Genomic DNA, 126,749 nt, shown 5'->3' with positions numbered 1-126,749 from the left:
CACTATGAAATTCTGAGTCATTTGATCTTAATTATTGTTTATTATAAATAATATGAGAAAAGGAAAACTTTCGGTGGATGTTGGGGCAGGGAGGGTGGACACTAGGGGGACAGATGAACTGAGGCTGGCTGGGACAGGAACCCAGCCTTGTAACCAAACAAAACAACAAAAACCCACTCAAGGGCCATTTGGGAAGAGAAAGAAACAGAACCGGATGCAAACAGGGAGCGCTGAGGCTGGGATTTCCCAACCTGTAAGAGACAGACCTTCCAAAGTGCTCCTGGAAAGTTTAGTAGAAATATCAACAGAGGGAAACTGTAGGAAATGGGGGATCCGGTGGGACAGCTCCCCTAAAGCAGAAAGCTAAAGTGTAGCATGGAATATGCTGTCCAGGCCTCCGCTGTGGGCACCTGGTGAAGATCTTTGTTTTGGTCTCGGAGGTGAGGCAGAGCGTGTACTCAGTGGTGCTGTTTTCCCCAACACCTAATAATTAGCCCTGATTAAGTGGCTTCCCATATCTTATAGTAATGTAAAAGTTCGGAAGTGGCTACCGAGCTGTAAATGCTCATAAAACAGCTCATTTTAATCACCTGTGACTGAGAGCATGAAAACAGAGTCTCAGAGCCAGGGCCCTGAGTGTAAGTGGAAGCCAACCCCCTGCTGCTGCTATTTCACTAAGCACAATCTTCATCAAGGCTTTGGGAATATTGTAAGGAATATGAATGAAAAGGAAAAAGAAAGAAAAAAAGAGGGGGCCTTTGACATTCATGGACTTCCAGAAAATCAGTTTTTGAGCGTAAGTTTTGACAGATCTCACTATGGCATGGGCTATAAAATAGATACCATTGTGAACTCTCTTTACATTTTGGTTTTTGGGTGGAGGTCAGGGGCATGTCTCTACAACAAACTAATTTTTACCTACGACTTGAAGTAAAGGTCCTGGGGACCGGGAAATCTTCCAAGAAGGGTATTAGAAATGCAAAGTTATTTGTATAAAATTAGGCTGCTTTTAGTTCATTTTGTTCATTCAGTGATGCTATGTTGAGGTTTTGGTAGAAAAAAGTCGCTGGCCTAGACATGTGGCTGTCCGTTTGCTACAGGTTCAGTTTTGTTTCTTTGCTGAGTTCTGCCTCTTTGTGTTGTGGCTTCCTTGTTTGGGTAAAACTCTCCTTGTGGAAGGTGGAAAAGAAATTCTATTTTTCTTTTCTTTTTCTTTTTTTCTTTTTTGGTTTTTTCAAGACAGGGTTTCTCTGTGTTAGCCTTGCCTGTCCTGGACTCACTTTGAAATTCTATTTTTTTTTAAGTGAGATTACTGGAGGGTTTGTTGACAAACATACATCCTATAAATGAAAAGAAAGCCTCTCTGGGGGGGGGGGGAATTTTCGGTTAATACAAACTGTAATCTATAGGTTTAGAGAACAAAGAGAAACTGCAGCTTTGCTGGAGGTGCATGTACTCTAGTTTGTGGCATAGTCTTCCAATGAAAAGCCCCATGAAATTGTCAAGTTGGAGGATGCTGGCTGCTAGTGTGATGGCCCTAATGTTCTTCATGTTGTTTCTTTCAAAGATGTAAGATGAAAAGGCAATAAAAAGAGCAAGCAAGCCACTTCAGGCTAGCTGCTAGTGGGAACCTTGCTGTGGTGCTCCGAGTTTCGCCAACATACCAAAATGGGAACTTTAGAAGTTCTGAGGCGGGTCCTGAGGTCCAGGTGCATGGCTTGATTGTTCTAGGTGGAGGATGGACATGAAGGCTTTGCAAAGAGCTCCGGGTGGTTCTTTGGCAGAGTCAAGGCTGAAAGCCACAACCAGAGGTCCTTCCGGAAGCCCAGTGATGTTGAGATTGGCGACAAAGTACCTGGCTTTCAGTGCCTTCCCCATTGAGAACTGGGGCTGCACTTTCATCTCCAGTGACTGAGAAAGGTGTGAGTGGAGATCTGTTTATAGTAAGCTTGTCGAGTCTCAGCAATCTTCACTTCCGTGCCATGGGCGGATGTGAAATGTGAGGGCCTTTCAAAGAAAAACGATTGGAAACTTTGGCAACTCCTTGCACTGGATAATAAAGCCTTTAACAGTTATTGTAAACATTAAGAAGGGTGAGATGGCTACCATCCACCTGGGCCGACTGTGATCCCATAGGTGTCCATTGGACAGTTGGTGCCTGGGTGGGACAAATGAAGGCGTGGACAGTAAGCACGTCACGCAATCCCCAACGACAGGCGTGGGCTCTGTCTTCAGTGCGTTCTAAATTGCTGTCTTCTTTCACCCTGCCAACCATGCAATTTAAAGCGGGAGAAACCATGACAGGACTCACTGTGAACTCCAAATTTTTCCTTCTCTGAAACAAAACCCTTAGCTCCACGGTTCCGGAGGTGAAAAGGCTTGATTAACTGGTTAGTTTGCAAATTTCAAACACGTCTATGAGTAGTTAAGGAAACTATAACTAACTTATAGAACACAAGAGACATGGAAAATGAACTGTCTCCTGGACTGGTATTATAACATTTGTTTTTCTGAGGGGATTTTCAGTGATACTCAGAGATTTCTCCCATTTCCTTGTATGGGAACACTTTAGCCTGCCTTCCTTCCTTCCTTCCTTCCTTCCTTCCTTCCTTCCTTCCTTCTTTCTTTCCTGCCCGCCTGCCTGCCTTCCTGCCTCCCTTCCTTTAAGCATACAGTGGTTAATCCCTTGGAAGAGGACAATTCTGATTTTGGTGAGTTCCCCTGCCAGACGGTACAAATGCTAACAATTCATTAGCACACCACATTGCAACTTCCAGTGTGTTGAATATGGAAGACATTTTTCCAGAGCAGGGCCCCTTACTTCAGCTGCAGGCAAGAAAGTCAACAGAATTTGTGTTTCACACCATGAGACTCTGCTGGAGAAGTTTTGTAGCTGAAAAGTAGGAAGAAGAGAAACAACCGTAAGTTAAGAGAAACAACGGCAACAACGAAAATCAGAACAGAAGCGAACCTGAAGGTTCTAGACTCGAGAAGAAAGCGGCGAATGAGGTAGGAGAATCCACCTGGGTTCTAGAGATGTTTCTGTCAGTACGATCCCAGCTGGCTGGATTGAGATGACTTTCTTCACACTTTCTAGTAAAGGGTGTGCACACTTTAAGGTTATCAATTCCACACTTAGTGGGCATAAATTATGGACAAATTTGACTCTCGCTCTTATCCTTCTAATAGTAAATCTCATTTTTAGCCAAGTTTGGGATTCGTGTACTTTTTATTTCCTTACTTTATTACCTGCTCCCCTTTTTCTGTTCCAGCTTCTTATCCATGGTGCTCTACTATGCTTAGTCATCATGTTTTTCTTAACTTCTTGGCTGTGAGAGTGTTTCACATTTCTCTGGGTTTTGATGATCTTAAAGTCTTGAGGAGTTCTGACTGGGAGCTTTGTAAATGTTCCATAGATGGAATTTAAAATGTTTCTCCCACCATTAAAGTTTCAGGTTTTGAAAGGAGGGTTAGCTGTGTGGTGATGGCACTTGCTTTTAATTCCTGCACTCAGGAGGCAGAGGCAGGCAGATCTCTGAGTTTGAGGCCAGCCTGGTCTACAGAGCAAGTTCCAGGACAGCCAGAGCCACACAGAGAAACCCTGTTTCAACAAAACAAACAAACAAACAAACAATAATAAATAAGAAAAAAGGTTACAAGAATACTACATTGGTAAAGTGCCACATCCATCATATGATACAAAAGGTTTGTCCTATCAACTTTATTAGTCACCACTGATGTTGATTGTCATCTCCTGGATGTGGCTGTGTTGCCCATTTTCTCCCCCCTGAAGTTATCCCTCCTCATCTTCTTCCCATATTGTAGTATTTGGAAATAAATCAAGATGTTTAGCTCAGAGTTAAGGAGCAGGGAGTAGTCTGCATGCTTCCTCGTGGGTAGGGTTGTAAGGGTCTAAAAATCGCTGAGGGAAGATTCCAGACTCAGATAGTATGTGAAAAGCAAAGGATATTTATTCTGCAGAAACAGCCGGCATGCTGGAGTCAACACCATTCGTACAAAATGGCGGTGATGACCCAGAGTTGGAGCTTGCATGCAGGCTCTTTTCAAGGCTTCTAGGGGAATCCTATCTATGGCTACATGACTCTAACTAGGATTGGCTGGTGTGTTTGTGTGTGTGTGTGTGTGTGTGTTGCAACAGCTGGGACTGGCTAGTGTAGGGTATGTAGAGTAGGCTACATGACTCCACCATGGTGCCATGGGCCTGGGGCTACCTGACTTTGTGACTTCTGTCACAGTCCTCCTTGTCATGTCTGATCCTCACAGAGTAGCTACATAAATTGCAGTTCTTGTACATGGAAGGTTTGTATTCCTCCAGCATTTGTTTGGCCATTTACTGATGTCTTTATGGAGATAAAGATACTGCTTTTCATTCTGAGTAATAATCTAATAATAATTTTTGTCAAAGCAATTTAGCTTTAGTATTGGGAACTCTCTTAGTTGGCTTCTGCACCCTTTTTAGATTCTCATTGGTGTGTGTGTGTGTAGCAAATTCAAGGTGTCATATAGTATCAATTAACAAGTCATAAATAATTCACCTTCTTTATTTCCCCATGCTACACACACACACACACACACACACACACACACACCAGTGAGAATCTAAAAAGGTTCCAGAAAGCCAACTAAGAGAGTTCCTGCAGCATAGATGTTATGATCCCATTTTAATTGTGCTAAGATTCAGAACTCACGGGTGATGTGGTTAATGATACTTATTAAGTGGTAAAACTGTTTGTATTTGTTGCCAATGCCCATGATTTTTCTTGTATTGTGAGGTACCTTTAAAGTTACAAGTTAGGCCTAGTTTCTCCCCTCAAGAAATTTGTGGTCCCTTTGGGAGATAAGAAAGCTTCATAATTACTGTTTCTCACAAATCCTATTTTCAAGATTCCTTTGAAAAGATCTCGTATTATCAAGCTTGGGCGGCGGGGGTCGGGGGCCAGGGGAAGGGAAGTGACCTGTTGTCTATATGAAGACCGTGGAGAGAGGTTTTCTGTATGGACCCTCCAGAAAGCCGAAACTCAAGGCAGCAGTATCTGCCTTGGGTGATTAGTGGCACCTGGGCTCCACTTACCTGCCCTTCCCTGAAAGGTTTGACCTCCTCACTGATGGATCCTGAGGGGAGGAAGCAGAGGCAGGATGGCTGTAGGTGAAGGGGACCTCAGGCAGTGGGTGAGCTTACTCTTGGGGAGGGGGCAGGGTTCTTCAGCAGCTTGTTTAATTGGGGGGAGGAGCAAAGGCTATTTAGAGGCTTTCGTGGAGAGGGGTGAGTGTGCATCCTTGGCTGGGGCTAAGGAGCTGCGAATGCCTTATCTGCATAAAGAGGAAATCCAGGTACTTGCTGGACATGACCTTATAAGGAGAGAGGAAGTTTAACCTAGCTGCCACCTGACCTCGTCTGGTGTGAACAAAAGTGGTGGGGCAGGACTATGTGACCAGGACATGCAGGCCTGGGGCAGGGGTGGGAGTGATCCCCACTCATAGTGTGCTCTCCAGACAAGATTTCCAGGGTTGGGCCTGAGCCAACCCCACCCCACAATACCCCAGCCCATCAGAGGAGAACCTCATGGAGTTGCTTTGCCGAGTAAAACATTTGATAATTAAAGAAGCCTCAGTGAGGTGAAGATGCAGCCTATGAGGTCACTCGCACTCTACTGTACTGATTGTGTATCAACTGTTTACAAAGTAACTGGAGCCTGATTCATTAAATTCTTCCAACTGCAGTTGCAATCAGCCAATCAGCCAATGCAAAGAAATGTATATATTGAATAACGTAAATAATGTCTAGAATTAACTTAAATGTAATTAAATTGAAGAGAGAGAGAGAGAGAGAGTTTGATACCCTCAACTACAACAGGAAACAATGAAGACAAATGACACACATTTATATATTTAAGGAGTCTTTGGCAGCTGACATGAAAACAAAACAGGCCTCACCAGTGATGTTTTCTACTTCACTTTCCATGTTTACTGCATGGCTGGTGAGTGGGGACACACTTTATTTGTCAAAATACATGGACATATTAAGGCAAATGAGGGCATCTCTAGATCACAGAGCTGTTCTCGTACGTTGTTGGTGGCTCTTGTATTACCAGAACATTTCCATAAAGTAATTGATCTGTACTTAGTCAGCAATGATTGTACCTCTAGGAAAACAGATTAAGACAGGCCTACTTATCACCTTAACCCATAGCAAGGCCTGTGCCCAGTTCCTTCATGCCTCTTTCTCTCTTTCTGTCTTCTTGAGTTCTTCTGGCCAGTTGTAATAAAAGATAATCAAGGGAGCAACATCTCCTCCTGTAATTTCTTTTAAAAGATTATTTAGGGGCTAGAGAGATGGCTCAGAGGTTAAGAGCACTGACTGCTCTTCCAAAGGTCGTGAGTTCAATTCCCAGCAACTACATGTTGGCTCACAACCATCTATAACAAGATCTGTATCCATAATAAATAAATAAATCTTTAATAAAAAGATTATTTAAAATTGTGTGTGTGTGTGTGTGTGCACGTGTATGTGCGTGTGTGCATGCATACGTATTTCTAATAGCCTGAGAAGTCTCCTTGCAGAGGCTCCTTGACAGCGGCACGGAGAGAGGATAGCAATACACTGATGGTACTTCAGGCTCTGTGAGTGTAGCCCTCTTTCTTGGTCTAGAGACCCCTTGGAAGCAGCTTGTGGCCACCCAACATTCAAGTGTTATCCGAAGCCTTAAGGAACTGGAATTTTCTTTACTGATAAATGATGTTCTTTATACAATACACATCTATTTATTACATAAATATAGGTATATTTTGAATAATTTTAAGAACCCTTGTGCTTTGTCAAAATATATAGCTGTAGTCAGTCGATGCTACAGTTAGTACAGCTGTCATCTGAGGTTTTTCACCGCCAGCTTGTGACCAACCTGTACGACTCCTTCACTTAACAAATGCCTACAGTGTCCCAGGTGTGCTTCTTGGCTCTGTACATGAGACTGCATCATGTAGCTCAGGCTGGCCTGAAACTTGCTATGTAGACAACTTCTGCTCTTCTTGCCTTCTCCTTACAAGTGTTGGGATTCGGGGCCTGCACCATCACGGTCAGGCAAGCACGCTGTCAACTGAGTTCCAGCTCCAGCTCTAGCTCCTAGTATCTGTTTGGTTTTCTTAAAAGAAATTAATGTTTTTAATTGAAATAGAATTACATCACTTCCCCCTTCTTTTCCTCCCAGCTGCTCTCCATCCATCCCCTCCCATATACCTCTCAAGTGAATAGGCTCTTTTTATTTGATTGTATTTGGTAGACATACACACATATTTTTTTATTTATGAGGGGAACACATATGTCACAGCACGCATGTGGAAATCAGAGGACAACTTGCAGGAATTGGTTCTCTACTTTTCCCTTTGTGTCCCCAGGGATCCAACGGGGGTTGTCAGGCTTCAAGCCATCTCCATATCCCCACTGTCTATTTTTTTCCTTATTAAGGATCATATATAGATTAAAACACTTATACTTAATGTTAAAAACTGAGAATAATTAATTCTTACAATTGAGCCCTTCTATTTAAGAAAAGCATACAATTTACTCTTTGGATAAAAGGCTACAAAGTAGAAAATTGCTCATTTTTCCTTTAGGTTCAATCCTTGCAGCTATATTCTATTTGTATTTTGTTATAATTTTCCATTTATATAGAAAACCATATGAAATCACAATACTGGTTTACACAATTCTAATTTTGACTTGAATTTACACTCCAGTAATCCCTACCATCTTTTTTTTTTTTTTTAAATCTCTGCCTTTGCCTCTCACCCACTGCTCCCGAATCAGAGAGGATTCACTGTCACGGAGTGGGGCTGTGTGAAGCTAATTCTCCTATAGCACAGCGCAGAGCAGCACAGTGCAGCACAGAACAGCCCAGCGTAGCACAGCACAGCACAGCACAGCACAGCACAGCACAGCACAGCACAGCACAGCACAGCGCAGCACAGCGCAGCTCAGGGATGAATACTAACAAAGACACCCAGGGTCATGTTCCAAGCCTGCAAGGTTGAGTGGCTCCTTGTGTTGTTTCCTTGAGTTTTTCCGAGCGTCTCCAGACATCACAAACCACAACAAAACTTAGGACTTCTTGGTATGGTTCCTTCTGGAAAAAGTGCTTTAAAGAGACTCCTGTAGCAGAGTCCTCTGCAGACCATGACTGCTCAGCTTGGTCTTATTTCGGTCACACATCTCTCTGTGCCTGTTGGAGGAGGGAGGAACAGGGAGTGGCACCTGGGATTTATGGCACGGCAGTGTGGGCTGAATGTTAATCACTGGAAAGCGTTTAGGGGGACTTCGGGAACTGTTGGTTTGTGGCATAGTGAGATGGACCAAGAGTTTAGAACTGAGCTACAGAGTCACCTAAGCCCTTATGACTGACTGCTAAACTTGATGACAGTTCAGAAAACAAATACACAAACCGAGTCTTGCTACCCAGAAACAAATGACTTTCGATGGATGTGATGAGGCAAGCATATCTTTGAAAACAAAGTTGAAAGAGTCTGGCCACTTTAAGGACTAAAAGGACCAGGAGAGTGGACTGTTAAAGAAAATATCAGTTACACCCTCCAACCTGCCCAAGCTGCTGCTGCTGCTGGTGTGGACAGCCAGCTTCTCAGGAGGTGTGGATCCTGGAGTAGACTGGCTTGCGTTGCTGCGGGCCGACTGTCCACACGTAAAACTCCAGCCCTCATCACAGGGCGCACACAGCACAGCTTTTCTAAGGAACAATTTCCTAGCTCTCAGCGAAAAGGGCGCCTGCCTTAGGAAGGTTTTCCTGAATCACAGGCAGCTTTCTTTCTCACCCAGGCTCCTCTTCCGTCTTCATTTTCATATCTAGCCACAAGAAGAGGGGAGTTAATGATTCATTTGCTCCCTGGTGACCTTTTGAATAACTGGACTGCCATGTATCAGCCAGATTCCAGCCACCCCCCATCCCTGGCCCCCCCTCCCACCCGCTCTCCCTCTCTGGCTTCTCTGGCTTGGCTTTAATATTTACAGCCTCCTTGTTGGTCTACATGCCTGAACGCCTGAAGGAAGCAAAACATTTATAGCCTCCCCCTCCCTGAGTTTGGGCGCTGTTTCACCCAGCCCCATTCCCGCCTTTGACATCACGGGGAGGCTCCTGGCTGGGCACGGTCTGCGCGCTCTCTCCTCCTGCCTCCCTCAGCTGATCCTTTCACCCAAACAAACAATGGATTCCGACTCGGACTCACCTTTCAACTACTCCTGGCCTTCCTTCCCCAAGATGAAGATCCGGCGGCGCAGGGCATCCAAGAAAGGTAGATCCTGGTGCCTTTTGTTTACCCAGAGCCAAAACCCGGCAGGCACCTCTGCATTCTTACTTGTCTGTCCTGCATTTCCCTGCCTGCCCGCCTGCCTGCTTTCAAGTGAAGTTCGTGTTTTCACAGGTCTTCCTAAGCTGTACAAACGCTTTGCGTATGGAATTCCAAAGTACATTTTTTCCCCCTTCTGTTCCCTTTGCTTTAAAATCTACCTTAGTGTCATTATTCATACTTTAAAAAATGCAGGGCTTGGGAAGGTGCCTGGGGGTCAGTACAAGGTAAATGTTTTGGATTTACTTAAGAGTTGCCTTGGCAATAAAGAGTCCTGTTGATTTAAACGTGTCTAGGCTTTGTAAAGTTTAAGGAGAGCTCACACTTGTACTTGCTACTTACGTTAAGCTTCTTCTTCTTCTTCTTCTTCTTCTTCTTCTTCTTCTTCTTCTTCTTCTTCTTCTTCTTCTTCTTCTTCTTCTTCTTCTTCTCTCTCTTCTTCTTCTTCTTCTTCTTTCTTTCTTCTTCTTCTTCTTCTTCTTCTTCTTCTTCTTCTTCTTCTTCTTCTTTCTTCTTCTTCTTCTTCTTCTTCTTCTTCAGTTTTGAAGTTAATTACGTAAGAGAAATTTGTTCCTAAGAAGTCCTATCTTATGAGTGTGTAGTTATTACAAGGAAAGGATTTGGATGCAGAGATTTCAACAAGAAAGTCTCCGGAGAACCCAGAAACCCAATCTGTCGACTTGAAGGAAAAAGGGCCCGAACACCCCACCCCCACCCCCACCCCTGACTCCTGGTAGGAGGGACCTGCTTGGTTTATTCCCTCTTATTTCTTGGGCCCTCACTGTAGTGGGGACTTGGCAACCACAGGAACTGTTCTCAGGGAAATGCTTGGAGAAGAAGCTCTCCCAACCTGGGCTGGGCATCGCAAGTGGCTGCTGTTGCCTTCTGAGGCTTAAAAATGCCGGAGAGGTAGTGGACAGCCCTTCCTGTTCCTTGACTTGTGTAGAGACTTGTACGGTCACGCCATTAACTCCAGGGGGAAGGATTACGGAAGGTGGCAGGTTAAGAGGTGTTTCTCCCGATGTTTCTGTCCTTTGGAGCCTGCAGGCTCTGGATAGCAGTGATGTCTCTGAGGTACTCTGTGTTCCCACAGTAAGATAGAGACTGTTTAGCAGTTGTCCACGAGCCACGGTTAGCTTTAAGGATCTTCTTTTTGACCTCTAGGATAAAATAAAGTTGTTCATTTGTTTGTTGGCATTTCAGCTGGGATTAGAGTGAGATGAGTCGGCCGTGAGGAGAAGCAGGAAGCCTTGGCAGCAGTGGCTTTCCCAGACTGCTCTGCTGTCATCCTTGAAATGCAGTCATCAGATACCTTAGTACTTAGTGTTTAATATACCATTTTGTTATCCTTACAACCAATTTCCTCTTTATTTTTGTACCCAAAAAAGGGTTCTTTTTATTTTACAAAGCTATAAAAAAATTTTTTTTATAGATGTAAAGAAGGGATTTTAAAATGTCAGTGATAAAGCTTCTTCCTCTAGAGGACACAGTTCATATATTAAAGGGCTGTAGTACATCGCCATTAAATGGTTCTGGGAAAAATACACATGCAGGAGAGCATAGATACCTGCATGAAAAAGTGAGCCCATATGTGATAGAAAATGGAGTAAAACGTTAAACAAAAAGGTAAATCTGGCTAAGGAGCATGTGATAATCTTTGTGTTGTTTCCTACTTTTTCAGATCTTTTGTGATTTGCAGTTATTAGCAAACAGTAATTCATTTATTTTTATTTTTTTATTTTTATAAATCTTAACTTATTTACAAAAGGGGAGATACATGGAGGTCCAAAGAACTGAGGTTACATCTTTCTAGTTGCGGGTCATTGGAAGAGTAGGAAGGGCAGGTTGCTTCAACTTTGTATTTAAGTTGTCCAGATGACCTACTGGATGCTTATTCTTTGGAGGCTGGGTCTCCAGGTAAGGAGCAGGCTGGGAGGGGTGGGATTAGGATTAGAAGCCAGGGAGAGCCTTGAGAGGCCGTTGATGGGTAGGAACCCATGACTCACACTCTCCCTTTAAATCCAGTCTGGAGCACTGCCAGCCTGAGCCAGAGCAGAAAGTCATAGCAAAGCTATGTATAAATTAAACCTAGTTCAAGTGAAAGCAAGTACCTGGTTAGGAAAATGATTAACTCTTTGCCACCAGTAAGCAAAGGACAAGTGAGAAGGGCGTTAATGGGGCAACATGGCGATAGGTTAGACTGCATAGCACGTGTCCTTCTGTGGTTAATTGGTGGTGATGGTGACCTAGTTCTAAGGAAAATAGTTAGCCCTATTGTCATGTCAGCTGGACAGAATCCCAGACCCATAGAGCCAATGGGACGATGGACATGACCTGGCCCCGGGGACACCTTTTCTCCATATGAAGACAACAGAGCTCAGAGGGTTTCAGCAAAGAAACCATCAGCTGTGTTCCACAAGCATCTTTGGAGTGACAGGGACTAGCACTGGGACTGCACTGCACATCTCCCAGGGCCCAGGTACACCAGTTCCTCCCCTCCCCCACTTAGTGACAAAGCAAAAGCATAAAAAGCACAAAACAAAACAAAAACATACAAGAAATCTGGCCTTTCCCCCCCTTTCCTTTCTCTTTCTTCCTTTTCCTTCCTTCCTTCCTTCTTTCCTTCCTTTTTTTTGAAACAGGGTCTCAACTGTGTAGTCCTGGCTGGTTTGAACTTGCCATGTAGACCAGTCTGGCCTTGAACACAGAGATCTGCCAGTCTATGCCTCCCAACCACAGGGATTTAAGGCATGTGCCACCACACATCTGTAGCCCAGTGGCCAGTTTGTGAAGAATGGTGTTTTTTTTTGTTTTTGTTTTTGTTTTTGTCTTTGAAAGGATAAGAACATTTTTAGTGTGTCTTCAATAGTAAGAATTTCTCCTTATTCTCTCCAGCCTTCCTCAGTGGTGTGGTTGTGTTGTGTTGTGTTGTGTTGTGTGTGTGTGTGTGTCCACTTTCAACATTGTTCCTTAAGAGCTATTCACCTTTTCTAAGACAAGAGTTTTTCCATGGCACTTGGAGCTTACAATTAACCTACGGTGGCTGTCAAGCTCCAATGATCCACTTGTCTCCACTTCCGCAGTGCTGGGCTGGGGTTACAAGCCTGTGCCAACATATCTGGGTTTTTACTTAGGGGCTGAATTCATGGCCTCCTCCGTCCTCCTCGTCCTCGTGCTCTCATGGCAAGCTCTCTCTTCCAGCTGAGCCTTCTCCCTGGCTCCTCCCTCGACCCTTCCTTCTCATCAACAGCTACCCTGGAGCTCCAGCCACATTGGAAGCCTTGAAGGAGGATCTTAACGCTTTGAACTTATGGTCTTTTAAACAAACATCTTTTTGTATTTAGTGAGATGTAAGCTCTTCTGGTCTCTACTATTGGTTCGCTGTTTTCACCCTCTTTACTCGTAGTCTCTTCCCTCAGAGGTTCTCTCCTGTCCCTGTTTTCAGTCCTTTGCTAGATAGTTAGACACATCCACACTCCCAGCTTGCTCAGAGAGTGATGCAAAGTTTTGACAGGGTTTTGTAATAATAAGAAAACCCACCAAATAATATTTTAACTTAGCACTTGCTTTTCCTCCTGCCTTCAGAGAAGGACACTATGTCACTGTTCTTTGGAAATGACTGGTGCCTCAGGGAGGGAGTCATGGAAGCAGTTAAAACTGAGCTGCCCAAAAATAACAAGACCCGAGCAGGCCATCCTCAGAAGCTGTCCTTCGTCATATCATGGGCAGCCCCAGGACATGTCGTTTTTGGAGCCCAGTGGTTAATGATTAGAGTAGGTCAGAACCCATGACCGTTCTGCTTCGAGGGATACAGGAATGCCTGGATTTTTGTTTCGTGGGTTTCAGTAGGCAGTTCATCTGAGACATTTATTGTTTATTAATCAAAGATTAATTACGAAAACCCACAGAGAATGGACCTCACGTAAGGCTTCTCTCATTACCACTCTGTCCTGAAAGTGTGTGCTTTAATGTAAGCCATCGGACCCTTGGAAGTGTGGACACGTGCTTCCCTTCAGGCATTTCATTCACTAGTGTGGCATTCCCCCCTTTCTCCCCCAGGTCATAGCAGGTCCCTCTCCAGGGAGAAGAATGTGAAGAGATGCCTTTTTTTTTTTTTTCAATGTGGGCAAAGCATCAGAGTTCCAAAGGAGCTGGGACAAACTAGAAAGTTTGACAACCCTGAAAAGCTTGGGTAGCGCTAGAATTTTTGGAAGTCACAATCAAACGAAGCAGTCCTACATGGTGCTTTGCCAATCATGCTGTTTTTAATTAAACTATACTGCATGCTTGGCATAGGGAATATGTAACAGGGAGACTGTCTCTGTTTTATAAACACAGACACCAAGGCTTAGAGAATACTGTCAATTGGGTCTGGTTTGTGCTACCTAAGGGTGCACATGTTGACAGTTTGACTCCCAATATAGTGCTATTGACATGAGGAGACTTTGATGAAGTAAGACCCAGTGGAGGTCATTAGGTCTTAAAAGGCTCTTCCTTCAGAAGGGATCTAAGTCCTTCTTTTGGGACCCTTGTAAGTTCTTGAGAAGGTTGTTGTGGGAAAAAAAAAAGCAAGACTGGCCCTTGCCTGCCTTCCATGGGGTTTCTCCCTTGACAACTTCATGTAGCTATGCTATTGCTGTTATGTGACTTAACCAAGGAGCCCCCACAAGAGTCAGTGCTATGCCCTGTCAACTTTAAACCCTCTCAATTGGGTGCTAAATAAACCCTTTCAATTTATATAGTTACCTTAGCTTCAGATATTTTGTGGTAGCCATAGAAAATAGAGTCTTTCACAGTTGATTGCAAAGGTATTCTAGGAAATGCAGAGACTGTTACCCTCACTGGTAACAGTAAGGAAAAGGAAAGAATGGAATAATGACACGTCAAATGTTTTCCACATGTGTTATCATGGAAGAAGAAGAAGAAGAAGAAGAAGAAGAAGAAGAAGAAGAAGAAGAAGAAGAAGAAGAAGAAGAAAAGAGGAAGAGGAAGAAGACCCTGCATGTTAGATGTGATATCACCTTTGTTTATTAGTTCTGGACTCTGAGACCCAGAAAGAAGAAATGGCTTGCCCAGCCTTGGATCCAGTACCAACAAAACTCAGCCTAGGACAGAGACACTAGCCACTGGTTTTGTGCTTCCCAGTATGTGCGCCACCACTTAGTCAGGGTCCTGGATGGAGACTGGCTTGCCACCATGGGTAGAAAGGTTTCACTGTATCTCACCATGTCAGCTCTGCTCTCCCCTCCGTAAACTTTCATCTAGGAAGAGAAGTTCCAGATGCAAGAGCCAGGCCTTGTTACCATCCTCTACACACAGGCATGGTACCTGCATGTGCCCACCCTTTGGGGCTAGGGACTGTTTGATGGACATGGGCCTGGAAGTAAAAAAAAAAAAAGAAAAGAAACCATGAAGATGTGTGCTTCAGTTAGGCTTTCTATTGCTGTGAAGAGACACCATGACCAAGGCAACTCTTATAAAGGAAAACCTTTGAATGGAGCTGGCTTAGAGTTCAGAGGTTTAGTTCACTACCATCACGGTGGGAAGCTTGGCGCTGTGCAGGCAGACACAGTGCTGGAGCAGGAGCTGGAGAGTTCCACATCTGGATAGGCAGGCAGCCAGAAGAGAGAGAGAGAGAGAGAGAGAGAGAGAGAGAGAGAGAGAGAGAGAGAGAGAGAGAGAGAGAGACTGACTAGGTCTGGCTTGGGCATTTGAAACCTCAAAGCCCACCTTCACCTTCTGTGACACACTTTCTCCACCAGTGCCATATCTTTTAATGACACTCTCTAAGCATCCAAAGATGAGTCTTTGGGGCCATTCTTCAAACCACCACAGGATGAGGGTGCTGGAAATCCCACTGTCTTCTCTGAGACTGAGAGAGATGTGACCAGAGCGATGAGTAAACCAGGGGTGGAGACGAGGAGGGGCATTCTGCCTGCCCTTCTGTGCTGGGGTCTCTGCGTGCTGCTCAGGCTGGTCTTGAACTCTGGGCCTCACCTGATTCTCCTTTTTTAGCCTCCCCAGAGAAGGACTACAGATGTGTCACACCGTGCTTGCTTTGGTGGGTTTGTTTTGTTTTGGAAATGAACTCACTTAATATTTGAAGGACAGATGTTTTATCTGAAGAGTAACTGTTAACGTGCATTTAGAAGTATGACAGCATTTCAGAAGTTTAGTCATAACTGTTGAAGGTAAGCTGCTTTAACCTCATGAGCTGGCTCATTCCTTTCCTCCATTTCAGGAAGTTTCATGGAATAGAGGTGTGACGTGTGTGTATGTGTGTGTGTGTGTGTGTGTGTGTGTGTGTGTGTGTGTGTGTGTGTGTTTGGGTTTAATCTAGAGATTTACAAGGGACTGCCTGAATGAACAGGTCACTTCAGAAAAGCCTTAAGAAGAGAAATCTTTCCCTGACAGGGACATAACTCGATAACTTGTCTTTGCTCTTGGTGAGGTCCCTGCTCAACATCACAGAGAGCAGTTTCGGTACCAGATTCTGCCCAAAATCATCTTTGTCACAAAGAGGAGGGGGTGCATTGCAAGCAGACAACACCGCCAACATAGCCAAACCAATACTTAGCCAAAGTGTGGACGTGATCCTCCCTCCCATCTCTGTAGGAGGAAAGGAGACAGATTTACAATCGATTGCCTCCGTGTTTAAGAGATTTCGCCCCAAGTCCCACAAGGAGAAATGAGCACAACTTACTGCTGAATTTCACGGTAAAGAGAAGACATCCTAGCTGGCAATGTAGTTCAGTAGTAGAGTGTTTGCCTACAGCATATGCAAGACATATGCTTGTTTAAACCCCAGCACTGAAAAAACAAAAATTGAAAAGCTGTGGGAAGGTGAGGTGGACGGCATGGTGAAGGGTTGCTGCTCAGCAGCCTGTGGTCAGCTGATGAGGTTCAGACAAGCAGGTGGTCCCTCAAGCAAATGTGCAGAGTCAGACATACACAGAGCCTAAAAAAGTGATGGACAAGAGCCCAGGCGTGTGGACTGCTGACTCATGAGGACAGGGAAGGGTTGTGTAACATGGCTTCACCAGCCTGCGCCGTGGTTATCTCCGTCTGCTTGGCACCTTTCCTTTCGCTGAGCAGCACTCACATAGTTTAATGGGCAGCTGTCTTGCTCTGGTCATGATGCTAGCTTGTGAGAGGGTCCCTTCCTAGGGATGTAGAGATAGGGATATTACCCAGGGGAGAGTATTCCTCTGCCATAGTGATAGGGCCCACGGTGGGTACATCGCCCCCTCTTTGGATTTCTGAAACTGGAATTTGCAGGAAATGCCTTTCTTCTCGGTGGTGACGCCATTAGCTATGGATAACTCGGCTGCAGTCAGAAAGGATGCAAAGAGAAGCAAGCAAATGGCAAGGTCCCGTGAGGCTCCAGGCTCTGCCCAGTCTCTGAGGCCCCTATAGTTGCCCACTTCCCTATTTCTCAGGCTTTGGCTATTAAGTCCATTCAGTTCTGTGAGTTACCCTCAAGGTCTCCTCTGTCTCCCCCTCCTCTTTTTAAAAAAATTTTAAAATTAATTTATTCATATTACATCTCGATTGTTAGCCCTTCCCCTGTTTCCTCCCATTCCTCCCTCCCTCCCACTTCCCCCCTCCCCTTTAAAAAAAAGCAAATTCAGGTGAATATCTCTTCTTACAAACTGGAAACCCCTGACTTCTCTTTCAAGGTATAGCTCATAGACGCTTTCCCCAGGTCTTCTCTGCACCCTCCAAGGTCAGCATTCCATCTCAGGTGCCATTCTGCTTGGCTTCTTCTTCTTCTTCTTCTTCTTCTTCTTCTTCTTCTTCTTCTTCTTCTTCTTCTTCTTCTTCTTCTTCTTCTTCTCCTCCTGCTCCTCCTCCTCCTCCTTCTTCTAAAGTTATTTATTATTATGTGTACAGTGCTCTGTACTGCATGCACACCCGCAGGCCAGAAAAGGGCATCAGATTACATTATAGATGGTTGTGAGTCACCATGTGGTTGCTGGGAATTGAACTCAGAACCTCTGGAAGAGCAGTCAGTGCCCTTAACCACTGAGCCATCTCTCCAGCCCTGTGTGTCCTTCTGATAGTCCTTCTCTTTCCCTATCACAGCTGGCATGTCACATCTTCACCCTATGGTCCCTGGAAGGTGAAGTGTCCTGTGCATGTCATATCTCCACTGCTAGGTCATGGAATGCAGTCTGGGAATATTGGTTTGTTCACTATTTATTTTATCTACATTCATTCTTTTTTGTTTGTTTGGTTGTTTGGTTTTTCAAGACAGGGTTTCTCTGTGTACCTACACTTATTTCGTAGACCAGGCTGGCCTCGAACTCACATTGACCCACCTGCCTCTGCCTCCTGAGTCCTGGGATTAAAGGTGTGCGCCACCATGTTCAGTTTCTACATTTATTTTTATTTTCATAAAGTACTACCCTATAGACATTGGGATGGGGAAGGGGAAGAGTATATTTTTAATCTAATATGGAAGACTTGGTTTGATGCTATAATGTAAAGGGTCATTTTCAGCAACTGATTGGTATCATTGGAGAATAATTTGGTACCCTGAATTTCTCCTGATAGTTCTTCACCCCGCTTTCCTTCCTTGTTAGTATTCAATATGGCTCCCTGGTGAGAGTGGAAGGCAGTTGGCGGTAGGAGGGGCCTGGTTCTTGAATCTTTGCAGTGCCTTCTGGGTCTTACTGGACTAACTTAGCTTCTTTTCAGAAACATGACTGCCTGATGTTGGCACTTATGACCAAGGTCTACTGTTGGGGTCCTCTGCTGGTGTCAGGCAGGGCTCAGTGATTCTCCTTGTGGATTGAAACTGACTCGGCTTTATCTTGGCTCATAAGTCAAAACCTGCAGGCGGGGGGGCAGGGGGGGAGGACTCTGTCCATGGACGCTGTCCCAGATGCTCTCTTCAGAAGCATCTTCTATATGTCTTCTTCTGCACTGTGGTAGATACGATGGCCAACCATATATGCTCAACCCAATCCTGATTGCTTCTCTCTGAGGTGTTTGGGACCTTAGAGTGCCATCCTCACATGCAGGCAACTGCGAGCAACCTGGGGAAGCTGAGCCCGGCATCTGCTCTTTGACCTTGCGTGCATATACCTCATCTCCTCACGATTCAGATGACCTGAATGAAACAAGAAAAACTCACCCATTCTCAGAGTGGCTTAGCTGACACTGCTTGCCCCAGGCAAAGAAACCACTTGTTTGTGTCTCTAATCTCCACTATCCTCATAGCTAGCAGAGAGAGAGAGAGAGCACGGATCATGGACAAACCCCACATCCATTTCATGCTTATCTGGGCAGTTTCCCTGTGATGACGAAGTAGGATTCAGTAGAGTTTCTCAACCAGGAGAAGCTGGGAATGATTTGAGGAATGCCAGGTAGGACTTAGCTTTCATCATTCACTCACCCACTCATTCATTCAAAATGTTCTTGTTGAAGACACTTAAGAAATAAATGACTTTATATTTCCAAGAATCATTCTGCACCGTGCTAATGTAGTGCGCTGCCTGTGGTGGTCCTCAGTAACTTTTGATGGCATCCAGGGGGGTGAAAGCATCTAAGTCCTGGGGACTTGACATTCCTTGTAGCATCAGAAACGACCAAAACCATGTCTGTGTGCCAGTGTCTTTTCATATGAAGGGTTCGAATTATTCATTGAGTTCCCATTGATGACGATGACACATGGGGACATCTTTCTTATCCGTTTGTTTATGTTTTTACAGTTACTTGAAGTGGTTTTGGGGGAAAAAAAAAACCACTTTATGTATTTGAGGCTTGTGTCATGTGTTAACTTTCCCCATAGCTCGCCAATGTTTCCTTTATGCTCATTTGCTTCCGGCCTTAGAGGATTGTGTCGAGATTGCTGACCAAGTCTGCATCAGCACGATATCTACTTCCCTGCTCGGTGGAAGTGAGGGCTGAACCAAAGTATTCACACACTTGAGAGTCTGTTCTCAAACGTAAACATGTGCTTTGCAAGGCCACTTCGTGCCGCTGTAATTAGGAAAGAGGACTAGGGAAGATTTGGGGGAAATTGTTGCTCTCAAAAGATTGCTCTTTCTCCCTGCCCCTCACTTTCCTCAATGCCTCTTGGGTGTGATGGAGGAGGGGCTGGTTTCTCAGTCAGTAATTGTGACCGTTGAGTCTTTCAAACAGAAGAAAGAGACTTTGATAAAAATCTGATCTAACAAAGCCAAATTTAACTGGGTATGTAGAAGGCTTAGATCCTCTGAGAAAGGCTGTTCCACTTCTGGAGCCCACTGCCTTCTGTCTTTAGCCATTGCTCTTGGTAACAGGCCTAGGCAGAGAGGCAGGAACCCAGGGGGTAAGGCAAGTTCTGAGGACAGTGGACACTCTGGTATGCTGGTCAGAGGTTTCCTGGTTTCTCTCTCGGGCTTCTCTTGGTACAGACTGAGATCTCCAAGTGACCTAGCTTCCATCTAAGCCACAGGAAATTTCAGGGATGGAGAGCTTTCTGGAATCTGGATAATTTTCTGTGTAGCCACAGATCCAGCTCAGAAGACCTTGAGGTGAGATTTTCCATTCCAAGACTTATGCTAGCAAAGTCCCAGGAGAGTGAAGAGGAACGGCTAATGAGAGTGGTGACACTTCTCTGCGAATGGTCACTTTCCTTGTGAAGGCAGCTGTATACTTTCCTCTGGATCAGTGTGAGGGCCTTCTGTGCATTCCAGAACTTTACAAAGGTCCCTTAGATTGGGAAGCAGAGGCAAAGGATAAGATTTATTATTCTTGTCATCTCTGGGTTTGTGCCACAGTAGTTCACCCCCTTTGTTGGGAAGAGGTGGGGTAGACAGGGGTAGTAGGGAGATGGGAAAGGGTGAGAGTGGCCAGTGTGTGTTATGTACGCGTATGAAATTGTCAAGCACACACACAAAAAAAACCAGAAAATAAAATAAATAACTAGGAAAATGGATATGTTAATATCCAAATGGCTATGGAGAATGCAGATGACATATGTACTCTTAGGGAAAACATTTCCAGTAATACATGTGTGCATACTTATAAGCCACTGTTTTGCATGAAATGACACATTGCAAAAGAAATAGACTTCCCCCCCCATTGTTTTATATAGAAAGATGTTATTCTTGAAAATCTAGAAATTGTAGGTCATAAAAATTTGAAAGTAAAAACAAAATATGCTTTATGACATGCATTTTGGCATCTTGGCTTTGCTTTCTAGCTCTTTCTCCTGGGTATTTTGAACATTGTGCTGTTAAAACAAAATGAAATTATATATCTGCTGTTTTATGGGTGTTTCCTCAGCCAGGCTTACACTGTCATATCCTGGCAGCAAGTTACCAGGACAAATTACACACTGGGAGCCCAGGAAGTAGGTGAGCACACCTAGAAATAAGCCACACTGTATATATTAATGAGACTTCCTAATGGGAAAGTACCAGGCATTGTTCAAATACCATTTTCTTTAATTTTTTAAATATACATGCCACATAAGTTGTATTTACAGTAATCTATTTGTTACAAAGCTGATGGAAATATCAAATTTTCCTACTTGTACATTGTAGCATTGTAAGCGTAAAATCATGCTCAGTTTGTCTTAGATGCGTGCTATATTGTAGTCCAGAGGTAATACTCTGTAGAGAAAAAAATGGTATTACCTCTTGACAGTTTACTCCTCTAAGAATAATAAAGAATTATTATATGTTTATAGGTAATTCATCTAGATACACACACACACACACGCGTGCGAGAGAGGGAGAGGGAGGGGGAGAGGGAGAGGGGGAGAGAGAGAGAGAGAGAGAGAGAGAGGAGAGAGATTGAAATTTGATTCGCACTCAAAGGGCATTTCAGAGTTGTCTGCCAGACTGGACTGGAGCAGTGCCTGAATATCTAAAATAATTTATATGAAATATTCTACCATATGTCAGTTTCTATGGGTGTGGTATCTACATTTTTGAAAAACCAAGAAAATCCCATTACTACTAAATCTTCCTCTCCTTTCACAAGGCCAGGTATGTATGATGCATTCAGTACACCCTTGGAATGTCCACTGCGAAATGTTCGCCAATTTAGGGGTATTGATCTAACATGAATCTTAACAAGCCCTACCCTCTAAACTGAGTAGTCTCTGCTAAGACTCTATTTCAGTCAAACACTATTTTCTTTGCTTCAAAATGGAATAACCAGTAACCGCAGTAATATAGCAAAGAACTTAGAGGCGTCTAGCAGGGTGGCCGCCAGTTGGCTACGTGATCTTGGGGGGCGGGGGGCGGGGCCGTGAGTGGCACCTTGTTTCCTTGCCCTTGTTGTTTAGGGTTAGATGATTGGACGGAATGACGAGAGTCTGGTTCGTGATGTCGCAGCATGATGTGTGTAGTCGTTGCAGCAGTGGTGCTCAGTGCCTGTCATGGGGGACGGGAGTGTTGACGGTGACGCTTCTGTTGTATCTCACGTTTTTTATGCCTTCTTGCCCATTTCAATGCTTCACACCCCCCCACCCCCACCCCACCCCTTCTTCTCCCCAGTTTCCTCATCTGCAAAATTGGCTGATGTCCCTTTACTTCTCTAGAAGAGGGTGACGCCCGAAAATCTATCCTATTGATTTTTTTTTTTTTTTTTTGAGGCAGGACCTCACTGTGTAGCCCATGCAGGCTTTACACTCACAGTCCCCCTGCCTCAGCATCTTCAATGCTTGGGATTACAGCCTGGCGCCATCATGACCAGCTCCTGATGTTTTAAGTAAAGGGATGAAATAGTACTGTCCTCGGGCTCTTGATACCGGGTGGGGGGGGGCCGGGGGGCAGAGGATGCACACAGGGCCTGTGCTGTTCCATTTGCTCTGTTTATTGGTCAGACCCAACAGAAAGTTACCTCTATCTGGAGGAGTGAAATTAATTTTTTCCCTCTCTGGGATGTGGTAGATGCCATAGGGCAAAGTGCAGGACAGCAGGAAGGAGAGCCTGTTGTCCTGCAGAGACTTGGCAGGGGATGGCAGTGATTGTGCCTGGAAGACATTTGCAAAGGTCAGACAAGCAGAGAGGCCTGGGCTGGGCCCAGCAGGTCATACAATTAGCAGGTTCATGGTGAAAGTTGGGAGGAGAGTTGGAATCGGTGGGAGAAAGAAGTAAGTGCTGGAGCAGAAAAAAAAGGAGCCCGGACAAAGCCAAGGAAGCTTCCAGAAGCTGAGAAGACATGTCAGCCCCGAAAAGAGTGCTATTCTCTTAATTGTTCCTGGTACAGGTTTATTTTCTTGAGGTGAAATTATCCCTTATCTCCACAATTAATGATTGCATATTGAGTATGGCCTGACTTCTCAGCCCTGGGGACAAAGGGAATAAAATATTCGAAGTTCCCTTTTCTCATAGGACTTATGTTCTTGGGAGAAAATGGTCACATATAGGAAGCAAATATAACTGGTGTAAGGGGTGATAAAGTACCGTGGGAGTGAAAGACTGGGACAAATTCTGCTGTGGGTCCCAGTGGACAAGAAAGGAGCTGTCCTAGGAGGGCCACTGCTGACAATAAGTCACTGTTTCATGGGCTGCCTCACACTGAACTCTGAAGCTAGGCTTACCAGCCACTGCTAGTTATTCTCTATAAATCCTACTATGCTCATATAATTCTATGTTTAAGACAAAGCACACTGCAGGAAGAAGAAAAGGAAAGCAGGAAGGAAGGAGCGAGCGAATGAATGGATTTGTCTAACTTTGTCTAATTTGGCCAAGAAACTTCTGGATTGTAAGCCCTAGCTAGCTTTTGTGGTGAGAGCTTGGCAGGGAGTGGGTAAGAGCAAGCAGGCAGCTTCGCAGCAAGCTGGCCACCGGTTTGTTTATGTCTGGGTGTGCGCGTCTCTTACATAACCAGGCAAGTAGGCTACGCTTTCTTTTCGCTACCAGGCCTGGCCTTCCAGAAGGCAACCTGGGTTTTGTCAGAAGTCAGCTTCTAGTCATCCAGGCTGCTCTATGTTATAAACCACTTCCTGCTAGATTTGTGGCACCTCTGAGAGAAGGGAGGCACTTCAGCTACCTCCACCACTGCCTTCTCAGTGCCAAAGGGCCATCTTTCCAGGACAAAAATATTTCCCTTGTTATCTCCTGTCGGTAGAGCATCTGTCGTAGCAAGGGCATACTGATGGGAGTCTTTGGTTTAGGGAGCCCCAGCGAAGCTACCCAGTAGCGATGATAGTTACTGAGGGAGGACTGGGGATCCCCTGAGCAGCTGTTGATCCTGTGGGCACCCCAGGAAGAATCTGGCCCTTATCCACTCTGTCTTGTCATATCTTCTCATTCCTAAACTGCTCCTGCTGTTCCGGAGAAGCACCATATCTGACTGATTGGTCTTTTCCCCTCTGCAGCTATAATCCCTCAGATTTAGAAGCTTTCGCTCTTGAGTCATCGGAGAGAAATCCTATTGGAACTGAGATAAAACTAACATTTTTGCTTTTTTTTTTTTTTTTGGTAGCACATGCAGTGTTTTTTGTGTTCCAGTTGCCTTGTGTTATTTTGTTTTGCTTTTTTATGAGACAGGGCTTTATGTAGCCCAGGCTGGCCTTAAACTCACTGTGTGGTTAAGGAAGTCTTTGAATTCCTGATTCTCTTGACTGTACCTCCTAAGTACTGGGATTACAGGGCTGTTTTTCAACATGTAAAGTTATAGTTATGGATGAAATTGTTTGTTTGTTTTATTTAGTGGGGTGTGTGTGTGTGTGTGTGTGTGTGTGTGTGTGTGTGTGTGTAAGTCAGAGGACAGTGTTGTGGAATCAGTTCTCTCCTACCTTGCGTGGGTCCTGGGGGTGGGTCTCATCAGGTTTGCCCTTTGACCCAGTCAACTACTTGGCTAGCTCAAAGTTATTTTAAAAAATCAAAACTACACATGAATATCAAAACCCAGCCTGGACAGACTTTGTCACACTGGGTCATCCTTGGGGGTGACAAAGTAATGACAAGGACTGGGAGCAGCTGTTGTGGAGGTGGCTAGATTCATAATAGTCACACCAAGCCACTCCTTCTGAGACGTTCACACCCAGCTGTTGCAATATTAGGTAAGTCTAGGGCTTTTCTTCTCTCTGTGACAAGCAGTCTGACAGTGGTAGTTTAAGGGAGGGAGGCTTACTTGGGTCACAGATTCACGGGAGGAAGATGTGGTAGGAGAGGCCCAGTCTGCATGCATAGGAGCTTTGTATCTGTGACTTCTCACATGGGGACAAGCTCCATGCCTGTCAATGTGTGCCAGCTAGTCCCCATGGCCTTCCAGAAAAGTGTCTCTAGGTGGAGACCAAGTGTTCAAATACACAAGCTCACAGGGGGACATTGCACAGTCAACTGGTAATAATTAGGTATATATTTTACAAATTGCTCTGTGTGTTGCTCTCTGTGCACATGTGCATGTGTGTACATGTGTGTGCATGTGTGCAAATGTGTGTGCACTTGTGCTCATGCTTGCAGAAGCCTCAGGGTCCTTCCTCAAGCGCTACTCATGGTTTCTACTTAAGCAGAGGTCTCTCCTCAGTATGAGCCTCACCAAGTGGCTCTGCCGGCTGAAGAGCGAGCTCTAGAGATGTGTCCTGCTCCCCAGCTCTGCAGTACAAGTGTGTCTCAGCCTTTTTCCTTCCCTACACAGGCTCTGGAAATTGAACTCTGATCCTAATGCTGTGTAGCAAGTAGTGTAAGCGACCTAGCTCTCTCCCCTGGCAGTCAGGCTCTACTGCTCTGTCCATTGGTAGAAAGAAAAGTTTAGTTGGATACGTCAGATCCTTGATGCTCCCTGGGGTCCTTTGGAATCTCCATGCACCTCACAGAGAGAGCAGGCCTCTCAGTCTCCCATAGGTAACTATACTTGGAGTTTTCTACATTGCTTTAATCCTGTAGCCTTTAGTTTTCCCATTCATTACGACTTTTGTCAAGGAAGACTGGCTTTCTGTTTATACTGGGGATAAGGTATTTCTTTCAAAATAACATCATGTAAAGGGAAAAATAAGTGTGCGAATCTGATGGAAATACTAAAAAACATAGCAACTTAAATGTGTCATTTGGTTCTCAACCTTCCTAATCCTGTGACCCCCTTAATATGTTGTAGGGACCCCAACCATAAGCTTATTTTCATGGATAGTACATCACTTTATTTTTTGCTACTGTAATAAGTCTTAATATAAATATCTGATATGCAGGATATCTGATATGGGACCCCAAAGAGGTCATGACCCACAGGATGAGAACCACTGCTGTAGAAAAATATGAAATTGGGAAGAGAATGATAAAGGTTTGGGATGTTTTGGCCCAATGTCAGCTGGGTCACCACTGTAGCGTCTCACGGCGTCTTCACACATGTTGCATCGGAGTTTCTGTGACTCTTGTAGGAGACTCTGGAGCACCACAGCCATCAAGACTGGAAGCATGTCCGTAGCAAATGTCTGAACATTGACCTTAAGTGGAAGAGTCTGTACACAAATTCGAGTTAGACTGGCCACAAAATGCATTTGCGAACCAAACGTTTGAAGAAAACTTTTGATTTTTTTCAGAGCTTTGAATATTTTAAGTTAATTCTAAGGGATCATCTGTAGCCCAGCTTTGTAACTCAATCATGTCCTTTTCTAAGCCCTAGTCAAATCAATAATTCAGAAAACAAATTAGACTAAGTTTCCATACTCAAGCCATCTTGCAGGGTATTTTGTGACATGGATACAGTCTCCCTATAGACCCCTGACATGGCATGTAGGACACAGGTTTGTAGTGGAAAAATATATTCTACTATGTGCTGGAAAACAACAGCAGTTTCTGGTCCTGCTCATCGCTGAAGTAAGTGCTCAGAGTTCTGAACACAATGTTCTTGGTCATTAAGAACAAGGCTCTTGGGAGAGATGTTTCTTAAAGAGCCCTAGCTTGTTCAGAGGATCAGAGTTCAGTTCCTAGCACCCTTACCTGGAGGCTCACTACCACCTGTCGCTCCAGCCCCAGGGGATCTGATGCCTTCCTCATGCCTCCCTGGCCTCCACAGGTACTTGTATGTGAGTATTCTCTCTCTCTCTCTCTCTCTCTCTCTCTCTCTCTCTCTCTCTCTCTCTCTCTGTCTCACACACACACACACACACACACACACACACACACACCCTCCAAAACCAGAGCAATACCTTCATCAAGGCCCCACAACTTAGGATGAGATCTCACTTGATTCTGTACCTTTAAGTAAAGTAAAATCTATGCTGCTTGTTTCAAGTGTCTGGCCAGCTCTTAGGTTAATCCAGTTATGAATGAAGTCTTAATAGGGCATCCCTCAGGAGGGAGATGAACGGCTTCTATGTGCGATGGCAGAAGTGCCAGGTGTTTCACGTCTGTGAATGCAAAACGCCGTAGAACTGCCTGGCTTGATTGATCGCATGCCACAAGACCGTGCCGTATTATCTGTGATTGCTCTCGAACATTCTCTAGAGTAGCAAATGAGCAAGTGTTTTCCGACTCGGCACAACACTGAAGGTGTTTTGTCACATCCTTGATTTATAACTATCGGAGCTTCTTCTGTGTAGTTAGAATCAATCTGTACGGTAATAAATCATAAAGATCAGACATGTAAAAGGCCTGGGGGCTTTGTGTGTATCACATTGCTAGCTAGTTATTAAATAAATTAGTAAAATAACCTATTATGGACAGAAGAAAACACTTTTCATCTATTTTATATGTTTTCTTAAGAAGCTTCATTTTAGTGTTCTGTGGGGGAAAGTAGGTCCAGATTTGTAATTTGAAGCCAGGGTCACATCTTTATATCTATCTTTTATGTCCTCCAGAACTTTCTATGGAAAAATAGGATGTTTAACTATCACACATCAACCCTGTAGTCCTGAGTCATGATTCATAGTCTTTCCCCTATGATAGGGCTGAGTCAGGCAGTGGGACACATGCCAATTTCATGGTGTTGGGGGCAATACTGTCCCTTGTTTTGTTTTAAAGACAATATTAATATTATATATTAGAACTTGCTCTGTAGACCAGGCTTGTCTCAAACTCCCAGAGATCCACCTGCATCTGCCTCCCTGCTGGGGCTGAAGGCACGCGTGCCGCCACACCCAGCTGTGTTCTTTCTCTTTTGTAGCCATTGGAGAAAACTTGCTAGGTAACACTGTCTGTGGACGTACCATGAATCTACCCCACTCAAGTCAGTTACAGACACAGTACTGTGGCCAGTATCATTATGCTTGTTCTTCATATTGGTCATAGTAATGACAGCAAACATTAGTAACAGTAACACATCATATTAACAGGAACACTTACTGTCAACTGCTGTATGTATGTGGATCATTTCATTCAGCACACACACACACAAAGAGTGCTGTTCGTCTGCTTTTACAGATGGGGAGACTCCACGATGGTGTCTGGAGATTGAATAAACAAACCAGGCACAGGAAGCCAGGCTCTGGCTCACGTTGGTTTTATTACCTTCAACCCGGTGCACTCTGCAATTACAGTAGCGTCTCAACTCTCCAGGGCCCAACTCTGAGCAACATTTACTGTTTGGAGCAAAGCTGAGGCCCTGGAAGCAAGGAAAGCCATTTCTGAGATTCAAAAAGAAGGAAAGAGGCCCCTGAGAGGGTGTGTGGGTGTTCCTGAGCCACCACTGTGGGGCCTCGCGCTGTCTTTGGATCGTTTGTCACTCAGCCAGTCTGAGCCCATCACATACTTGAGAAGTGTGGTACTAAAGACTGCTTCCATGTCATTAGTAAAGGAAAGAGACTTAGTTGGATTTAGTGTGTGAGGATTTGCCTCTCATGAAAGGGGGAATCTGCTTGCAGCGGACTAATATTTATCCGTCTAGAACTATTTAAGTTTTAGATAGCTGAGAAGGTTTAGGTGTAGAAGTGTACTTGCACAGCAGATGTTAAGGCATAAAGACAGTTACAAAATGCACTTTTTTTTTTTAAAAGGCGTTTTTGTTTGGCTAAGAAGATAAAACTTGGGTGTAAGATGAGTTACTCATTAACTCCATAATTTCTCAGTCCTGCTCGTTTCTTCTAGATCACTCCTTTGAGGACCTCAAAAACTCCAAGCATGCTGCAACGCCCCTTGCTGCAGGCCAGCTCTCTGACGTGCTGAATGGGGGTGATGAAATCTATGCTAACTGTATGGTGATCGATCAGGTATGGCCAGCTGAGGTGAGCCGGGGCATTTGAACCACAATGAAAGAGAAGCACTCAGAGGGAAGGGTCTTGAGTATAGCCAGGAGGAACGAGAAAGCTCTTTGGCGAAGCCAGACAGGAAATGGCAACACACTACCAGTATCATTCAAATAGCTTTTCAATAAACTCCCTCTCTGTCTCTCTCTGTTTCTCTGTGTGTGTCGATGAGGCAATATACGTATTTAAATCTAGTGGGCAGTAATGGGCATGCAGCTACTGGTCCCAGCCCAGCTGCTGTGGGTCACATAAATCATCTTTAATCTGTATAACATGCCAACTGATGTGTGTTGAGATAGAACTTCGCTGCGCCCACAGAGCAGTGTCGTGTCACGAGGAGGCTGGACCACTTAGAATTTTTCCATTCTTTTCTCAGTGGAGACCTGTGGGCTCAGGTAGAGCGGAGCTTAGGTGCATTGGCACCATGTGGCTTTGCTTCTGTTCTTCAACGCGGGCATCTTGAAGTTTCTTTGTATTTATAAAAGTTAAATATTATAAATGTGAAATTTTTTTCACATCCTAGTTCGGCAGAATCTTAAGGGATTTCCTTGGGTAATTTTGACAACATGAAACTCCTGAATTTATTTGCTACCATGAAAGATAGTCCCCATCTTAGGCATGCCGGAGATACACGTGCACATGTGTACATGCACAGACACATGTGTACACGCACACATCCATTAACTGGGCATTAAGGTATTTTACGATTTTTCCTGTCTAGTCAGTCTCTCTTTCTGCCTGTTTTAGTGTCATGGAACGGCGTTGCAATAGATGCATGCTATAAATGACAGAGGCCGGGGAGGGGGAGTTCAAAGTGACGGAGAAACCAATACTTCAGCATCGGTGCTAACTATACATAACTGGTATGGCTATCGGGACATAAGCCATCAGAACGCGAGCCGTGGCTACAGACACTGCGGTTGGAGTGTGGTGTGAGCCCTCAGTGCTAGGGGATGGTTGGACTGTGTGTGTTAGCCACACTCAGACACAAATGGATATTCACATGTAAGGCTTACTATAGTTGTGGTAATATATAGATTTATTTTCTAGCCCCTTTGAGGGATAGGTGACAAAATAATATGCACTGAAGTATGCAAGGCGATGTGTTGGGAGATGCACGCTCATTGCAAAAGCGTGAAGGATGCTTCTGTGGACATGAGAGTAGAGATGGTTCTTGAGGAGAGTGACTGTGTTTCCCTTGGATATAGACCCAGAGGTGGGTGGGCTTTCTGAAATGTGCAGTTGTTGTGTTTAGGTTTTTGAGGAATTGCTCTGCTCTTTTCATTGATGGCCGAGCTAATTTACATCCTCTGTCAGCAGTGTGCCAGAGCTCCCTTCTCTGCCTCTCACTTACTCTCTTTTCCTGCCTTTTGGTGACGGCTTTAACACAATTCTTCACTGTGGTTTTGATTTGCATTTCTGGGATGACTGGTGTTAGCATCCTGATGTTAGCGGACATCTTTTCATGATAACTATTAGGAAATCTTCTTTGGAAAAATGTCTGTTTAGGTCCTTACCTCATTTAAAAATTGGTTGTATAGTGTGTGTGTGTGTGTGTGTGTGTGTGTGTGTGTGTGTCCAGATGTGTGTAAGCCACCGTGCAAATATGGCGGTTAGAGGACACTACCTCTTCCAAGCTCTGATCTCAAGGGTATCTTTGTATTTCTCTGGGCCTTTTAAAATTCTTTCATCAGTGTTGTATAGTTTATAGCATGCAGCTATTTGTAGAGGTCATGGTCGGGCCTTACAGAGATTTTAAAATTTATTATATTTTCTCCATAATTTCAGTGGACTTTTTGAGTCGTTATCCCATCACATTCTAAGCCTCACTGGACAGATCATTAATTCCACTTCCATCCACCCCAACTACTGTGAATGTTTCAACCTTATATGGGGAAACTGTCTTTACAATGTTCCAAAAAATGCACTAAAATTGGGAAAAATTCTCAATGACAAAGCTAGGAGTAATTTTTGTTTATGAATACTTTAGGTGAGAGAAATGTTACTTTAATAATACAGAACACACAAGAAAAAGAATGCAGATAGTCCAATTCGGTAAACATAGCAAAAGATTGCTGAATGTGTGCGGTTAAGGTGAGCTCAGCTAGACTGGCTGGACAGCAAGCTGTAGGCATCCTTTGCCTCTTTCATCCTACAGCTGGGGTCACATACACCACCATGCTCGGCTTTTGCATGCTCTGGTGATCAGAATTCAGGTCATTGGCACATTACCAATCGCTGGCCCTCCCTGCTACTCTGAGAGTCTCATTTGCTGTACAAGATAAATGTGGTAGAGATATTTTTTTAAACTCTGGGAGTTTTGTTGATTTTAATTAAAGCGTCCTTTTTCCTGCTTTTGTTTGACAAAATGTTCTCATCCAATGTCCAGGTTGGCGATTTGGATATCAGCTATATAAACATAGAAGGACTCTCTGCCCATACCAGCCCCGAATCTGTGAGGTGCACCCTGGGGCCTCAGGCTTGCAAGCACCTCCCGCCTTCTGACATCAGTCCCTGTGGGCACCCACTTGGTGAGGACAGTGAGGGGACGGTGAACACCACAACTCCGCAGCCTTGCATGTCACCAGTCAGCTCTCGCACGTCCAGCTTGAACCTTCCTTTTGGTCTCCATGAATTTGAGAAGGAGCAGGGTCTTCTCAAGAAAAGAAGGTGAGGTGCTTGGCCTGGAGGAAAATGGAAGGAAATTGGGGAAAGGGGAGGCAGAGGCAGGTGGATCGCTGTGAGTTCAAGGCCAGCCTGGTCTATAGAGTGAGTCCAGGAGAGCCAGGGCTACACAGAGAGACCTTGCTTCCAAAAAAAAAAAAAAAAAAAAAAACAAAAAACAAAAAACAAAAAACAAACAAACAAATAAATAAATAAATTGTCCCCATCATTTATATCCCTATATCAAAATGTTGCCCTCTGTTTATTTCCTATATACATTGATTCAAAAGTGAGACAGTTAAAAAGACCAATGAAAATGCAACAGAGGAAAGGCACAAAGCTGAGAATTAGTAGATAATGAAGAAACTGAAAAGTCTGATATTACTGTGTTTGGTGACACGAGTACAGTGGCAATTGAGAGTCATGAGCATCGTGTAACAACTTTTAAAAGTTATTTGATGTTGTGGCTAGTGTTTACCAGCAGACCAGTATATTAGTGCATATCTAAATGGTGCAGGGAAGATTTTCTCCAGCTTTTCACGACTGCAGACATTCCCAGAATCCATTCTGAGCAGAAAGGGCGCGCAGAGTTGTAGAATGGATGAGCAGGAAGCAGAATTAAAAACAAAACAAAACAAAACAAAAAAACACAGCCACATAATGATTTTGGGAAGTGTGAGTTTACCATCACATACAAACCAGTCTGAGGTCCTACTAGGAAGGAAACGGGTGTCTTTGGGGAACAGTGTCTTAGCCACAGCCGACTTACTTTCCCTAGGGAGACAATAACAAATTGTTATTAAAAATTGACAAAAAACCTGCAGTTAAGCTGTTTGTTTTCACAGTTCTTTCTCAGCTTTAGCCAAGACATTATACATTAATGTCTTTTGGATCCTTTCAGGCTGGGAAGCCAGCATATCCATGGTAGCAGAAAAATCTAAATGCTGTAGATGTCCCATCAGCCAAAATGTCAGCCAATGTCTTAGCTTCAGCTGTGTACACGGGTGCTTTTCAGTCAGTCACTCTGTTTTCCACCATGGAAGTTGAGCAAAGACAAAGTCATCTCACGTGGCAGCTGGAGCTGAGCGGACGTGAAAGGTGTCAGCCATTTCTAGTAACTCTGCCTTTCATGGTATACCATTTGAGTGACTGCTGTCACAGAGGCATTGCCCGTGTGGCTGGAAATCTTTTGACAGTTCTGAATTTATTTATTCGTGAGTCTTTTCTGTCTATGACTGAGTGCCATAAAAATTAACTTTCTTAAAAAAAAAAAAAAAAGACCCTGACAATTTAGTATGTACAAGACGTAGCAACTATATTATTTAACATCTGTAACTCTTTTGAGAACTCAAAGAGAAAAAATAAGCCATAAAACACTTATTGTAAAACATTCGGTAACAAAAATGATAAGAAACAACTATTTGTTTCATTTATCAAAGAAAAGACACACTCTAATTTGAATTAAATGGAGAAGATTTGTGACTGTAATGCTGAAAACAATGTAATATTGGACCATCCAGGGTGTATTCATATGATGGAGAAATTTGTACTGTTACTTGTAGACTATGTACCTACAGTAGGATGCTGCTGCAGGCTGCCAGTTAGTCATTTCACCAGTGCAGAGCACAAGCTGAGAGCACATGCAGCAAGCTCTAATGGATCTGCTCTTCAACTCTTAGATTTGTAGTGTGTCAGGAAACCACACAGAACCTTGAAATAGCTGTCATTTACTACAACTCCAGACCAATAACATTTATCAGGAATATTTTTTTCCACCAAGCTTCATTTTTCATTAAAAAAAAAAATCTGAGATATTTGGGTGTTAAAATAAGTAAATTAGAAGCATGCCTCCAGTTCTTTCTTCTGCTCAGTGCCAAGGAAAAGATCCTCAATGAGTTCTTGGGAGAGGAACCACCTTGGAAAACTCTGTGGTGCCCACCATGGCCTGGTGTTACTAACAGGTTCCCAAATGCCTCCCTGTGCCTGGGGAATAACTCACGGTTAGGAACTGGCCTGAGATTTGCATTATAAGCATGGATTAAGAACTCTGTCTGAGAGTCACATAATTTATGAAATTAACATTCCACTGTTAAGTAACCCATGTTTAAAAAAAAAACTAAAATGGGTAATTTAAAATTTCATCTTTTCTTGTTTATAGTTCCAACAAGATGGTTTTCTAGTGTTGCATTGGATGAAAACCTCATTTTCCAACTCTGAAACAGCCAAGGAAAATACACTTCAAAATACACCCTGTGTTAACACACCCATGACCACCCATGGCCAAACATGGCCACCCATGGCCTTGATACTTAATAGAGTGCTTTAAAATGTCAATGTTATAAGGAACTGAACTTTAAACATGGATGGCACTTTCTGTCCTTTGACATTGTTGTTACAAAAATTAAGTTGGAAGAAAACAATTGTAGTCAGGCAGAGTCTTTGCAGCCTTCTGGGAAAGAGCCCTGAACAGTAAACCTCAGAGAATTCCCTGTCCCGTGAAACATGCCTGAGGCTTCACAAGCATCTCATTTCTGACCCTCCGCTTGTCTCATTGAGATGAGATCTTTCCTCTCTTCTCCTCACTCTCACCTCTGCACTCCTGGCTTTCTAGCTTAGAGAATGCCAGCTACATCTTCCTCACGTCATCTCCCACAGGGTGTTGTGCAAGCGTCCCTGTACCTCAGGATCACTGGCCTGTTTAGAATGTGACGAATTGCTGTTTAGGGCTGGAAATGTTGGCTTTTCCAAAACAAAAATAGGTTTTCCCTATCAAGCCCTGCTTTTGTAAAGTAATTGAAGTGACTTTCGCTAGGTAGGGATATCCATTTGAGGATACCTGAAAGTTTGTTTAAAGGGCTGATGAGATGGCTCAGCAGGTCAAGAGTACTCGCCACCAAGAGTGACAAGTTGAATTTGGTCCCCAGCTTCCATACGGTAGAAGGAAAGAGAGAACTCTTGCACACTTGTCCTCTGTCTTCCACATGTGTGTCGGAGGCACATGCACGCACCCACCCACCCACTTGTGTACACACAAAGAAGAGAGAGAAAAATGTTTGCTTAAGAAGACATTTGGAGGGGAAAAGGTATTAATCAGTAAGACATTTCATGACCACTCAATGGATCTTACACCAATGAGAGGGTCTGATTGCAGAGGAATGAAAACCCACGTCTGTGTGACTTCTCACTGAATGATTTGTTTCAGTTCTAGCCTGGATGCTCTGGGTGCCGACAGTGAAGGGGAAGAGCGTTCTGAGCCCCGCCCCTGCTACGCTGTGGGCTCTCAGAGTTCCCCAAGAACTGGGCTTCCCAGTGGGGATGAACTGGACTCTATTGAGACCAACGCTGAACCAGATTGTAGTATCTCCAGGACCGAATCACTTTCTCTGTCAAATAATCTGCATCCAAAGGTATACTCTTCAGAGTTTGTTCTGCTTATAGCAAATGCAAAGGATCTGTTCATAGTGCACCCATCTCTACCTACAGGGCAGATTCTGTCTTCTTCCTGCCAAAGAAGACACCTATTTATGTGGTGGTGGGGGACTCACATGATATCTGCTTTTTAATCTCCATGACTCCATTTTAATTTTTACAACTCTTCCAGCAGTTGGTTGATGTTATTGACTCACAACGAGCACATGCCATATTTCCATTATTGGGACATGTTTCTATTTCATGTACTATTCCTGCTTTCTTTCCTGAGGCAGAGGGAGGAAGACTAGTGGTACTGGGTTTAAGTGGTCAAGCTTGTTTTGCACATATTATGTTTAACTTGGTCCATGCGAGGAGCTTGATGATGTCAGTAAGTCAGGTGACATTTGCTGGGCGTTCCTGGTGTCATGAGCTAATAATCTCCAATGTCACTCACTTCATCTCTTGAAGTTTGACTCTTCTTCATATTTTCACAAACTTAATTTATTTGTGTGTGTGTGTGTGTGTTTTAAAAATCAATACTTTAATTCAGTTTCTCAAAGCAAACCCTTCTGTTTGAACATAGGCTTTTTCTATTTGAGTTCTGTTATCACCCACTGATTTTCTTATTAAATTGCATTCACTACTGTAAAACAATGTGCGAAATGTTCTACCAAGAGCATGTGGCTAATAAGACAATACTTTACTTTTGTAGTTTGCTCTGTAATATATAAATGGTTTGATTATATGCAAAATATGGAAGTTTTCATGGCCCACCTAAGACCTAAGTACCATTTTTATTTTATGTTTTGGAAGATTAGAGGTTTGTCTAGGTGGCCCCAGGTGGGTCATATGTCATTATTCATATTAAAGTCTTCTGGCCCATTCTGAATCCTTTCCCTCTGCAACCCAGGGATCCATCCTTATCTTGTGAATACTAGTCAAGAGAAAAACCAAACAAACAAACAAAAAAACAAAACAAAACAAAAAAACCCCGGACATGATTGTGAGTGTAAATACTAGCTACTTTCGAGTTTCAAATCGAAGGTGAAAACCTTATCACTCCTCGGAATGAAATACAGCTCATTTGGAGTGGTTTCACATTCATTTTTATTCATTTTCTGTCCTATTAAGTGCAGCTTGCCTCCATCTGTAATTACCCAGTGTAACTTCCCCGAAAGGCTTTGGACAGTTTCCACAGTTCCATTGTCATGAACAGTGGTTACTGTACATGACTTAGGTGGAGAGGGTGGCATCTGGCAGGCCCTTTGTGGTCTATTCCCTGCTCGGGTTAGAGCACAACTCAACAACCCAGTCACTTGGCCTCCCAGACAAAGCAGCTAAGCCAAGGCCCTTTGAAGCCAAGGTCAGGCTTCTGTGTTCCATTTTACCCTGAGCTGTTTAACCAAGGACTGCCAAGGAGCTGTGTGTTTTCACTCAGGAAGAATAGGCAAGACCAGCTCTCACACACGGCAGCTTGTCATGGCTTTAATTTTAGTAAAGAATTACCCTCACTGCAAAATAATATCTCAAAAATACATAGGCAGGAACAATGCCAACGCCACTGTGGGATAGGAGTTAGATACTACACATGGTTTTCATGATTTTTTTTTTATTGAATATTCATCTAAAATTTCCAGGATGTGTAAGAATACTATGTTTTAATTATCTTGTCATGTTGCATTTTTATGTATGTTGAAATATGTTAATAGAAATAACACTTGATTGGGGAAAAGGAACATAAATGGTGGGACATTTAAAAGGAGTTATAGTGAAGTCATATAAATCATTTAAGGCATCACCCTGGGAAGTACTGACAGAAAGTCTATTAAGCAATGTGCCCAGATGAACAGGATTAACACAGCTAATGCTATAAACAAACACTTGAAAGCTTCAAGCCTCTCACAGTTGAAAGTAAGCCTTTCTTCACCTTCTCTAGAGCTGCTTGCAGGTGGAGATTGCGACTCGTGTAGAATTTCGTTTGGATGCAGAAGTACACACACACACACACACACACACACACACACACACACAAAGTAATAATCCATGTGAAAAACAAATTAAAGCCACAGGTGAACATCCAGAGAAAAAATTATGTGACTTAATTTTCTCATTTGTAACCAAGCTGCTGAAGTGACGCAAAAGTATTCTTTTGCACGTACGAGAACTAGTCCACAAAGCTTCAGTTTGTTGGAGCATTAAATAAAAAGGGGAACACTAAAGCTTTGAGAGGCAAACAGAACAGACAACTAAGATCCTGTAAAAAACAAACAAATGAGCTGGGCAGTGGTGGCGCACACCTTTAACCCCAGCATTCGGGAGGCAGAGGCTGGTGGATCGCTGTGAGTTAGAGGCCAGCCTGGTCTACAAAGCGAGTCCAGGACAGCCAAGGCTACACAGAGAAACCCTGTCTCAAAAAACAAAACTAACCAAAACCAAAACCAACCAACCAAACAAACAAAAACATTGTGGAGCAGATCTCTTAACCCAGCTACTTAGGAGACCTAGACAGACTATCCCAAGCTTGTTGCCACCCTGAGCAAGTTAGTAAGACCGTGTCTCAAAACTAGCTGTAGAGCATGGGCTGGGGGCGTGTAGCTCAGTGGCAGAGTCCCTGCGCATCATGCATGAGGCCCTGGATTCAATCCCCAGGACAAATAAATAACTGCACAGACGAAACGTTCAGGTTGGTGTTTTCCTTGGTGAGACCCACCCTGTAATGTCATGGTCTTTCCCAGGAGTCCTTGCTTTCTGGAATCCGATCGCGCTCATATTCCTGCTCATCACCCAAAATCTCTTCAGGAAAATCCCGGCTGGTGCGTGACTTCACAGTGTGCAGCTCCAGTGAAGGTAAGCCTTGTCTGCTATCTGCCCGTAAATGCCTTCAATCCCAGTCCAGTTGGTCTAAGTATGAAAAATGCACAGGATCTGTGTAGGTGAGGGTCAGTCCCATGTCCACAAATAGTCTTCCTAAGCGTAGTAAAAAAATCCCTCTTTCCTGGGACATCGATCAAGTTATAGATTCAGTTTAACTTGTATAAAACGATACACCTCTCTGTTTCTTGATTTATTTACTAAAATGTCGCTCTCAGGGATGATGCAGATAATAGGTTCCAGGTATATTACTGCGAAGGCCGTAGAGAATTTATGAGTGTAAATTCCGAGAATTACTTTTGTCCACTGTGTACAGTGCTGAGAGGCAGCTCCTCAGAGACAGACTCAGTATGGCAGCATGGAGTTGCTAACTCCCTTATTTAGCCCAGGACTTGGGAGAGTTGAAATACCAGTGCAGTCACAATACCGGTAACTTCACGGCAGCATCGGGAGGAAGAGCGGCCATGTAAGGAGGCAGCGGCACAACTTTTATACAGTAAACTTTTATTACAATATAGCTGCAAGGAAGGATTCACAGCGGAGGAGCGTGTTTAATTTTCAAAAGTGAGTTCAGCCGTAAAATAGAAAGCTTATGAGGAACACCGAGGTCGACTGGGATCTGCTCTCACCCACTGCCCTCAATTTAAGTTTGGCTTTGAGATTTAATTACTTCACACTTCCTGTGAAGAGATTATTACGTAGTAGTCTTATTTAAAGGCTGACTTGGGCATGTGCGTGTCTGTGTGAAATGTATAACATTTTAATAAAAAAAAATACCCTTCCAATACACTAGACAATACCTTTGTTCTCTTTTCTCCTTGAGCCACCCAAAAGCACGGCTTCCCAGTGTGCAGTATTTAAGATAGGGTGTCTTCGCACTCCCCCATTTCTCTTCTCTTTTTTTTCTCTTTCTTATGTTGTTCTAGTTTTACTGCCTTTTGCTGGTGTTGACATCACATGGCACACGGGGTAACTACTCCAGCAAGGTCTTCTGCACACATAAGATAAGACAAACGAGGTACAGGAGCCTCACGGTGGGCGCTGTGTCCTGTCTGTCTCCTTCCTTCTCGGGTGCCTTATTAGCAGAGAAAGAAGACTAGTCACTAGTGTTTCTAAGAGTTCTCAGGGAGAATGAAATTGGTAACAACCACCACAAGAAGCTAGACTTTTGCTCTGCTTCTCCCCTGCATCACTTCCTGGGTCTTTTTTGGATCGCCACATCTCCTGCCAGCCTTGGGTTCAGGTCTCTTTAATGGTGCCTGACACCTTTTCATTAACAGTCTTCGCTGGTGACTCAGTTTCTTTCACATTATGGCTGTCTGGAAGACACACTTGTATCTCCCATCCAGTGTGCAGTATCAGCGGCTCGCCATTACAGCTGCCGTTTCTCCAGCCTGGAGGTTTGAAATTAGTGACCCGGTGACAGAAAGGAAATTGACTGTTAAGGGGAAAGTACCCTACCTTATACATTTTAAATAAAAACTTAAATCTCTGCACTTGAATTAGAAGGAATAAAAAGATGACACCAATTCCTCTGTTGCCCATTTAGTCTGTAAAGAAAGGATTGTCTTTAAGCAATGTGTTTAAAGACAGGGGCCTTTTGAATGAAATTTGAAGTTTCCAGAAGCTAAAAATTAGAGCCAGGTGAATTAGCTTGACAGAATACAATATAGTACAACGAACACACACACACGTGCACACCTTCATGCACACACACACACACATGCACACCTTCATGCACACACACACGCACATGCGTGAGCACACACAGAGGAGAGGATTCCAATGTAGGTGTTTTGATTGCATGCATTTATCTGTACCATGTGCATGTCTTGTGTCCAGAGAGCCCAGAAGAGAGTGTCAGCTCCCTTGGAATTATAGATGGTTGAAAGCCACCATGTGTGTGTGATGGAAATTGAACCCAGGTCATCTGAAAGAGCAACCAGTGCTCTTAACCACTGAGTCATCTCTCCGTTTAAATTCTTTCTAAGAATTTATATTTATATATAATTTATTTTCCATGTATAGCTACTTGCCTGGTGTATGTGTGTGTGCTACATGTGCTTGGTTACCCAGACAGTTGGGGAGGCATCCATTATGTGTGTTAGGAACTAGATTTTGGTCCTCTGCTAAAGCATCAAGTGCACTAACCACTGAGCCACTTTCCAGCCATCTTTTCTAGTTCTTATTTGACATATTCTGTCTTCCTTGTCAATTCTGAAGCGTACTTGCTATTATTTCTCACACTTTTTTTTTTAATTTTGAGACAAGTGTTTAATGGCAGTAACTGTAATATTTAACATTTGACTTGTATACCTAAAATAAAGTCCAGCTCTATAGTTTCCTTTGGTACTTTGTTGGTTTCTGTAGAAAGTATTGCTGTCAACATTGAAATCATAACTACAGTGTCATTGTGAAGACCAAATCCAGTCTACATTCAGAATCTGTGGAGTGACGTCCTCCTTTTGAAAGTTGCTATAAATTGATGGATGGGATCCCATTAGATTGTGCCCAGTTGCTTTATAATGGACCTTATTAGCTGATGGCTCGACTCTTGTATTTTCTTGGAACTTCATCCTATTTACTTATAAGAACTATGACTTAATTCAAGAAACATTTTACAATGATTATAAAAGCCTTTGGTTTTTTCTCAAAGTAGATTTTTAAAATTACATACAGGCGTTCAAAGGGTATTTATTTACACTCTGTATGTAACTGGCTCATCCCTGCATTCCTAGTCTCATGGCTTCCTCCACTTTGCATTGTACTGGTAAAGGATTACCCTGCTCTGTGTGAGGTGTGCTCCTCAGTGACCCCTCCCACCCTCCATCTCTCATAGTGTATAAGTCCGTGTCCTCCTTCATCTCCATAGTAAGTGCCCCAACTCTGTAAACAAGACGGCACCATGCTTGCAAAAACTACCCTTCTGCCCCACAAGGCCAATGTGAAGGGTGGTTCCTCTTTCTCATCAACCACAGAATGTACCTCTGATTGGACCACTTGAAGACTTTACTGTGCAAAGCTAGATTATTTCCTGTGCTGGCTTTCAAGATTTCCTTAGGGCTTTGCTGAAAAGCAGTAGGCTTTTCAAAATTCCCTGTGTTGGTGATGAGTGTTATAAATAGTGGGTGAAGCGTCAGTGAGAAGTATCCAAAACTAACCAATTTTCTGTACTGTTTGCAAACTATCTGCTTCCCTTTGTGGATGCTAACACAGTCCCTTGAAGTTGCCCAGTTGTCCTCTTCCCCTCCAAAGCAGAGACAGTGGCAAAGCCTTACATGCAGAAGACCAGTTTTCTCATCTGTTGTCAGGCAATAATGCATAAAAATGACAAGTATTGTGAATGTATGTGTGTCAGACTAACAAGTGACTACAGTTTGTCTTGGGTTTATTTCTGTGTGTTTGTCTTACAGAACAGAGATCGTATAGTTTCCCGGAGCCACCAGGAGAAAAAAGGTATGTTGAGGATTCCCTTTTCTGCAGGGTTCACCGATCTGTCTCTGTGTCTAATAGTCGGTGGCAAGTTTCTGTGTAGTAAGCTGCCCAAGACCCCTTGTTCTCCCTCTGGAGTGTAGTCAGCCAGATGTCTGTTTTCCATCCTCAGGGATACAGGCTGAGGGTTGGGGAGAGGAGGTTCTGTTTTAGGTTATTTTCAGATTTGAACATCTCAAGGGGCTGTGAGAACCACCAGCTTCAGAGGTGCCAGATTTTCTCTTGCTCTACCACAAGAAAGCTCTCTCCAGCACCAGTTACCCAGGAGGTTGCTGTAGAAAGCCCATCAAGATGCCTGCCCTTGACCTCATGGCTTTCTGCTTAGCAGGCCTAGGTTTAATGCAGGAGCTGCCTTCACCCCTGCTGGGTTTCTACTTACTGTGTAGATCTGAGGCTTGAAGTCCAAGCTGCTGTGTATCCTAGAATGTAAAGCTGGTGCCATAGCCAAGCTTGGCAAGAGACCAGGCTGCAGATGGGATGGATGAGCTCTGTTGGCCTTGGATACATCAGGCATCCACGGATGTAGCCTCAGGCTTTTTGCAGAGCAAGGGCAGAAATGGCATAAGTGGTTGGCTTTAAGGACTCTGGGAAATAGTGAAGTAGCCTTAACTTTGGTGATACGCATCCTAGCACTCGGGAACGTTTTAGTATCTAGATCAAGAGGAACACTTTGTTTTCAGTCTCACAATAAAAGTATCAGTAAGAAAAAAAAGCCACCTTTGGCTCATTTGCATTGTTTAGACAGGAATAGAAAATCCAAGATATACAAACAAAGGAAGACTAAGCATGTCCTTGAAGGATGGGGTGATGAAGAGGACGGCATTATGACGAAGATGATGGTGACAACCGAGGCAGTAGAAACTGACAGTTATTGGGTGATCACATGCGCCTCCGGCTGTTCTGAGCAGTTTATTTTTAAGCAGTCTACTCCAGACCCTGTAATGTGACCATCATCTTGGTTGTCAATTCACTGTCATCAGTGAATTTGTCTAACAATTGTAGTCGTTGTGGACTGATTGTTAAGATTCTTCTTCTTCTTCTTCTTTTTTTTTTTTTTAAAGTAAAAATATTTTCTATTAGGAAGTTGTAAGATGAAAGGGGCCAGTGTAGCACTTTGGTCGAGTCACGGCTCATACAATAATGTCACCTCCGTGAGGTGTGTGGGAAGTGCCTATCTTACTCCTTGTCACTTCTGTGTTTTCTCTCTTGGTCCCACCCCTTTCCCTTTTGCACGTAGAGGAGCCAGTAGGGTTCAGCAGAGTAGATCTTTCTTGCCCTTGACCCCGTCCCTGGTGCCGTGTTGGAGGTGCCACAGCTGATGCTTTGCCATCGTGTAGGTAATTACTCAAGAAGCTGTCTTCTTTGGCATTCTCTTTAAACCAGTCAGCTTCTGAGAAGGGGCATATCTAAGGTAAAAGGGGACTTAGCCCAGACAGCAGATAAGCCATTTTCCTAGTTCTCTGACAATTATATAGTGCAGATAATCATTATACCAACAACTGTCCATTTTAAATTAATTACATCTAATTAAATTAATTATCTTAAAAACATCTAAGCATCTAAGTGTTAAGGGAAGTATTAATGTGTTGTTCCTTAATTTGTAGAGTGGGAATTTAATACTTTGGATCCAATTCACTGAAGAGAAGAGGTTCTCTATAAAATTGATTCAGTTAAGATTTGAAGATCTTCATTCTTAACACATTTGAAATATTTGTTTACTTTTTGAAGAAGGTGTCAAGAGAGTTTCTGAAGAGTAGGGTTTATAAGACTTTATGGTGACCAATACCATTGGTCATCAGCCTCGTACCAGAAATTGAGTATTTTTTGTTTTGGGATGTTGAAAAGAAAAATTTCAGACTTTTTATAAATTTAAAAGTAATTTGAACTCAGTTAATTCTTGTCCGAAGCAGCTACGTGCTAGAGGAATACTGCATGGTTGGATTTGCCTAAAGCACAGACTGAAACAGTCTCCTGCATTGCATAGAGGCAGCACACAATCCAGCAGGGGCTGTGCCTGTGCTAGCTACTGCTCTACCAGGCTGGGTGTGCTTCTAACTACTTAGTATTACATGCTGTAAGTGTCCCCTACTCTGAGCCTAAGGATTAAATATCATAGTTTTATAGCATTCTGAAGAATGTGATTATAGTGCCGTCAACTTACAGATTTTTAATAAAAACCTAATAGTTTCTTGATAAAACCTTCTGCGACGTGGAATATAGAAGAAGATTTGAATGACCAGGAATTAATTTTATTTTGTTTGAGATAGTTCAGTCTGTTCCTTCTAGAAATGGCTACACGGACTAGGGGAAAGTAAAGTGACTGTGTGCAGTTACTTCCAATTTGCAGCCTGTGTAGCCTCCTGTACAGCCTAGAGTTCAAGATGCAAACCATCGGGCTGAGTGAGAGAGGCTGGATCTGTGGACGCACAATCGGTTTCTCAACTGGGACCAACCAGGGAAATGCAATGCCTGCCTACTGAAAGCCACCGCTGTGCTCCCAGGATAAATGCAGTCTTCTTCCGTGCTGTCAGTTGTCTGGCTTCTCTGTGTCTCAGGGGAATTTTGTTGGTATGCTGAACAGGTGGATGAATGCTCTCAGGTTATAAAAGAAGATTGTAAAAGTACGTTTCCCAAGTAGTTCCGTATAACTTTCAGGAAGATAGAAGTGTTGGAACACGTGTAGGACAGCTACGCATTCTATTAGATTCTACAGTTGTTAGTGTTGTTATACAGGTGCTTCAACAAATCTAGTCAACTGTTCATCCTCTATACAATGCATTTTTAAATTAAGAAGTTGCTTTTGGGCCGGGCGTGGTGGCGCACGCCTTTAATTCCAGCGCTCAGGAGGCAGAGGCAGGCGGACTCGCTGTGAGTTCGAGGTCAGCCTGGTCTACAAAGTGAGTCCAGGATGGCCAAGGCTACACAGAGAAACCCTGTCTCGAAAAACCAAAAAAAAAAAAAAAAAAAGTTGCTTTTTTTTTTCTTTTTAAAACCATTTAAACCTAGAGCAGGCTCGAGCCGCCACACCCGTACAGATGTGTGTTCACGCTGTCCTTGTCCCACTTTAGTCACTATAAATCCAGGTCACAGACTCCTCTCTTTGTAGAATTCAGGAAGAAGAATGGGACGAATACATCATTCCTGCCAAATCGGAGTCTGAAAAGTACAAAGTGAGCCGAACGTTCAGCTTCCTAATGAACAGGATGACCAGCCCTCGGAACAAATCTAAGGTAATTGGCCGCCTGTGTAGGCGGCTCCGGTCCCCCAGCAGTCATTGTAGCTTCTTCTTGTGTCCCCTTTCAATTGCCTGCCTTTGATAGTGTGTGAACCTTTCTTGCAGATTCTTGTCAGGTCTCTAGGAATGTTAAGGCAGCCCCATGCAGGAGCCAGCCCACGTGGATGCGTGAGTTCTGTAAGAACGTGTGCTGACGACTGTTTTCTTTTTGTCTTTTCTCCCTCTTTTCTCTCACGACCGCTGCTTCTGAAGATGAAAAACAAGGACACCAAAGACAAAGAAAAACTGAATCGGCATCAGTTTGTCCCCGGAACATTCTCTGGGGTTCTGCAGTGTTCGGGTTGTGATAAAACACTCCTGGGGAAAGAGTCACTCCAGTGTGCCAGTAAGTCCTTGAGGGTGGTGTGTCCTGTGAGCTCCCCAAGAAGAAAGCCACTGCTTAAGTGTGTTCACACAAACCTTCTCTTGAGGGCCACACACACCGTTGACCCTATTACTTTGCAATGATCAATTCAGCACTTTTTGTCCCCCATTGATAACTTTCTTTTCTTTCTCTCTCTCTTTTTTTTTTTTTTTTTGATTTTTTTTCGAGACAGGGTTTCTCTGTGTATCCTTGGCTGTCTTGGACTCACTTTGTAGAGTAGGCTGGTCTCGAACTCACAGCGATCTGCCTGCCTCTGCTTCCCGAGTGCTGAGATTAAAGGCGTGCGCTACCACGCCCGGCTCATGGATGACTTTCTTAAGTCAGGGCCTTCTGATCTCATTGCCGGCTGGATGTCTCCACTTTGACATCTCACCGCTTTCTGAATGTTATGTGCCTAAAACTGAGCCCTTGGTCCCATCTCAGTGCTTACTGGCAAGCCGACCCTCCCATCACCTCAGATAGATAGATACTCATGACAAGACCGTAGAGGACTTGTTTATGACTCCGTTTCTCATACGTGCTATAGCTGGTCCTTTAGAAACTCTCTTGCCTGTATTTCGAATGTATCTCAAACCACCCACGTGTCCCCTGACCACCTCTCTCACTGCTCTAAAGCCAACATTCCAGTTGGTCCCCTTATACCATTGCCACCTGTATTAGTTTGTTTTCTATTGCTGTGATAAAATCTGTTGACCTGGACCAGCAGGTCATTCTTCAATGACTGGTTCCTTGATGGGAAGGGCCAGGAGGTCAGGAAACAAAGAAGTCAGGGAAGTTTGGAATCAGGAGGTCTTACATACGCTATGTCTTATGCCAAGAAACTTCCTTAAGAAATCCAGCATCTTCTATAGTTTTCAGGGAGAAAATGGGACCTAGTTGGTGGAAAACTGTCATACAATGGGAAGAAATCAGCAGGAAGCTAATCAAGCAGGGTTGCACAAAGGGGGCAAGAGATGTCTCAAGCACATCAAAGACAGTGTAGTACATCAAAGTATATCAAAGCCTTGGGACCAATAACCACAGCCCTTCGTGAGTTCTCAGAATCTGGAAAGCTGTAGCTTCCCAAAAGCCTTGGTGCAAACCATTTCTGGCCTTACCAAACATGTACCCATGCTTAGACAGGGATTAAGTTCTATATATCAGGGCCTCAGGGAAGGTCCAAGAATAGCCTGGCTCTCACACACCATAACCAAAAACACCCAGAGAAGGAAGCATTTATTTATTTCCCACATCCTGATCACAGTCCATCCTTGAAAGGCCTTGAGCATCCCCAGGGAAGTCTAAGTCCCGCTCTCTCAGCAGCCATCAATCACTTACCATCTCTTCCAGCCCTAAAAAGATTGCATCAGCTCTTAATGCTGAGATTTCACCCAGTAATATATCAGGACTATTTAGTTATTTCTCATTGTACACTTACTTCTTTTTCTATGTTGCCACTATATAAATGAACATTTGCCTTCGCACACCTCTGCCTACGTTACTGCTTAGTCCCTTAGGATGAGGTTCTACAACCAGGATGTGAGTTAAAGTGTACACTTGCTGTATCTCTTTATACCACAGTGGGTTTTAGAATTAGTTTGGGGACTTACAGAGTTTTCGATAGGAGGGGAGTATTGCTCTTCTTCTTTTGGTTTTTTTGAGATAGGGTTTCTCTGTGTAGCCTTGGCTGTCCTGGACTCGAGTCATAGACCAGGCTGGCCTTGAACTCAGAGATCCACCTGCCTCTGCCTCCCGAGTGCTGCGATTAAAGGCATGCACCACCGCGCCCGGTGAGTATCGGTCTCTTAAACTTGGGTTAAGATTACATTTTGCCATTGGGTTGTAGACTACAACATGGGCGGTCTCTACTGTGTTGGGTACATAATCATTCTTATGCATAACGGTTAATAGCTCTAAATATTATAGACAAACATGATGTGAAACAATACGGTGTAGAAGTACCTGAATCCTAGTGTCGGTCTCTCTGTTAGATTCCGAGTTGCTGACAGTACAGACATTGCAATTCTGTGATACTCCCATGTCTACCTGGGCTTAGTTGCTTCTATTTTAATGCAACATTATCTAGTGCACAGACCCTCACACATGCATTCATCAAAGAAGAACTTTAATCAGCATTGTTGCACTTTGATGTCCTATCCTGCCTCTTGTCTCAAATTAACGTTCCCCTTGTTTTTCTTTTCTTTGCCTGTTGCAAAGCTGTTTCTGTGGTTTTTGTTTCTGGGGCGGGTGTCTTTAATTTAACCAGAGGGAGTCTGTAATGTAACGGAAAGATCTTGTTTTATAACAAAGGGCTGTTCTTATTTACATTTAATTTTACTGTCCCCAACTAGTTCTGATAGTTCCTGGCTGTTTCCCTTGCTGTCTGGCTCAGCTCTTTAGACCATGTGTTGTTTGCTTTTATCGTTTCCTGTGATTTGGCGAAGATAAGGGCTTTTTAATATCTACTAATGATAGTGTTATGGCTGGGTAAGGCTCATAATTTCGTACAGTTTTTATCTTCCTTACGTGAGCCTCTCTCCCCCTCTGCTAATATATGCAATTGTTGTAGTATTATATTCTCTTTTATATTGTAGTGAGCATTGCAGGAATGACTTTGGTGTTTGAAGAACAATTCAGTGTTTTGATTTGGCTCTGTGTGTATGCTTACAATGGCTTTAAACTACCTCCCCCCCCCCCCCCCCCCGCCTTTTCTGCTTGACTTCCTTGCTTCTTTCTGTTCTTCCTTTTTTTAAAGCTAAGATCTCTTGCAGCCCAGGCTGTCCTCGAACTTTCCACATAGCCATGGCTGACACTGAACTCCTGACCCTTTCTTCATCTCCCAAGTACTGAGATTACAGACATGTACCACCACGCCCAGCTTTCTCTTTTCTTCCTTTCTTTCATTTGGCTTTTGTTTTTGTTTGTTTGTTTGAGGCTTGCCTACTGCTTACTTTCAGGCTGGAGAAAGGTCTCAGTGGCCAAGAGTGAACGTTGCTTTTGCAGAGGACGTGAGTTTGGTTCCCAGAACCCACGTGGGGCAGCTTTCAGCTACCTGTGACCCCAGCTGCAGGGGGCTCTGGTGCCTCTGGCCTCTGTGAGCACACCTTGACTCAACTGAGCATTCCCATTTTCAGACACATAGACACAACTAAAGATAAAAATGAATCTTCAAAACAGAAAGAAACCTTTTGCCAACCCGTTCTTGAGTCTTTACTCCTGATTTTTTTCTCAGGCTAGGATGGGCTGGGGTAGCTTTCAGAACCCTTTATGCACTTTGCTTACTTTACACTCAAAATGTAACTTGTTGGCTAAACGAAAACGTGGTACAAAATCTTCCCCTTCAAAGTTCTGTCTATACGGACCAGTGCAGTTGAAAATTTAATGTACCTGCAGGACAGCCTGCGGCCTGTGTGACCCGAGTCCTTTGTCAGTAACCCCCTTCTCTGTGCCGGTATGCCAAAGTACTTTTAGCTTTTTCATCATAACGCTATTGTCAGAATGTATCATTATTTTTGTTAGCAAGAAAAGGAGACTTTTCGGCTTGCTCTTGCACTTGCTTGTTCTATGACACTCTTTTATGTTGTAGCTCCGGCTAATTCTGTTCTGATTTCCTTTCAAGTGTCATCTCTGATATATGTCTTTGTACGCCATTGTCTGTTTTACAATCGTAACTTTCTTCCCCACATCCTGGGATCTTTGAAGTTTGGTTTCCCAGCTGCACTTTGATATCTTGTCATGTGGACCTGCCTCTGTTCAGTTGGAAATCTGTTCCTGGCCCTCACCTGCCTTGCGGTCTCTGTCTGTCTTACAAAGTGCCACTCTCCTCACATCCAGTTGGCTCACTGGCTCGTCCACATCCTGCTCTGCCTCCATGCCCTCAGGTTCCATGTCATAGAACCCCCTTCTTCTGCCTTATCAGGTGCACTTTTTAAACACATTTCCCATCTCTGTCTCCTGGCCTGAGAGCCAGTGGATAGTTGTTCCTGTGAGTTTCCCACAGGACCAGTGGGGGTCTCAACCTCTGGTTTTTTTTTTTTTTTTTTTTCCTTTCCTTTTGCTCTGTTGGGAATACTAGGAAAGACACTGGATTTCAATGTCTGGAGAGCCAGTTTATAGAGTTGCCTCACTCTGCTCATCGGCATTAGGTCGTTGGCTAAAATTTCTCCTTAAGGACCCCTGAAGAACAGTTTAGAGCTCAGCTTCCTCCCTGCCTCATAATGGGATGCTAGCTCTTCTGCGTGTGGCTCTGGTGGGCTGAAATGAGGCTTTTGTGGACCAACTCCCAAAGACATGTCAATTCAAGAACATGGGCTCCACCTGTGAGATGCCTTGTAGGGCTGGGTGAGGAGAGGGTGGCAAGGAGAGGAAAGCAGGGCAGGAAAGGACATGGCAGCCTCCAGACTACAGCTCCCATGGGTGCCCATGTGCATGAAGACAGCCTGGTCCCTGTCCCCGTCTTACCTTCCTCCAGGGACATGAAACAAGTGGCTAACTCTTGTCATCTAATTCACTTGCTTCCAGTTTCTCTCCTTTTTCAAGAGTTACTTTGACTGTAAATTACGTATATGTATATGTGTGTGTAAGGGAGGGGTGTGCGTACATGTGAGTGCAATTGTCAGCAGAGGCTAGAAGAGTGTCTTGGATCTTCTGGGGCTAGACTTACAGGTGGTTGTCAGCCATTGGATGTGGGTTCCTGGACCTGAATTCCAGTGCTTAACGAGAGTAGTATGTGCTGTTAGGTTTAAGCCACCCCTCAAGCCCGTGTTTCTTGCTAATTGGAATGCCTGTGGACGCTGACGGTGCACTTTTCCCCCTGTTAGCGTTACTGTGAGATTATTTCTCTCCATCCTTCTAGACAGTTTGCCTGGTGCTAAAGTTCAGGGTTGCTACCTGTCAAGCCTCAGAAATTCCTAAGGACGTGATGCAGCTGGAAGGGAGCTCCCAGGCAGACCCAGAAGTGTCTAGTGTACACAGCTGTGGGCTTTATAATTTCTAAGATAATTACAGACAATGAGAAATATCTCCAAGGAACTCAAAGTTCCCACGTATGGTATGCTTATGATGTGGAGCTGTGCATCATTTAAATATTTGACTTCTGAAATCTTCTCGGTGTCATTTTTTATAATGACCCATAAAAGCATGACATGATCTTACTTCAGATTCACTTAAGTTGGATGGAAATACTTTGTCTTCTATTTCAGATTGTAAGGCAAACACGCACAAGGGCTGCAAGGACGCTGTGCCTCCATGTACCAAGGTAACCGCCCCGCCCCCCCCCCCCCAACCCTACTGCTAGTTGCTGGAAACTATGTGTGCTCTGTGCCTAGCTTGCTTGCTTGTGACATCTGCTGCTGGGCACTGAACTCTTACTGCTGTTGGACTTAACTTCAAATGGGATTATTGCAGTGGTAACACATGCTCAGAGTGTGTGTTTGCTTTTAACAATAGAAGATCAGCTTGTGTGAGGTGGACAGGCTAGGTTTTCCGTTTAGTTTCCTCAAACAGCCATCATCAGAATTACCCTCTGTAATTACCTTCTGTAAACACCTCAGCTTCTAGGTCCCCGCCAAGTTTTCCCAATTCTGTACTTCTGAGTGGGTCCTGGGCATTGCTTGTCTCTAGCATTTTCCCAGGGAGCACCACCACTGTGGCTGAGAGCCTCCCTGGAGACGTGGGACTAGAATGTGCATTCCGGATGGGATTACAATGGGGTGATGATGGTTGTGGTTCCAGGACTTTTATTGCCACTGCAGAGTCATGTGTGGGATGTTCGCACAGGACTTTCCCGCAGTGTGGAAGCAAGGGGCAGAGGGATGGTTATTACAGGGCGCTGTGTTAACCAATACAGTTGAAGTGCATTGTAAAAGGTGGTGCAACAGAGCTTGGGTTGGCCATCCTTAGTAAGAGCGGTGCAGAGCGGGGGAAAAAAAACACAAAGGGAATCCAGGCAACGTTGGTAGAAGGGCCTTCCCCCCAGGGTCTGGCTGCAGGAGCTTTGGATGTTAAAAACTGGGTGTTTTAAATGCCAAGTGTTCATGAGGCTCATCCCTGCTCCTATGTGCACATTTCGCTGTCACCTCACTCTACTTTTTGTTGTATTTACTGTCTTTAATGAATACGAAGTAGGTAAGAATTCTGCTCAGTGTAACCATGTGGACATTCTTGTAGCCCGCTGGTGCTTTAATCTTATTTTATGTGTTTCTAATAATTTTCTTTTACTAGAAATTCCAAGAACAATACAACAAGAACAAGCCAAAAACCATCCTTGGAAGTAAGTGGTGTGGGAAAATGACAAGAACGTTAAAAAATATGTAATGTATACCATACTTTTTCCATCGTAAAACCGCCTCGTGTTTTTGCTTTCTCATTAGTCCAGCTATTTCTTCTTCGTAACATATGCATGGCATAATTTTCAGCTATGTAAAGAAGTCAAGAAGGATATATAATCTTCCAGGCCAGACTGAGAGTTTCTGCACTGTATGTAGAATGTGATCTGTGTACCACAGGGATTGTGCGAAAATAGTGCTACCTGGTAGTCTCAGTGCTAGAACTGTTTATCGGAATATAGCCTATTGGTTTAATAATTTGGGGAGGATACAGAGACATTGCATTAAATGTACAAGATCTTTATGTTTTCCTAATAGTAGCACATACTCACCTGTAGAAATACATGCTAAAATCTCCTTAAGAGTCACAGCATTTAGGAGAAAAGAAGCCTTCAGCTTTGGAATCTGTTTTCTCTGGACCTTGTGCTTGGTTTAGTTGCTTGTGACGTTGTAGTCTCATTGGTGTGGTGCTGAAGTTTTATTTGTCTATTGTCCGAGTTTGATGGCTCTGTTGCTGTTGTTTTAATTGCATCCAGCCAAGCTTTTAATATTTTCTTGCGAAAACAGTCATTAACCCTTGACCCTTCCTTGTGTGACGTGCAGGGGCCAGTCACACTCATGCAGCCTCAGTTTGGAAAAACATTGGCTTTATCGTGAGAGATGTTATAGTTTCTTTTTTCTGGAATTGCTTTGCACGCTGAGCTGCAGGAATGTCAAGTACCTGGCCACCTCCCACCTCAGTGCTGCGTCAAAGTGTGACTGGCACCCTGAACGCCACTTTGGTGTGAGAGGTCATGGTGGCATGCTTTTGGGTGTGGCGTTATGCAAATTGGTTTGAACCCTCCCATCACTTAGTCCCTTGCTTGGACCTCAAAAATCTCTTGAAGTCAATTCTGAGATGCTTCTCGTTTTCACGAGGTTACAATGGGTAACGAAATAGCAGCTTAGAATTTAGACATTTAAACATCACCTACTCCCAACCCTTTAATGTGAAATTCTTGAGAGCGAAGCAGAGATGTGTATATTCCCTTGTTTCATCCTAGGATCTGGGTAAACATTTCTCCCTATCTCTCTGGAATGTGCACTCAATAGCCATAATCTAAAGGGGCCTGGAATTCCCTCTCAGAGTTGTCTGTAGTTGGAGCCAAATGTAGATGTGGCCGTTCTCACTTGTTAGTATATGAGGGAAAGCAGCCCAGCTGGGCTGTGGCTTTCGTATTTCCGTGAGTCTTGCTCCATAAAGAATAGACAGGCTCTCCAGCATCATTCCTTTCCCTTGAGCTGCTCCCTGGTGCCTAGGCTTGTTGACACACACACCGCACGCATTTTGCCAACAGAGCTAATAACACCTTGCATCTATTTAAAGCTGGCTTCCAGGAGTACAAGCAGTGGTTTATGGGAAAGCTGGCCCATGCTTCCCCATTCCATCTTTCTGTTTGCTTAGGTCACCCCAGACACCCACAGTCTCCACAGGGAAGGTGTGGAAGTAAGCCTGCAGCATGGGTGTTGGAAGGGCGAGAAAAGGAAGGGGCATCTGAAAGGGGCCGGGAAGTGGCAGAGAGACTGGTTTTCTAGGCCGAGCCACCACACTTTAGAAGAGGCTGCTTGAGGACTTACCTGTCTGGACATCTCTGGCTTTCTTCGCTTGTGAATGCTGCCCTGGTGCATGAAGTGTCTGCTGTGATTCCAGGCTCCTCAGTTAGAGACATCCCACAGCCTGGGCTCTCCTTGCACCCTTCCTCCTCCATGCCCATCGGACTACCAGCTGGAAGGAAGGAAGCCGCAGGGCAGGTGCACCCACTGTCCAGAAGTGTCCCAGGCACCACTTTGGAAAGGTGAGGCTCAGCTGTTTCACTTTCATGGCCCAGATGGCTGCTGGGGCTAACTCATGTCCCCTTTCCTTTCTGCCAGCTTCAGGAGGTCAGTGACATCCTTGGAGTCTGAGGGAGACGGTAACGGATGGAGAAGCAGGTCTCATTCAGATGAGCTGTTCCAGCCTATGGGCCCTTCTCCTTCCACGGAGTCGTTCGTGATGGAAGGTGGGAAGAAGAGTTTGCGTGCTCCTCTGTCTCTGAAATAAGATGGGATTGTACTATCATTTTGTCCTTTTTCTCGTGTGTGTGTGTGTGTGTGTGTGTGTGTGTGTGTGTGTGATATGCGCATGTGTTTATGCATGTTTACATGTGTGGGAGTACACATGCATGAATAAGAGAACAGATGTGTAGAGGCCTGGCACTGATGTTGGGTCTCTTTTTTTTAATCACTCTCCACGTTATCTATGGAGGCAGGACCTCTCAAACCCAGAGCTCACCAATTCTGGTTAGTCCAGCTAGCCAGCTCACCCTGGGAGGTCACCTGTCTCTGCCTCCCAAGTCCCGGGATTACAGGAGGCTTTTGTGTGGGTTCTGGGGGATTTGATCGCAGGCCCTTGTACATTTCAAACACTGTATCTGCTGAACCGTCTTCCCAGCCTTCTGTTGTTCTTTTAGAAGTATTATGGTGTCTATTTGGTGCACAGGCTACTCTTCTTAAGGGTTTCTAAAATTCTTGGGCATAAGAAAGTGACTTGTTGGGGCTGTTGAGTGATGGAGAGGCAAGATGAGTGCATGCTCAGAATGTACTTTACACATATATGAAATGAGAAAGAACGGAGTCAATAAAAGGTTTTTTGTTTTGTTTCAATGACAACCTAGTCTTGAGGAACACAATCAGGAGTGGCCGAGGTGATATTCGGTGACATGTTTCTAAGAGATGGGTGCAACTTAAAGAATGAAGTACACTGTATGGTTATCATTGGAAATGCTCCACAGCTATTGAGAGACTAGAGTAGACCCCTCCCTTCTATTACATATTTAATTAAGAATTCTTCTGCCTGGATTACTGAGTATGCATCCCACCTGTTGCTCGCAGCTTCTGGGAAATGAAGCATTTTGAAGTGTATTTTGTAGGATGAAATTCAACCTGGGGAATTGTTTTTCGTTTCCAGGTTGAAGCAACAAACGGAAGGGAAGAGACCCGAGTAGGAGAGGCGTGGATTCTGTTTCTGTAGTCTCTTGTCATTTCATCTTTACAACCACCAGTTGGGCTTTCTAAGGAGTATTGTTTAGGGGAAATATGCTTTAGTTTTCCTAGAAGGTGTTGGTTCATTCGTGTGTGTGTGTGTGTGTGTGTGTGTGTGTGTGTGTGTATGTGTGTCTGTTCATGCACACATGTATGTGCCTATGTGTCTGTGTGTCTCTCTGTGTGTGGCTCTTTTCCTGAAAGCTCTTTGTATATATGTGTTTAGCTCTATTAGAAAAGTTTATACTGATGTGACTGAAGCTTCACACTGTGCTTCCTGTTTTGCCAAGTCTAAGGTAATACCAAGTGGGCACGTTCCAATTCAGATTTGAGTAAACTGTAACATAGCCCAGGCAGAAGAGATCAGTGAGTTCAAGATTCCAAGCTTGGCATGGGCTGTGAAGGTTACTGAGTAAAACTGACAGACTGAGCCCAAACAAATCAAGGCATCTCCACTGTTTTCACAGCCCCCTGTACAGTTCCTGTTGGGGACTGCTCTTGTTTGCCCTGTGGTAGTTGCATTGCTTTGGACCGTGCCATCTCTGGTTTTCAGACATTCCAGTTCTGCCCTGTATTGTTCTCCCTGGGGCCTTTCTGTGCTTTTGGCAGGTTTGAGCCTGAGAACCTGGTTCCTGAAGGTCTCTGTGTGACGCGTGCTTTACACATGTCTGGCTTTTCTTTTCTAGACGTTGTGGATTCTTCTCTGTGGAGCGACCTCAGCAGTGACGCTCAGGAGTTTGAGGCAGAGTCTTGGAGTCTCGTGGTGGACCCTTCCTTCTGCAGTAGGCAGGAGAAGGATGTCATCAAAAGGCAAGATGTCATTTTTGGTAAGCATTTCAACTATGTCCCTGGGGTTGAAGCAGTGGGGCATGGAGGAAAAGCATGGACGGTAACACTGAGATCAGGACTGGTTTTGCCTTTTTTGGCTATCTGATCTCAGACAAGTTATGCAGCTCCCCTGGACTTCAGTTTCCCCTTTATAGACTAGGGATAATGATATTCAGGTGTAAAATGTTCCAAGGCTTAAATGCAACCTTGTGTGAGTGAATATCGAGGAAATAGATTTCCTACACTCTTAGCACATCTTCTTCAGTGTGGCCTCTAGATACTTCCTCACTTTTATAAGAGCCACAGTGAACTTTTGCATATCTGCATGTGGCCTACAGTTGACTGTCCATGCCAAGGTATCGCTGCTTATATGAAATATGCAGGAGCCTGAGCCTGGGTTAGGACAGCATTTGTGTGCTGCAGTCCTTATGTCCGGTTCACACTGGATTATGTCATTTTACCATGGCATACTTCTGGAAATAAAGGCGATCTAAACTAGAAGTGTTAATTAATTAGGAAAATCCAAAGTGCAAAAGCAGTTTCAATAAGACAACCACTTTGTAGTTGAGGCAGGGTTTTCATTCTCCTTGGTGTGTGTTTTCATGTCTTCTGCTAGGAGGTGCTTGGCTCATCCTCAGCAGGGGTGGGGGGTGGAGGATTTCATTTTAAACCCTTTGGTGATAGCAGACAGTTTGCTAAGGCAGCGGCAGCATCTTACATCCTTTGCCAATGTAGAGGGTTCTGATCACCCTCACCTTTGCCAACACGTGTTTATGGTCCATCTTTTCTTATTGTAATTAATCCAGTATGTGTGACATGGTTTTTATTTGCATTTCCTCATCAAGGATGTTGAACTTGGGTGGGGGGTGTCGAGGCTAGGGTTGGGGTGAGATCATGATGAAGATGGGGGTGGGGATGGGGGTAATAATTAAACCCAAAGCTTTCTGCATTAGAGACAGTCCTACCACTACATTTATCCCAAGCCGTGTTGAACATTATTTTAGGTTCTTAGTGGGGCATCTGTTTTTGAAGTAATACCCATTAAAATCCGCTGGCTGTTTTTGAGATTTAGAAAAACATTTAGTTATAAGACTCTTCACACATATATGTGATATTAATATGTATATATATGATATATAACAAGAATTCAGTCTTATATATAATGTGTATATGATATACTGTATAATATACTATAATATATATTTTAATATAAAATAAATTATATATAATACTATATATGTGTGTGTATATATATACATATATATATATATATATATATATAAAAAAATACTATATATGTTCATCAGTTTCCTCTGGAGAAAATGCAATATTGGAAAATGAATCTGTGAGAGAAAGAATCTACTATTGTAAAGCATTGGGGGACTTTAATACATTAGTTTCAGTTATTTCACCGAGTTAATTATGTATGTCCTCAACATAGAAAGCAAAGCAAAGAAAGACTTCTCCCCTGCAAGCTGCTCTAGTTTATAGAGCATTGGCCCAGGAGTCGAAGCTTTTGGAAACATTTTATTCTTAGCTGCTGGGTCCTGTTCTAACATCTGGACAATTAATATTTGAGGTGTAAATAAAATATTTACTTACCACTGACTTTTATTTTGGGGAAAAAAATGGCCGTACTAGTCTTGAACGGTCCCCCATTCCTGCTTGTGTAGTGTAGGCTTGAGTTGCAGGGGACACCTGGGGGGCTTTTTATCTGTTTTGTTGTTTGTGACAGATAAAATTTTGTGGCATTTATCTCTAAAACTGATATTATACAAGTTTCTGTAATCCAATATAGCATGATTAAGCCCTGACTTTGTGTATGAAGGAAGTTACTGCATTAGCTGAGAGGATGGATAATGGATTATGAGATGATGCAAAGGTGACTAGGTTCTGATTGCTATGTAGCACCTCCGTCCGTCAGGGCTGTGAAAGGTGCATGGGTAGGCTGGAGACAGAGACAAGCCCTAATTCTCAGTTCTTCGGGGTATCTGTGCCTGAAGTGCTAATAGCGCTGTAGGAAAAGCTGTGAGCCCAACAGGCATGCTGCAAAGGTCATCGGGGTCACGGATGTGCTCGTGCGTTTCAGAGCTGATGCAGACAGAGGTACACCACATCCAGACCCTGCTCATCATGTCTGAGGTCTTCAGGAAGGGCATGAAGGAGGAGCTGCAGCTGGACCACAGCACGGTGGACAAGATCTTCCCCTGCTTAGATGAGCTGCTGGAAACGCACAGGCATTTCTTCCTCAGCATGAAGGAGCGCAGGCTGGAATCCTGCACTGGCAGTGACAGGAATTTTGTGATCAGCAGAATTGGAGATATTCTGGTACAACAGGTAAGAAAGGGGCCAAGCTGTTCTCGGGACCCTAAAGGTTTACAGAAACCCCCTTTTAGACTTCTTTATTTCATATGTATGAAACAAAGCGTTTTGTCTGCATGTGTGCACTGAGTGCATGCCGGGCGTCCATAGATGTTAGAAGACAGTATCAGGTCCCCTTGGCACTTGAGTTACAGATGGCTGTGAGCTACCATGTGGGTGCTGGGAAAGGAACCCAGGTGGCCTGCAAGAATAACAAATGCTCTTAATCACCGAGCCATCTCTCCAGCTCTGGTTTGCAGACACTTTATTGATTAAAATCGCTTGGAGAAATGGAATTGAATTTATCTATGTATTTATTTGTTTGTTTGTTTGCTTGCTTGCTTGCTTTTCTGAGACAGGGTTTCTCTGTGTAGCTTTGGCTGTCCTGGGCTTACCTTGTAGACCAGGCTGGCCTTGAACTCACAGCAATCCACCAGTCTCTGCCTCCCGAGTGCTGGGATTAAAGGCATGCACCACCACGCCCTGCTTGGAATTGACTTTATTATAGTTATTGCTAGGTGGGGACCGTGGCTTCCTTTTATTGAGTGTTGGTTGAGCCTGGCTATATAACAGATGCCAGGGAGCTTCTCTGATAGCCAATGACTGCCTCCCCTGTATGGCTCAGGAACTGGCTTGGACTTTTCTGTTGTCATAATGTATTCAGCAGTCATAACGTATTCCGTGGTAAGTGTTGGACTCTGGACTTTTTGATGTGAGGGGGCTTCTTACAGCATAGGTTCTCCACTGTGATATTACGAGGGATGGTTCCAAGTCAAACACTGGCTCGCCCTAGGAAGAGGGCTATAAATCCTTTATAGTTAACCTAGAAAACAAGATACATAAATCTTTTCCCTCAGGTGTTTGGGGTTTTGGGAGCATCATTGAGGATGGGTTGTGCCATTGGCTACTACAGCAACATTAGCCACGTGCATCTGGCAATGGCGTTAGCTCCAGAGCTCCCTGGAGGGGTTCCTGCTACCTGCGTGCTCACTCACAGTGAGGCAGCATTTCTGTCTGGAATGAACTGTGTGTTCTCTGTGTGTCTCATGTGACTTCCATGCACTGTGAGGAGGAACCTAGGCTCCTACTGTGCAGATGTAAACAGCAGGGGTAATGGCACTCTCTAGCCATCACACATCTCCCAGGAGATGTGCCTGGGACAGAGGTCGACAGCTTCTCTGTCAGCAAGATGAGCCAAGTATTTTAGGAAACTTCAGGAAAGCCTTTACTTGTTAATCCCAGGAAAACAAACAAACAAACAAATGGTACTTTGCATTTGTTTATCACATATTTCAGCACCTATAGTGAATCCTTGGGCAGAGAGAGAGAGAGACAGAGACACAGAGACACAGACAGAGACAGAGCAGGAATTCAGTGGATTGCCTTATTTCAGGCTGGGGGAACATCTACCATACTTGGTGAAGTGCCCAAATTGCTACCCTATTGCTTTCGTGTGGCTTTTTCTAGGTAGTGGTTGCAGTGTTGCCTTCTCTAAAAAATTCAGTATTTTCTATGCTCTACTCTATTCAGGGCAGCCAAGGGGTCACAATGTTGGTCTGTATGTGAAAGGTGGAGGAACTGGATTCACTGATGGTCTCGATGTGATTAAATACAGAATTTTAGATGCATACATGCTTGGTGATGACTCTTACATGTCTAACGCTGTGAAAGTCTGGCTTAGTAAAAACTTCTCTTTTAACCAAAGAGAGATCTGCTCTGCAGCTTACAGCCTGAGACCTGTTCTGCCTCCATCATCTGACTGAAACAGGGTGACATAATGGGCTTTGTGGCACAGCTTAAATAAAATTGGCAGAATGCAAAGAGCATTCAAAACTGAAATGGAAGGTTTTAATTCTGTCATTTGAAATTATCTGAATTTCTCTTTTCTTAACATAAATAATCATAAATTTACCCTTTTTGAGCTCTAATCATTGGAACCAGTTTTGTTTATATATATATGTATATAGATATATACACATACATACATACATAATACATATATATTTAATGGAAATGTGTCTCTTTATTAGTTCTATATTTAACTTGTGTGGATAAAGCAGGGGCCAAAATTGGGTCATTGTCATCACTTGACATGGGCCCCATTGCCTCATGCTTAAGGCATAGATTTTCCTTTTGGGAAAGGACTGAGAGACCAGGATGCTCTCCTGTTCTTTGCTGGCCTGCTGGGGTGTGGGGTGTGGCCAGAGTTCCTGGGTGTTCCCCTGGCATTGTCCTCAGGAGCTGGTTATAGGGTTATGCTTCAAGGAAACAAAGGAAGACAAGGGACTTTAGGATGTAGGAAGGCAGAGTCTGGTACATCCTGGAGGCCAAGGGACCTGTCAGAGGGCTGGGGGGCTGAGTGTGCTGGCATCTAGTCAGCAGGAATTCTCGTTGGGTAGGAAACTGCAGATATGGTCCAAGCCAATCTTTTTTTTTTTTTTTTTTTTTTTTTTTTTTTCATTTTAACTTCAGGGACGTAAGGCTTACCCAAAAGTTGTTAAAAACAAACAAACAAACAAACAAACAAATAAAAGGCTTAACATCCTGTCTCTCAGTGGTTTCCATAGGAACGAGCTAAGATCTGAGATTTGTTAAGTACAATTTTAATTGTTTGCATCATCGCTCCTCCAGCTGTAACAGCTTTCAACACTGTAACAGGATATAATGTACGTACCATCAAGACCCTGTCCGTAGCACAAGGCATCCTCATGTGCATGTGTCTACTTCCCTCTTGCTCCTGCTCCCGCCTCCTCTCTAGGTCCTGGAAACTCTTTACTTCTGTCCTTTTCAAAAATACCGTATAAATGGAAATATGTAGCCTGTAGTCTTTAGGGAATTGGCACACTCCTTTTAACCATCTCAGTGACTGTATATGTCAGTAGTTCATCCCCACCCCACCACCGCCCCCCTCCACCCCCAGTGAATAGCAGTCTATGCTGTGGACAGACCCGGCGTTTTAAAATTTCTCACTTGTTGAAGGACATCTTGTTAACTTCCTGTTTATGACCATTACAGATCAAGCTGCTATGTTTAGTGCAGGTTTTTGTACAAACTCAAGTTTTGACTTTGTTGGGATAAATCCTAAAAATGCAATTTCTGGATTTTCTAGTTCAGGTTTTTTTTTTAAAAAATGAGTTTTGTAAAGTTGAAGTTCTTTTATTTCTTTCCTTTTCTGATTTTGTGCAATTATTGGAAGGCCATTCTCCCCTATTGAGCTGTTTGTTTGTTTGTTTGTTTGTTGTTTGTTTGTTTGTTTTTTGCCAAAAACCACTTGTGCATCCTGGGTTTCTATTCTGTTCTGCTGAATCCTGGGTTCACCTTTCCATTCCAGCTCGAAGACATGAGCTGTGTAATAATCTGGAAAGCTGAACACTGGAGTCTTCTCACTGTAGTGGGAGTGTTTTAGATGTTTTCCTCTCCTGGCATTTCCTGTAAATTCAAGAGCAATCTTACTCGAATTTATAAAGAGCGAGCTGCGATTCTGCTAAGATTTGGGTTAAACCTGTGTTATGTTCCTGGGAAGAATCGACACCTTTATTATTTTGATTCTTTCATTCTACGAACCTAGTAAACCTCTCTATTTATGTAGATTTCTTAAAAAGCTTTTAAGGAGTATATGCACACGTGTCTTTTGCCAGCATGTACATCTGTGAACCACTGTCATGCCTAGTACCAGTAGAGGTCAGAAGAGGGCATCAGATCCCCTGGAACTGGAGTTACAGCAAGTTCTGAGTTTCCATGTATGTGCCAGGAAGCAAACGTCAGACTTCTACATGAGCAGCAAGTGCTCTAAACTGCTCAAGCGCCTGTCTAGCCCCCAGCCACTTGGAGTATTGAAGTCTCAGTGGTGTGTAGTTTTCGATACACAGGTATTTTGTTGTGCTTTAATTTTGCAACTGTGGCTTAAGGATCATCCTTAACCACATATTCAGACATATTATCATCAACACAGATAAAACTGAGCAAAGAAGAAAAGACCAAAGGTGATGGAAACCATCTCAAATACTTTTCCGGGGAACCTTTCTGTTGCAAAGACCTTCCTTGCAGACACGGTTATGTAGAGCCTTTGTAATCTTAAAAAACAAACAAACAAACAAACAAACCACCCAGCTAAGTTATGCAGCCAATCCTTCCAACACCGCTCTATGTCTTTGAATTTTCTGAAGATCTCCCTGCAGGTCAGGCTGGTGGACACATTCAACCCACATCTTTTCTTCTCATTAACAAATGAACGCCCTGGTTATTTTCCATTCTGGTTCTCATCACGGCGAGTGATGACTGTGATGTCAGACATTCGGCGTAAAAAAAAAAAAATGCTACTGCTACAAGTTTCAATAAGAAAGTCGCATAAAAATGGAGCAAAAAATTAAAACATGGGGTGTTTTTCATTTCCCTGTCTGATGGTTAGTTCAGTACACTACGATCCTGTTATGTTAGCCCTTTCTGCTTAATCGTCTCCTTTTATTTTAATTTAAGAAGGGCCTTTGGGAAGCGGAGGGAGTGATTTGGGAAAGTCGTGATGGTTTGAAATACCAGAAAAACTGCATGTTCTTTGCTCTACGAACACAATGGCTGCATTTATAAACTCATTATGGAAATGTTCTCAGTTTTCAGAAGAAAATGCAAGCAAAATGAGGAGGATCTACGGGGAATTCTGCAGCCACCACAAAGAAGCCATGGGCCTCTTTAAAGAGCTCCAGCAGAACAAAAAGTTCCAGAATTTTATTAAGGTTCGTGTTGTTCAGCGTCGCTGAGGAGTCGGAGGCCAGGATGGGGCGATAGCTCATGTTTGCATCCTAAGGATCCAAACGAGGCTCATGTCTCCATCCTGTGTCTCAGGGCAAGGAGAAGGCAATGGTGGGTTTGTGGCGAGACAGTTTCATTTGCTACCTTGTATCTGTAAGGCCACGATTCCCGAGCGTCTCAGGATATTGGCAACATTCCAGGGAAGTGGTTTCACACCCTGGCATGCTGCGGGTCAGAAAAATCAAAGCAAAAGCAAATAGGAAAATCTGTTCTCCTTATAGATTTGCGTCAGATTTGAATCAAGTCCATGACATCATATAATTTCATTTATGTCTTTCTGGACACCTTATCTTCTAAAGTATTGTGATAATATTCTTGCACTTATATGAATTATCAGTCATTTTCTGATATCTTCAATTTTCATTGCTCATCTCTTGTTACTCTATCGGTGAGCCAGGACCAGGCCAAGGTCACTGCTGCATATAGCGGTTATGCCCTTAAACCTCCTTGGACTAGAACTCTCTTCCTCTGTCTTTCCCCACTTTTCACATTTATTTATGGAAGAAATTTGTCCAAGCTTCTGGCTTCCTACGATTTTAATCTGTCACTTTATGACTTCTACCAGATTCGCCTCTGGGTTCTTTTTACATATATGGTAAATGGGCCTTAATTAAAAAAATATTTTGAAGTGTTTAGGGAAAGGATTGCTCTGTGCCACAGTATGTAAGTGCCACAGTATGGAATCGCAAAGATGGAAAAAGACACATTAGAAAAGCAAACAGTGAGAGCACTCAGATTTCCATTGTTATCCAAAAACTCCTGAACCCTGAGTTTGTTGGCAACTGGAAGTTCATCAGATCAGTGTACCTCGAAACTTCTCTACACCTTGAACTATAGTGGTTAATGACAAAAGCACAAAGCACAATGACAGTGTGATGACATTAATGAAGACAGTGGAATGTGGACAGAATTATACAGCTGTAGATTTTGTATTATTAAATTCTCAAGTAAAATAATTACCACATATAAAATATCTATACTTTTTTCAGATCCGGAATAGCAACCTTTTGGCTCGCCGCCGAGGAATTCCAGAGTGCATCCTGCTTGTCACCCAGCGCATCACAAAATACCCGGTTTTGGTGGAAAGGATCCTACAGTACACAAAGGGTGAGAGACAACTTCTCCGACAAGCTTTGCCTCTCCTGTTAGGTTTAGTTACAACCGAGGGGTTCTGAGGAGCCTTGGATGTTGTGCCTTCCACTCACAAATGCTTTCACTGGGAACAAGCTTTTAAAGCTTTGGAGTTGGAATTCATCTTGAGAAATTACTTTACTTTTAACTACATTTATTTTGTGGCAGGGGAGTAGCGTGCACCGTGATGCACGTGTGATGGGCAGAGGAAAACTCACAGAAGCTGTTTCTTTCGTTCTACTGCTTTTGTGGTTCTTTAGAATTTGATGCTAAGAATTTGATGCTAAGAATTTGATGCTATAAAAATAGTGCAGCCACTTTGGAAATCTATCTGGTGCTACCTTAGAAAACTGGGAATAGGGCTTCCTCAAGACCCAGCTATTCCACTCCTTGGAATATACCCAGAAGATGCTCCAGCACACAACAAGAAAATTTGCTCAACCATGTTCATAGCAGCCTTATTCATAATAGCCAGAACATGGAAACAGCCTAAGTGTCCATCAGTAGAAGAATGGATAAAGAAACTGTGGTACATATACACTATGGAATACTACTCAGCTATTAAAAATAAGGAATTCCCAAAATTTGTGGACAAATGGATTGAACTAGAAATGATCATAATGAGTGAGCTAACCCAGAAGCAGAAAGAGTCAAATGGTATATACTCACTTATAACTGGACACTAGCCCAAGGGGCAGGTCCCATGAAAATCTGCACCTACCAGGAAAGTGGGATAGAGGTGAGAACATCCTATTGAGACTCTAGGTGAGAAAAATATAGGGGATAGGGAAGTAGGTGGATCCAGAGGGTCCTAGAAACCTACAAGAGGAACATTATGATGGGTGGATCTGAGCCCAGGGGTTCTGCTTGATCAAAGGCACCAACCAAGGACAAAACATGCAACCATCATCAAACCCCTACCCAGATCTAACCAAGGGACAGAACATTCTCCACAGTTAAGTGGAGACTGGGGACTGACTGTCACAGGATCTCTGGTGCCCCATATTTGGCCATGTCCCTTTGGTGGGGAGGCCCAATGGCACTCGGAGGAAGGATAGAGGACTACCAAGAAGAGACTTGATACCCTAGCACCATATTCAGGGGGAGGAGGTCCCCCTTGGTCACAGTCATAGGGAAGGGGGATTGGGGTGAAAGTGGGAGGGAGGGAGGAATGGGAGGATGTATGGAATGGGATAGAAAATGAGATGTAATATGAATTATTTTATCTTTCAATAAAAATGTGTTAAAAAAATAGTATATGGAGAAAGTGGCATAGATTTTACTCTCAGCAAAAGAATGAATCCAAAATTAAGGTTTTTCCTTCTGCATTGGGTGGATTCTCTTAACTTTCTACAATATCCCAGGGACAAAACTGACAGATAATGTTAGTCCACTAACCTTACTCCAGGATTCATCCCATGCCAAGTTGCCGGTAGAACTGATAACAGTGCGAGCTGTAACTGTGAGTTCTGGCTCTCAGCAGAGTCAGTGTGGTGGCACACAGAGGCCCCCTACCCAGGGCAGGCTTTGCCAAGGTCACTCCTGGAGCCTCTGGTCATTGGTTCGCATGACTGTTATGGCAGTGCTCCTTAGCTTCACAAGCTGTCCCTTCATAAGGGTGCATGTTTACATTCTGAGTCAGTGGGTGTGAGTGGAGCTCAGGGGGCATCAGCAAAGACCCCCTGGGAGGCTGGTGCTGTTCCATCTGGGTTGCAAGGCTTTAGGAGACGGTGATTTGCCAGACTTGAGCCTTCTCTTGGAATTACTCAGGGTCATCTGGAAATTCAACTTTACTTTTCTTTCTTTGACTTTCCTAGTCTTGAAATAGTTTCTGTGGGAGTAAATCCCGTCTCTGGATGGGGAGGGCACTGTGGGGAGAGGGGAGTAATATGGTGTGGTGTGTTCTTTGGAAGGCAGTGGGACTCTTCCTCGGAACAATTGGGATCAGGTGTGCTCTGTGGGTATTCTGATAATGCTCGCATGCATCTGTGTATGCACCGAGAGCCTCCAAAGGAAGAGACCTTGGGAGGACTGATCCTGTTCTTCCTGGCTGCTCTTTCTAAACATGTGTTTCTGCAGCTGTAGGCTCTGGAGAGGCTCTGGATTCTCTGCCAGTTTTCTCCTCCCTCTCCCTCCCCTCCTTTCAGTTCTTCAGGTCCAGGCACCTGAGCAAATATCAACTAGCTGATCTTTATCATAAAAAAAAAAAAGCCAAATTCCCTTTCATCTGAGGTTTCCAGACGCCATTCTAGGAAGTCCTCCAGAGCCTTTTCTTAAGGTAACCTGGAGGTGAGAGGAGTGGCCAGTGGCTTAAAGAGTAACTGGAACTAGTGACAGTCTGTTCTGTTTGTCTAAGCCTGGCTGACTTCCTTGAGGCACAGTGCCTGGGGCCCTCAAAATATTTTCATTTCTTTCATAATCAGAAGGAAAAAATAACAGATCAAAAACATCTTGATTATATCATTAAGATCCTCAATTTTATGCCAGTGCAGCTTTGAGTAATATATATTAAAAAAAAAAAAAAAAAAAAAAACAGAATACAAACGAGTCTGGGGCCATTTAAATCACCCTGTGACTCCATTGCAGAGAACATGAGCTTGGCCCCACAGCTGGCTTCAGTCCTTAGAAACACAGGGTGGGCTGACTTGCTTACCTGTTTCAAGGAAGGGAGGAAGGAGTGCCTAGGTCACTCCAGACACAGCCCCTGCTTATATTACACTTGTGACTTTCTTTTGTTGTTGTTGGTGTTGTGTTGTGTTCTGTTGTTGTAATAAGAAGCAACTTCAGGAAGGAAGGGTTTGTTTTGTCTCACAGTTTGAAGGTGACACAGTCTTGTCGTGCCGGGGAAGGCGTGGCAGTAGGGGTGTGAAATAGCTGGCCACATTGCATCAGCAGACAGGAAACTGAGAGAGGCGCATGTTCACCCTCTTGTTTGCTTCTCCCTTTTTGCTCAGTCTGGGTCTCAGGCCATGCAATGGTGCGAGTCTCCTAAGGGAAGCCTCTCTAGGAGCTCTCACTGCAAAGTCCAGAAGCACGCATGCTTCCTAGGGGAATTCTAAGTCCAGTCATGTAGACAATGAAGAGCAGAAAGCAGACTTAGGCCTGGGAGCCAGGATGTGGTTGCCAGTTAATACATGTCTGTGCTAATCTATCCTATCAAATACTGTACTGCTTCTTGGTGCTGGTGCAGGGAGACGTTTTTATACTTGAATTTAACCCAACCTCTTTCTTATGGGATCCTTGTTATATTTAAAAACGTAAAAGTAATCTTTCTCAGTGTTCTGGACGGTTATAATTTTCGGTCATATTTCTCTTCCTTCATGCAGAAAGGACCGAAGAACACAGAGACCTGTGCAAAGCTCTGGGCTTGATTAAAGACATGATCGCAGCCGTGGACCTAAAAGTCAATGAATATGAGAAGAACCAGAAATGGCTTGAGATCCTAAATAAGATTGAGAACAAAACATACACAAAGCTCAAAAACGGCCACGTGTTTAGAAAGCAGGCCCTGATGAGCAAGGAAAGGGCACTCCTGCACGACGGGCTTGTGTACTGGAAAACCGCCACAGGCCGTTTCAAAGGTACCGTGGCTCCGCCAACCCAACCTCTCTTTTTGTAACACATTGATCGTTCAACAGAGGACAGGCAGTGGTCCCGACTTGCAGGCACACCTACACAAACCCTTGGCTTTGCCAGTCGACACATCAAGTGGTGGCGCTCAGTGGGTAAATGTGACCGGGTGATGCACAGTTTTGACTGGAACTTGCTGTCCCGAGCAGAAGCCTTCGCATGTACTTTCATGGGTATGAAAGCTTGTGATGTGTGAAATCAAAGGAGTTGGGAGTTCCGCACATTGTTGGCATAGAGATATTCTGCTAAATGCGGCGTGTTGAAAGCGATAACAGCACACGCCTCCCCAGCGAGGGTCTGCTGCTTGCCAAGACAGCCTGGGGCTTTCCTTGGAGGGGAGAGATGAGAAAACTCTAAATATCATCTTTGTTACTAAGTGATATGACCCATCTACCTGTCCACTGGCCCCAGGGTAAGCTCTCCCTTGGTGGTACCATTTGCTAACAGGCTTAAACTTGACTCTGAGTCAGCTTAGGGTCCAGGGCTGTTCATTTACATTCTTGGGGCCTTAGCCTGTAGCTAGCACCTTGCCTGTCCTGTGCTTTCTTACACGTCTGGGGCCTGAAATAGTGGCTGGCACTTGGGTGTCCTTTCAGAGACCCTGGTTTTACTGACGAGCACCTGAAGGCCCAGCTTAAAGGCTTGCCTGTTCAGTTCCCTCTGCAGCCTCTTAGGACCCTGCGCCTAGTCTCCTTCCTTAGACAAGGAGGAGCAGGGTTTATTCTATGACAGTTGCTTGAAGGTCCGGAGGAGGAGCAGGCTGTGACGGAAATTCATGCAAAGGTATTCACTGATGAGCAGCTTGCAATGTTGTATTGAAAAAGCTACTGATGGCAGTCCGCACGATGCTGTTTGTCTGTGCCCGCCGATTGGAATCATCTGTCTGGGTTAGGTTGTGGAGTGGTTACGGGGTGGGAAGGGGGTGGGGAGAGGGTCTTGCAAATTTTCTAAGGGAAATAGAGAAATCAAGCTTCACTCAGGCCTGGACAGAGCAGCTTTCCCTCTATTACTTGATGTGGAAACTGATCCCTACATTTTTTTTTTTTTTTCTGAGACAGAGTTTCTCTGTGTAGCCCTGGCTGTCCTGGAATTCACTCTCTAGACCAGGCTGGCCTTGAACTCACAGCAATTGACTTGGGACTAAAGGCAGGTGGCAGGGTATCACTACCATGCCCAGCCTCCCAGTGCTCTCCTGCGTTTTTAATTAGCAACATTTTCCCCTAAAGGCAAGGGCATGGTCTGTTCTCTTAGCACCTTCTTTCACAGAGGGCAGGCTTGGATCCGTGTTGACACAAGTCTTGCTATGTAACTCAGGCTGGCCTCAAACTCATGATCCTCTGGTCTCAGGCTCCCAAGGACTGGGATTCCAAGTGAACATCACCTCACCATCTCAGAGGCTTCTTTTATAAAGGAATTTTTTCCCTTCCATTTTGAAAACTGTATTCTTAAACCTTTTCTAGAGATTTAACTCTTCTTACCATCCTATAGTTTATAGTGCCACATACCAAAAATACACACTTAAATAGCTTTCTATGTATTTTTTTAAAAAGATTTATTTATTTATTATTATGTATACAGTGCTCTGCTTGCATGTACTCCTACAAGCCAGAAGAGGGCGCTATATCACATTACAAATGATTATGAGCTACCATGTGGTTGCTGGGAATTGAACTTAGGACCTTTGGAAGAGCAGGTGGCGCTCTTAACCACTGAGCCATCTATCCAGCCCCCTTTCTATGTATTTTAACTATGAAGGATATCAGCTATCATAATGAAAGATTTTGTTGTTTGTTTGTTTGTTTGTTTTTTCGAAACAGGGTTTCTCTGTGTATCCTTGGCTCTCCTAGAGTCACTTTGTAGACCAGGCTGGCCTTGAACTTACAGCGATCCGCCTGCCTCTGCCTCCCGAGTGCTGCGATTAAAGACATGTGTAACCAGAAAGATTTTTTTTTTTTTTTTTTTTTTTTTTTTAGTAAAAGTATCATAGGAAAATCTATCAATTTGTTGAACTGATTTAAATGACAAGCATGAAAATTAAAATAGCTAGTAAAGTCATGTCGGCTGTGGTTCCCCTCATTAATACAGCCGTGTTTCTGTCTTTGAAGATATCCTAGCTCTGCTTCTGACCGATGTGCTGCTCTTCCTACAAGAAAAAGACCAGAAGTACATCTTTGCAGCTGTTGTAAGTAGATGATCACACAATGCACATTTTACTACTTAGTGTTGTATTTCCTTCAACAACACCTGAAGTTTCTAATTAAAAAAAATATACCACTTGGCAAAAATATACCCATACCATGTTCCCACTGCTGTAAGCAGATTTCATAGCCAGGTCATCAGGCACTTAATCAATTGTGAAAATATTGAGATGCTTCTGCACTGATGGGGAATGGACACTGCCCTCAGGGCCTCGAGTACTTCCCTACTGCCTGGCTATCTGGGTCTTTTCCTCTCATCTCCATCCTCATCCCCATCCTCTGTGCTCAGCCCTAGTCACTGAGGTGTTAATATTGAGTGTAAGTCATTCCCAACTCTTTTTGCCTGCTGGCTCCCCTCTTACTCTGTCACCTGCCAGCCTAGTCTATAGCTCATAGAGTCCCTCCTGCCGAATAAGAGGACACCATGATTTTTAAGGGAGAGGAGTTCTTTCACTTTCCATAGTGCTGGGGATTGAACCCAGGACCCTTTGCATGCTAGGGAAATCTTTTCCTACTGAACTACAGCCTCTGGCTTAAAGAAGATCCTCGTTCGAGCCACAGGGGCTTCTGTGATCAGGCACGCATCCCTTGTCTTTGTGGCATACCCACAGGCGAGATCCTTCATTCCCTTTGCCCAGTAGAAAAGCCTTCTATAGGTGCCTTAATGTGTGCATAGAAGGTATGATGAACTTGGAAACTACCAGAAGTATCTGAAAATAATAAGAGTAGAGAGAAAGTATTCTTATAGGAGAACTGTGGTCACCTATACGTTCAATTTAAAATATGAAGCAAGCTTGAAGTCTTTTTCCTACAGTGGAATCACTAGGTGACAGAACAAGCACCAGAGGCGATGGGGGGGCAGTTGAGCTGGAGATAGGCTTCTCCTTTTCCCTCTGTCTCCTTTAGTGGGAGATGTCTCCCCGATGTCTGCGGAGATTGGGCAGGAATGTCAACGAGTGACGTCAACAGTGAGTATGAAGAAGACAGTGGAAAGCAGAGGGGGCTGCCCTCAGCTAGTGAGTGCGCCACAGTGAGTCATGCTTACTGAGCTGCGGCTGGCCTTTATAAATTAAACTGGGGCTGAAGAGATGACTCAAAGGTTAAGAGTGTTAAATCTTCCAGAGGACCTAGAGGTTGTTTCCCAGCACCCATGTCAGGTGGCTCACAACCACCTATAACTCTGGCCTCAGGTGATCTGACACCATTTTTGGCTCTTCTGTAAGAATACTACTCTCTACTCTTATTTTTTTATTATTATTATTTACTCTTATTATTTCTAAAAGGTGGAAGCTCCTAGTCACAAATGGCTTTAAGATATTATGGCACAAACAGAATATCCCTGCAGACCGCATTAGGCCCTCGCATCAGCAGTGTGTGACATCTGTTCCCAGAGCTGATGTGTCGCCTTCATTCCCAGGGATATTGAATCTTGTTTATTGCTGCTGTTTGTGTAGTTAATATGAATAGTGATGCCCTCTGGTTTAATTACCTTTATTTATTCTTCTCTTTTGAAAGATCTTGCTGCCACCTCACTTTCTCTGGAACACTAACCTACTATTAATAATTTCACACTATTCTGTATCAAGCAACTCAAACCTACCTTGCATTTTTTTTTTTACGTATGGAAAAAGGAAGCTGAAAAACAGATCTCCAATACTAAAAGGGATCTTATTCATGCTCATTACAGAGGGCAGCATTCAAGATCTTCTTTAAAACACATTTACCGTCTATATCTAGAGGTCAAGCATGGGACTGGGTAGACCAGTAGTCTGTTCCATCATGATCTAGGTTTTTTGTTTTGTTTTTTGTTTGTTTTTTTTCTCTCTCCCCATACTGCTCTGAAAAACATGAAAAGCACTATTAGAGGTGCCTTGACCAACAACTCCAGATGTGGCATAGCTATGCAATGCTGGGAAGGCAAGCAAGCCAGTAGTGGAGACTATAAAATGGCAAACTCTGGAAAAAGGCTTCACTCAGTCCACAAGGAAGAATCAAACCCACAGGCTGCAGCCTGCTCTGTAAACAGTGGTGGGAGCCGCAGACCAAAGCAGATACCATAGTTCATACTTTTCATCCTGCAGACATTATTTCGCCCTTCTTCTAACCACTGCTCTTGAGCTAGGTGTGGGGCTATTAAAGTCTTCACCGGTGAGGCTCCAGGGCATAGCACGGAGGCACGGAAAGAACACAGTAAATGTCCGTAGAAGCTATTTCATTATGCCTTGGACACCAACTCTTAGATTTTTCTTCCAATTTCCTGCAGCTGGACTTATGTTAAATCTGTTTCTGCAGACATCAGTTGCATGCCTATTCTGTGGGTGGCAATGCACCTGGCATATGAAGATGGGTAAGCCCGGTCCTGTTCACCAAGGGCTCATCCAGTTGGTGAGGAGGCGCCACCTACAGGTGGAGCTGCAGTAGTTCTGGGGCTGAAGGCTGTACGGCTGGCACACAAGCTGGTGATGCCTAGGGACTGTCAGGGCTTGTCTGCCCGGTTCTACATTTTATTTGGTGACCTACACCCTTATTTTCGATGGTTCTGTTTCCATCACTGTGTTGTAATTATTGCCAAATCCAATGGATTCTAGGCTCTTAATCTTTCACAATCTTGTTGTAATACCTTTAAAAAAAATCCTTTCTTCCTCAACCATAGGTTTTACCTGTTTTCTTTCACCATCCAGATATTTTTAAAATGGCACTTTTAAACTACCAATATTAAAAAGTTTTTCTTTTTTTAACCTATTTTTTTAAAATCTTTATGTGTCTGTGTGGGTATGCCTATGTGAATGCAGAGGCTAGAAGACAGCATTGTATCCTGTGGAGCTGGTGTTACAGGCAGTTTTGAGGCACCCAGTGTAGGTACTGGGAACCAAACTTGGGGCCGCTGCAAAAGTAGCACTTGCCGTTAAGCACTGAGCCATCTTTTCAGTCTCTAAACTGCCAACCTTATGGATAATTGCTCCCCTAAGTCTTCATTCTCCACCTGCTTTGGTTTGGGCAAGAAGGGCCCTCCCCTCCACAGGCTCATGTGTGGAGTGCTGTGTCTCCAGATGACGGTGCCAGACCCCGTCATAGCCAGGGCAGAGCTAGTGTGATATCCTTCGCGCTCCCCACTGGAGGACTTCTGAGGCTCTTTCAAAAGGAGGATGAGGGAGACTGAGACGAAGGTTCCTGAGTCCTGCTGCTTCCTGCGACTCCTGGGTCCTGTGGGACTCTTGGTTTCCAGACAGTGCCATTTCACCTGCGCGTCCTCTTAACTCCTGCAGGACCAGAAGCCCTCGGTTATCTCTCTTCAGAAGCTCATTGCCAGAGAAGTTGCCAATGAGGAGAGGGGCATGTTTCTGATCAGCGCTTCATCCGCTGGTCCCGAGATGTACGAAATCCACACCAACTCCAAGGAGGAACGAAACAGCTGGATGAGGAGGATCCAGCAGGCGGTCGAGAGGTAGCGTTCCTGTCCTCTCCTGGGAATGTCCTTGTTTGTTTGCGGAATGTGTTCTAACCATCTCCTCTCTGCACGGAACCTTTGCCTCAGCCAGAATTGCCTGCTACCTGACCTTTGCCCTTGCCTGCTGTAGCATGTCACCTGCAGCTCTGTTCTCCGCCCGCCTCCCTGCATGCCGTGCCTTCCCACCCTACCTGTGTGCTTTGGTGTGGTTCCTGCTCACCTGCTTCATGAAGACCTCTTCAGTCCAGGTGTTCTCTGTCATACCTGAGACGATGTCACACCCACTCTCTGAGGTGTTGATTTGGTGTCCGTCGTCATCGTTGTCTATTTCCTGTAGTTGTTATAGTTTACCTGTAGGTGTGTGTGTGTGTGTGTGTGTGTGTGTGTGTGTGTGTGTGTGTGTGTTACCATAGATTGGAAGCTCCCTGAGAGCAGGGACCGAGTCTTCTGTTTCTCTGTGTGCCTGAGGGACCATTCCAATAAATGGCTGGTAAATCTCAATATTCTCAGTATTGCTTGTTACTCGTGCCAGGATAATTTTGATAAATGAGGGGCGGGGGTGGGAGTGATTATTCCTACTGGTAATTTGATTGGTTTCATGAGCTTGGTATCCTGCAAATTGTTCCCACCTCCACTACACCGACCCAGTATGGAGGCTTACTATCTGTCCCATAACCCTCCCACTCTGGCTCCATCAAGAGGAGTTCCCTAATGGTACAAACCCCAAAATGTTATCTTAGTTGCACTTAATGACAATGCCACTGCTGCTGCTGGTGTTGTTGTTTTGTTGCAATATTTGAACATCCTATGGAGTGGACTTTGAACCCATGCTGTGGCATGTAAGTACTCAAGAAAACTAATCTCTTGGAAAGAAGGAACAATGAATTCTCTTTTTGCCTTTTGACTAGTTCTCTTGCCAAGTTCCCATGTTTTTCTAATAAACTTAGAGACCCTTGGGACTGGTTTCGGTGATGCCTTGACTGTTGTCTTTTAAAGCTGTCCAGAAGAAGAAGGAGGAAGGACAAGTGAGTCTGATGAAGAGAGGCGGAAAGCCGAAGCCAGAGTGGCCAAAATTCAGCAGTGTCAAGGTATGTGTGCAGTGCTGGCTTCTGTGTTTTTGAGTGGTGGGACGATGGTGACGCCATGAATGAAAGCGATGACACGGATCAAGTGTGTGTACCTGAGGTCCACACTGCCCGTCCTCCACCAAAGCACCCGTCAGGAGACAAGGCACGTGTGACTAAGATACTCATCCAAATACATATAGCACATATGACATAATAATTGTGAGCCATGTGGTGCTGGTGAGCACTTGGAGTTTCTGCCAGGTCAAGCTTCCATGACTAGACAAGCTCAACAGGCAGGGCCGTTGAGCACACGGAACCCAGGAAACACGTTTATCTAACTACTTCTCAACTCCAGGTCTTACAATTAGAGTCAATTAGGAAGATCATTAAACAGTTGCTGTCTGCCCTCAACTTGCTTAACTAGCCACAGCAGAGACACACTGGATTTTATGCTAGTTAGGCTTTCTAGGCTTTAAGACTTCTGTAACACATTGAAGTCAGGGGAAAGATCCGGTCATAGCAGCCGGATGTTTAGAGACAGAACCATAAACTAGCTCTGGCTTTGACCAAGACAGACTGAAGACTGAGGCTTCTCAGCCCTGCACTGTACACCTTTGGGAGCCTTCACTCGTTCCAGAGAGAGCTGCCTCAATTCTCTTTCCTGAGCTGGGTAGTTAGTCTTAATGGAAGGCCACCCCCATAAACAAAGCATAGCTTTGTGAGATTTTTCTGGAATGTGGGAAAGGTGCAATTCTTTATCAAGTGCAGTGTATAATGGGGGGCACTTTAAGTCACTTGAAGGATGTATCAGACACAAGTGAAGGCATCAGAATTTGAATCTGGCTCTCTCCAAATATTTCCCCCCAACTGCCCCAAAAAATATTGGGCCAGACTGCTTGCTAAAGCGTGATGCCTTTTTCTCCTAACTTGATTTTCATATTAGTTTTGTAACCACACTCATAACAATTTTTTGAAAAAGAAATTTTGTTTATATATTTTTTATTTAATTTTAATTTATATGCACTGGTATGAGGATGTCACATCTTGGAGTTAACAGACAGTTGTGAGCTGTCCTGTGGATGCTGGGAATTGAACCGAGGTCTTTTGGAAGAGTGGGCAGTGCTCTTAACCACTGAACCATCTCTCCAGCCAATAATATCTTATAATGAATATTCTTCCATAGAAATCCTCAGTAACCAAGACCAGCAGATTTGCACATATCTGGAAGAAAAGCTGCATATCTATGCCGAACTTGGGGAACTGAGTGGCTTTGAGGACGTCCACCTAGAACCCCACCTGCTCATCAAGCCTGACCCCGGAGAGCCCCCCCAGGCAGCCTCCCTGCTGGCAGCAGCCCTGAAAGAAGGTAAGCTACTCTGGGAATGCTTTGCTTTGACAGACTCAGAGTGTGTTTCTGGGGTGCCTACCTACTACCTGTCATGCATGGCAGCCTAGGTGCTGAGATGCCACAGAATGAAGCAGTATGCTTAGTCTCATAGAAGCTGTTTTCTGGAAATTTCAAAATATAAAGGGATAAGTATGTCAGGTTGTAAGTATGAAGTGCTATGAAGAAAAAAATAAGCAAAACACAGGAAGTGGGGCATTACAGAGTTATGGAGAGGGAGTGAATATTATGTACATTGGCGGCCAGGACCATTGGCAGTGGAAGCAGAGTCATAGACAGACTTGGCACATATTTGGGAAATAAGTGAAGGAAGCTGCTGACAAGCACTCACGATGTCCCTTCCATACGACAAAGCCTTGCTGGACCACGGCACCTGCTCTTATACTTAGCCAGTGGCTTCAGCTTTCTTCTCTCTACCAAACCGTTCCTAATGAGGGCTTGGAAGTCCACTGGTATTTGTTCCTTTGGCTTACTACATGATAATGGAACTAGGACACACTCGTGGGCCCTGATGCCCAGGGGAACCCACAGCAGTGGAGTGCCATGTAGGCCGTGGGTGAGAATCCATCCTGGGTCATTGATCCATAGCCATGTGCCACTGATCAGGAGTTCTTGTCAGGGTGGGGACATCGCCGTCTAAAGAAAGACAGTTGAGTGCCCCTTTGCTCTGGTAGGCTGCTATTTTCCTTCCCTTCTTGAATTCCCATCTGTCCTTCCAGGTCGGCTCAGTTTTCACCCCTTTAGGAACTTCTTTCCAGTCCCAGTAGGGACGCGTGCTCTCTTACACCTCTGTGCAGCTGTAGCTGCGAGTGTCTTTTTCAAATTCTCCTGGTTAGTCATCAAATGACCATAGCACCAGAGCAGTAGGTGCTCAGCAGTAGTCCTCTGACCTGTATGTGATCTAAATGCCATGAGGATGCTTAGAAATAGTGCAAAATCCCCTCCAAATAGTAATACGCCACATGCTAGCTGAGACTCCTGTATGCGAGTAAGCATGTCTCCTTTTTGGGAGTAGTAGCTCCCAAGACGACTAGAGCACAGATGGGACTGTTTCTTGAAAAGCAAGATTGAAGAAACACTCCTTTAGGAAGAGCTAGTATTTCTTAGTAGCAGTGTTGAAAATTCTAGGGTCTGATAACGTATGTATATTAATTGGATTACAGAAAGGTTTTCAGTTTGCTAACTTACTGAAAGTTGCATTTGAGATATTTTATACAATGGACTTAAAAAAAATTTTGTTAAATTCTCTGTGCAGAAGATGCTGCCATCAATTGGTATGGACTGCAGGGTTGTTAATGTCTCTGCAAGGGGATAGTTGTGAGTGTTTTAGTCTTTGCATGTCACACCCTTTTGGGAATATAGTTGTATGTGTTTATGAACATGTGTTTATGCAGCTTTTATAACTATGAAATCAGGCTGGGGACAGGTCAGTTTGTACATTTCTTGCTGAACATGTATCGAGCCCTGGGTGCAATTACTGCATCTTATTTTTTTTAATTAATTAATTTATTTATTTATTTTTACTGCATCTTATAAACTAGTCACCATGGCGCATTCCTGGAATCCTAGCACTTGAGAGGTAAAGGCAGGAGGGTCAAGAGTTCACGATCATCCTCCGCTACATAGAGTGTTTTAGACCAGCGTGGACTGCATGAGGACCTAGTTCAGAAAAATAAGAAAGGAAAGAAAAGAAAAAGACAAAAGTCAAACCAAATTTTAGTTCTCTGGGCTGTATAACAAAATTTGCAGGCCAAATGTGATCGCTCACAGTTTCTAACTTTCTGTCATTCTGTTGCACCAAATTGTCATCTACAAAGTTCCTGCTCAAGAGCCATGTGACAGAGTTACAATCAAATTAATTCATTCACAAAACAATATCATAATGTTTTAAGTTTTCAGTTTTGTGTTAAGTTTTATTCATGGTAGCCTGGGGCACATGCCACCCACTGGTTGCAGGTTGGACACCCCTCACAGACTAAACGTTCTCTCTGTTTATTGTTTAATATTTATTGTTTAAATTTTGTTTTGCTTTTTCCTTTCTTAGCTGAGAGTCTACAAGTTGCTGTGAAGGCTTCGAAGATGGGCGAAGTTAGCCAATCACCTGAAGAAGGCTCTGAAGGGGCTGTGCCGACTGATGTGCTCGGTTCACAGGATGTACCAGCATCGCCAACTGCTTGTAAGTGACAGTGCAGGCCTTGGCTGTGAGGCTGAGCACTGCCCTGATGCACACAGTGGCCACATAAAACAAAAGCAGGAGCTTCTGACTTCAAGGGAATTTCATATATTTTTTTTTGTAATTACCAAAACAAAACTTGAGAATAACCATGCTGGCCATAAATAGATATTATATGTGACAATTAATGGCACTTGTATTTCAAGGACAAAAACTTATGTTGGTGGGTTGTACCATTCTGCCCCCCCCCCCCACTTAAGCATTGCACCTTTCCCCAAATCACACCTTGCCTCGGTTTTCGTCACTTCTTGGATGAATTTTTGAAAGGCCTTTCAAACCTTGTTCTAAGGGTCTCTGCACTCCATTAAGCAAACAGGTCTCTGAGTATAATCTCATGGGGGTCAACTAAGCAACCATAACTCAGAAAGCTACAAAGTCCCTCACCCCCACCCCACGACATACCTGCACATGTGGGCATGAGGCTTGGTGGTATCACTGTAGACACGATTGTCGAACAGATTTTCTTTTGGCTTTTATGGTATCAGGAGTATTGAACCCAAGGCCCCGATGTGCTAGGCAAGCAGTCTACCACTGAGCTACACCCCCAGTGCTCCCAGAGAGTCTTCTTCGGGTTGGGATGTATTTTGAGCAGCCTAGGCTGATCTCAGTTTATGGTTCCCCCTGCCTCAGGAGTGCTGAGCTTACAGGTGCGCACCGCCACACCCAGCTGTGGATATATAGTTAAAAACGAGATGTGGAGAATGAGTTGAGTGATGTCTCTGAACCCAACTAGGCTGTTTTATATATAATTTTAAGCTACATACTGAATACCATAAAGGATTCTAAAATAATAGCATAAAGAGTCTATTTTCCCCATCATGTAAAGATGGTAAAAATCCTTACTCCCAGAGAAATTATATGTGTGATAAAAATGTCTGCAATAGCTGCCCCCACCTTGAGGCAAGGTCCCATGTGGCTCTCACATTGGCCTCAAATTTACTATTGTAGCTGAGAACGGCAGTACGTTCCTGTTTCTCCCAGGTGCGAGGATTATAGGCGTGTGCTACCACACTCGTTCTGTTTTAGAATTCCTTTTACAAATCTCTCGGTTCAGTAGAATGTCTAGAAATAATATAACTTTTTAATTATATGCAATTTTTTGGGTTCTGTTTTATCAAAGCACCCAAAATTATTTTCCCCTCTCAAATTTGGCTTTCTCTAATCCCGGCTTTCTATTTTCAGAACGTGCACATATGTTTTTCATTTCAGACAGGCAGATTCATCAGGGGAGTTGTACAGCTCTGGGTTATTTCCTTTAGAAGAGCCTAATTATGCCATTGAGGGAGTTCTCTCTAAAAATACTGAGGGTGTGCTGCCTTCGGCCCTGCCCCAGGGACAGCTGGGAGGCTCCATTGTGCCCCTGCAGCTGTCTAGCGCACTCCCCCCCCATCAGAATCCACATCTCCCATGGTTTGGGAGCCTTACCGGAGGGACACTCACTTGGTGGGACTAGAGCAGTCTGCCATCAGGATCAGGCAGGGGAGCCGAGAGTGAGCCCTGTACACCAGAGGCCGTCCCTTTTGGCCTGGATTGGAGCATGGTGCTACAAGGTTTATCTCTTTATACAGTCGTTAAGGGCATGAATTCAGTGAAGGCATGAATTCAGAGTGGTCCTGCAGCGGGCTTCAGGGAGGAGGGTCTTCGTGAAGCAAGCCCATACCGGTCTGAGGTTACACACCAAGCAAAGCCCACTGGTTTTGCTCATCGATAATGCTTACCGAGCGCGATAATTGGAATCTAGTCTCGACAACAGTTGGTCCAGCAGTGACCCTGTTGCTGAACCTTGGCGGGGGGTGGGGGTGGGGGGACAGAAGCTTATGGGAGCTCCAGCCTTCTTCCTGAGCTTGGCTCCACATCACCTCCACATCACACATTTAACTGTGTGAGGAAGGGGCGGGGCAGAGAGAAACAGACCGCTTACTTGTTTGGGGATGGCTTGGACATCTCTTCAGGAGTTAGGAAAAGTCGCTGTCAATTGTCCCTCTGTCGCTGTGTAAGCAGTGGTCAGCCTGGACACAATGAACTTGGTTTCTGCTTGATTCCTTTGAAATGGTTTCCACTCAAACAGAAAACTGGTTTAGAAGAGAGGCCTTTGGAGTCCTGGAAAACTGTCATTTTTCAAAGCTGATAAATGATTATATTAATTTAAACAAAGAGAAAGGGGCATTCCCTTGTTAGAAATAAAGGTGCATAATGACACCGTGGTAAAACACAACCAAAATATGTTTGCAAACAGTATCATGAAATGAATATTTGGGTCAGGGGCCTGATCAAATATTGCTCCAATAAAGTGGGAGGGGCAGCTTTGAAAAGCCTGCTTTGAATTAGTAGAAGGTGAACTGAACGTGCTCTTAAGTTTTAACCAAGTTCACATCCTCCAGAAATAAATAATGAATTCCTGTCAACGGAGCTCTCGTGGGTGAAGGTGAATTTGTATTTGATATTTAATGTGCCTGGACCAGTTTCTGTGTTTTCCTAGGTTGAATGTACAGTATTTACAGTGTTAAAGTTTAAAGTGGGAAACTTGAGAAAAGCTGAAAATGAGGAGAAACCGGGGCAGGTTCTCGGTTTTTATGACTCTGACACCGTAAAGCATTAGCCACCTCCAGCCTTCTTAGAACAGTGTCCCTCTCGCCTCTGGACCTTCCTTCTAGACTTTGCCCATCAGCTAATGCTGCTCTTGTACTGGCTACGAGGACCTGGGTCTGCCAAGAGACCTCGCATTTCTTTTGTTTCAACGGGCGCCTGTTTTAAATGTCTCCTTTCCCGGGAGGCTTTTTCCTATTAAACGAAAGCTGTAGACTCAGTACCACAAACAACACAAGGACACTTCAGCCCAAGGAAGAAGCACAGTTAAAAAGATGGGTGACAAAGGATGCTGCTTGGTACTTCTTAGCCTGTAAGCTCCTTGAGAGCAGGGACTGCGGCCTTGCTTGTGATTTCTAGCGCCCCCTGTAGGAGCACTTAGTATGTATTATCTTGTGATCTTCCTTCTTTTTTGAAGTTTGCCTCAGCAGTGTACAGAAGAACCCAGTTGGCTGGCCGATGTTTGATGTTGTCCTTTTTTGTTTCTGTCTCAATGGCGTGCTTCCAGCACTAGTCACAGAAGGGACAGAAGAAAGAGGCTGCTGGGATGTGGATCCCGGGCTCCAGGGTGTGGTAACCGACTTGGCAGCCTCTGATGCAGGGGAGAAGGTATCGTTAATCGTTAACCAACTTGTTAGTAACCAGCACCTGTTGCTTTGTGTATAAAGTAGGTTGAGCTATCAGGCAGTAAGAGGGTTGAAAATACTTTTTCTGAATTGTCTCTGGTTCATTTAAATAATCTATATTGAAGCTTTCTAATCTATTTCTTCTTCAAATGTTCGTGTTCTTTCTATATCATGTAGGTGTTAAAAAAAAACCTGAAAAGTTATTAAAACAACAACAACAACAACAACAAAAAGCTTGAAAACCCTCCTGTGTATATGTGTGTCTGCATTCTCTGACTTCCGGGCTTACTTTCTGCACTGCAAACCTTTGCTTTCTCCCACTGCTTTTGGTAATGCTTTGGCTGAGAGGTAGCCCCGGACATTGGGCGGCTACACCACCAGATGGCGCCACTGGAGCCGAACTAATTTCCACTTTGGGACGGTCTTGCTTCTATCCTCTTCCGTGATCCTCCACTCTTCGCTCCGCTGGTGTTCCACCTTTTTTCAGACTCTGAATTTACGTGGCCACGTTTCGCCTGTGGCAAGATGTTCCCAAATGCTGCTGTCTCTCTGATTCTTGATATATGTAGGCTGTAACTCTCTCTGTCGAAACTACATGCATTACAGCTTCCTATTAACTTGAAGCGTGTGATTTCATAAGCAGGGGAGGAATAGCACTGTGATTCTGGGAGGTGGTGAGTCAGCTCAAGACTTTTTACTTTGTCTACCATTGGTTTAACTCCACTGCCAAGTATTAATAATTTGCACCCATGTGAGATATAGCGTATGTTTACGATAGATGCACCCAACATCTTACGGTTACATGTTATTCCAGATTTGTGACATGTGACAGAACCAAGTCTAGCTTTCAGAATTTCACAGTTCAGAGGCCCAAGTTAATTTATGAGTACAGAATTCTGCACTGCTTACTCTGATTGTAAGCTTTTAAACTCCTCTTCAGATGTTCCTGCCTTTCCACATAATCTCTGCTCCAAGGTTGGAAGTGTGCAGCTTTCCATGGCTCGTAGGTTTTTAGGGAGGAAAGACAGGGCAGTGGCAGCTTAAGTCCACATAGAACGTGGCTTGGGGCCCACCCACTGCTCAGCCACCGGTGGATGAGTGAGTTGTGTCCAGGTTTCTCTTTCTTTTAACCTATGGGAAATCTGGCGCTTGATGAGGTCTTTTGAGAAAGGAAAGAAATTGTGATATAGAAAAGGACCAGTTGGCTGAAACTTTACTCAAACCTGTAGTGGATGTCTTACCACTAGCATCCTTAGTAAGATACGGTTAAAGCAAAATTCTGAAAGAATTAAGAACAATAACTCAAGGGTGGACATTTTCCTGGTCAATGATCAGCTGTAGTTGTGCAGTGGAACCACCAGGTGGCAGAAGAAGTCCACTAAAGAAAAGATGTGCAATTTCCTGTCTCGTCCCAAACCCACCGGTTCTAGCTACACGCAGCCAAATGTAGCACAATGCAACGCATTCTTTATAGAGTATAAAAATTAGAACTATTATATTATTATTATTACTATTATTATTTTAACCACAAAAGCAGTGGATGGGGCAAAATGGGCTCATAAGAAAAGCAAGAACTTTACCACCAAAGTGGAGGGCTTAGTCCTAACTCTTCCATACAGTTGGGCAGAGTGCTAAAGTGCTGACGTCATCTCCTTCTTCAGCCTTTGTCCTTTCTCTGTTAAAGAGACTGCTTAGCAACAAAACCCTTTACCTGGCCGCATGAAGGAAAAGGAGATTGGGCTAGCCCACCCCCAGCTGAAGCTAAATGCCTCATTTAGCAACAAGGTAGAAGTGACTGGAAGACATTGCCTTGGTTGACTTTCTTTAGGGCTTATCTTGACAAATACTCAGGCAGCAGCGAGCACCATACAGATGGCTGCAGGCTCTCAGATGATTTCCCATTTCATAAAGTGTGGAGTGTGGAGAGACCCTGCTACTTCCTTGTCAAAGAGAGGGTGGGCAAGTACAGCTTGCAGCCATTTGTTGACTGTCCCTTAAGTGCTAAGCACCGTTCTTCGGTTTCCAGATACAATACTGAAGTCTCCCTGTTCATTGGTTAACAAGTGAGGGAAGACAGGCGATAAATAAACCCATGCTTAACCCACTTTCGGCAGCTAGAGCGTTCCGTATCTACATGCCTCCTATGATCAGTGGTATGAAAGCACCAGAGTGTGAGGCATAGGCCCCATCGCAAGGAGAAGGTGGCAGCATTCCCTGGCTTAATTCGTGGGTTTTGAGCTAGGCTGTTGATTTACTGCATAGGCTCTGGAGGACATTAACTAACTAAACACTCCCCTGGGGCCACCTCCCTGTAACCACTGGTTACCTGGGCATCATGACCCTCCAATATTGAGATTGGGAGTAGCCTCATTGTGATGCTCGCGGCTTCCAGAGAACGAGGTATCACAGCCTGAAGACAGCTGTTTGCCGAGAGTCTCTTTACTATCTCTGCCATTTTAAGGCATGGTTGGAAATAGTCGTCACACGTCTCTAACCCCGAGTTTGAGTGAGGAAGACCCGCAATGTCGAGTGGCTGTTCAATCCTTCAGCCTGGGAGGCGATAGTTACTGTGGCTGAGGTACTGGACTGTAGAGAGGGAAGCGCGTGTTATAAGGAGTACGTGATAGCTTTCAAAAGTTGGGTGGCGGTTCATCTTCTCATGTTTTTATGTATTGTAGGTGGAATATAGAAGTTTCCCAGCTTCTTCACAGTCAGAGGTGAGAACGCGTGCTTTAAACATACACCATCCTTCCTCGAATTTGTAGCTAGGGAAGCCTTTCAAGAATCTGACACGTGTAATCCTTTTCTACCTCCAGATTATACAGGCGATACAGAATTTAACGCGGCTCCTCTATAGCCTTCAGGTAATGACTCTCCTGCGACCTCAACCTTGTGGCTGTTTCTCTTAATGTACTTTGATGATTCCCAGACCTTAGAAATTAGACCATTTGAAAGGTTTGTAAGTGATCCTCGGAGAATGCCAAGCCCCCAGGTGTAACTCCGCCAGACAAGCCAAGCTCTCACCTGGTTTTGTAATCACGAGGCAGCACAGCACCACCGCTTTGTACCCCCTGTTCTTTTTAAAGACCATAAAACTGTTCATGTCTCTTTAAAAATTGCGCTGACTCTGCCGGGGTCTGACACAGTGAACCGCTTAGGTGAGTGCAGCACGATTCATATTTCCTGGTGAAAACTTAAATTCTCACCTGAAGTTGTGTCACTTCCACACGTGGCCTTAGGCCTTTGTGGGGAGCTTTTAAATAATTTGTATGCTGCTTAGTACTCTGGTTTGCTTATCTTTTCAATACTTAGTGAGTGCCCTTTCAACACCGAGCACTGTGCTGAAGGAGAAGCCCACAAAAGCAAACAGGCCACCATGCCTCCTATGAATAACGGCTCGCTATCTTTTAAGGAAGGCATAAAAATCCCACTTGCATTGTGGATTAGAAGACCGTGTAAGCTATCCCTTAGGTGATGCTCACTCAAAAGGCCACCAGTGCACCCAAAGTGCTTGTGTGGTCATTAGAACATTTTAATGCTATCAAGACAATAGTTATAGTGTAGACATTTTTTGAGAATAAAAATCAAGTAAAATGTCTTGTAGTTCTAACGAGAGATTTGTTGTTGCCAAGAAAATTTAAAACAGACAAACAGTACAGTACGTTACCATGTTGTTTGTGTGTGTCCCTTCAGAGTTTAGATTGTTTCATGGTACTCACTGGCAACACACATCTTTCTGTGGCGTCAATTACTCCATACCATGGTTGTTAAGGTGTTTATAGTATTTGGGTCTATAGACTTTATTCAGTCCCAATTATTTATATTTGTGTTATTGATAGTGGAAAATGCCAATAGCTATATAGTTAGTATCTTTAAGCACAGCTGAATGTCTCCTTAGGCTAAAGTAATATAGTTACCTCTTTCTGATTTTATTCAGCTGCCAAAATTAGTCAGTCATCTCTTTCCTTTTTCTTCCTCTTTTTTTTTTTCTTTCCTTCCCCTCCTCAATTAAAAAAAAAAATAGATCAAGATATCAGATTACTTTAATTTGCACTTCTTTACTTATTCCTAGGACCAAGCATGTTCCCTCAGTTTCCCACTAGTCTTTCTGGTCCTTTTTGTATACCTGAGGACTGTGAAAGGGAAATTAAATCTAAGTTTGGATCAGAAAACATATAGTTGTGGCTGCATTAGATGTTTACTTTTTCATGCTTTGACAATAACAAAACCTCTTTCTCTTAAGCACTGTTGACCCCTTTGCCCGTTCTTGCTTCAGTGGCAGCACCGTTGTCTCAGTTATTAAAGCTTAGGATTACACTTGAGCCCATGGCAACCCTGGTTGCCTCTTAGTGCTTTTCTATGTAACTTACTTATTGTACAAGGGTACACGAGCACTCTGTCTAATTTCCTACCTCCGACCAACACCACTAGATTAAGACTGCATTGTATTTGTGAACTAAATGCAAGAGAACTCATGCCCTGGCCTCAATTAGCCCCTTGTCTAAGAACAGGATCATTCGCCTCATGTTTTAGGTTATGCTGGAAGCTTTATAATTGTCTTCATACAGGTGCTAAATGAAATTAAAAGCGTATGTTTATGCATCTTCAGTTATGGTTGTTGATAAAAGATAATTGGCTTTTATGTACTTTTTCATCACCAGCCAATCCTTTTAACTTTAGTTTTCGTTTGAATAACTTTTCCATAGATTATCTGGAATGTTTCAGGTAGGAAATTTGAAAAAATAGTACTATGGCTATTCTTCAATAATTATATCAATTGAGTTTTCTTGGCTTATTGCTTTGGATGGACACCATGTCCAACTTTTGACATGGTGATATAGCACCATCATCTACAAATCTGTTGGGCTGCATAGCTATCCTGGAAACATGTGGTACCAAGACCACAGGTTGGCCAAGCATGACATATTCTGAAAATATGTTAACAAACAGTGGTAACTTCTTATCTTATTCATGCAATGTGGGGATGCCTATACTGTCTTATAGATAACGTAAGTATGAATTAGATGATCTGAGATGTCCATTTAGCATGTGAAACAAATAAGCTTTCTTTGAGAAGTCATCTGGGAAGCTTTGGGCTTGAGAAAGCCCATTAAACTCTCAGGGGCTGCAGGTACTGAACATCCTGACGTGTTGCCTGATGAAATATGTGCAGTCATTTTTGTTGTGGTTGCTCACCTCTGAATGCATCCCTATGTGTATCTTTGGTTAAGAAGAGTTCAGCAGCCTATTGACCTGTTTTGCAATATGTAAGGTCAGTGATTCTCAACCTCATGGTCAAGTGACCCTTTCATGGGTCACCTAAGACCATCAGAAAATACAGATATTTATATCACTATTCATAATAGTAACAAAATTACAGTTATAAAGTAGCAATAAAAATAATTTTATTGTTGGGGGTCCACCACAACATGAGGAACTGTGTTAAAGGGTTGCAGCATTAGGAAGGTTGAGAACCATGGTGTTAAATTGAGTCCAAATGCGAAACACCAATATCGCCACTAGATTCCCTTCATCAAACCAAAGCTTTTGATCCGGTCTTAGGATATGGGGTCTGAAATATTTCTGTTGTGTGGCATGGTCCTCTCTTTAGAAGCTGAACTCTTACCTGTTTATGAAACGTGGAAATGACAATTGGTCCCTATATTACAGTTGGAGTAGCATAGACAGGCTGAGAAGAAAGAAGGACACATAATTCTACCCCAGTAAGAGAAATGAGAGTGGATTCAGATTTCCTGAACATAAATGTGAAATGTGGAAATCAATACCCAGCCTTCAAGTGTATGCTTGTGAGAGGGAAGCAAATGTCCTTATCCCATTGCAGGCAGACATGAGGAATTCCTTATGATTACATTGAGCTATCCTAACTGTAATCCTTACATAAGAGCCTGTTTGGTTAGACACGCAGAATATTGGAGCTTGTTTGCCTTCTAGTCCTGATCCCTTCGGGGTCTATTGGTAATAAGCGGTGGTAGCATCTCCTACAGTGTGCTCAGGGCCAGCAGAGTGCCAGTGGGTTGTCCATGCGAAATTGTCCCATATTTAAAGACCACAGTGGCCATTACCCAATCTCCGTGAGGACTGTTCTTCTTCTTATAACAGCTCTCTAAAGTCATTCACCAAGACTGGTCATTTTTTTTTTTTCCCCAACTAACTTTCAAAGTTAAAAACACAGATTTTATTTCAAAAAAGCCCCAGTGAATAGAGTTTTGAGTCTTATTCCAAAGCAAGTATGAATTTAAAACACCTGAGCTTGCTAACTTTCAGAAATAGAGAAAAGTGCTGATCTCACAAACGGATGGGCAAATCCCCATCCTCCCAGGGTATGTGTTACACAGGCAATTTAAATATGTCTTAGAGAGCCGGGCGTAGTGGCCCACGCCTTTAATCCCAGCACTCGGGAGGCAGAGGCAGGCGGATCGCTGTGAGTTCGAGGCCAGCCTGGTCTACAAAGTGGGTCCAGGATGGCCAAGGCTACACAGAGAAACCCTATCTTGAAAAACAAACAAACAAACAAACAAAAAATGTCTTAGGAAGGAAAAATTTGGATTTATTATTGGGATGGTAATAACTTCTCTTTCAGAGGACACACATACCCAGTGTGTGTCTCTTTGCAATTTTGTTCCTTCTCTACATCTTTGCACCTTAAATAGGAAATTTCAAAACTTAAAAGCTGCCCAGGCGTGTGCTACCACACGCCTTTAATCCCAGCACTCGGGAGGCAGAGGCAGGCGGATCACTGTGAGTTCGAGGCCAGCCTGGTCTACAAAGCAAGTCCAGGACAGCCAGAGAAACCTTGTCTGGAAGAAAACCAAAACGTAAACGCTTTCACAGAGGCATTAGGTTTGTTGTTGTTTTGGCTTACTGGCATCTCTCCAGATCATCTAGAATGATGAATTTATTTAGGGTAATTATTTTCTGTGATATTGCTAAGTTTCTCACAGTCATATTATACTCAAAACTTTTTTTTTAATATTTGGTTGTGTCTGCTGGGATTTAGAGTATCTACTTTCCCTTAATCACTGCGCCCTCCTGTTGGCAATCCTGTAAACAATGACTTTAGGTTTTAGTTTTTTATTTTTTATTTTTATGACCTTGCTCTAATGCAAAAAGTTAGCACTAAGGAGGCTAGTTCTACTCACTTCCACTGCTCCTAAAAACGGCATTAACTGAGATTCTCAGGCATTATGTTATAAAAAGACCATTTGCCAAAAGTCTCCAAATAGTTGACTTTTATTTTTATGTCTTCATGAAAGCAATATATAAAGCTCAAATAATTTCTGGTTTGGGACTCAAATAAAGGCTACTACTGTGTTTATATAGATTCTTAAATTCCCACGAATGATTGACTGGGGACCTCAGAAGGAGAAGGAGAATAGAACGGGAATTCAGAGTCTTGTGAATTTACATACTACGTTTTTACACAAAGGACAGATGTAAATACAACCCAACCACCAGCAGCAGCCTAGTCACATCTCCAGAAGCAGGCATGGGAACAATCAACCCTCTGTACCTGTGAGTTTTTCATCCTTGGACCTGACCAACCTTGGATGGAAAAGATGGAAAAAGCAATTCCAGAAATGTCAGGAAAGCAGTTTGCTTTCACCTCTTCCCATGTGAATGAAGTGATGTATAAACATCATATTAGGTGTTACAAGCGGTCTAGAGGTACCTGAAAGAGTTGCAGGGCGTTGTGGGAAAGGTACGGGTGAGTTTTGTCTTACTACTGAGCCATTTCAAGCAAGAATTTGAGCATCAACAGGTTTGAATATTCTCTGGTGTCATCAAACCAAACTCTTAGATATCAAAGGACAATAATACCAAGTATGTATGTAGTTTTTCCTTTCTTTCTTTTTCTTTTCTGTGTGTGTGTGTGTGTGTGTGTGTGTGTGTGTGTGTGTGTGTGTGTGTGTGTTTGAGACAAGGGTTCTCTGTATAACAGCCCTAGCTGTCCTAGACTCGCTTTGTAGACCAGGAAGGCCTAGAACTCATAGAGATCCACTTGCCTCTGCCTCCCAAATGCTGGTTCCTGGTTTCAGAGGATGGTTGCTTGGACCCCCTATTCTGGGGAAAACAGAACTTCACGGCAGAGGTACCAAATAGATCAGAGATACTCAATTCATGGCATCAGGATACAAAAAGAAAGGAAAGGGCTGGTTCACAGGCACGCACGCACGCACGCACGCACGCACGCACGCACGCACGCACGGAAGCACATGAACTTGGCCCGCCCCAGCCCCACTCTTTCATGACCATACACTAACTCCTGTCTGCTTTCCGCTTTCTCCCACGAGGCCCACAGCTGACCACCCATGGCCTTTGGGGGCCCTTTACCACCCCACGTGTAACACCAGCCTGTGTTTATTCATTTGGCTTCTTCTGCTCCCCTCTTTCCGCCCCCGCCCCCAGGCTGCCTTGACCATCCAGGACAGCCACATTGAGATCCACAAGCTGGTTCTACAGCAGCGGGAGAGCTTGGCCCCTAGCCATTCCTTCCGAGGTGGCCCCTTGCAGGACCAGGAGAAATCCCGTTACCTGGAGAAGCAGCGGGAAGAGTTGGCCAACATCCACAAGCTTCAGCACCAGTTCCAACAGGAGCAGAGGCGCTGGCACCGCACGTGCGACCAGCAGCAACGCGAGCAGGAAGCCCAAGAGAGCTGGCTGCAGGCGAGAGAACGGGAGTGCCAGACCCAGGAGGAGCTGCTACTGAGCCACCGTAGGGAGCTGGACCACCAACTCCAGGAGTACCAGCAGAGCCTCGAGCGGCTGCGGGAGGGCCAGCGGATGGTGGAGAGGGAGAGACAGAGGATGCGCGTCCAGCAGGGTCTGCTGGGCCACTGCAAGCACAGTCGCCAGAGGAGCCTCCCTGCTGTCTTCTCTCCAGGGAACAAGGAGGTATGTTTTAGCCCCCCCCCATACCCCCTTCCACACACACACTGGGCTTACCCAAACATCAGTGTTCCAGTTCTTGGTGAAGAGTCACAAAAGTGTTTCAGTTTGGAGATGAGGGAAAAGAATGAAAGAAAAAACAAAAACAAACAAACAAACAAACAAAACCGCCAACAGTGTTTAGAACCAATTCATGGGTATCTTGACTTAAAATATGGAATTTTAAGTTCCTAGGCCTTTATTGAGGCCTATGTACCTAAGAAAGGAATCCAGAACGGAACTGCCCCAGTAGGATAAGGGTGAGTCGACCTGGGGACACATCCACTGGGAGCATGCTGGTTTCTTGGTATGTGAAGGACACTCTCTAAATGATCTGTTGTGATAATCTAAGAACAATCTATTGTATTGTATGGCACATGCCTTTTTATAGATCATTTAGCTCTTGATGTGTAAACACTGAAGTGAACAGATTCCGATGTAGGACGCCTATTTGCTCTTTGTGAGTTGGATATAATAAATTCAAAATCTCTCATGAACTACGCTGCTTAAAGACGGAGTGGATAAAACCGTGTGGAAAATTTCCTATTCCCTTTGCAGCCTCTCTAACATGGCTTCACAATTCCATTTGTCTGGGCAGAGTTTCCACACTCTGCGTTGCATATGTGCTTTTTTTTTTTTTTTTTATTGATAGTGCATAAAGTTGTAAAAGTTAATAGGCTTATAAGAAAGAGCTATGTTGCATCTGATTTCCCCTTCAAGTTTGCTAAATTACATTTATTGCAAATTCCTTGTGCATTGAAGGATATGTTTTCAACCTTTTTATATAGCAAAAATGGAAACACTGCTTGCTTTGATTAAAATAAAGTGGATACTCTCTGACGGCATAGAACTCTGCTTTTGTTAAAAAAATACTAATAATAAAATAAAATAAGATTCATTGTGCATGGTGAATTGGACTTTCTTGTTCTAGCTCGTTTAAAAAAGTTGGGAGGAGAGTAAATGGTAGATTTCTTCCTAACTTCATTTTTATTAAAATCTTGATTTCTAGAACAAGAGTTGTCAGGCTTGTGAGCTAAATAAATACTCTGTGAAACCTAAGTTGCTAAAGAAAGTGTTGTACTTTTCTCTATGTCTCTATACAGGCAGTGGAACTTAATCGAGCTGAGAGTTTGTGTCATGAAAACTCATTTTTCATCAACGAAGCTTTAGTACACACGTCCCTTAACCCTTCCAATACACCGACTCCATCAAGTGTCCCCTGGGATGCCCACCCGCCAGGTATATCTCATTTTGATTTGGTGAGGACTAGTGACAATCAAACAGAACTGGAGATAGACATTTCTCAGTCTTCAGATGTCAACCATGAACTCTGGACAGCAACAGGGCCGGGCCATCTCCAAGAAAGCAGCAAGGATTCTTGTAGAAATGGTAATTAATTCTTTACACGTCCTCTGTATGATGTCAATGAGAAAGTGGTTGTCTGAGTGGTTGGCTCCTCAGTAGAGTGAGTCAAAGTGAGCCCAGTGTGGGAATGGTCGTGGTATTGAGTTGGGAGTTTTCTTTAGAAAGTCTGAGGACTCCCCTCTGCTCCAAAGTATCTAAATAGATGAAGCCATGTAGTAGGGCTTAGAACAGTGGTTCTCAAACCTGTGGGTTGTGACCCCTTTAGGACTTGAATGACTCTATCACAGGCGTCGCCTAAGGCCATCAGAAAACACGGAACATTACGATTCATAGCAGTAGCAAAATTACAGTTATGAAGTAGAAACAAAAAGATATTTATGATTGGGGGTCACCACAACATGAGGAACTGTATTAAAGGGGTCACAGCATTAGGAAGGTTGAGAGCCACTGGCTTTGAGTATGTTATAGACATGACCAACAGGGCTTTTAGGCCCGTGAGCTAAGTGGCTTCTCTTTAAAAGTGATACAACTTGATACTTATTCTCCACTGTAGATCGACCCTGCTACATCTTGATGTGTGTCTCAATTGACACTCAGAAATAAAAGGTACGGACAGGATTTGTGGTGGGACTTTATTGTCTATCGGGGCTATTCCCTGTAACGTTAGTGAAATCTTCTGTCGTGCTGTTAAACACTCAGAATGAAACCGTTAACATCATTTGTCATTGTAAAAAAAAAAAGGTGTTGTCTCCCCATAAGTACCTCGTAAGAACACAATTTGCTAACTCCGTTAAAGCGTTTGCCAAATATAAAGGAAGGGCAGCTAGGGTTTCCAACTCCATGTGATTCCAAATGATTGAAATCTCTGTCCCCTTTTGAATTGTTTTCTGTGGCATGGGAGGTGGGGAATTAGAACTTGAAACCTTCCTACTGAAAAACAGATGGTATGCAATCGCATAAACAAGTGGCTGACCACATGCATGAGAAATAAATCACCGACAGTGCAGCGTTTCCGAAACATAAAACAATCAGGAATTATAGCGATCTTTAGAACTGGACACAGATTTGTTTCCGGGCTTAACATATATTCTTAGTTTGTCAGTTGGGAGGATCATTTTTCAGCAACAAAAAGTTTTAAAGGCGTTTGGTTCCTTCCAATTAGGGAGCAGCCGTTCTGACATTGCCTGCCGATTGATTTATGATGGGTCCGGGGAGCTCTGAGTCTTGGACCTGGCTGAATCATGACAGCACTTAGTTACTTACTGCAGTGTTCTCTTCTCTGAGAGAATGAACTTGTTCTTCTTAAAAACAGCATTTTAAATGAAAATAAAAATAAGTACAATGGAATACTTTGGATTAAAAAAGTAAAGGGTCAAATAAAACTTAGAAAATGGAAACCTCTCCTTGAAATCAGTCCCGTGGAGTCCAAGTGAAGCATGGTGTTGCTGGGCATGGGCTGCCTTGCTCAGCTGACTCGTTAACTTGCTCTCTACACTGTTTTATGTGCCCTTGTCAGTGAGGTTTTGCATCTAGGATTTGGAATAATTCAAAAGCCCCATTTGGGTCAAAGCACATTCTGCTTTGTTTAGAAGTGTCCCTCCCATTCCTGTGTCTGCCATATTTTCTCTCACCATGAGCCTCAAACTCTCAAACTTTGAAGCATCTGACAGTGTGCAGTAGACAGAAAAATGCACCAAGGAAATAAAAAGTAATTATAGACACAAAGCCATTCTGTCAACCTATAAAGTGTTAGGCAGAGTCAGGAGAAATGCTGAGAAATGTGATGTTTTGCATAAGAAATCAATCGTGTGTCCAGTGTAGACCGAGGACACGCAGGTCATTGACAAGAGGGAGCCTGAATCTCTCAGGAATGTCCTGGGGCACAGAAGTAGGAGTCATGTCAGGTATGTTCACTGCTGGGTTTTACAAGTAGTCAGGAAGGCCTGCTTTTTTTTTTTTTTTTTTTTTTTTTTTTTTTTTTTTTTTACTTTAGCATGAGAAATAATTTCTGAAAGAGAGAGAAGAAAAGTCAAAGAATAAGAGGTGATAGATAGGACTGTGGAATAAAAAAAATTTTTTTAAAGGGACACTGAGGGCCAGATAAAATTGTTCAAACCATTCCAAGCTTTCATAGTTATGTGGCTTGAAAATCGCACAGCATTGGCCATAGGCGAGGCTTTTAGCTAGCCTCTGAGCCCTCTCCCCACAAGCTCTTGTGGGAGGCAGGAGTGGAGGGGGACGGAGCTGGCAGAAGCAAGCCACGGATGTAGTGAGTGGTGCATAGATGACGCGCAGGCCAAGGCGGCTGTGTTCTGCTTCCGAATCTTGGAGTGAGTGGGTATTAAGCGACCACTACAAAGGAGTCTTGTAGAGAGCCCAGCTCTCTAGTTCTGCTTTCTAACAATGTCCTAGGCTGATATTTTTGTTAAATGCGCCTTTAACTATGATTGATGAAAGCTGTACTGTTTTATTCTCGGATCGTGAGGGCCGCTGTTTCAGGAAGAACCTAAGAATGGTTTGCTCTCTTGTCTGACCCAATGCTGTGTTTGGGTCCAGCTCAGAGGAGTAAAAGTAAGGATTTCTGAAATAGAACAGCTGGTAGAGAGGGAAAATTTACGTAAATAAAATGCACAAGTGTGTTTACAAGTCACCTAGACTGGAATAGTCGATGCTGTTGTTGTTGCTGTCTCTCTTTCAATCCATCCTCGCCAAGACACTTGAGGTTCACTTTGTGTTCTGACTTTGATTAGATCTGAGTCAGTCTTCCACCACCACCGCCGGCAATAACCACGGGTCACGTCAGCTCGCAGCCCCTGTACCGAGGTTCTCTGTGGAGAAAACCTGGTTAACACTCCCAGCCACCACAGGGTTCTGTGACAATCGACATAGCAGGAGGGGGAACTCGTCCCTCCGTAGTGGGGGGAGGCAGCAAGGCAAAGCCACTTGTCCCAAGTCACATAGCTGGCAAGGGGCCGGCTCTGCAGCTCCTGGTCTCAAGTCACTGTACTGAACCTATTCCTAAGAGCCAGGCTGCCCTGTGCATTTGACAGAACTTGGAGGAGATGGAATGCCTGGCAGGATATTCACAATTAAGGGCCAGGTTTTTGTTTTTGTTTACGCCCCCCTTCCTCTTTTAATATTACATTTGGAAATTATTTCTAAAGGTTTTGGGTTTCTGTGGCCAAGTCTTCCTTGGGACCCGAACATCTTCAGATATCATAAATAGCCTGCAGCTTCAGTTACTTCCCAGAAGACATATATTTTTTCCCCTCAAGCATATTTGGTTTTCTAATGTCGAATAATGACTTCATTTTATTTCTAAATATTTAAGGTAGCACCATAAAGAAGTTTACTTTCTAGTTTTAGAAACTATTTTATGAACAAAATTCTTGGATATTTGAATATTAAACCCAAATTGTCATTTGGTTTTATTTATAATGGAAGGGATGATTGGCTTAAGGACTTTTTTTCTTGCCCTCTTCTGAGGGCTACCAGCCAAGACCACAAGAAGTTTGGATTTCCTTAAACAATGAAGTCTCTGTGGGACAATTGCTATGCAATTGGCCCTAGGAAATGCTCAACTGCATTTCTTTTAAACACACCCCCCCCATGCACATGCACGCGCACACAAAAGTGATTTTTTTTTCTCATTATTGTGATTTTTTTCCCTCTTATCTTCTAGAATTCCAGAACTACACACGGAATGCACCTAGTTATTGTATATTATTAGCTCTTTTTGCCAATCAGTGAAGAAAATATTTTATGGTATGAAAGTCAGAAATCAGCTTGATCTAAGTCTTTCCTTTTATTTATATTTTTTAAATACCTCAGTACTCCATTTTTAGAGTACCTAAGATGTTCTTTGGCGATACTAAATTATTATTGTTGTGTTATATGTAAAATAAAAATTAGATGGGGTCAATTTAAATTATTATTATTATCGTTTATGTATGTGGTGTGTGTGTGTGTGTAGGACAACTTTTGGAAGCCGATTTTCTCCTTCTGCCTTGTTGAGGCAGAGTCTCTTCTTGTTGCTGCCATGCTATGTGATGCAGGCTACCTGGTCCATGAGCTCCTGAGCGGTTCTCCTTCCTGTCTTAGTCTCTCATCCTCTTCTTAGGAGTGATGGAATTACACATCCAAGCCACCACAACCAGTTTCTTTTACATGGGTTTCAGGTCTCAAACTCAGGTCATCAGGCGTGTGTGATGAGCTCTTATACTTACCGAGAAACCTCACTGCCCATATTTCTGTGGTGATCTCATAGATATTGAACAAAAGAGTAACTCTATTTCTTTATAAGAGGTTTAAAGGGGCTGGAGAGATGGCCCAGAGGTTAAGAGCACCGCCTGTTCTTCCAAAGGTACTGAGTTCAATTCGAGCAAACACATGGTGGCTCACAACCATCAATAATGTGATCAGATGTCCTCTTTTGGCCTGTAGGTGTATATGTAGGCAGAGCACTATATGCATAATAATAATAAGTAAATGAATCTTTAAAAAAAAAAAAGTTTAAAGCCTAGGCTAGCTTCAAAGTCTGATGAAGCCAGAAATGACCTTGAACTTCTATCTTTCTACCCCCACCTCCCAAGTAGTGGCATTATAGTCGTGTGCCACCATGTTTAGTTTATGGTGCCCAGGATTAAGCTCAGAGCTTCATTCATGCTAAGCAAGCCCTGTAGTGGCTAGGCTGCTAGAGGAATTTCATTGTTTTGGTTCCAAAGGAACTTTTCTTTCATTACATTGTTAGAACTTGGTGCCCAGCAAAACATTTTCAAACTGAAGGGCACTGTATTCAGAGCATCTCATCTTGGTAATGTGTTGACAATCTCTTTTCTTTTTATAAGTATTATAGGGAGGTGCGTCAAGCTTTTCAATAACAGAATTTATAAGCATAACTGTTTCAAAATGAAAAAAAACCCTATGCTATAGTTTTAAGTAAATATCTTCAAACAGTTGAGTGTCTGGTAATTTCCAGTGTTTAACAACTGTTGTAGAATTCAGAACTTGGCACCTTATTTGTGTGGTCTGGGGGGAAGACCTTCGGGCCTCGTCCATAAAACTGAAACTGGCCTTGGGCAACATCCACTTCATTGACAAAGGTGCCTTTGAAGAGAGGATTGTTTGAGTTTTCAAGGACTGCCAAGCCAAGTACCTCAGACTTGGTGGCTTCAACAACAGAAATTTGCAGCCTCAGAGTCCTCAGGACTATATTCCAAGGTCAGGGCTGGCAGGCTTGATTTCTGTGGCAGTCTCTCCCCAATTGGTCAACTTCTTCCTGTGTGTTGACAGAATCTACCCTCTGTGCCTGTCCTTAGAAGGACATCAGTTCTGTTACACTGGGCCTAAGCTAGTAACCACTTTAACACACCTCTTTAATGGCCATATATCCAAATACACGGAGGTACCAGGGACCATGTGTAAACTTTCAGGGAGCATAATTAAACCCTGTTAAGTGTTTAATTTCGGGGCTGGAGAGATGGCTCAGTTGTTAAGAGCACTGTCTGCTCTTCCAGAGGTCCTGAGTTCAATTCCCAGCAACCACATGGTGGCTCACAACCATTTATAATGTGATCTGATGCCCTCTTCTGGCCTGCAGGTGTACATGCAGGCAGAGCACTGTATACATAATAATAAATACATCTTTAAAAAAAAAAGTTTAATTTAACAGTAAATATGATGATGACTTTCCTCCTACAGTAGCTTTAGATGTCATAGAAGTTTTTCTTTTGGTTTTAACCTATTGAAGTTGAGCTATAATTTACCTATTTGTCTTAAAAAAAAAAAAAAAAAAAAAAAAAAAACTTGGTTAGGACAGTGGCATTAAATTGTGATAACCTGGTCTATCTATTTATCTTTATAAATCTAGGCTTTTGTTTTATCAACCCTGTATCAATACATAGGAACTAGGGCAGCAAATCTCGATTCTGTGGGCTTATTTCCTGTATACTTAAATTAAAGTCGGAAATATTGAGTCTTTAAGTTCATTTCCTGCTACAGCCTAAATAAGAAATTTAAGCCATGCTTGCCAGCTTGGGCCTTCATTAAACGGCTTTGGGAATTTTGAGCTTCCTCTGTGACTGGTGGATATGAGATGTCTGAGGTTTGGGTTATTTAAGTGGAACAACAATGAAGGATTAAACATTCATTATGGCATCCGCTTATTATCCACAAACAGCTATAGGAGTTTGAAGAAGTCAATTTCAGAAGCCAGTGGGCAGTTCTGTCTTCTACTGAGACCCGTCGCTGTAAGTGACGCTGAGGAAGCCACAGTGTTGCTTGTTTTCAGTAACCTAGTTCATACCGGCAACAGAAAGAAGCGAGCCCAAAGGCTCAGTTTTTATAGATGATTGACTTTAGCCTTTTGCAGATTTTTTTGTACCGGGAAAAGGAAACATGGCATTTGCTGGTAGAGTCTGGTGAGCTGCACGCACTTATGCCAACTTCCTGATTGCATATTCTCTGGGGGCAGGATGGCTACAGGAGCCAGCTGGGCCCTGGCCATGCGCCTAAAGCACAGTGGAGCTCAGTTCACAGCAGGAGAGCATCACAGCAGGTGGGTGGATGGGAGGCCGGAAGCCAGCCTTGTGGCTGCTATTCATTCCCCATCTCTGCACCCCGGGTTCCGACTTGGATTGGACAAGCTGCTCCAGTAAGTGTCAATCGTGCAGAGGCTCAGCTTGGTCTTCAGTCTTCAGTCATTGTTTTGAATGAAAGCAAAAATGAAACAAAAACACGTGCAAGTGTATACATGTGTGGCCTCTGGGTCATATATTTGACATTTCTAGAATGGTTAAAGTGGTTAGCAGCTGGCTTTGGAAGGAGAGTTGTCTGTGACCATTTATGTATTAAATATCCCTGAAAGGCAAAGTACACTTCCACTGATCACGGTGACTTGTAGGACTGTGATCAACACCCGCTCCCAACCCCCACCCCAGATAAGGAAGCATTGTCCTCCCCAGGTATTAGATTCTGTGAACTATCTCTTCTCTCACTCCAACCACCAGGGTTCAATTGTTAGAAGGGATTAAAATGTGGCAGGCTCAACTGAGAATTATCTTAACGTTGTCTAAGAAGAATATGGCCACCTGCTTAGGGGGTGGCAAGACATTTTAAAGGGTGGTGCAGTAAATATTAAAGTTATTTTGAATCATTGGATCTTCATTACAAATAATCAACTCTGCCATTGTAGCTTGAATGCAGCCATAAATAGTATGTAAAGAATGCAATTAGCTGTGTCCTGGTATAAAGCTACTGATTAAACAGGTAGCTTTAGAGCTGGAGAGATGTCTCAGTGGTTGAGCGCTTGTATTGCTCCTGTGTCGGATCTCAGTTCAGTTTCCAGCTCCCATGCCTGGCAGTTCACAATCTCTTGTAAACTCCAGCTCCAAGAGTGCCCTCTTCTGGACTTTATGTGTACCTGCACTCACATGTGTACCCCCCACGCCCAATATAAACAAAATTAAAAATAAAATCAGTCAGGTAGCTACAGTTGACCTACTCCAGATATTGGTTTCCAAATAACCTCCACCTTCTGCTCGAGTTGAAGGATGAGAAAGATTAAACCACTATAGCCTTGGAATGTTTATCCAAATCACTTCACCTTTGGGTCAACCAACTCACCTGGATGAATTAACAATATGACATTACATGGCAGCTGGTACCGTTCAGATGACATTTGAATTCATGATCTCATTTGCTGTCTTGTGAGGTCACGTACACTCTGATCCTCAAATAAGGCAGCTTTGTCAGTTTTAATGAAAAGGTGAATTCATAAATCTATAGTTAAATGTATGTGATAGAGTCTAAGGTTTGGGGATTAAAATTTGAAGACATTCTCTATCCCCTAAACTCTCATTCTGCCAATCCTGTTATGATGTTGCCTGGACCATTACCTAACTGTAAGCTAATGGAATGTGTTCTTAGAAGGACAGTTACCATAGACGGCATTTCTCACATGGTAGGTATGCTTATGTCAGGGTTTCTTACTGCCTGCAATAAATACATATTTCTCCACCAAGAATCGTGATTTGAATCGGGATTACAATGCAGTCTCTAGCTTGTGTCTCTAACATTTTCCTGAGATGATTTTGACATGGTCAACCTGACCAGATGTGTCATTGCCCCCACTGACCTGCGGCTTGTTGTTTAAAGACCTTGCCTAACTCTAATGCCGGCTCTCAGAGTTGGGGTCCTATTGTAGCTGTGTGATCTCAAAGTCTTAGTTTCTGAACCTACACAGAAGATTAGGAAGTGTTCGGAGAACCTGCCATGCATTGGCATCTGAAGGTCTTTAGCATCTCTCCTCCTGTTATTGTAGAAATAATCTGTTTAAATTGAGATTCAGAAGTAGCCTGCTAATAACATGAATGTGTCTCCCAACAGGCATTGGAAAGCCAGCAACTTAAAATATGATTAAGGAAATGCTATAAATTGGTTTGTTTTAAATCTGAAGATGTAAACATGTTGAAGAGGCAACTGTCCATATCAGTCTCACAAGAGGCACTTTAAACACATTCTTACTAATTATTTCAGGATTTCATGCAATGTTTTTTGATTGTGTTTATCCATGACTTCTTTAACAACCCAACTTTATATCCTAAGAGGCCCGTGCAGTATATCACTAGAATTGTCCTCAGGGCAAGCCCCAAAGCACAAGGTTCTGTTTCTATCTGGAGTAGAACGTATTCCATCAACTGTCCCCATTTCTAGACCCAGATGTGAGCACCACAATGTAGGGCATTCTGACAATAAGAATGACCACAGCTTTGGATGGAAAGCTACTCTATAGATTACCCAAGCCTCAGTGGGTGCATTCCATAAGTAATCCCCAGAACAGACTTCTAATCTGACATTGGTGCCACGAATGGGTTCTATTGCTAGAAAGAAAATGCCAGACATGGGCAACAGAAGGAGATGGATAAAAACCATTTCCTACCTCTGTTGTACAAGTTCTGACCCTCATCTCCTTGAGTCTGATGCACCTGAACCCGTGTGTTCCTGTCAGTCCTGGGCAAACTGACAAAAACAAAGCTCCAGAGCTGCCAGGGAACAGTTCTTATTCACACTTAAAACTTGAATTACTTACATGTGCAATAATTTTTGTAATGTCTGCACACTCCACTAGATAGTAAGCAGTATACAGGCAGAAACTCCATGTGTCTATTTTGTTATTTGTGCTTTCTCAGGCACCACACACAGTATGCAGTATATAAGAGTGTCTGGTATTTATAAAATGAATTGAGGCCCGAGCTCCTCCTCCTCCTCCTCCTCCTCTTTCTCTTCCTTCTCCCTCCTCCTCACTCATCCTCTTCCTCCTTTCAAATAAGGCAACCACATTCAACTATGTTCCTGAATTTGTTTTACTCCTTTTAAGCGACTCTGGGTTTGGGATAAGAGCGTGTACATGTTGCTGGACACCATCACGCATCATTAGTGATTTTTTTTTTTCCATTTAGGAAATTGGAACATGTAACCGCCACACGGCCATGTGTAGCAAACGAAAGCAAGTTAAAATGTGTTTTCCATGAAACACTTCAAGTTAGCGGAGCCTTGTGGAATCCCACTGCTGTCATTTGAGGGAGGAGACACATAAACAACTCACCATGTGATTGTGCCATCAAAGACAGTTTAGTTAGTCAGCTTATCTGGTCACTGGGGCATTTTTTTTCCTTAACATGAAATATCCTGAACACCAATATATTAAGTGTGGGTGGCTAGCTGAGCATCAGTGAAACATTTCCTTAAGCTCCTTTTTTTCTTCTGCTAAATCCTATTTAACAGTCCAGTGTCTCTCCCCAGGCAAAACAATTAGGGTTTGTTTAGCTAAGTGCACCCCTAGAGTGTGAACTAACTTCCCTGGCATGGCCTTCTGCTTGTCAGCCTTCAAATGTTGCCCGAAATATCACGTATTTATTACAGCCATCTGCAGAGTGAGTGTGCTGTCATCTTTAGAAGTATAGCCTCTTTTTTTGCCAGACTAGAACACATTTCACGTTCTTGCCCCTCGACTTCTCAGACACAGCTGGCTAAGGAAGAGAAATGACTGATCAGACCTTGGGCCAGACAATAAATAAGTCTGTGCAGATGTTAATTTGTCATAATAAATCACTAATGAGCCTCCTTGGATAATGGGTCAGATATCCATCTTTTATTTATATATATATATATATATATATATATATATATATATATATATATATATATACGCTATTAATTCAGTTTAATTTGATACATTAATGTTTGGTTGGAGGACTTACCTAGAGAAAACTGTACGTGCCCAAAGTTTCACAATATGTAAGGTAGAACACTGAGCCTTTCTTTGCACAATTACACAGTAAGGCTGTCCAAGTTCTAAATACTCTTTCTTTGCAATTTGTGCGTGCATGTGTGTGTTCATACAGTGTGCATGCCTGTGTGTGTGTATACAGTGTACACACATGTATGCACACATACAGAGGCCAGAGGTTGAAGTCAGGTGGCTTTCTCTGTTTCTCTGTTTCTCTCCACCATGTTTGTAAGGTGTCTCTTAATGAGACCTAGGCTCACTATTTCAGCTGGACTCGCTTGCCCGCAAGCTCTGAGCGTCCTCCTTTCTTCCCCTAAGCCCCACAGCACTGGGGTACCACCATGCGTGGCATTTAATTGGCTCGTGGGGACCCGATTTCATGTCCTTATGTTTGAGCAGTGAGCACTTTATCTACTGGTCCTTAGCCCCCGCCTATAAATACTCTTCCCCCCCTAACCCATAGCTCTCTGCCCAGATTTCCTTCCTAAAATATTGCATGCTGAATGCTTGTATTGAGAGTGGACCCCAGGGACCATGCAGCAGAAACCCTGGAGACTCTGCTCCCCTGGTGATGTGGCTGCCTTCTCTTCCCCTAACGTGATGCTCGAAGGCTTTGGAAGAAACATTTACAAGCCAAGCACTGGCAGAGTTTTAATTTTCTTTAATGACTTGCTTCCTACCAGTGATCTTGGCACCCTGTGCAGCGATTTGCCATCAATTAATCACCCAGAATGGTGTAATGGTGCAATGAGGGCATCGCCCTCTATGAGCCTCATAAATCCACCAGAAACAAACAACGGGAATTGCATGCTTAAGACTCTTCATGCAAAACCCCAAGTGAGGAGGCGGTTTTATACAGGTTTCCAGGATGGCCTAGGAAGCCTGAGCACTTCCTTGTGGATTCTGAATTTTGAAATGCTTTGACCAAGTCCTTGCTATGGGGATCCATATTTTACACACCAATGTGCACATTGAGTGTAAGAAGTCTTCATTCTCTGGAAAACTGGAAAGAGGAGATGGTTTTGTGTTTTCCCCTGAATTCAGGTCAATCATGCTCAACTGCAGGAAGCCATGTTTTAGGGTTCGTGGTGGGGATGATGCAGAAGGATTGCACATTTTCATCTTGGGAGGCAAGGACCTTTGCAGATGGCAGGCTACATGGTAGTGTGCTGTGAGAAGTCAGGGAGCTGTCACAATGCGCAGCTTTGCCAGAAGCATCTGCGGTCTGTGTTCAGCATCTTAAGCCTGTCTTCTTGTCAGTTCAGATGTATGCTTAGGGTTAGCTGCCTAGCTATGATAGGTTTCTCCTCCTAATTTTAGCATAGTAAATATGAATGTGTTTAATATTAAAATTCTATGAGCCTAAACCCTGAGGCATACACACACTTTGTCTTTATACATGTTCTTATGGCTCTGTCTTTAGAATATTCTTGCAACGAGAATATGCAAGCCTGGCATCTATTCCATTTGATTTAAACTGAGCCCCCTTTATAGAAGCTAAAGATTTCCAAAGCTGTTTTACTTCCAATGAGTGGATTGAGAATCTGGCTTGGGATGGATTTATTCTTACCAAAAAGTCATGTCCGTTGTCCAGACTGGCACGACCACTACACATGGAGCTTATCCTCAGTTTTTAGTCCCTTGTTGCTTCTGGTCAACTGGAATCCTAAAATACATGCAGTTTTTTGTTTTACATATGCAAACTATTTGTCATCAACCTCTATACTGGAGAGGAAGGAAAAACCATGGTGATCATTTTATCTAATGCAAACTATTTGTCATCAACCTCTAGGCTGGAGTGGAGGGAAGAAACCACGGTGATCATTTTATCTAAAGTATGATGGCCCATTAGTCAGCATGTGGTAATGGGGCCACGTTTTGCATAGGCTCCAGTATGAGAACGTGACCTTGCCTAGTGATGTCCTCTGAGATCTGTGTCCCAAAGCCCAGCCAGCATGAGAGGCTGGTCATCCTGCAAGAGTGTTCCCCCTTTTTGTAGAGTTCTCCACTCAGCTAAGCTATCCCACTATGTTCGTGTGTTTTGTTTTGTTTTTTTTTTCAAGATTTGTTTTATTATTTACTTATGTGTATGGACATAGGTGGGGGTTAGTTTTATGTCAACTTGACACATGGCAGAGCCATTGGGAAGAAAGACTCATAAATGAGAAAACGCTTCCATAAGATTGATCTGTGAGCAATCCTATAGTGAATTTTCTTGAAGTAGGAGGGCCCAGCCTAATATGAGTGGGGCCATCTCTGGCCTGGAGGTCCTGCGTGCTATGAGAAAGCACGCTATGTAAGCCATGAGGAGAAAACCAATAAGCAGACCCCTCTGTGGTTTCTGCATCAGTTCCTGCTTGTGGTTCGTGCCCTGTTTGTATTTCTGTCCTGACTTCCTCTGATGATGGATTGTGATATAGAGGTGTAAGCAAAGTAAACCCTTTTCTCCTTAACTTGCTTATGATCATGGTGTTTCATCAGAGCAATAAAACTCTAGTCAAGACAGTGTGTGTGTGTGTCTGTGTGTCTGTGTCTGTGTGTGTCTGTGCCTGTGTGTCTGTGTGTGTGTGTGTGTGTGTAGAGCCTACAGAGTCACCTAGTGTGGATACTAGGAACTTTAACTCCAGGCTTCTGAAAGAGCAGCAAGCACTGTGAATTACTGAGCCATCTCTATAGCCTGGCTTTGTTTTTAAACTTATGCGATGCTCCGTCTAAGGTAAAGAGCACTTTGAAAACTCAGGTTAACTTTTGTGAGTTCCTCTGTTCTGAGCTGGCTTTGAGTCAGTAACTTTAAGGAACAAGAAGGAAAATTCTGCAATTTCCAGTGACTGAGGTGGGAGCAAACACCTCTGGGAAAATTCATATTAAAAGTGGCCAGTTTGGGTAGACATGATGGCTGGGTGGGCAAAAGTGTTTGTTTTGCAATTCAGTAACCTGAGCTCAATCCAAGGAACACACATAAAGGTGGGAGGAAAAAAAAAAACTCTACAAATGTCCTCTGACCGCCACAGATGCTATGCATATACTTCCTCTGCTGACATCAGCTGTACACACATACACAATAATTAATAACAAGTAAACGAATAACACAGTTTAAAAGGTTTTTTTGAGACCAGGTTTCTCCGTGTAGCTTGACTGTCCTGGACTCACTTTTGTAGACCAGGTTGGCCTCGGAACTTACAGTGATCCACCTACCTCTGCCTTCCGAGGGCTGAGATTGAAGGCATGCACCACCAGGCCCTGCCGAATAACAAATTTTTAAGTAGCCAATTTATAGAAGTTATCACATTGTGGTAGTTTCTATGATTCTTGATAAAAATATAGAAGGATTATCTTTTTCAAATACTTCTGCCGGGGAATTAAAATATTTCCTCTTTCTGTGTGTCAGATGACAGATGTAGACATTTGGAGAAGGAGATAAGATAGATAGATTTGCCAGATTCAGTCTCCTCCTACAAATTAAAAGATGCAGTAACCATCTCATTCCCCTACTGATAGGATGGAACTATGGTGAAATTCTTGTTTTCATAAATCAAGGTGTATATGATTCAGGAAAATTCCAGAAGTGTTTTTAAGGAGGGTTTGATTACGTGGCTGCATCAGCACTAGTCCAGAAAACAGCAACAACAAAACAATACAACAATAAAAACAAACAGTAGGATTGAAACTTACTAAAGATTCTGCCATTTTGGGCCAGAATGTTGACAATTTACTCAGACCTGACATGTCTCTGGGAGGAGAGCAGGTGATGTGATTTTTTTTCTCTACCTTGTAGAGATGAGAGAGAAAATAAAGGATGCCACTGATGCCTGCAATCAAGGTTGAGCAAGAAAAAAAAACCAAACCCCCTTTTCAATGTAGGGAACTGTTGTATGTTTACTGGTGTCTTACTGATCTGCAAGGATGAACAGATGAACGAATGAACAAGTCAGTGTGGGAGAAAGCACTTGATTTGTACTGGGCAGGTGACACTGTCACGGTGATTAAGTTGAAGGGCCTAGGACTTATGCCTAGGCTCGGATTCCAACCCAGTCACTTATCTATGAAATATTAAATGAGGGTTTAAAATTATTTAGTGTGTCTCAGATTTCTCATGCTCCTGATAATATCTTCTCTGTGGGTGGTATAAGGGTTGCATAAGGCAAGGCATGTAGAATTCTTAGGATTTTGTAAACATCACTAGCGCTCCTATTTCTGTGGTGGGAGAGGTCTGAGGTCTTAGGAGGTGCATCAGGTTACTTGAGACACTGGCCTGATTCCGCAGAGATCTCTGCTGATGGGAAACGCCTCTTCTGCCCCACTTGGGGTGACGCCATTACATCTTTACTAATGTCCCAGAACTTGACGGGCTGGTGGCTATTAGGTATCATGTGATTTCCTTTTTAAGTTTGCATGACCATATTGGGGCGTGCTGGTGAGGCGATGGCAGGATAGTTGTGTACATTTCTGCTGTGTCCACGTGCCTGTGACTTTCCCAAAGGGCCACTATCCAAGCCCAACCATAGCATCTTTCTCCACAGCCCAGCATCTTTCAGGATAGTTTTTTTTTTATTACATCTTTTGGAAAATACTGATGTCACTGGATGTTGAAATCAACTCTGCATATGGCACACCCTTCAGATACAGCGTCCCGCCCCCCCCCTTGGGAACAGTTGAAATCCAAATGACACATCTCAGCATAATTTGTCATAGAGGTTGTGTTTTAAAACCAAGACCAGGCACAGTGAGCTTCCGATTGAGCTTTATTTACAATGTCTCCTACATGCACGCGCACGCAAACACACACACACACACACACACACACACATACACAGACACACACACACACACACCTGGCCCCTGCTGGGGATGTGGTCAAGGGTTAGCTTTCCTCTTAGAGTTTGTCCGGGCCAGCCTTATGGGCTTATTCATGCCTGGTGTGTGGGAGCTGGTTGCCTCGAGGAAGCACAAGAGATTATGTTTGCCCTAGAGACACAATGTAGCTCTTAGACTTCCAGACTCACAGGACTATACCCAATGGTCCAGTCATGGTATTTTTTGTTCATTTCTGTGACAGGCTGGTACCTATGGCTCATCCATTTCCTCAGTCATAAATATCCCCTCTACCTCATGCTTGGACCTCCTCATCCTCCTCTTCTTCATCCTTCCACTTATGAAAGAAGTGCTCTGGGCCATTTTCTTCTAAGGGCCTCTTGCAAACACCCTCAGCTAAGGTCAGGAGCCTCTCTGGTGTGGCTCTGTGGAAGCAAACAGAAGCACTGATTCCCTTCTACAAAGTTCCCTTTGTGCTCCCTCTAGACACTGCAGTGCTTTATGCAGCATGTCAACATGTCAAGGTATAAATTCCATTTAGTGAAGATCTTAGCCATTCCATTGACTATTAAAACAGTTTTACAAAAAAAAAGTAGCAAGGTATAAAACACTTCTATCAACCCAGAGAGCCCACTTAGGTTCTTTTTCAATCAAGCCTTAGACTGTCTGTGACCACACCTATGTTTCCCGCCACCACAGGCTAATTTTGCTTTTCTAGATTGTAATGGAATCAGTCAGCGCACACCATTTTTTTTTGTGTCTGGCTTGTTTTCACCCTTCATGTTATTTTTGAGATGTATCCATGTTGCTGCATGGGCCTGTGACAGGTCCCTTTGTTTTACGGAGTAATCTGTTGATTATGCCTGGCCTGCCTCTAGGTTTGAGGCATTTTGTGACTCGTGTGTTTATATCTCTTGAATAAATGCCTAGGAGTAGTATTACTGAGGGCATGTGCCTGTTTAGCATAAGGAAACCATGGAGTGGTTTTGAAAGTAAGTGTATCGCTGTTAAGTCCCTTGAGTATTGTGAACAGGTCTAGTTCACCTCGGTTCCTAGTGCCCATCCCAGTGAAGGGCTCACAGTAGGGATTCAGTGGTTATAGTAAGTCTGGGATGCCCAGGTCACTCTTCATTCAGAAATACCCTCTCACCAAGAACAAATGCTTTGTCCCCTAAGCAGGACACAGATTTCTCTGACTAATGCGGGTTCCTTAAGATCAGGCAAAGAATGGGGGTACACAGCTCTCTCCTCACCCTGCCTCTTGTGTCAGGGTGCTGTGGGAAAGGAATCCAGCAATGCAGGTTGACGTGGAACCATATAGGAGATCTGATCACCAGAAGCCGCCAAGCTGTACAAAGGCCTCTGAAGTTAAAACGTACCCTCCATCCCATTGAACGCTCTGCTTTTCCAATCCCCTTCCTCTTTAGTCCCTTGACATTTCAACCGAACTTTATACCTTTGCTCACAGCATTCTAGCATTCTGCCCTTACCCTCCCCCCCTTACACTGGCTATACACTTCACTGGAATGACCTTCCACGAGGGGCTGTTGACATCTTGGTGGACTTTTGGGTTCAGTTCAAATGACTTCTTCTCCCCCAAACCCTGTCTTTGCCACCACATCTGGAAACTATTTTCTGCTAGAGAGTTTGATGCTGTGCACCAGACAGTTGTGTTTATTAGCCCCTTGGCAGGATGCCCCCACCTACTGTACTTACTGTATTTCCACCTTGCTTTTCTACAAGGTGACAGGCAACTCCATGGCCACAAGCTTGAAGGCCCTCAGCAGCATAGCAGCCGGGACTGCCAGTCATTAGGGGGTCCCTGAGGCTGCTGACCGTGGTCCCTGCTCTTGCATCTTTAAATTGTCTGGCCAAGAGGGTGTTGTTTCTTAAGAGGGATTGTTTGTTAAAGAAACGGATCTGTGTCTAAAGAGGTAGTACTCTACAACCTTGACTCTCTGTCACCTGGATGCTAGCTGGGCTTTCTTTCAGCTCTGGTCTTGGGTCATAGGTCAGGAAATGCAAATATCAGCAGGGAGATAGCTCCAGTTTCCATCTGTGCTTGTTTATAAAACAGTCTTAGTTCTTTTTGAGAGAGACATTTCCAAAGCGATAGTCATTCATTCATATTCTCTCTCTCTCTCCTCCTCACTTATATTGTATGTATGTATGTATGTATGTATGTATGTATGTTTTCTGAGACAGGGTTTCTCTGTCTTGGACTTGCTTTGTAGAACAGGCTAGCCTCGAACTCACAGAGATCCTCCTGCCTCTGCCTCCTGGAATACTGGGATTACAGTTGTGTGCCACGCGCCTGGCCTATATTTTACTCTTTAACTTACAGTAGATCTGCTTCTATCCCCCAAGTGTTGGGGTTACAGGTATGCCCCACAATACCTGGCTTGTTTTTTTATTTCTGTTTCAAAAAAGTAAAATATCTTAGTTCTCCTTCTTTCCTAGAAACTTCCTGCTTTTTAAATTATGTAATTCCTAAAGTATTTTAACTTTAATGTTTGAGATGTAGTGATCTTCACTGTGATTTAAAAAAAAAAAAAACTTGGAGAGAACCAAGATGTGAGATCTTGGTCAAACCGCTCACATTTTCTGCATATTACATTGTGCTTTTTAAGTTACAATTGTTTTGAGTGACATAAACTCAAAACTGTAATTAGAAATGATATTTAAGGATTTGGCTTCTTAGCAAATGTCATTTCAAACAAATGAGAATTACAAAGTTAATGTTTCTCATTAAAAACTACAAAACAAAACAAGACTATATCGCACACACACACACACACACACACACACACACAAAACCCCCACCAGTTTTTCAAAGAAGAAGGGGCTTGCAAATTCTTCACCATCCATCTTATTTTGTAGTTAATCAAGAGGAAGGGAAAACCTCATCTATAGGCATTGAAAACAAAGAATTGGATTCCATTTTTAAAAATCCGGTGATAGCATAATTAGGAAGCAGCAGGTAGAACTAGTTAGCTTGGGTATGCTTGACTAAATTGCCTGCCTTCTTCTGGGTCAAAGCAAAACACCCAGTCTGGTATGCTGGAGAGTTTTAGCGGCTGCTTTCCCCTCTACTGAACCAGGCAACAGTAAATGCGGCATTAAAATTCCGAGGTCGATTTCCTGCCTTCTTCAGCTGGCGGAGAAATGATTTTTCTTCTCTCAGCAAAATGAGAGGCATAAGTCTTTCAGCGTGGGTAGCGTCAGGCTGCTGGCAGCTTCCAGAATGCCTGCTCTGTTGCTGTGCACAGAAGCTCACGGTCCCTGAAGCCGTCCAAAGATCCGGTGCCATGCCAATACTGCCTGTAGCTACGTGTTGCTTCATCCGCCATTTCTTGAGTTATCCCCTTCCCTCTTCCCAGTTGTGCCAGGGTTTGATTGTTTTATTTTAAAAATGAACATGTTCCTTGTCTACCTGGATCTATCATGAGCCGTTTCTAACAGACACAGAATTATCAGAGGAGTGTGGTATGGGCTCACGAACCATCGCCTACCTTCACAAATGGTGGCTAGTCATCATGTCTCAGCCAGGTCCCCACCTCCCTACACTCTGCATTTAAAGCAAACTGTAAAAATTTCCATAAGTGCATATTAAGCCATGAGCATTTCAATTAATATCTCTACTAAATATGGCACTCTTTTTAAGAAAATAAACTTTATTTTATTTGCCTAATGACTTCTTTTGCACATTCGATTGTCGCAAATAAAATACAACACAGAATTATCTTCAGTTTATAACAAATGCTTTAAATATGGATTAAATAATTCAGCATAGATTAGTATCTTTAAGCCACACTTCCATACCTCACAACAATTCCTGAAAGTCAAATACGAGCACCAGTTTATAAGATCTAATCTGAGTAATAGCATTGCTTTGTATAGCTTGAACAATTAAAATATGGCATCACGGGGCATTGCATTTCAGGTATTCAGGCACACAGTCTTTCCCGAAAGAAATGTCTGAAGTAAATGTTTTTAAAACCATCACCACACCTAGGGGGAAAAATGACAGGAATTCCATACCAACACGTGACAGCTGCATGTTTAAATTTCCATAGTTTTATAAATATTACATGTGCATTTTCCCAGTTATTAAGAATAAACCATTGAAATAAGCACCATATTGCAACAGTAGTCCCTTACTGTGCCACGTGATGCATTCATTCATGTAGAAGGTTTAATCGTGAAAATCGCAGACGTGGAGCACTTAGCACTGCTTGACCATGTTTGCTTCACATTGCTGTGCGTGCTTTTTCTTGTCAGAGATTGGTGGCTTACTGATAAGGCCGTATGCCCTACTGTCGCTTTGCCCTTAATTTCTTTTTCAGAGCTAACCAATGCTCTAGCTTTGGTGTATATCATTTCTGTAAGATGTTTTTACTCTTTTCCCTCGAAGGGCACATGGATCCATATCCCCTATGTTAATCATATTTTTTTTGTTTGTTTTATTTTTGTAAGTAAACCTTTAAGTATCAGTTTCCATTGATAGGATTCCCTGCAATGCTTAGGGTCTGTGTGTGTGACTTACATGTCTCAATGCATGCATTTACACATGTGTGTGATAATGCTATGCTGAATTATGAACAAGGCCAGTGTACTCATTACTTCATTAATGAGGAAGTAACACGATTCCCACACCTTCCCATTATAAATTATGACCAGTAAACATTCAGTCTGAATCTTTGTGCACATGAATGAGAGTTTATTTAGAGTGTGACTCACAGGAGTGAGAAGGGGCCCTCAGGTTTGGCTGGTCTGGTTTCTTTCTACAGTAGGTGTGCAGTGTACCACTGCCGTCAGTGTCTGCAGCTCTCGTTGCGGACTTCTGGTCCTCCTCAGGGCTTAGCATCAGTAGAATGCTGTGGTTCTGCCAGCGTAATGCGTTTGACGGTGGCGCGTCATTCTTGCCACCCGCCCATGAGAGGAGATATCATGGCATGGTCAGTACCTTTTCACATGCCACCTTCTGTGAATTCTGTGTTCCTGCTGTTGATTTTTTTAACTTATAGGTTCTGCAACCTCAAAAGACCCACTCTCCGGAATTCTTTTCAAATCGGCTCACTATATTTTTGTGCTCAGAAAAGCAGTTTTCAAAGAAAATTTTTTTGCAGTCATATGTGGACACTTTTAAGGCCAGAAAGGGACTGTTCTCTTCCCCCCTCCTTCCCTTCTTTCTTTTCTTTTGCTCTTTTTATCTGTCTGTCTGTCTGAAGTTTTGCTCTTCGGCTCCTTTATCTTTCTGCTCCAGGATGGACCTGTGCTCTGTCTAGCCCTGTGCCTGTCCCTTCAGAGCTTAGGCTCCTGTACGGAAACCTGTGCGCTCAGCCCCCAGCATCCTTCTGTCTCTATAGTTCTTCCTAGGAGCATGAGCAGGCTTGTGTGTGTGTGTGTGTGTGTGTGTGTGTGTGTGTGTGTGTGTGTGTGCGCGCGCACGCACGCATGCATGTCTGTGTGTGCATGTTGTACACGTATGATTGTGTGTGCGTATGAGCATGTTTGTGCATTTGTGTGTGCATGTGTGTGCGTGCACACGCACATACACATGTGCTGGGGGCGCTGTTTGAGGCAGGGATGTATTTCTTAAGAAAAGATGTAATGAAAATAAATTTTCTGATAAATTGAAATATCTTATTTCATTTATTTTTGCCACTGTGACATTATTATTATTATTATTATTATTATTATTATTATTATTATTATTATTATTATTATTATTATTATTTTACACTTTTCCCGGGCTCACAGCTGCTTAAACTTTGAAGGATTTGTTTTCCCACTTACTCTGATTCCTGCTGAGAAGTTTGACCTGTCTGGCTCCTGATCCTTCCTTTGTGACCTGCTTTGCTCTGGAGGCTTGTAGAACCATATTTTGTCCTTACTTGTATAAATTTTATGATATCTGCCTGTAAAATCATCTGCTAAAATAATTTTATGAGTTTTTCATTGGGCTCCTTTCACCCAGAGACATATTTCCTTCTGTTCTGGGACATACTCTCTTTCATCTTCTTTTTAAAAAATGATGGCCCCCCTTACTGACATCACTGGAAGTGCTTCTCGGCAGAGTTGGGTTTCTCCAATTCTCTTTTTTATTGTTTTTGTTTTTTTTTCTTCTGTTTTCTGTTTTTTCGTATTTCTTTAAATCTTAACTGTCGTATTATTCCACCAACTTTTAAGAGCATTTTTCCTGTGTGTGTGTGTGTGTGTGTGTGTGTGTGTGCGCACACGCATGCGCGCATTGTGCATGTGAGCGCATGCATGTGTGTGCAGACTCACATGCATGCCGTAGCATGTTTGACATAGGATCTCTCTCACTTTTACCACAGTACATACCAGGCTAGCTGGCCTGCAAGCTCTCAGAGACTACCTTGTCTTTGCCTCCCGTAGAAGCGCTGGGAGTGCACACACGTGCACGGCTGTGTCTGGCTTTCATGTAGGCTCTGGGGGCTGAACTCAGTATCAGGTGTGTGCATGTCCACTTTACTCACTGAACTGTCTCTAGCCGCCATTGATTTTTTTTTTCCAATTCTGCTATCATTATCTTAATTTCTGAGGAACATTCTTCAATTTTCTTACTGTTACTGCTTAATAGACTTTAGTTTCATGACTGGAATGATTCTTTAGTATGTCCTCTAAGATGGCAACTGTGGTTTTTGGAAGTTGGCTTCAGCTTCTTAGGTACCTTCATTGGAGTGGTCTCTGGTTACTTTAGGCTCCTTCAGTATGAACGCTGCTAGTTTGGATTATGGCAATTGAACTGACTGAGAAACATGTGCAAAGCATGTATGTAGAACTGTGTCTGGCATGGATAAGAGCTCAACGTTTTATGCTGATTTTGTTATTTAATGGTTTCCCACAAGCCTGGCTATTTATATTCATATACCACCTTGAGATCCCGTTAACAAACTAAACAGAAAGTTGAACCTTTTCCAGCTAAAATAATGAAAAATGTAAAAGGTTAGTTTCGTTAAGAAACCTGAGAAGATTTTGGTTAAAGAATTTTGTCTCTGTATGTGTTTTGATTGGTTTTTAGAAGCAGCCCAAATATTATGTTAGGAAAACAGGGATCACATTGACGTTTGTAAACTACCAAAGTTTGATCTATGTCAGTATAAAGTTAAAGAAAATTTAAGCTGTTCCTTATAGTAATAATTTTCTCCATTTTTTTATTATTATTTATTTATTTATTTATTTATTTTTGGTTTGTTTTGCTTTGTTTTGTTTTCTGGCTCCCCCCACCCCCATGGACAGAAGAGCTTGATAGCCGAGGATTGCTAATAATTTACAACCTCTTTTATGTGTGTGACAACCTGTAATTTGAGCAAATATACGGGTGTGTGCTCTGCTGGTACACATTATCCCGTGTGTTCTTGTGGGAGAAGTTGAGGGCTGCCGTGCCTCCAGATCCCTAAGTTCACCAAGGAACCGATGGAGGTCCTAGCGAGGCATTATGGTGGTCATCAAGAACCAAATGATATTAGTGACTTGATGGAGAAGGCATTCAGAGAAGCCTACCCTTCCCCGTGCGTGTTGGCAAGTGTCGTCTGCCCCGGGGCCAGATCTCCACCTGCAGCCCTGCCTCCTCTTTTCTTACACTGTGATTCTGCCAAGATGTCCAGCCTAACCGTGTTTTCATTTTTAAGTTGTTTTTCCCCTGGTTTATACTCTCTATTTGTTTTTAAATAATCAACTCTTTGTTCTTAGAACCAGCCTTACCATCATTAATACCATCGTCTCCTTGAACTGTCTTTAGAACCACGTCCTTTACAGTGACTTTGGGGTTGCAAAAACAGCTTTATTTTTGTGTCTGTCCTTGTGTCTCTGTCTACTAGTCCAACACAAACACACACGTGAGCGCTACTCACTTGTAGTCATTACCTTTTAGTCTTAAAAGAAGCATACAAGGCAATGGCTCCATTATAGCATTTCTATATTGATGTCATCACACTTCCCTCTTATTCTTCCATCCTCCCCACTTTCCCTACCCCCTTATTCCACCTCTTGTTAATCTTCTCCCTGGATAAAAATCACAAGAATTCCAAGCTGACGGTTTTCTGGTAAGTCTGATCAAGGTAATTACAATGGTCAGACTAGATGAACTACTTTTATTTCCTGTGTCTTAAGTGTGTTAATTTCAAATGAACCCAACCCAGAAAGAGCAAAGAGTAGAAATCCTAGTTTCAGAAGACCCTCCCCAGTTCATTGCTAAGGTCAGACAGACCCAGGAGGATATCAAATGAGATGCTTTCTGAATTGCAGTTCACCTAAGTGATGTTATTGGATTTCTAGGCAAGAACAGAGGCCATTTTAGAATCAGAATCAGTTTTTATAGGGAAATATAAATGCAAATTAACCTTATGCATTTTATGGGCAATTTTGTAAATCTTTCTAAAGCACATGGAAATCCATACATGAACTTGCCAATGACTTGTCATCCTGTTACACTAAAATTGATGTAAACATGCTTGTATCCAGGCGAGGGTCCTAATTCACCACCATAGTGTCCCGTTTATGTCAGACATATAGAAGCTACACTGTTGAAACAACAGAGAGCCTTTTATAATATTATGATCCAAATATATGAGAGGCTATTGACTTCTAAAAGTAGCCATGGCAATTTTCAAACACATACAAAAGCCATTTGATGAATCCCATCTACCCACAGCCAGCTTTAACTATTCCTGGCCCACAGCCGCCCTTGGGTCTACTCCCTTTTCTCTCTCAGGTTGAGTTATCTTAAACATATCCAGGACAGCCTACCATTTCACTGGAAAAGAATTTCATTATCGTTCTCTGAAAGAACCCTGTTTTTCATCTCTACGATATAATTATTGCACCTAAAACACTATTAACAATTGTTGCTTAAAATCAAGCTGTCAGCGATTGACAATGATTGTTTTATAAATGCCCTTGATGATTGCTTTGTGACAATAGAGTCCGAATAATTTCACATATTGCCTTTAGTTGGCATATTCCTTAAGACTATTTTAACTCTAAAGTTCTCTTGTCTCTCTCTCTCTCTTTAACATACACTTTTAATGTCCAATTTCTTTGTTGAAAAGGCCAGTTTTAATTTTTCTGGGGGGAAAAAAAACCCTCCATTGTAGAGCTGGCTGATTGTATCCCTGTGGTACCATTTTTCATATTCTGTAGCTGTAGTTCCTGTGGCTGAGCATCGGCATTTGATGAAGTGCAGGCCTCTATCCGACCCGAAGGCATCTCCATGGATGGTGCTGTGCGTTTCCTTCTCATCCCATCATGGGGCACAGAGTGTCTGGGTCCATGTGTGGATGCTGAGATTGAGCCCTGGTCCAGCTGCCTGCCTTAATAGCTAGCTATTAAGGACTTTCCCTGCTAGCTTGTCTCCTCTTAGTTTCAGCAACCAGCAGGGAGTCTGGCCTCAACTCACTGTGGCTCTGGCCTTCTGGATTCAGAAGACCTTGCCTGCTTCCATCCTCTCACCCTGGGTTTATTCTGACGTCTTGCCATTTGATTTTTTTCTGCACAGTCTATAATGGATTTATAGTTCTCTAGTCGCCTGGCCTGCATTTGAGGACACTGTGGGAAGAGACGCCCTGAGTTGGGAAATGCCTGGGACTAGTGTTCCTCCAAGGCATTCATCGCATGTGGCAGCTCAGCCTAGTCCAATCCCAGGGAACCTGCCAGTCCTTGTGCTTGACTTAACTGGATGTTCCATCAGCTTGACCACTGTCTTTGTTTTATCATGAGTACCTGGCAGTATCTTATCTAGAGACACACACCTGGAGATGCTTCTCAAGACTGTGGTAAGAAGCGTCTTTGGGGAAAGAGAAATGTAAGAGCAAACTCCAGCTTAGACAGCAGTTTGCCACGCTGTGCCATGCTGTACTGTGCCTTTTGTGAACGCAGTTTCATCTACAAAGCATTAGTTGCTTCCACTCCTGTGTTGCTTCTTGGCATTGACTATGTCACCAATGTCCACCATTTCAAGTATATTAAATACCACCAAGGTCACAATGTTAAGAAGAGTTGTCACATGATATTCTCTCTCTCTCTCTCTCTCTCTCTCTCTCTCTCTCTCTCTCTCTCTCTCTCTCTCCTTCTCCTTTATTTCAGGCGCAGTATTGGTACCCAAAGGATAGATAAAAAAGAGTCACACCACTAGCTTAGAATTTCTGTTTGTTTCAGCCTTCAGCTCCAGACTGCCTTTCACATCAGAAGCTCACATCCTGTTTTGTGGCTCACTATGGAAAATTGAATTGAGCAAAATTAGGGACAAGACCAGTTTCCTTTGCTCTGAAGATACCTCAAGCTCTGTACAATAAATGTTTTCCATTAGAGGGAAAATGTTGTGCATTAATGCTCCTGAGAAAAAATAATGATTGCCAGTAATGCCATCAGGAAATGATTGTTTTACATGTTTCACAGTGTAAGCATGAACAGTGACTAAATGGGAGTACGAATTGTTTCGTAGAATTGGAGCACTGATGATAAAATCAGTTCTTGGAGAAGAAGTTATTCTAGAAAAGTGTGAATTTTGAGTTTGGGGACATGCACGAGGGACATAGTAGGAGTAAGGCATACAAGTCAGAAAGCTTGATTAAAATAAACAAGAGCAGAGCCAAGGCTCAGAAGACGTGGAGTTCGTTCTGTTCTGTGGGATAAGACATGAGAACGGTTGAACAGTGCGTCATCAGCGACTTCGACAGTAGACTAAACATGGTTTGTGCAACCCTGGGCTTCTGGGTCCTTGACCGTTGGTGTGCTGTTTGGTTCAGTTCAGACCTTGGCCCTGATGTCTATGATGAAAGTTACAGTATTTTTAATGTTAAACAAAACTATAACTTCAAAATGGTCACAATTTCAAGTGCCTTTTCCTGTAGGATGTGGCAGCACATACTTGTAATCCCAGTATTTGTAGGGTAGAGGCAAGAGTACCACAAGTTCAAGGCCAGCCTGGACTATATAGTGAGGCTTTATACACACACACACACACACACACACACACACACACACAGAGAGAGAGAGAGAGAGAGAGAGAGAGAGAGAGAGAGAGAAATAAACATGTAAATTAATAAAATGTTTTTATATTCAGAAAATTCAGAGAAAGGTAAAGAATATGTTAACTAAATGATTTCAACTAAGAGCTGAGCCTTGTCTTGTTAGAAGCCTGCTTTTTATGACAAGTGGCTCTTTCATTTGTTTGTCACAAGAGCAGAGGTCAAGTGTCAATTGTAGCTATGGATGCTCCTAGTTAGTACTTCCCATACCTTTTAAGGATAGTGTGTGGGCTCTGTTCAAACATGTGTTGTTGAGAAAGCTGAAGACAGATGAATGAAAAAAAAAAAGGAGCTTGTTAACATTAATGTAAATGCAACTTCAAGTAATAGATTTGGTCATTATGCATTCCTCCGTTTTACCTCTACAGTGTTATTTGTAATATCACTGAACCCAAGCAGAGATGTAGATTTCAGCCCAGTCCTTCATGGCTTGCCCAAGACCATGTTTCACTTCATAGAATAGATTTGATTTACATCACAGTTTATGAGTCACTAAGTTCATCTTAAATATAACACAATTATGTTTTCTGAACCATTTATAGGATGGTCATGAAAATAGCTAATTATCAAGTTGGCTCAAAATAGTAATTATCATGGTAAGGCAATGGAAGGCCAAATGCCTGAAGTGTTTCTTAGAAAGCCCAGTATTACAGAACAGAGAAAAGTATGAACACTATCAATGCCAGTGTTGACAGGTGGGTTGTCACTGAGGGGGTCATCTTGGGATATGAGCACTCTGTGCACACATGGCCGTTGGTAACAAAGGTATTTTGCACCAGCTAGATTATGAAAATCTCTAACTTTTTAAACTGTATTAGGAGGCTAGCCTGGACCCACAGTGGCCCTCCTAATGTGGCAGCAGAGATTTCTTTGGTAAGTTAAATTTTTCATGTGCAACCAGTAGCTCAGTTATGTAGCAGAAAAGGCCCCAGACCAAGCTCTACTTTTCCACTTGCTTCAGCCAGACTCTTGGGTTTTTAAATGTGTTTCAGCTTATTTGTTCCTATTTTAGGCTTAATAATTTGTACTCTGACTCCAGAGATGTGGTGAGGTTCAAATTATTTCAGTCAAAGGGATAGTGTTGCAGTTTGAAATTGTGTCTCATTAAAGTAGTGTCCACCTTTCAGTTCACTAGATTGTGATTCCATTAATATTTTTTTGCCTATTAAAAACAAGGAAGTTTTATTTTTCTCTCCGTCAGTTATCGGGTGTTTTGATCACAAATGAAATCGGATAATTCATTTTAGCTCTCCAAGAATTCTGCTTTCTGAACTGGCGAGGCTCCGTTTGAGGAAATTGTGCTTCTAGTTTCATATTCTATATGAGGATCAAATTCTTTGGGGTAAGAAGTATGAAAAAAAAAGTGGCTGGCTTTCAGAAATACACAATTGCTCTGCTAGAGTTCACCCGGGATAGAAATAAAATAATAAAATCAGAAATCACAGAATGGCTTCAGTTTCAAAGTCAGACTGTCTGACCTTGCCTACATGGTTCACGTGAAAAAGGAGGAACATGGGGAAGGAAATTGAGTTCCCCTCGGGGTGATGCACAAGCACACAGCATCCTCCTGGGACTTCAGTGTGGGCCAGTCACCTTAGGGTCCAAGGTCCTGGTAGAAATAGCATTCTCTTGTGTTTTCATCTTTATTCCAAAATGTCCCAATTAAAGCCCTACTCCCCACTACAAATGTGCACCACACACACCATCATTGTTGGGTCTCTGTATTCTGGAATTGTAGCCAATCATTTAAAGATAGAAGAACTTTTCTGATGTGCCCTTGGTTCTTTAAGCTTGCCTTTTGGTTTTCTCTTGAAGCTATTAATGGGACATCCCAGATGGCCATGGCCATCCTGGACTCTGCTTTGTCCCGGAGAGAGGAAGCTTCATGACTTACAGGAGTGTGCCCAGAGCTGTCAGATTTCAGAATCAGCGCCTTCTTTTAATGGGTGTATTCTTTTTTTTTCATTCTCAGTGTAGTGGTCCATGTTTCCTGGCTGGCCCCTCCATTGGCAAGGGGGCTAGAAGTGCTACAACATAGGTAACCTGTTCAGCCTGCCTGTATATGCTAGATGAAAGTGTTGAAGTTGTTTTGTGTCAACATGAACTGTTCCAACAGCTGGGCAAAGGAATTAAGATCATGTGAATAGCATTGTGTCCACAGGCAGGCATACCCTGTCTCTTACAGTGGTAAAATAGGCTGGGGAAGCACTGTGGATCAACTTGCAGTCTTATCCTGTCAGTGGACTCATTGGTTGGGATATCGTGTCTGTCTGATTGTGTGAGGGGGGTGGCTAGTCTGTGATGACTGCCCTGTTGGTTTAGGGAAGCTCAGTAGATCTCCTGCTTTGGTATATTTTAGGAAGGTGAGTGGAGAAAGAAAACATTAAACACATAGGATCTTGTAACCTGAAAAAGCTGGGAAAGTCACTTATATCCCTATAAATGTAGTTTTTATTTCCTCAGATGACAGGATGAGATGAGAGCCGTACCTAAGTTTTATGAATATGTAGTTTGGACCCAGAGCATTTCTATTTAACTATCCCTAGGCTTAGGCTTGGAAGTTTCCAGCCTCCGTGCAATCTAATCTTCTGTAATCCCAGACGGCTTCAGCTTCCAGCCTCTATCTGCTAACCCAAGCCTAGAGTGTTTTCAGTCTCTGAGACTTACTGCTGAATAAACTCACTCCTTCTAATTCTTTCTGAACTCTGGCTGGCTGGTTCAACTCAACTGTTTTGGTTCAAAACTCCTCTCCAAGCTGACTGATTCAAACTGGCTTCTCTCTGCTTCTCACTGAATTGTTCTGCTTGGGAAAACTGCCTCTGAACTCCAGGAACTGAACTGCATGAACTCAACTGTACTCAACTGAACTGCACCTAACTGAACAATATGCTAGAACTCTACCGTGCTATCTCCACGAACTCCTGCTTTCTCTCTGCACTGCTCTTAAGTAGCTTTTCTTTCCTCTCTGTTCTTGTGAGAATTGGGTGTATCCTGTCTCTGTCATTCTTACAAATCTTTCTCTGATTCGTCACTTTGTCTGTCCCTCAAGTAGACATCACTGTTTAAGACTAACGGTGTGTACTAAATTCCAGCCAGAGAAAGCAAAGGCTTTTCATGTCTATATTTCAGCTAGAGCAATTAAAGGTGTAAACTCAGGGCATGCCTGTATTCCAGCTGAATCACACAGACCTTGGTTTTTGTATGTGACCCTTTGCCAGAACAGCCATGTTGCTAGATTAAAATTCCTCTACAAGCCCATTGAAAAATGAGATCATGAGACCGGACCTGAGGAGCAAGGTGTCTTTATAGAGCCACAGTTCTCTAAATTGAGGTCTGGATATACTCTAGCTGTGTGATGCTGAGCAAAAAGTTGAACTAGCCTGAGCCTTAGTTTGCCAACTTGTAAACTGTGGGTTATACTTTGAGTTTCAAAGAGATAGTAAACCTAAAAGACTTGGCACAGCTTTCAAGAGGCTGTGGAGAAGGTGCCAACAGATATAAAGGCTCTTGTTCAGAGGCGTCTTCAAGAGCCTTTAGATAACGCATTCTTTGTGTTTGAGGAGCAGACTTAAAGTCATGTTGCCCCCAATGTAACAGGTTTTCTTTGCGGGTTGGTGATGTAGCTCAGTTGGTAGAGTGTTCGCCTAGCATGTACCCATGACACCATGAGTTGATCGACAGCTCCACATAAACTGGTCATGGTGGCACTTCTCTGTAATTCCAAGCCCAGGAAGTAGGGATGGGAGAACTGGAATTGGCTATTCCAGGATATGAAAGCCTCTGTCTCAAGAAGAAAAAGAAAAAGGGGAAAGGGAAAAAGAAGTTAAGCTTGCCTTTGAGCAAGCTGAAGCGTGCAGCCACTCCTCCTCACCCCGCCCTCAGAGTCATCCTCTGCGTCAGGGTCACTGAATGGCTCTGATCTTTGATTCTCCTATGCCATTTCTCCATCACTGTATCCTATGGCCCTGCCTGCTGCTCCCCGATCAGCCCCACCTCCTATTGGAAAAAGGAAAGACCTGAGGGGCTACCCTTCATTTTTACCATGGTGTGCACATTACATTTCCTGTCCTGAGGGAAAGTTTAGAAGCATCTGCAGCATTAAAATGGGGGCACGTATGTTATCTGTCTAAATAGTGGTGGCTTAGGATAAAATGTGGCAAAGATGATAATGGTTCTTTTCCATGACTGAAAGAGAAATAGGTAGAGCTAGGGATGACCCGCTCTCACTCTCCCATGCAGAGCCTGTTTGCCTCTTGCTTTTACCTGGAAGCCGCTTACCTGTAATTTGCTATATTGCCGTCCCTTGGGGAGGTTGGTTATTGGAAGAAACGCCATGAAAATAATTTGTAGCAAGTATGTTTCTTTCTTCAAATCAAAGCACCCCTTCATCCCCCTCTCCACCCCTTAAAGCACAATATAGAAGCTTTTTATCAGAAAACGAGAGACAGTGCTGCTGTTGCTAGGCAACTGGGAGGGGGGAGCTGCAAGCCCAGTTACAGTGGCTGTTGGCAAGATTTTCCCAGAAACCTAGCTGTTCTTATGATGTCCTTTGTGTAGCATTAACAGACATGCATCGTGGGAGGACAGATGGTTTTTTCCATTCTTCAGCCCCCTTTTCTCCACTCCTTTGCCCACACTAGTCAAGCCCCAGATTAATGGGGTCTTGAGACCATGGGTTGTTTTTTTTGTTTGTTTGTTTTTGTTGTTTTTGGTGACAGGGTTTCTCTGTGTAGCCCTGGCTGTCCTGCAACTCACTCTATAGAGATCAGGCTGGCCTTGAACTCAGAGATCCCCTGCTGGGGTTAAAGGCATGCATCACCATGCAGCCTGAAACCAATTCTTGACTTGAGCATTCCGAAGGAAGATGTTGTGCAGATGCATACATGGTTTGTGACACACAGAAGGCCGTCTGCATTTTCAAGGTCTGAGTCGGGTTAAGAAAATCAACAGGAGCTCAGAGTGCTGGTGTACGGCTTTAATCCCGGCACTCGGAGGCAGAGGCAGGCAGATCTCTGAGAGTTCAAGGCCAGCCTAGGCTACAGAGGGAGTGCTAGGACAGCCAGGGCTACACAGAGAAACCTTGACTCAAAAATAAAAACAAAACAAAGACAAATAACAAAACCAACCAACCAAACAACGGGAATCCCTTTCTCGTCCGGTAGCAGTGTGTATGTAACTGGTGTGAATGGGATGGTTCTTTATGCACTTGACACTTCCTTAAGAGTGTTCCTGTGAAGGTAATTTTTACCAGAAGGAGATGTTTGTGCTCACAGTTGATTGTTGATGGTACCATTGGATAGCCACTGTGTTATCCTCTTCCTGGGCTTGAGCATTTTCTTTCTGGTTGACCATGAGGCCGCTCTACTTCCTGATTCTGAGGCAAAGCATCATGTGCCTTGTGGATCCCAGGCGGAGTTTCCTGTAACCTATAATGCCTTTCTTTTGCAGATGTGGACTCCTCCCAGAACAAATCTCCAGATCCCCAGGACTCAAAGCAACATGGCCCTCCACCACAGACTCTCCTAACAGAAGCAAAACCAACTCTCCTGAGGGTGGCCAGACACGGTGCAGTTGCTGGAGATGGAACCGAAGAAAACATTGTTTACCTCTGATCGTGTGGTCATTTGTTTTTCCCAGCAAACAGGCAGAACCACTGGCACTTTGAGGACTTCCCTTAGCCCCAGTCCGTGTGTGTATGCGTGCGTGTGTGTGTGTGTGTGTGTGTGTGTGTGTGTGTGCATGAGAGAGAGAGAGAAAGAGAGAGAGAGATTGATTCTCTGCACCCAAATTCCCTTAAGAAGAATATTTAATATTTCATGCACGTTCAATTTTTGGCATGGGTCTAATAATTAAATTATTTGAAAAATAAAAACCCAAAACAGTTCCGTGTGTATCATCTTTAGCTTCTCACCCACTCTCAAGTCTCCAGAGGGGAAACCTAACCTGAGTAAGCCGAAGGATATGAAGACGTTGTTTTGACTTTGAAGTCCATATTTCCATATTGCACTTTGTACCCACTCATCTGGAGCGTGAAATGCATCTAAAGGTCACGATGAAGTCATTTTGAGTTGGAGAATGATCTTTGCCAGGGGTGAACTTCCGCTGTCACAGCAGTTGCTTATTGAGTGTGGCCCTGATAACCCCAAAGGAGACAGAAGAAAGGCCTTTTCTCACTTTGTTCTTATGTGTAAATGTTGAGGGCTTTCAGAGTTGGGGTGCTGTCACCCTCACTCTTGTGTCCTGTCTAAGAACCTGTTCTGATTGCGTGAGCGCTGTACAGGAACACAGTCTGGACACACTTCGGACCTGAGTCACCGGCTCTGTTGCCCACTTGCTTGGTCATGAGTCTATTCATCGGCATCTTTTAGGCTGGCCCAGAGCCTCCAGCAAGTCACTTTTGCTGTAAATAGTGGAACTCCAAGAGAGAGCTTGGAGCTGCTGGTCAGGAGTGAGTGCCAAGGACTACCATCCCCTGCAAGGACCTCAGCTTGCAGGTCTTAAGGACAAAGTGGCTAGCTCTTGAGGAAGCTTGTTGCCTGCACGGGCTTTCCACAGAGGGCCAGGGGACACTTCTTCATTTCAGAACCTCATGGATCTCTGTGAGAAAATAAACCAGGAAATGTTCTAATCTTGTTCTTTGGAAATATTTGTATATGTTCTGGTCAGTGTCAATAAATGTCTTTTGCCTCATTATTTTACTCTGTAAATTTAATATTAAACACAGGACCATAGCAAAACATGCATTACACACACACACACACACACACACACACACACACACACGTCTAGCAAAAACTAAAAAAGGAAGGGGGTGGGGACAGCATTATAAATTCTTCTAGAATTGCAGTGAAGACGAGGGAAGCCTGTTGGGAAGGGAAGTAACTTGGATCCCAACTTATTTTCCTGAAGTTGTCACTTGTCTCTACTTTATATTTTCACAAGTCAAGCCTGAAGGATTTGAAGCATCTCTTTGGGGAGGGCTCTCTTTTCTGGCTCCTTCTACACCTATGCTTTCCTTAAAGTACCTTAAAAAGTCTGGTGACTAAGTTTATCCCAGATTGTATAGCCATTAGAATTTATATGGCTTACTAAAAGTCTGCTCTGTTACTTTACCTCTGAGGCGAATTCCTAATGACACACACAACACGTTCCCCCTCCTAAAGACACTGAGGACCAAAAGTCTCTTTCTGTCTCCACTAAAGTTGATCTCAGAATCCTAGAGCCCTTGAATTGAAAGCTTAGAGTTATTTCAGTCTATATCTTTGCTCTGTAACTATAAATATCCTCCTCTTTTTTTCCTCATGACAGTGGAGATGGAAATAGTAAAAATATGTAAAGATGTTTAAAAATCCCCCACAGAGCTCTGCTTTCAAATCTGTGCTCAGCAGACTTCCAAGCACTGAGAACCAGAGCCTTCGTGCAGCCCCCTTGGGACAGCCTGGGCAGTTTTGACAGCCTGGGCAGTTTTGAAGATCCCTGTATTCGTAGGTTCACCCTAACCATTCTTATTCAGTATTCTGCTGTTTTAACTGATGCAGCTAAGTGTCCAAACTTCTTCATGAAGTTCTTCCTTTTCACACATCTTTACTGTGTAAAGAGCTCAGATTTTCTCCCTTTTGAATGGCTGGTCTGTCTCCCACACCCACTCCTGTGTTAAACACATTGTTACCACCATCTTGATAGCAAGGAGATGGGGCCTTTGTAAGGAGATTAGGCCATGAAGGTAGAGCCTGTGCAAACAGGGCCGATGTGCTTATGAACAGAGAAGCCTTGGGGAAAATCTGCAGTCCTTTCATCATATGGAGGGCCTGGAACCAAGACCTGGTCTGTAACTCAGGAAGTTGGCCGTCATCGGACATCAGATCTGCTAACTCATCTCAGACTTCCCAACTTCCGGAATGCTGAGACATAAAATTCTGGGTTTTTTTGTTTGTTTGTTTGTTTGTTTTGTTTTGTTTTCATAAACTACCTAGCTCATGATATTTTGTTAGCGTGACCTCAACAGGCTACAGCAGAGCTCAACAGAGATCGTTGACCCCCACACAGATTCGTTAATCTTATGAGACCACCGTTTCCCAGAACATACGTAAGTGCCCCCCTAAGGATCTGCTGTGCCCACCAAGTTGAAGCTTAAAAGGGGGTGTCCTTCTTTTGCCCTAGAATGAAAAGCGCATTGTTCTGTGCCTTCCAGGCTGCTTGACTTTATGCACTACCTCAAGTCCAAGTTACTCTCCCTGTATTTCATCAGGATGTCAATTGCTAGATCCACACGCCTTTGTGGCACACTCACAGTGGGGGCCCTGGTCCTTCAGAAAAAATTAAAAATAAAAGCACTTGCTGATAAAAAGGTGTGTGTGTGTGTGTGTGTGTGTGTGTGTGTGTGTGTGTGTGTGTGATGTAAACTAAGAAGATAGCACAATTCAGTCACGAGATAACAGGTAATAAAAAGAGGCAGTAGGTATTCCTTCCCGTGACCTGAGGTCATTCATGTTCTACCCGCTCTGACCTTCCCATCAGTGGGCGGCAGGACTTGGCAATTGAGAGAATGGGTTTTGAAGCAGATGTTCCACTTAACTGGCTGTGTGTTCCTGGTGGTCTGCTTCACCTCTCTGTTGCTTCGTCTATATAAAGAAGTAGGGATAATCACCTTATGAGATCATTGTGAAGACTGAACAGTTAAGCAGTGTGATTAGAACCGTGTCGGGGCATAGGAGCCACTCAATATATGTTATCTATTATCACTTTAAAGATCTCGAAAATTGCTCAGCTTTGCCCCAAGGGCTAGGGAGATTGCTCTTGCTTTCCAGGAGGGGAGACTATAAGTGCGTGGAAATGGCTAGTGATGGGACTGAAGGAAGTACCCACAGTGCTAGCTTTCAACTTATTTGCATCCCTAAGTGTCCAGTCACTCATGTGTTCAACAAACATTCACTGACTATGTGCAAGAGGCCAAGTATTCTGTCCGGGGCAAAATGAAGATGAACAAGCCTGCACATCTACACTAGCAGGTGAGCAGATCATCCTAACAGTGGCACAGAAGATGAGATGGGGACATGCAGGTTGCTATGAGAATTCACAGGAAGAGTCTGCTGGGGGCCACTATGCTTAGGACTGGCGGGGGGTGGGGATCATGTTGAAAAAAAGGGAAGCCTGTGGCTTGAATAAGAGGTGGCTGGAACAAGAGTTAGGTGGAGAAGACATTTCCATCAAGGGGGAGAAAGGCAAGTTCGAGTCTATGTCTGGAAACATAAAAGGACAAGACAGAAACGTGGTGCCAGGCATTTGGATGTGCCCATGATTTCTTCTCCTGTCCTGTGAAATGGTCCCTTTGCCTCTTCAATCAGTCTTATATATGTAGCAGGGAAACAGGAAAGCCTTACCCATCTTTCTCTGGTACCTGACTAGAGTGTAGAGAGGACTATGCTTCCATATTGGCATGCCTTTAAAGTGTGATGCAGCTTCCCCCATCTCCCTTTCTAGATCAACCTCTACTGGCAATATGGATTCTAGTCAAATGGCTATTGACAGATGGGCCTCCTGGCTTCTAAGCAGTAATGAAAAAGAAATTAAAGGGGTCTCTGGGATCCCCTGAAGATGCAGGTTATAGTGGCATTCCATAAGAGAACTTCAGAACTCTTCCTTGGGATGAAGCTGAGAATTTGTGTGATGACCATCAAGGCAGGAGTGTGAAGGGGGAGGGGAGGAGGAAGGGGCTGTGTGCTTTGTTCTTATGCTGTCTTCTCTTTGTCAACTTTACTACCACATGAGATCCTGCCTTCACTTATCATTAGATAATGATAAATCTAAAGAGAGAAAGAAAGTAGGAAAGAAAAGGAAGAAAGGTTGGGTGAGAGGGAGGAAGGGAGGGAGGGAGGGAGGGTTGAGGCATATGGATAGAAGATTCCAGAATCATAGAATCTTATGACTGACATGAAGACACTAGTGTTATTTCCTGACTGATTCCTCTGCACAGATGTTCCTCTGGTGGTTTGGTTAAGA

General features: G+C 43.5%; 1 protein-coding gene across 1 annotated transcript; it reads left to right on the top strand.

Annotated features, from left to right (window-relative positions):
• The first annotated feature begins 9,071 nt into the window (after positions 1-9,071).
• Positions 9,072-122,424, top strand: Arhgef28 (Rho guanine nucleotide exchange factor 28). The gene is made up of 29 exons (XM_051172468.1): positions 9,072-9,318; positions 28,347-28,468; positions 30,894-31,174; positions 34,371-34,575; positions 37,315-37,426; positions 40,864-40,906; positions 44,049-44,172; positions 44,430-44,562; positions 49,782-49,837; positions 50,803-50,851; positions 52,597-52,741; positions 52,818-52,945; positions 54,653-54,793; positions 56,884-57,131; positions 61,763-61,885; positions 62,951-63,068; positions 66,419-66,673; positions 68,828-68,904; positions 72,187-72,365; positions 73,365-73,456; positions 74,619-74,801; positions 76,885-77,016; positions 80,168-80,268; positions 82,964-83,002; positions 83,102-83,149; positions 88,713-89,198; positions 90,335-90,620; positions 92,867-92,872; positions 122,199-122,424. Exons 1-29 carry the CDS (start codon positions 9,231-9,233, stop codon positions 122,360-122,362), a joined length of 4,164 nt encoding a protein of 1,387 aa, XP_051028425.1. The 5' UTR covers positions 9,072-9,230; the 3' UTR covers positions 122,363-122,424.
• Positions 122,425-126,749: the final 4,325 nt, after the last annotated feature.

The sequence above is a fragment of the Acomys russatus genome, chromosome 30, assembly GCF_903995435.1.
Source record: "Acomys russatus chromosome 30, mAcoRus1.1, whole genome shotgun sequence".
NCBI lineage: Eukaryota > Metazoa > Chordata > Mammalia > Rodentia > Muridae > Acomys > Acomys russatus.
This window is presented reverse-complemented; position numbering and strand designations above follow the sequence as displayed.

Excerpts from the sequence above, each read along its gene's own strand:
- Arhgef28 (XM_051172468.1), top strand. The coding sequence starts at position 9,231 with ATGGATTCCGACTCGGACTCACCTTTCAACTACTCCTGGCCTTCCTTC. Across the intron at positions 44,563-49,781 it reads AGAGTCACTCCAGTGTGCCA|ATTGTAAGGCAAACACGCAC; the intron begins GTAAGTCCTTGA and ends CTTCTATTTCAG. Across the intron at positions 73,457-74,618 it reads CAAAATTCAGCAGTGTCAAG|AAATCCTCAGTAACCAAGAC; the intron begins GTATGTGTGCAG and ends ATTCTTCCATAG.